The sequence below is a fragment of the Triticum aestivum genome, chromosome 5B (genome assembly GCF_018294505.1).
Source record: "Triticum aestivum cultivar Chinese Spring chromosome 5B, IWGSC CS RefSeq v2.1, whole genome shotgun sequence".
Taxonomy (NCBI): Eukaryota; Viridiplantae; Streptophyta; class Magnoliopsida; order Poales; family Poaceae; genus Triticum; species Triticum aestivum.
The window spans coordinates 549,549,711-549,693,889 of NC_057807.1; the positions used below are offsets into that span (position 1 = coordinate 549,549,711).

The following is a 144,179-nucleotide window of genomic DNA, read 5'->3' on the forward strand; positions in this document are numbered from 1 at the left end:
TCATCGACAGCGGCAGCAACATCAACATCCTCTACCGTGACACGATGACCAAGCTCGGCCTTAAGGCCGAGTACCTGGAGCCAACCCGGACCGTCTTCCACGGCATCGTACCCGGCCTCTCCTGTTCTCCCATTGGACGGGTCCGGCTGGACGTCCTGTTCGGCGACAGTAGCCACTTCCGACGCGAACCGATCTGGTTCGAGGTGGTGGACCTGTCCAGCGCGTACCATGCGCTGCTGGGCCGGCCCGCACTCGCCAAATTCATGGCAGTTCCCCACTATGCGTACCTGAAGATGAAGATGCAGGATCCCAAGGGCCTCATTACTATCACCGGCGACTATCGCAAGTCTCTGGAGTGCACCCGAGATGGTGCCAAGCTGGACGAGTCGCTGGTCATTGCCGAGGAGCGGCGCCAGCTCGACCGGATCGTCATCCTGGCCGGCGAGGCCTCTGACGCGTCGATCCCGACCCTGGACCCGGCCGATGGGGCCGCCTTCAAGCCCTTGAAGGAAACCAAGAAAGTGAAGCTGAACCCGGAAGACCCCAGCTGCAGCAAGTACGTTGTCGTAGGGGCCCGCCTCGACAGCAAATAGGAAGGCGAGCTCGTCGACTTCCTCCGTGAGAATCGGGATATCTTCGGATGGACCCCCAAAGACATGCCGGGTATCCCGAGGAAGTACGCCGAGCACAAACTGCACGTCCACAAGGACGCCAAGCCTGTCCGTCAACCCCTCCGTCGATTTTCTGAAGAGAAGAGAAGAACCATTGGTGAAGAGGTCACCAAGCTCTTGGCGGCCGGCTTCATAATGGAAGTGTTTCACCCCGTGTGACTGGCCAACCCAGTCCTCGTCCTGAAGAAGAACAAGACCTGGCGCATGTGTATCGACTACATCAGCCTCAACAAGGCTTGTCTAAAGGATACGTTCGCCCTCCCGCGAATCGACCAAGTCATCGACTCGACCGCCGGGTGCGAGCTGCTGTCCTTCCAGGACGCCTACTCCGGCTATCACCAGATCAAGCTGGACCTGGCCGATGCCCTGAAGACGTCCTTCATCACGCCCTTCGGAGCGTACTGCTATATCACCATGTCGTTCGGGTTGAAGAATGCCGGCGCCACCTTCCAACGCTGCATGCAGAAGTGCCTGCTACCGCAACTCGGCAAGAACATCCATGTGTACATGGACGATATCGTGGTGAAGACCAAGCAGCACCTCACGCTCCTCGACGATCTGAAGGAAACATTCGCCAACCTCCGCGAATACAAGGTCAAGCTTCGGCGTCCCAGCGGGAAAGCTGCTCGGTTTCCTTGTCTCGGAACGCGGCAACGAGGCGAACCCGGAGAAGATCAAGGCCATCGAGCGCATGCGCAAGCCAACCTGGCTGCGCGATGTCCAGAAGTTCACAGGCTGCCTGGCCTCGGCCAGCCAGTTTCTAAGCCGGCTGGGCGAGAAGGCACTGCCCCTGTACCTGCTAATGAAGAAAACAAGCCCGAGTGGAACGGCAAGGCGGATGAAGCTTTCCAAGACCTCAAGCACATGCTCTCCACCGCACCCGTCCTGGCCGCGCCGACCGACAAGGAGCCGCTATTGCTCTACATAGCCGTGACCTCGTGGGCGGTCAGCACGGTGCTGGTGGTCGAGCGACCAGAGAAGGGCAAGATCCAGGCCTTCCAGCGTCCGGTCTACTACCTGAGCAAAGTGCTCTCTACCTCCAAGCAGAACTACCCAAACTACCAGAAGATGTCTTACGGCGTGTACCTCACCGCCAAGAAGCTGAAGCAGTACTTTCAGGAACATGTCGTCACCGTCGTCAGCACGGCGCCTATCGGATAAATCATCGGGTGCCAAGACGCCTCCGGCCGGGTCGTCAAGTGGGCGATCCAGCTAGCCGGCCACACCATCCTCTACGAGCCCCGCGCCACGATCAAGTCTCAGGCCCTAGCCGATTTCCTCGTCGACTGGACCGAGACCCAGTACCTGCCGCCGCCTCCCGACCCGACGCATTGGCCGCATGCACTTCGACGGGTCCAAGATGCGACTCGGCTTGGGGGTCGGCATCGTACTGTCATCTCCGAAGGGTGACCGACTCCGCTACGCACTCCTGATCCACTTTGCCGCCTCCAACAACGTCGCCGAATACGAAGCCCTTGTGCACGGCCTCCGGCTTGCCAAGGAACTCGGCATCTGGCGCATCCTGTGCTACGGAAACTCGGACTTGGTGGTACAGCAGTGCTCCGGCGAATGGGACGCCCGCGACTCCAACATGGCAAGCTATGGCTTCCTCATCCAGAAGCTGTCTGGATCCTTTGATGGCTGCGAGTTCCTCCAAGTCCCACGCGCGGAGAACGAGGCAGCCGACACGCTCGCCAAGATCGCCTCGTCACGTCAAGCCATCCCGTCCAGCGTCTCCCTCGAGCACCTGGACAAGCCATTCGTCAAGCTGTCGTTGGACTCCGAGTCCATCCACGTCCCACAGGACCCGGCCGCGCCGCAACCCGGCCCGGGGGCTGCTTAACCCAGCCCGGCGGCTGCTCAGCCCAGCCCGGCCACCATCACCCCGGACCCGGCCGTCGCTGTCATCACCCCGGGGGCTGCTCAACCCGGCCCAGGAGCCGCCGACTCGGAACCCACCCAGGTGGCCATCTTCACTGCCATCACGACCCCCTCTTGGGCCTTGCCGATATCAGAATGGCTAGAGAACAGGGTTATCCCCATGGACGAGACCGAGGCTCGGCAAGTTCAGCGCCGGGCGTCCGCCTACAGCATCATCAACAACGAGCTCGTCAAGCGCAGCTCTACTGGCGTGTTCCAGCGCTGTGTCGTGCAGGACCGCGACATCGACATCCTCCTCGACATTCACCATGGCGAGTGCGGGCACCACGTCGCATCTCGATCACTCGTCCTCAAGTGCGAAGGATGCCAGCGCTTCAGCAAACGCAGCCACCAGCCGGCGTCAGCACTCCGCACCATACTGATTGCCTGGCCCTTCGCGGTCTGGGGACTCGACATGGTGGTACCCTTCAAAACCGCTCGAGGTGGCATGACGCACTTGCTGGTGGCAGTGGACAAGTTCACCAATTGGATCGAGGCAAGACAAATCAAGAAACTGGACGGGCCAACAGCCGTCCGGTTCATCAAGGACATAGCGGTGCGCTACGGCAATGCCGAACAACATCATCACCGACAACGATACCAACTTCGCCAATGGCGCGCTCGAGCAATACTGCTCCATCTCCGGCATCCGCCTCGACCTGGCCTCCATGGCACATCCGCAATCCAATGGGCAGGTCGAGCGGGCCAACGGACTCATCCTGTCCAGCATCAAGGCGCGACTCGTCGAGCCACTTGTCCGCTCACCCGGCAGTTGGCTCGACGAGCTGCCCGTGGTTCTTTGGAGTCTGCGCACGACACCAAACCGGTCGACCGGGTTCACCCCGTTCTTCCTCGTCTACAGATCCAAAGCCATCATCCCGACCGATGTCGAGTTCGACTCATCGCGCGTCACGATGTACACCGAAGCAGAAGCAAGAGAAGCACGCGAAGACGGCTTCGACCTGCTCGAAGAGACGCGCCTTCTGGCACTTAGCCACTCGGCTATCTACCAGCAAGGACTGAGGCACTACCACAACAAGAAGATCAAGCCTCTCGCATTCCGCGAAGGCGACCTCGTCCTCCGACTCGTCCAAGAGCAGGCAGGCCAGCACAAGCTGTCCTCTCCATGGGAAGGCCCGTTCATTGTGAGCAGGGCTTTGCGCGACCGCAACGCCTACTACCTCATCGACGCACGCAAGTCGAAGAAGCGCAAGAGGGACACCGCCGGCGAAGAAACGACCCGGTCGTGGAACGCGGAACTCCTCCGTCCATTTTACAGTTAGCCGAACGAATGTATATATCAACGCCTTTTGTAAGCATATGAAACTAGGGGGTCCCCGAACGAGACTCGGGGGCTGCCTTTTGCCGACCAATTTATTGCGTCCATATTTCACACCACTTTACTACCGAACCCGGCCGCCGGCTCGACAAGCTCGACCCGGGGGCTCAGGGGCTGGCCGGCTTGATCATCACCCCGCTGCTTCACTTAGTGATTCCTGATAAGTTAGGATGCCGCGGCCCCCCACTTCGCCCTAAAATCGCAGATCCAGCTCTGGCTGACGACGGGCAAGCACAACGGGCTAAAGCTCCCCTACAATTCATACACTAAGTTAAAGCCGCCGAGTCGACCAACCCAGCCCGACGCTCGTCAACTATGTTAGCCGCACGACCGGCTGCTCACCAACCGGCCAAGCCGTATTGCCGCCAGCCGGCCCAGTGGGTGTTTCTCTCGCGCTCAACGTTTTTAAGGACCCAACTCCTGCGGCCGCCTCTCGAAGAGCCGAACCCCTTGTCACGGACCGGAGCCTCGGTCGTATGACTCGCGGGGGGGGGGGGGGAAGCTTCAGAGAGGAGCAACGCATGAAATAATTTCGAAAAAAGCAACAGGCAAAAAGCAAATAAACACTCACAACATTTACACATAAATGTTTCAAGCAAAGGCCCACGGCCCGAGTTCATTACACCCTGAAAACCCCCAGTGGGTGGGTGAACCTGCTACTTAACAAAATTTCCTGCTAAAGATGCTCAGGCATTCCCAGCGCCGCGTCGCGAATCGACGGCTCCCCCCGGCCGGCCTCCGGGTCCAGCGAAGCACCGGTGTCCTCTTCGACCTTCGCGTCGCCGTAGACGCCCGTCTCCTGCGAGCTGCCCTCCGGGTCGCGAAGAAGCAAGTCGTAGTCGTCGCCATCCACGACCGCGCCGTCTTTCGTCCGTTCCGGATAGAACTAGTCGTGGAAGGCGAACTCAACGATATAGCTGGCCCGGGAGGCGATCCGGCCGGCCTGCTCCTGCAGCAACTGCTCTGAGCCAGCGCGCTGACCCATCAGCGCGTCCAGCTGAAGATCCGGATGCCAAGATAGCGCGATCCGGAGCGCCGCATCAGCACCGGCCCGGGCGGCGGAAACGCGCCAGTCGCTAAGGCGATCCGAGCCCATCTCCAACCAGCGCGCCAGACGCGAGAAGTTGTGCGAATGGACGGAATCCGGCCACAAGGCCGCCGTCATCGCGGTATCGGCTTGGGGCAGCCGCTCCATCTGCGTCCCCAAGGCCCGCAGCCGGGCCTCAGCAGCGGCAATGATCTCCGGGAAGGTCCAGGCCGTCAGCGGATCCGTCCCGGACCCAACAACACCGGTCGGGTCGCGCTGGTAGCGGACGGCTTCCTCCGCCAGCCGCTGCGTCTCCGGAAAGGCCCCTATAGCCAAAGAAGAAGCAAGTCAGAAGAGCAACAAAGAAGAAAGTGCCGGGTCCAGACCCGGCAAACAACGAAGAAGCAGCACTTACTAGAGAAAGACTCTTCCAGGTGCTGCGCCTCGAGCAACGTACCACATCGCTCCCGCTCCAAGACACGGTCCCCCTCCCTGAGCGCCCTCTCCAGGTCGGCTACCTTAGCAAGGGCCGCCTTCAGCTCGGCGTCCTTGTCTTCGGCCGCCTTCTCGGCCGCCTCACGGCGGCGAGCCTCGGCCTGGCGGGTCTCCTCAGCCGTGGTGGCCTGCTCCCGCAGACGCTCCATCTCGGCTTGGAGCCGGCTCTTGTCATCGGCCAGCTGGCCGTGCTGCTGGTCCGCCTCGACCAGGGCCTGCTATGCCTCCACCGCCTTGGCGTCCTCTGCCTTAAGAAGCTCCACCTTGGCCTTGAGGCGGCTCTTGTGACCCGCCAGCTGCTCGTGCAGCCGGTTAGCCTCGTCAAGAGACCGCCGGGCCGCGGCCGCCTCCGCCCTCGCCTGCGCCGCCTCAACGCCGAGACGTCCGGAATCAGCAATGAGCCGGTCATAGTGATGACCAGCCTGGAACAGCCGGGTCCACCAAGACAACACCTCGGCTGCAAAGAAAAAGAACTCAGCAGGAAGGAAAAAACAAGACAAGGCCTAAGATTTGTCCCAACTATTATACAGTTGGCCAAAATCTCGGGGGCTACACCCAGTGGGTGCGCTAGCGCGCCCCGACTAGAAGAAAGGAACTCAACAAAGTACCTGAAGCGGCGCGAAGCTCCTCCTCCTTGGCAGCAAGCTGCTCCTTGAGCTCCCGATGCTTGCCCAGGAGCCGGTTGTAGGCGACAACCCGGAAGGCGTCAAGGTGCTGAAAAGAAGACCAAAGTCAACACAAGGCCAACGCTCCTAAGGTTCGACCCGACTACTACATAGTTGGCCCGAACCTCGGGGGCTACACCCAGTGGGACTTACCAGGACTTACCAGGACGGCGGGCTCCAGGTCGCGCGTTCACTCCGTCTCGGCCTGGGCGAAGGCCTCAAGGCGCTCTGTCCGGCCTTGCAGACGGCGGATGACGGCATCCAGCGCTGCCTCCTCCTGGGTCTATGGCCCGAAGACGGCCGCACCCTTGCTCCGCGTGGGCTGCGGCGGGGCAGCTCGGCGCCCGCCCTGCCGGGGCACCAAGGCATGCCCCCCGCTGGCCGCTTGTGACGCGGCCAGCACCTCCTCCGACGCCGGGGCGCCCTGCATCGCCACCTCAGGCACCGCCGCCTGCGGTGCCTCCTCCATAGCCTCCGGCGCCGCCGCCTGCGGCGCCCCCTCCGGGACGCCGTCTCCGCCACCATCAGCCCCCGCGCGCTCGACAATGTCGGCTCGCGCCAGGGTATCGCCCCCCACCTCCACGACCTCCTGATCGAGGAGAACCACCTCGGGCCGGCCCCCACGGTCGCGCTCCCTCACCGACGACGGTTCAAAAGCCGTCGCCTCCACCACCATGCCCTCCGGCATCTCGCGCCAGGCCGGCTCCGCACCGCCTCGCGCCCATGCCGCTGCCTCGTCGGTCCAAGCCCGGACCGACGCCGCCTCCAGCTCTTCCTTGGCCCGGTTCCTGTCACGCCAGGCCAAGGCCTCGGCGTCGTTCGGGTCCAGGCCGAGGTCCGAGTCGCCTCGTCCCTCCTCCCCGGCCAGGCCGACGAGGTCGGACCGGCTCTTGCGGAACGCGGTCCCTTCGTTGGCCGCGGCCTCGGCCGCCGCCCTCGCCAGCGCGATCGGCGACCTGAAGAAGAAGGCAAAATAAGCAAAAGAGACAAGAAATCCAAGCGCAAGCGGCGAACAAGACTTACCCCGTCAAGACTGGGCCGGAGTCGGCTTCGCGCGCTTCTTCTTGGCCGGCCTTCCTGGCTCGGTCGGGTGTCGTGGTTCTAAGTCTGACAGTAGAATGGGGGGTAGGTATGGAGAGGTTGATCCTAGCTATGGAGTAGTTGTACACACGAGTGTTTTACAAGTTCAGGCCCTTCTCGGAGGAAGTAATAGCCCTACGTCTCGGAGCCCGGAGGCGGTCGACTGGTTTATGTGTATATGAGTTACAGGGGTGCGAACCCTTTACACTGAGGAGGGGGGGTGGCTTATATAGAGTTTGCCAGACCCCTCCGGCCCTCGGTTATGCAGGGTTTAAAGTACATTAAGACAGGGGGTTACTGATAACGCCCTCATAAAGTGCCATGAAGACTATTAAAGCTACCTAATGATAGACTGTTGCGTGCTGAGTGACTTTAGGTCTCCTAGCAGTCGAGTGGTTAGCTTCATGGTCGAGTGGCTATCTTCATCGTCGAGTGTCCTTGAGTTCGTCGAGTGGAGTCCCTCTTGGTCAACTGGAAGGTAGCTTCTTCTAAGGATGTCTTTGGGTAGGGTATCCTGGATAGGTCCATGACCCTACCCTAGGTACATGACTTCATCATTAGCCCCCGAATGGATCGAGGTTCGAGTGAGGAAGGAGTTGATGATTTTCTCCGACCTATTTCCCATGCTCTGATTACGTCGTATCCTGGATCAGCGATTCTTGTTTTTTAGCGTTGGCATTAACTTTTATTTCAGTCGCCTTGATCCATTCTTTTCTTCTGTCGAGTGAACTTTTGAACATAGTGAACCTCCGAGCGACGGATCGCAGGAAATCCATCGTCTGACAGATTGATCTGCCGTTAGCGGATTTTGTGGGATCTGAATTTTGGGAAGCGCTCGAAGCGGGGCGGACCACGGTACTCGGATGGGATAAGGCGTGGACGCCTCGATTTCCGCGCCGCCTTTTTCGCCACGTATCATGCGTGCGCGACTGTTTCGGGATGTGACAGGACCGCCCGGGCCTACTTGTCAGCCACTCGGAAGCGTCCTTATATAAAGCGTCGGGCGAGGGTTTTTGAACAGTGCCTTCCCATTCTCCTCGCGTGCTTCACCGGCAACAATGGTGAAGGAGAAGACGGCGGCCTTGGAGCGCGCGAAGAAGGCGACAGCGACGGGGAAAGCGAAGGGAAGAGCGTCCAGTCGGGGCGGATCTTTGTCAAGGTCCCGCTTGCCGCAAGGTTGGGTCCAAGGGGATTTGATCCGCTCGACCATCACCGAGGCGGACCTCAATGACCTGGCCAACAAGGGTCTGATCCCCCACGGGTCAGCAAGGCTTTCGGGGACCGAGTGGCAACCACAGCCGCAGGAGGGTGAGTGCGTTCTCCTAGCCACTCATGTAGACCGTGGATTCTCTCCGCCGCCGAGTGTTTTCTTCCGAGGGTTTCTGAACTTCTTTGAGGCGCAACTCCACCATTTCACTCCCAATTCCATTGCCTATCTTGCTGCTTTCGTGTCCATGTGCGAGAACTTCCTGGGCTGTCGACCGCACTGGGGTCTCTTTAAGCACATATTCACCTGTCGCTCACAGACGGTGAAAAAGGTGAGTCCGGATGATGAAAGGACTAAGGTTATCCAGATGTGAGGGAGTCTTGGGATTCAGATGAGGAGTAAGAGTACTTTCCCGGCCATGAACCTTCCTAAGTCGGTCAGAGGGTGGCAGTCGACCTGGTTCTACTGCCAAGACGAGTCGACGCCGGGGCAGTCGACTGGTCTCCGTCCGTTCTCCATGGACCGAGCGGACAAACCCTCTTCTCTGTAGGTGCTCCCTGAGGAGAAAGCTCAGGTAAAAATGTTGATGGAGCGCGTAGTTCAGCTCGTTTGGGAGGGAGTGACGGGTATGGATCTTCTGGAGGTCTTCCTTAGACGACGCATCCAACCGCTTCAGTACCGCGGCCGCTCGATGTGGTTGTACTATGGCACCGAAGACACCAGTCGGGTCCATCCAGAATCGGTCGACGACGCCACACTGGAGAGGTGGATGGCCGCAATCACAGGGAATAAGGACAACCTTCGAGGGGCTAGGAGGATCCCACCACTCGACTGCACCTACACACCGGACACGGTATGACCACTTGTCTCTAATTGTAATCTCGCTTTATTCATTCTGCTTCACTGCAAATTGGTCGATTGACCTTTGTCTTGTTCTGTTGTCTGTCAGGCCACCACTGAGTTGTACTCGATGCCCAATGGAGCGCAAGCGCCGACTGAGGAGGAGGAAGGAAGTGGGGGCGAAAGCCTGGAGGAGTGGGATTCGGATGCTGATGATGATGATGAGGGCGGTGACTCTAGTGAGGAAGAAGAGGAGGAGGAGGAGGAGGAAGTTATACCTCCTCGCTCGGAAAGACGCTTGAAGCTTGTCCATCATCCCGCGGCCGAGCGTGGTAAGGGGGCCGCGACCGTCGCGCCGTCGACCAAGCGCCCTTGGACGACTTCTCCGGTGCCGACTGAGAAAGCTCCGAAGCAATCTCGAGTGGCACCGTCAAAGCCGGCGAAGGTCTTGCCGAAGATGAAGATGGTGATCCCCACAATCTCAGGGTAATGGAAATCTTGAGTTTTCCCATTTCATGAACTTGCTCTTGGTCGACTCATGAGCCAATCGACTGACTTATGGAACTGCAGTGCTGCTACTCCTGATACCTCGGCCATGGCTGAAGATCACGACATGGAGGATGCTATTACTTCGAAACCTGGTATGACTCTTGTAGTTCCGTCTTCAGTCGATTGGCTTCTTGTCTCTAATTTTGATTCTTTTCTGCAGCTTCATCTAACATCGTTATTGACCTTCCCGACGACGATGACGAGGAACCACTGAGGCAGAGGAGGAACAAGAAAGTGTCTGCTGGCAAGGTGACTCAGGACGTGCCAGCACCCGAGATGTTGGTCGTGGAGGGAGACAATGTCACTCAGCCTACCGTATCCTTTGCGGTGCCGTTGACGAGTGCTCGCCCTTCATCATCGAGTGCTGCTCAACCCTCGCTTTTCTCAACCCACCACGTCCCGGAAGACCAAGTTAGTGCTGCTAAAGAAGCAATACGCCAAGCGGGGGTCATGATGGAGCAAGTGAAGGCAATCCGAGAAGCCAGCCAGGCAGCCTATGACGCCAGTTCAGCTCTTCAGAGTAACGTTCAGGTTAGTCGGTCACTGTCTGTTCTGTTAGGATATGATATCTGAAAACTCTTCTTTCTGAAATTCTTAGAGTTTGTCCTACACCCACTGGGTGTGTCGATTGAAATTCCGGGTTAGTGGGGGACGCTGAGTGCACCCACTGGGTATAGTACCCAAGGCTATGGTGGACTGCTGGCAGTCGACCATAGTCTTTATGTCTTAAGTTTTTTCTTTACTCGATTAGGTCGAATGGATTCATAGACCAGTGGGGGCACGCTGAGTGCACCCACTGGGTGTAGTCCCCGAGACTGTGGTCGACTGCTGGCAGTCGACTTTAGTCTGAAGAACACCTTCCGTTTTTTGTTGTTGTTGTTGGTCGACTGGTCGACTCTAACTGATGAAACTAGTGGGGGCACGCTGAGTGCACCCACTGGGTGTAGTCCCCGAGACTATGGTCGAATGTTTGTATTCGGCCGTAGTCTTAGAAACGCTATGATTTTTCCTTAGTCACTCGGAAGTGAATTGTCTTTGACATCTGTCAATTGGTTCTTCGTAGAAATCCTGCGACCTTGCGGCTCGTTATACTGAGTTGGAGAACAAACACATCCAGCTCGAGCTTGATCTGAAACTGACCCAAGAGAACCTAACGAAGGCGAAGGAGGAAGCTAAAGGTATGTTTGGTGAGGCCTTCGACGACTGCCTTTGCCTCTCGTTTGTTTCAGAGTCTGATCTCACTGTAACATTGCAGACAAAGTGAGGGATGCCCTGAAGAAGAAAGACCTTGACTTGGCTGAGATGCAGAACCGGCTTTAGAGAAGACCAAGCTCGCAGATGAGAAGTTGGCTTCAGTCACCAAGCTTGAAGAAGAAAACACCAATCTGAAGGTTGCTCTTGATGCTGCCAACAAGGAGGTCAGTCGACTGAAAAGTGACAAGACCAGCCTGAATGACAAGGCCAGTGAGTTGGTGAGAAAGAAGAACGATCTGGAGGCTTATCTGGGTGGACTCGCCAGGAAGCTATTCCTCATGCTTGAAGGTAATCTTTTATATCAAACAAACATTTTAACTGTGATCTCCGACTGTTGTCTTGACTCGGTTGTTGCGCTTGCAGAATTTTGCCAGAACTTTGAAGAGGAGACTGGTCGACTGGAAATAAACCTGGATCCCATCAACTCTCCCGTGAAAGATGAAGTCACCATGAACGTGCTCCAGCTTGAATCTCGCGTTGCTTCTGTCATCGACTATCTCGCAAGGCTGAAGGTCGCAACTTCTCGCATCGACACAACACTCTGGCCAAGAGAGACGCTCCAGAACGACCTCGAGTCTCTGATGACTCGACTGAACGAGGTCCCAAGTCGAGTGCAGGAGTGCAAGAAGTCTTTGGCCAGGTGCGTTGCGGATGTTGCTCTGTCTCTGGTCCGCGTTCACTGCAAGGATGTGCGAGAGGACAAGCTGGTGGCCCTTAGGGTGGCTAACACCAAGAAGCACGATTTCCGATCTTTCATGGAGACCTTCATCGCCGCTGCCACTCGAATTGCAGATGGAATCGACCTGGATGAATTTGTTGCACCTTCCAGCCCTCCACGGGAGGGGTAAAAAACTTCTGAGCTTGATACTTTAAATTTGCCTCGGTATGCCGAGTGAGTTTTGTAACCGACAAACCTTAACAGGCTTAGCGCCTGAGCACTTTCGGTTCCGTTAGGTGTTATCCGAATCTTGGATTTGACGTCGAATATGTTTGCATTTGGTTTGAGGTGTCTTTTGCAGGTTAAAGCGAGGTGCTCATTGCAGTCGACTTGTTCCCCAATACACTTAGGCGAGCACAGGGCTGCAGCTAAGCACCCGAATGGGAGGTCTGCTCTCCACTCGGTAGGATTTTTCAAAAGCTTAGGCAAGCACTGGGCTGCAGCTAAGCCCCTGAGTGGGAGGTTTGCTCTCCACTCGGTAGGATTTTCAAAAACTTAGGCGAGCACTGGGCTGCAGCTAAGCCCCCGAGGGGGAGGTCTGCTCTCCACTCGGTAGGATTTCAGATACTTAGGCGAGCACTGGGCTGCAACTAAGCCCCCGAGTGGGAGGTTCGCTCTCCACTCGGTAGGATTTTCAAAAACTTAGGCGAGCACTGGGCTGCAGCTAAGCCCCCGAGTGGGAGGTCTGCTCTCCACTCGGTAGGATTTCAGATACTTAGGCGAGCACTGGGCTGCAGCTAAGCCCCCAAGTGGGAGGTCTGCTCTCCACTCGGTAGGATTTATGATACTTAGGCGAGCACAGGGCTGCAGCTAAGCCCCCGAGTGGGAGGTTCGCTCTCCACTTGGTAGGATTTTCAAAAACTTAGGCGAGCACTGGGCTGCAGCTAAGCCCCCGAGTGGGAGGTCTTCTCTCCACTCGGTAGGATTTCAGATACTTAGGCGAGCACTGGGCTGCAGCTAAGCCCCCGAGTGGGAGGTCTGCTCTCCACTCGGTAGGTTTTCAGATACTTAGGCGAGCACTAGGCTGCAGCTAAGCCCCCGAGTGGGAGGTTCGCTCTCCACTCGGTAGGATTTACAAAAACTTAGGCGAGCACTGGGCTGCAGCTAAGCCCCCGAGTGGGAGCTCTGCTCTCCACTCGGTAGGATTTCAGATACTTAAGCGAGCACTGGGCTGCAGCTAAGCCCCCGAGTGGGAGGTCTGCTCTCCACTCGGTAGGATTTCAGATACTTAGGCGAGCACTGGGCTGCAGCTAAGCCCCCGAGTGGGAGGTTTGCTCTCCACTCGGTAGGATTTTCAAGGCGTATTTCTGGAGAAGGAGGTAGCAGTCGACATGCACCTCGTCCTCCTTGCAGAGCGCACGTTGTATTTGTGGCGTAGCTCGGAAGGAGAGGGTAGCAGTCGACCTGCACCTCGTCCTCCTTGCAGAGCGCATGTTGTATTTGAACTTAGGCGAGCGCAATGCTGCAGCTAAGCCTCCGAGAGTGGAAGGCTGGCTTACCACTCGGTAGGATTTTGTTTAACTTAGGCGAGTACTTGGACTGCGGCTAAGCCTCCGAGTGGAAGGCTGGCTTACCAGTCGGTAGGATTTTGTTTAACTTAGGCGAGTACTTGGACTGCAGCTAAGCCTCCGAGTGGAAGGCTGGCTTACCACTCGGTAGGATTTTGTTTATCTTAGGCGAAACGGATTTCACAGCTAAGCCTTCGTGTGGGAGGCTGGCTCACCACTCGGTTAGGATTTTTTTACAGACTTAGGCGGATCGGATTCGCAGCCAAGACACCCATTGGGGGATTGTTTTATGTGGACAAAAGTAATAACAATTACTGGGAAAATTATAAAACTCTTGTCTTTGATAAATAAACTACAGAAGTACTTTTATTACAACTCATCCGAGTGAATACTTAAGTGTAAAAGGGGCGGAGAAGCTCCGCGTTCCAAGCTCGGGGCTCGTCGATCTGATGCTCGACATTGTAAAGACGGTATGCTCCATTGTGGAGAACCTTGGTGACGATGAAGGGACCTTCCCAAGAAGGAGCAAGCTTGTGTGGTTTCTGCTGATCCACTCGGAGAACCAAATCTCCTTCCTGGAAGGCTCGACTCTTCACGTTTTTGGCGTGGAAGTGACGCAAGTCTTGTTGATAAATGGTCGATCGGATTAGAGCCATCTCCCTTTCTTCCTCTAAAAGGTCGACTGCATCCTTCCGTGCTTGTTCTGCTTCAGCTTCAGTGTAGAGCTCGACCCGGGGAGCATTGTGGAGAAGGTCACTCGGCAAGACTGCTTCAGCTCCATAGACCAAGAAGAACGGAGTTCTTCCAGTCGACCGGTTGGGCGTGGTCCTCAACCCCCAAAGCACCGAGGGAAGTTCGTCGACCCATGCACCAGCCGCATGCTTGAGATCACGCATCAAACGGGGTTTCAACCCTTTGAGAATCAAGCCGTTGGCTCGTTCTGCCTGTCCATTCGACTGTGGATGGGCGACTGAAGCATAGTCGACTCGTGTGCCTTGAGACATGCAGAAAGCTCTGAATTCTTCGGAATCGAAGTTTGACCCGTTGTCAGTGATGATGCTGTGCGGGACTCCATATCTCAATATCAATTCTCTGATGAAGCTGACAGCAGTACCGACATCGAGGTTCTTGATGGGTTTGGCATCAATCCACTTGGTGAACTTGTCGACTGCTACCAGCACATGGGTGAAACCGCTTCTGCCTGTTCTCAAAGGGCCGACCATATCCAACCCCCATACTGCAAAGGGCCAAACGAGTGGTATGGTCTTCAAAGCTGACGCGAGCTTGTGTGACATATTGGAGTAAAATTGACATCCCTCGCACTTGTCGACTATCTCCTTTGCCATTTCATTCGCTCTTGGCCAATAAAATCCGGCACGGTATGCTTTGGCCACGATGGTCTGAGAGGACGCATGATGGCCACAGGTCCCCGAGTGGATGTCATCAAGGATTATTCGACCTTCCTCCGGCGTTATGCATTTCTGACCAACTCCAGTCGCGCTTTCTCTGTACAGCTGTCCCATTATCACGGTAAAGGCCTTAGATCGGCGGACGATCTGTCGAGCCTCTTCTTCGTCCTCCGGGAGCTCTTTCCTCAAGATATACGCGATATACGGTACTGTCCAATCGGGAGTGATCACTAAAGCTTCCATGATCAGGTCGACCACTGCTGGGACTTCAACCTCAGTCGGATCCGTAGCACTCTTAGGTTGTGGAGCTTCGTCGCTAAAAGGATCTTCTATGACTGATGGAGTATGGATATGCTCCAAGAACACATCACTAGGGATGGCTTCTCTCTTGGATCCTATCTTCGCGAAATCATCAGCCGCTTGATTTTTCAGTCGGGGTATATGGTGGAGCTCTAACCCTTCGAATTTCTTCTCGAGCTTCCTCACTGCATTGCAGTATCCAGTCATGGCTGGGCTTCTAACGTCCCACTCCTTCATCACCTGATTGACCACCAAATCCGAGTCGCCATAAACCATAAGGCGACGGACGCCGACTGAAATGGCCATGCGCAACCCATACAAAAGTGCTTCATATTCTGCTTCATTGTTGGAGGAATCAAAGTGGATTTGGAGCACATATCTGAGCTTATCTCCTCGGGGGGAAACCAAAACAACCCCAGCACCAGAACCATTTAACATCTTAGAGCCATCAAAGAACATGGTCCAATGCTCCGAGTGAACTTGAGTCGGCTGCTGTTGCTCAATCCACTCGGCAAGGAAATCTGCTATAGCCTGGGACTTAATGGCTTTCTTTGCCTCAAATTTGACATCAAGGGGAAAGAGTTCAATCGCCCATTTAGCCACTCGACCAGTTGCATCTCTATTGTGCAGAATCTCTGACAATGGTGCGTCGCTGACGACTGTAATGTCATGGTCAGAGAAATAATGAGCAACCTTCTTCATGGTCATGTAGATCCCATATACGAGCTTCAGATAATGAGGATATCTTTGCTTCGATGGGGTCAAAACTTCAGAGAGATAATACACTGGGCGCTGAACTTTGAAGGTTTTACCTTCCTCTTCCCGCTCGATCGTAAGTACTGTACTGACGACCTGTCCTGTGGCTGCAATATAAAGCAACAGAGGCTCTTTGCTGATTGGAGCAACAAGCACCGACTGGGTGGAAAGCAGAGCTTTTAGCTCGGCAAACGCTGCATCAGCTTCTGGAGTCCACTCGAACTTGTCTGCCTTCTTCATCAGTCGGTAAAGAGGCAACGCCTTTTCACCGAGGCGAGAGATTAATCGACTTAACGCGGCCAAGCATCCAGTAAGCTTCTGGACATCGTGCACACGCACAGGGCGTTTCATTCGGAGTATGGTGCCAACTTTTTCTGGGTGTGCATCGATTCCTCGTTCTGAAACGAGAAAACCGAGTAACTTTCCGCCAGGTACTCCGAATGTGCACTTTGATGGATTAAGCTTGATATCATACCTCCTGAGATTGGCAAATGTTTCAGCTAGGTCAGTCAACAGGTCGGAACCCTTTCGTGACTTGATCACGATATCATCCATGTACGCTTCCACATTCCGACTGATTTGAGTGAGTAAACACTTTTGAATCATTCTCATGAACGTGGCTCCGGCATTCTTGAGACCGAATGGCATGGTGATATACAAGAAGCACCCGAATGGAGTGATGAAATCTTTTTTGCTTTCGTTAGGTCCATACAGACGGATCTGATGATACCCGGAATAAGCGTCTAAAAAAGACAATCTCTCGCACCCCGCAGTCGAGTCGACAATTTGGTCGATGCGAGGGAGAGGAAAATGATCTTTTGGGCAGGCCCGATTGATATGTTTGAAATCAATGCACATGCGAAGTGAGTTGTCCTTCTTGGGAACCATGACGACATTGGCGAGCCACTCGGAGTGGTATATCTCTCGGATAAACTCTGCTGCAAGGAGTCGAGCCACCTCCTCGCCAATAGCTTTTTTCTTCTGAACGGCGGACCGTCGAAGATGTTCTTTAACAGGTTTCGCTTTTGAGTCGACTCTAAGGCGATGCTCAGCCAGCCCCCTGGGAACACCCGGCATGTCAGCTCGCTTCCATGCAAAGATGTCCCAGTTCTCACGGAGGAACTGGATGAGCGCTTCTTCCTATTTAGAGTCGAGTGTTGTGGAAATATGGGTCGGAGCTGCGTTGGGGTCAGTCGGGTGGATATGAACTGGCTTCGTCTCCCCAGACGACTGGAACACCGACTCTGTGGCGGGCTTCTTGGCCCGCAACAAATCACTCGGATCTGCATTTTTCTTGTATCCTTCCAGCTCTACCACTATTATCTGGTCCTCCGCAATCTTCGAGCCTTTCTGGAAACACTCTTCTGCCTTCTTCCGGCTGCCAGTGATAGTGATCATGCCTTTGGGGCCAGGCGTCTTTAATTTGAGGTACACATAACATGGTCGAGCCATGAAGCGGGCATAGGCTGGTCTTCCCAAAATAGTGTGGTAAGCGCTTCGGAAATCCACGACTTCAAATGTCAGCTTCTCTTTGCGGAAATGCTTCGAGTCGCCGAACACTACATCCAGAGCTATTTGGCCGAGTGACTCAGCCTTCTTTCCAGGAATGACTCCGTGAAAACTCATGTTGGTGGAGCTGAGCCTGGACATCGGAATGCCCATTCCCTTGAGCGTCTCTGCATACAGTATATTCACCCCACTGCCACCATCCATCAATACCTTCGTCAGTCGAGTGCCTCGACTGGGTCGACCACCAGCGCTTGCCTCCCAGGGGTGGCAATGTGAGTAGGGTGATCGGATTGGTCGAACGTAATGGGAGTTTGCGACCATCTCAGATAGCTTGGTGTCACCGGGGCGACCATATTTACCTCACGGTTGATCACTTTCAGTCGACTTTTGCTCTCTACATCAGCAAAAATCATCAGAGTGAAATTGACATGAGGGTACCCTCCATCACTGTCCTCCTTGTCCTCAGCCTTGTCTGACTCCTTCTCTTTGTCCTTGGGCTGTTTTCCTTGAAACTGCTGGATTAAGAGCCGGCACTGGCGAGTGGTATGTTTCGGGTGGATGAAGTTACCCTCTTCGTCTTTCTTCGTGTGGATGTGACACGGTAAATCCATCACGTCATTACCTTCTTTATCCTTTATCTTCTTGGGGTTCCAAGATCCTTTGGGCTTCCCATTGAATTTGTTCTGAGTCACGGCCAGAGCCTCTCCAGGAGCCGCTGGCTCGGCCTTCCGCTTCTGCTTCCGATTGGAGTTTCCTTTCTCCGACTGACTCGGCTTGTACTTGGCACTCCGGAGTCGATCCTCTTCTTCACCATTGGCGTACTTGGTGGCTATTTCCATCATCCGACTCAGGGTCATATCTCCGGTCCGACCAAATTTCAAACTCAACTCTCTGTTCTTGACACCATCCTTGAAGGCGCAGACCGCTTGATGGTCCGACACATTCTCCACGGTATGATGCAAAGTGATCCATCTCTGGATGTAATCTCTCAATATTTCACTCGACTTTTGTACGCAGACTTACAGCTCTGTCAATCCGGCCGGTCGCTTGCAAGTTCCCTCGAACGTCCTGACGTACACTCGGGAAAGATCTTCCCAGGTGTAAATGCTGCTAGGAGCTAACTGATTCAACCACGCCCTGGCCGAACCCTCTAGCATGAGTGGCAAATGCTTCATGGCCACCTCGTCATTACCACCACCAATCTGTACCGCCACTCGGTAGTCTTCAAGCCAAGTTTCAGGCTTGGACTCTCCGGTGAACTTACTTACCCCAGTCGCCAACCTGAAGTTGGGGGGCATCACTGCAGCTCTGATGGCTCTGCTAAAGCATTCTGGACCTGAAACATGGACTCGTCTGCTAGTGGGCACATCTCTGTCATGGCCACCTCTATGAGCTCTGTTTCAATCGACCAAACCTTGCACGATGATGGATCTCGCATCAAAGCCTGGTTCTCTGGGGTCGACCGGAGCTCTCCGCCCAACACTGAGCTGGCGCCTATCATCTTGCTGCCCATGGGCGTTAGACCCACTTCTCGGGGGAGGAGTGGGCACTCGACGCCTATCATCATGATCAAATCGGTCATCATAGTGGTCCCGCCGGCCTTCACGTCCCACGCGCCTCGGAGGTGACCTTGGACAGTGAGCCGACTGAACAGTATTCGCAGCGATGGATCGACTGTGAATCCTGTTGCGCGACTGTGACACAACTGAATTCTGATCTCCTGCCGCCCGGAGCAAATCCCTGATCTGCATCAAGCCTCTTCCTGCCTCCGACTGAGAGGGCTGAATTGACTCCGCTATACGGGCTGCAGCTGCCAAATTCTGAATCGGGGTTCGATATACCTGAGTCGGTTGCGGAAATAGCTGACGTCGGCTGGAGTCAGGTACTCGTTGACGCGCACGCTCGTCGAGTGCTCGCTGGAGGTTCTCCAGTCGAGTGCGTTCAGCCAAGTTGGCCAAACGTGCCTCTTCCAAGGCACGAGCCTCAGGAGTTTCTCCTGCGATGGGAGTATGCAGGGCATCCATGTTCCGGCGGTGAAGATCTTCCCTCTGCTGAGAAGTGAGTGGCTTGGGCTGATACTCTTCGTGGGCCTGAGCAGGGTCGCCCCCATCGTCCATCCCGTCGATGCGGGGGAAACCGGGAGTTCTACGAGGCCCGTTGACCATCAGGACCTCCACCGCTGGATCACTGCTATCGCACTCGGATGCAGTCTCTACGGAGCCAGTCGACAGATTGAACAGGCCGTAGAGAGACTCGTCGGGCTCAATTGCCGCGACTTGGGTGATGGCCGATTGGCGAGCCACTGCGTGTCTCACCCATCGCTGAAGCCTCGACCGACCAGAGCGCTTGAGCTGGCGGGAGACAGGGAGGGAGGATGGCACAGGAGTCGACCGGTATGGGGTCGACGGCTGCCGCAGCAGGACGCCGCGGACACACGCCCGAAAGTGCGTCGCACCGCGGACGGGAAGCGCGTCGATGTCGAGTGGTGCCTCCTGGAGCCAAGCGGAGTCGTCGGCGATGAAAGCGAGCGCGCCGAGACGGATCTCGCGGCCCTCGACCAGAGCTCCGCCAGAAACCATGATGAAGGCAATCGAACAAATTGCAACTTCTCCAAAAAGTCGCTAAGACACCTTCCCCACGGTGGGCGCCAACTGTCGTGGTTCTAAGTCTGACAGTAGAATGGGGGGTAGGTATGGAGAGGCAAGATCCTATCTATGGAGTAGTTGTACACATGAGTGTTTTACGAGTCCAGGCCCTTCTCGGAGGAAGTAATAGCCCTACGTCTCAGAGCACGGAGGCGGTCGACTGGTTTATGTGTATATGAGTTACAGGGGTGCGAACCCTTTACACTGAGGAGGGGGGTGGCTTATATAGAGTTCGCCAGACCCCTCCAGACCTCAGTTATGCAGGGTTTAAAGTACATTAAGACAGGGGGTTACTGATAACTCCCTCATAAAGTGCCATGAAGACTATTAAAGCTACCTAATGACAGACCGTTGCGTGCTGAGTGACTTTAGGTCTCCTAGCAGTCGAGTGGTTAGCTTCATGGTCGAGTGGCTATCTTCATCGTCGAGTGTCCTTGAGTTCGTCGAGTGGAGTCCCTCTTGGTCGACTGGAAGGTAGCTTCTTCTAAGGATGTCTTTGGGTAGGGTATCCTAGATAGGTCCATGACCCTACCCTAGGTACATGACTTCATCACCGGGTCCGCTGCGCGCTTCGATCCGCGGGGTCGTGGCGCGACGCTGTCCTTGCCATGCGGGCGGCTCGACGTCGCACCATGCGAGGACCCGGCTCCGCACGCGTCACCGCCTCCCCCTCCCAACTCCGCTACACCAAGCAACCGGCGTCAGCGACGCCTTCACCGCGACATGAGCAACAATTCAAGACAAAATGAAGAAGAGAAAGACTCGAAGCTTACCGGCTTGGCGTGCAGCGCCGGCGTCGGACTCAGCCACCTCCTCACCGCCTTGGGCCGCGGGCTCCTCTGGTGCCACCGGTGCCACCTGCAGCAGAGCCCGGGCGTAAGGATACCGACTCGCATTCAGGAGAACCTCCCGTGACGCATCGGGACGAACAACAAGATGTGTGGCGGCAAAGTAAGGAGACGAGATGCTCACCTGCGGCACCGGGTTCTCCTGGCTATACGGCACCTTGCCGAATCGCCAATCCTCTCCAAGATTGGCCTTGGAGATGGCGTTGACGGCGCGCGCGGTCTACTCCCCCAGACAGCCACGTCGACCCCATTCGGTTGGGGTCCTGCAGGCCGATCATCTCGCCGGCGGGTGATGAACGCGGCAAGAAGGTCCGTGCCGGTGAGCCCCTCCTGCGTCCTCATCACCATCACCCACTCGCAGAGGTTGACGATCTCCTGTGACGGGCGATGGGGCGAGTAGCCCCAGTTTGTCTTCACCCGTGGCGGCGCGATGCCGAAAGGGGGAAGATTGGTGTGGTCCGCGCCAAGATTACGGACGTAGAAGAAGGAATTCTGCCACTTCTTTGCAGAATCCTCGAGCGGAATCTTGGGGAAATCTGCCCCCGACCGCTTGGAAATGACGGCGGCGCCGCAGTCGGCAAACTCCTCGACCGACAGGCCCTGCTGCTTCAAGGAGAAGAAGCGCGCCCAGAGGTCGATCATCGGCTCGACCCCCAGGTACCCCTCGCACAGGGTCACGAAGCCGGAGAGTTGGACGATGGCGCCGGCGCCGAGATGGTGCGGTTGAAGCCCAAAGAACTCCAGGAAGGCGCGGAAGAAGGTGCTCGCCGGCAGCCCAAGCCCGCGCTCGAAGTGTGTAAGGAAGACGACGCGCTCCTGCCCCTCGGGTCAGGGCCTCTGCTCGCCGCGCGAAAAGCGGACACCAACGTCTGTCTCCCGCGGCAGGCGTTGCAAAGCTCGAAGCTGCGTGATGTCGTCGTTGGTGACGTTGGAGCCCATCCAATAGCCCGACGGCAGCGCCATGGATGGAAGCGGAAGGAAGAAGGACGACGAAGAAGAGCTCTGCTCGGGGCTGCGGGCGCGGCTGTGCGTCAGTCGCAAGGAGCAGAGCGAGAGCAGGGGGACAGGAGGGCGCGAGCGAGAATAATGCCCGCCGCCCCCTTGCCCCCCTCAATTTATAAGCCCCGGTTCAAACGTGGGGAAGTGGGATCGTCTGCACATGCCCATTCCACTACCCCACAATAAGTGCACACGTACACACGCACTAACTGCGTGGGGAAGTGCAACCGGCCCCCAGACGCTGCAATAAATTTGCACGCGTGGCCAAGGACACGCGGCAGTGGGCCCCCGGCCCGTCGCCCAGTCCCGTCACGCGCGTGGCCTGTCAGGCCCCTCCGGCTTCCGGGCACCACGTGGCGCCAACGCGAAGCCCGAGGGATCGCCTCAAGATTCGACGGACTCCTCGGTTCCCGCCACGGCCGGGATGCCGCGATCCGGTTTTCGAAAAAACCGACACACAGTGGGTGTTGCCGGACCCGGCGTTCGCAGATTCCGCCTTGCTCAAGGGGGAAGATGCGAAGGCCCACTCATCCCAAGACGGCGGACCTTCACAGCTTCCGGGACTACTGTCGGGGGGATGAACCCCAGGCAGGCAACGGAACCCGGATCTATTTCAAAAACAGTGGGGCCCGCATCGCCCCGCAAAACCGGCGTGCGCCAGGCCGGGTCGCTCGACCCGGCAAGGCGCGCAACCCGGCAAAGAACCTCGACTCGGCAATGTACGTCAACCCGGCAGCAGCGGCTGGCGCAAGGCAACTCAACCCGCCGCAACCTTGGCTTCCCCAGCAAGCCAACCCACCCGTGGCGTACATGGCAACCCAGCCACGGGTCAGCTCCTGTCCCATCCGGGCCGTACGATGGGACGAGACCTCAATCACTGATGACCAAGACTACAGTGCCCCCGCCCATGCCCGTGGTCAGCGAGAGCATGGCAACAGTGCCCCTTACCTACCCGCTGACCAGGGCTGGCACGGCAACAGTGTTCCCGCCCTCACCGCTGACGACAGCAAGCGGCGGCCTGACGGAGAACACTGTGCGCGGCTTGACTCGGCCATGCCATGACGATCGACAAGACGGCGCACAGTCCCCCTAGGCACGCGGGTCCCGCACCTAGGGAACCCGGCGAACCACAAGCCCCCAAGCGGGACCCAGCCCGGTACCCCGGACGCCGACAATACGGACCCACCGACTCGGCATATTACCATTGTAACCCTGGGTGGGTTGATCTATAAAACGCCCCAGGAGTCCACGCCTACAGGGAGCGGCGAGAGCAGCAGAGAGATTGCGAGAATGAGCATTGCATGAACACGAGATAGAACAAGCAAGATAGGACTAGCCACTATATAGCAACACCGAGGAGAAGGAGTAGCCGGAGCCTTGGCCAGCTTCCTTCCTCCTCCGAACAGCTCCAGGAGCGACATTGTACTATCAGCCATCCAACTAAACTCGGCAGGACTAGGGGTGTTATCTCTCCGGAGAGCCCCGAACCTGGGTATGTCCGGCGTCCCGCGCCCGCGCATATCAACCTCGCCTGCGAAGCCCACCAGCGCCCTCGAGCCTCCTTCTCTCTTTAGCCATCCCTTGACATCTGTCGTGCGCCCACCACGACAAAGCCACATCGCTATAGCAAGCGGTGTGAATGGATAAAACATGATTTTCTTTTGCATGGTAATATGTGTCACATTTACATCATAATGATCGTAGTACAAGCCTCGTAAACACCGACATGATAAAATTGAAAAGAAAGCAAAACGCTAGCCTTTGCACAAAGGAAACCAGCCCAGAAGAAAATTTTCAATCAAGTCCAAAGAATCCTTTGAGCTTGACACCAACACCCGTCACCTGCCTTGTTAACACCACCGCGAATGTCACACTTCTGCTACCATCTGCGATGAACTGATCACAGACTACTCCACGGACACCACCACTCCGGGTGGAGCCTCGGCCACTGTTCGATAGGTCGCTTCCACTGGCCCAACATGACAGTGCGCTGGACAATCATCCACACAGCATATGAAGCTAGCTGTATATGCTGTCCCTGCTGACACCAGTACTGGAGCGTCACTACTCCTTGTCCAACCTATGTATGCTTTTCCTGCCATGTCTGCTCCGCATGCACCATTGCACCCACGATCGATCAAAGCCAAGCTTTGTGAGAGCGCAGACCAACGATGGATGACATGACGCCCGGCCGGCACATCCATCACGAGACTGGTTCTCAAATCCATCACCGACATAAGACGTTCGCCTCACCAGAGAAGAATCTGAAGCTTCTTTATTCAGCATCGTCGCCGCCGAAGCCAAGATGTTGAACGATTCAAAAACCTAAATCACAAGGGCCCAAGAACCTAAACTTAGAACGATCCGCATGCGCGGAATCCAAAGAGCCCCCTAACCACCTATGACCAAGAGGTCACCTGCAGAGGGGAGCCGCAGGAAGGGTTGGCTCTCTTGGTGGCGTCGGCTAGGGTTCCTGGTCGGTAACCAAAAAGGATGTGACGTGCGTACTTGCATTCGCTCTGACCGTAAAGATGTTGAAATACGACGAAAAAGGGTCCCCTCCCGGGGCTTTATAGTATAAATTCACGACATCAACAACATAGCACGAGTTCAAACAAAGAAAAGAACACAAGGTCCAAAGCAAAAATAGCAAGTAATAAGGTTTTTTTGGGGAACACCACATCACGCCCCAAGGAACTAAGAAGATGTTGAATTAATGGCTCAACTTTTTTTTATTCCAGCACTGGGTACACCTTTTTTAATGAGCTCACTCGTTCAAACTCCACCGGGAGCGGGGAGAATCGCCAAAATCAAGGTCTTCTGAGTATTACGGAAATTTTATTTAATTGGTAGGAGAATAAATGCATTTGACACCAAATAAGAACTCCAAACTAACGATCTGAAAATACCTTGGATCAAAACAAACTTAAATAGTTCTAAAAATACTTAAAGGGGCACCACCTAGATAACGAGAATGCCTTCTGGTCGTATCTTTAGCTCAGTTCCTATAAGCTGAAATTGGTTGAAATTGAGTCGTTTTCTTCATTTTGCTCGCCCGTCAAATCATTTAGGACGAATTGATTGTTTGCCTGAATGCCTTCGAGTGCCATCTCAACTTGCCTCATGGTAGGCCTCTCCTCTCCTCTTAACTTTATACATGATGCAGCGAGAGCAGCTACTTCATCAACTTCACTACCTCCCTCCTCTACAATTTGGGAATCTAGTATGACAACTAGTTTGCCTTCCTCTAGGAGTTCAACAAATTGTGCAACAATTCCATCACCTTCTGAAGTTCTATACATGTTTGGCATCTTCCTCGTAAGCAACTCCACTAGAAGGATTCCGAAGCTATAAACATCACTCTTTTCTGACAGCCGCCCGTGTAGTAGTACATAGGATCCAGATATCCTATAGTTCCTTGCACTGCTGTTGCTGTTCTACCAGTCTGATTGATAGGAATGTACCTTGAAGCTCCAAAGTCTGATAATTTTGCCGTGAAAGCATCATCAAGAAGTATGTTAGAAGATTTGATGTCTCTATGTATTACAGGAACTGAAACGGCAGAATGAAGGTAAGCAATAGCTCTTCCTACTTCACTTCCAATCCTTAGCCTGTCACTCCAAGATATTGATTTTGGTGATTCATTATGAAGATGATCACCAAGGGTTCCATTGGAAATGAACTCATATGCCAACAGTGGGACTTCTGTCTCGAGACAACAACCATGAAGCTTGACAATATTCCTATGGTTGATTTGTGATAGTATGGCAACCTCATTTATGAACTCATCAATTTCTCTCTGGACCATAATATTTGACTTTTTAATGGCCACAACATGTAAGTCTGACAATATTCCTTTGTAAACAGTACCATGCCCTCCACCACCGAGTTTGCGTGTTTGATCAAAATTGTTTGTGGCCTTCTCTATTTCTTTTAGAGGGATGATCATCCTCTCACCAATGTCAGACCTTTGAGATACTAGCTGTTGCAATAGCTGTCCATGATTTTGATTGAAGAACTTCCGTTTCAACTTTTCAGCCCTGTGATGCTTAAGCTTACGAACTATTAACAATCCACCCAGAAAGAAGAGAATGAGGGATGGGCCAAGTGCAACGGAGAGACCAATAACTAAACCTGCAAAAATCAATACATACATCTTTATTAATTTGATTTATAGCAGATTTGGCCAGAGGAATTATATCGTGGACTTGCTGCCAGTTAAATAAAAAAAATCTAATCCACTATAGGTGGGAATAAAAAAACTATAAGATTAATCATGACCATTGATCGGTTCCTTTCCATGGAGTAATTATAAGAATAATTGCTCATATACTTGCACATGTTAGGGAGAGGTGGTGGTCGCTGTCTGTGGTCCTATTTCTATGTGCCAGGGCCAAGTGTAAATTCTACTCCCTCCGTTCTAAGAGGGTGCTTGGATCCAAGGGACTTATTTTAGTCTGACTAAAAATAGTCTTTTTAAGAGATTAAAGTTCCAAGCACCCCTGACTAAAGAGGGACTAAAACTAGTCTTGGGAATAAAAAAAAATTAGTCAGAGGTACCCCTACTAAAATGTGGATTAGTCCTCTCTCTCCTCATTTAACTCCTCTCCTTTAACACAGGCGACTTCTGTATTGGAGGGTGTGAAGGATAATAAATGCTCATTAACTTGATTTTAGTCTCTTTAGTATTTGGATCCAAGCATGGGTGACACTAGCAAGTTTTAGTCCCACTGTTTTTAGTCATGGGACTAAAACGTATCCAAGCACCCTCTAAAATAGATGACCCAACTTTATACTAAAGTTAGTACAAATTGGATCATCTATTTTAGAACAAAGGGAGTACGGTAATTAATTTAATAATATGTATTTTCTGTGGGGGGCACATTTTTTAGTCCAAAACAAGCGCACAATATATTAGGGCACCTCTATTCGATGTGGTCTTGTGGCATCCATTAGGTTGGCTTGCGTTTCCTCCTCGCGCGCACCAGCAGTCGAATGATCCAAGCTTATTGCGACATTCGCCGAAACACCCATGGTCTTCTGGCTTCTTGCACTCGTCGATATCTATATATTGCAAAAGAATGGATTAATCAAACTTGACCAGTGATCTAAGAAATGATAATCGTGCGCATGCATGGCTATAACTACTCTTTCAGTTCCGAAATGCAAGGTGTGCTTGACATTTCAGTCCCAAAATACAGGATTTTCCCTATTTTTTCCGAATGGTTACAATTTTGACATACTTTTTATCTTCTACTCTCTCCGTTCCTAAATATAAGTCTGTCTAGAGATTGCATCATAGACTACATAGGGAACAAAATGGACGTCTATATACATCCGAATATACTCTTTATAGTGGAATCTCTAGACAGACTTATATTTAGGAACGGAGGGAGTAATATGCAGAAAAATATTTCAAAATGTACTAGTGGTAATGGTATGCCTGATTCTTTTTTGAAATCGAAATCGATCATATGTAGATAGGGTACCTACCTTGGCATCCATCAGTGATGTAAGGGTTTCCCTTGTATCCAGGATTGCAGTGACATCCGTAGTCTGCAAAGTGGGTGCTGCAGTTGGAGTTAGCGCTGACGGATGCGTTGCAGGATCCGTCGTTCCGGCATGCCCAGTCAATGGTCAGGGGAACCACAAGATTATTATCCACGACCTTGGGTCCGGAGCGACGTGCGCCCAGGTTCATAAGATGAATCGCCCGGCCCGAATCAAACCAACCTTCCTCGGCGATGAACGCGTACACGGGCAGATCGTCGTTTATGGTGCTGTTCCCGACGAGCCGCTTGAGCTCCACGTTATAGGACTCAAGGTACGAGAAGACCGGGGTAGTGCAGTAGCCGACCATGTAGTTGTTCCAGACGTCGTCGGCGGTGAGCACACCACTGCGGTTACAGTGAGAGCAGCAGCCGGTGGTGTAGCCGTAGGTGCTAGTACGAGACGTGAAGAGGAGCGTCACCTGCACGTTGCATCCCGTGACCACCAGCTCGGTGCTGGTCGGCAGGGAGTACTGACACTGCTTGTCACCGAAGCCCATAGACCTCATGGTGGCGTTGCTAGTGTTGTTGATAGCGCCGTTTCTGAAGATAGGGGGCATGAGGCCACGAACCTTCCTGTTTTCCAGCGAGATCTCCTTGACCTCGAAGACTCCATCCTTTCCCAGGAGGAGCCGTGTGCCTGGTCCGGAGCTGGTACCGGTACTGTTGCCGTGGACGCAGGCGAGCTTGAAGCCTGGCGCTGCGGAGCACCTGTCCGGGCCGAAGCCGAACGGGTACGGCACGCTCACGTCGCCGCACCGCGTTTCGCAGCCGCGTTTACCTATCGGCGCCGGTGCTGCTGCTCCGACGGCTACTACCACGAGTGCCGCTGCCGCCATCACCGCCACCATCGGGTATGACAACGCTAACAATGACATCGAGTATTGTGGCTACTGGCTACTGCTAATGTTCAGCGTGCACTGCTGGCTCTAGCTTTTCTGCTTGAGTTGCTAGACTACGAAACATCACCCGCTCTCGTCGAGTTTATAAGGACAACTTCACCCAGCGATCCTATTCTGTCCGGCCCTATCCGTTTATGGTAAAATAGACAAACCAGGCGGCCCAATGCGCACGGCCCGGACCTATCTTATCCGTTTTGTATCCGGGTCGATCCATTTCAAGCGCACACTTGCGCCGAGTTTGGGTCGCGACGGACGGCAAACGCACGCGTGCTCGTCCACGTCGGGGCCACGTGGCAGGCGGCCTCCTACCTCCCACCGCCCGACATAAATGCGCACAAGTGATCGACCCCACCTGTCATCCACCCAGCGAACGGTCGCTTTCCCTCTTAAATGGGAAAACCGTGGACCGGCCGTCGTCCACACTCCCCAGTCGGGCCCTTCCTGCCTCCTCGAGACCAACACCCCAAACCCTAGCCCTCTCCCCGTCCCCGATCTCGCCGGTCGGCCACCTCGCAGCCGCCATGGGCTTTTGGAACCACGGCCGCAAGGGGAAGCACGACCGCGAGGCGTCCTCGTCGTCGGGCCACCGCCGCGGCTCCGTGAAGGAGGAGCCCGCATCACTGCCACCGCGTCGGAGCCCCGCGCCTGCCACGTTCATCATCGGCCCTACGGCCGGCGGCGTGCGTGGTCGGCAGTACATCGAGGCGGATGTATGCCGCCGTTATTGGGAGACGAGGACGCCGCTCCCGTGGAGCGACGTGCACCTCCCCAGTAACTGGCACCTCTTCGCCGACCCGGGTGCCGATCCTGCCGGTGCCGCAGAGCGGCCGCACGCGCAGCGAGTTGATCCAGCGCCGCCGCCGCCTCCTCCTCGACGACCTATACTACGACGACAGGTGCGCCCCTGACTCACCGCTCTGGGACAAGCGGCTCCAAGACGAGCATGACGTGTGGCGCATGTTGTTCTTCACCGGCACGTTGACGGGGCCGCGGTGGCCACGTCCAGAGCGCGCAGCACGTGCTCCCCAGGAGCGCGGCCTTACGCCCACGCCGCCGCCTTCACCCTCTTCGTCGCCACCACCACCTCCTCGCATGACAGCGGAGGAGGAGGCCCGGCTCATGGCGCACTCTCCGTGTCATGGAGGACTCCATGCACACGCACGATGAGCACCAATGGGAGGGCCTTGAGCAGATGATGGCCCTCTCTGCGGCCGATGATGTTGCCATCCCCGAGCTGGACATGGTGGCCGCGGAGGAGGCGTGGGAGGAGGAGCCGGTGGCCGCGGTCCACCCCGGCCTGGTGGGCCAGCAGTGGAGCTGGTCATGCACCACGCCGGAGATGGCCGACGCCATGGGGGGCGTGAACTGGTGCCCCACGCCGCTGTGGTCACCGGAGGGGGACGCGTCGCCATGGGAGGAGGTGGTGTAGGCCCCCGCCTTCCAGTCCGCCCCGACGTACCACGGACCGCCGGCTCACCTCTGGACGCCACCGGAGTACATGGACCTCGTCAGCGACGAAGACGACACTGGCGGCCACTAAGACGGCGACGGCAACGACCACGGCAGGAGCGCGCTGATGAGGATACAGACCTGGGGTAGGGTCATAGGCCTGACCTACACGTCCTACCCAAGGTCACTACCCCAGAAGATAAGAAGACCAAGAATCCACTCAATGATGTAATCACTCGACCGATATTCCTCACCTTCACTCGACCATATGGGAATCACTCGACTATATCGAAGACCAGGAGTCGGTAGAACGTACAACGGCCGGCCATTCACTCTTTAGTCTTTAGGAGCATTCAGAACATTTAAGACTGTCGTTACCTGTAACACCCCACTTTATGTACATTAAGCCCTTTGTAATGGAGGTGGGCGGGGGTCCTGGCGCACTTTATATAAGCCACCCCCCTCCTCTGGGACAAGGGTTCGCACCCCCTGTAACACAACACACATAATCCAATCGACCGCCTCCGGGCACCGAGACGTAAGGCTGTTACTTCTTCCGAGAAGGGCCTGAACTCGTAAACCTCGTGTGTACATCTTTGCCATAGCTAAGATCTTGCCTCTCCATACCTACCCCCCCTTTCTACTGTCAGACTTAGAAACATGACAGTTGGCGCCCACCGTGGGGCAGGTGTCTTAGCGACTTATTGATGAAGTTGCAAGTTTTTCCGATCATCATCATGGTTTCCGGCGGCGAGATGGTTGAGGGCCGCGAGATCCGTCTCGGCGCGCTCGTTTTCGTCGCCGACGACTTGGCGTGGCTTCAGGAAGCTCCGCTCGATGTTGAGGCGCTCCCCATCCGAGGGGCGACGGACTTTCGCGCGTGCGTTTGCGGCGTCCTTCTCCGGCAGCCGTCGACTTAGTATCAGTCGGCTCCGACGATGTTTTCTCTCCCCGCTGTTTGCCGCCGCAAGCGGTCCGGTCAATCGCGGCTTCAGCGCTGGGTGAAACACGTGGTGGCTCAGCGTTCGACCACCCATCAAGTCGCAGCAATCGAGCCCGATGAAACCCTCCACGGCCTGTTCGATCTGTCGACTGGCTCCACGGAGACTGCATCCGAGTGTGATAGCAGCGATCCTGCAGCCGAAGTCCTGATGGTCGATGGTCCTCACAGGCCGCCCGGGTTCCGCCGCAAGGGCGACGGGGACGGAGGCGGCATTCTGTCGCATGTCCATGAGGAATACCGACCCGAGCCCCTCTCTTCACAGCAGAGAGAAGAACTTCGTCGCCGCAACATGGATGCACTCCACACGCCCATCGTTGGAGAAACCCCCGAGGCTCGAGCCTTGGAGGAGGCGCGCCTAGCTAACTTGGCTGAGCGCACAAGACTAGATAACCTTCAGCGTGCTCTCGACGAGCGCGCCCAGGAGCGCATCCATGAGTCTAGTCGACGATAGCTTTTTCCGCCTCCACCTAAGGTATACCGCACTCCGATTCAGAATCTCACAGTTGCGGCCCGAATAGCAGAGTCGATCCAACCTTCCCAGTCAGAAGCTGGCAGAGGGTTGATGCAGATCCGGGCCCTGCTCAGGGCAGTAGGAGAGCAGAATACAACAGTATCTCAGTCGCGAAATAGGATTCACAACAGATCCGTTGCAGCGGACTCGGTTCAGTCGGCTCACAGCCCAAGATCGCCTCCGCAGCGTGAAAGGCCGTGGACAGTATGATCATCCACTCGACTGCGACAATCGTCGTCGGGGACCCACGCCTCCTCCGAGGAGTGCGTCGTATGTGCCTCGGCGGAACGACGACAGACGCCGTCACAGTGGTGAGCGCAGGATTTCAGTTGACCCAAGAGAACCGGGCTTCGACGCGAGGTCTATCCTCGTTCAAGGCCTGGTCGACCAGAACAGAGCACGCAGAGAAGACACTGGCAGAGATCGTCCAAGCAGCAGCCGGGTGCATGTTTCTGGTCCCGAGTGTTTTAGCAGAGCCATCAGGGCAGCAGTGATACCTCCCAACTTTAGGTTGGCGTCCGGGGTTAGTAAGTTCACCGGTGAATCCAAGCCTGAAACTTGGCTTGAGGATTACCGAGTGGCTGTGCAGATTGGAGGCGGCAACGACGAGATAGCGTTGAAGCATCTTCCTCTTATGATGGAAGGATCGGCCCGAGCGTGGCTGACCCAGTTGACTCCCGGCAGTATTCACAGTTGGGAAGAGCTATCTCGAGTGTTCGTGAGAACTTTTGAGGGCACGTGCAAGCAACCAGCAGGATTGCCCGAGTTGCAACATTGTGTGCAGAAACCGAATGAGACTTTGAGGGAGTTCATCCAGAGATGGTCCACTTTGCATCATACCGTCGAGAATGTTTCAGAGCATCTAGCTGTTTGTGCTTTCAATGAAGGTGTCAAATATAGGGAGCTGGTCTTGAAATTCGGTCGGACTGGGGATATGACTCTGACTCGAATGATGGAGATAGCCACCCGGTACGCTAACGGGGAAGAAGAGGATCGACTCCGTAGCGGAAAGAGCAAACCAGTCGGTCAAGAGGCCGGTGGAGGTAACTCCAATCGGAAACAGAGGCGCAAGGCCGAGCCAGCGGCACCTGGAGAGATTGCAGCAGTGAATCAAGGAAAGTTTAAGGGAAAATCTAAGGGGCCCTGGCCCCCTAAGAAGGTGAAAGATCAAGATGGTAATGACATGCTGGATCTGCCGTGTCACATCCACACAAAGAAAGATGAAGAAGGTAATCTGATTTACCCAAAACATACCACTCGGCAATGTCGACTCTTGATCCAACAGTTCCGGGAGAAACAACCCAATGAGAAGATGAAGGAGTCGGACAGAGATGAGGAGGAAGAGGAAGATGACGGTTACCCTAAGGTCAATTCCACTCTCATGATTTCTGCTGATATTGAGAGCAAGAGTCGGTTGAAGGTCATCAACAGAGAGGTGAATATGGTTGCTCCGGCGACGACGACCACGTACCTGAAATGGTCCCAGACAGCCATCACATTCGATCAGTCAGACCATCCTGCTCGCGTAGTCACCCCCGGGAGGCAAGCGCTGGTGGTCGACCCAGTGGTTGGTGGCACTCGACTGACTAAAGTGCTGATGGATGGAGGTAGCGGCCCGAATATCCTGTATGCTGAAACCTTGAAGGGGATGGGCATCCCGATGTCCAAGCTTAGCGAGAGCAACATGAGCTTTCACGGTGTTATCCCCGGAAAGAAGGCCGAGTCACTCGGTCAGATCACTCTCGACGTGGTTTTCGGTGACTCCAAACATTACCGGAAAGAAAAGTTGACATTTGAAGTCATGGATTTCCAGAGTGCTTATCACGCCATCCCTGTCGCCGCCCTGGCCTGTCGCCGCCCCCATCGCGCGTGGTCGTCGTCACCGTCCCCATCGCTGCCCCCTCGCCGCACGTGTTCGTCCCCATCATTGCGCACCGCCCTTGGCCCGTCCCCCTCGCGCGCCGTGCCCCGGCCCGTCCCCGTTACCGCCAACCATCACCTCGCATCGCTGACCGTCTCCCCGCTGTAAGACCGCCCCCTGCCGCGCCATGGCCACCTCAAACACACACAGTACACACGCGCGCACACACAGTACACACACAGAGAGAAAATGTTAGATGATTAGATGAATTAGCTAGATATTAATGTCAAATGTTAGATCAATTAGTTATATTAATGTTAGATGAGTTAGTTTTTTATACTTTTAGTTATATATAAATCAGATATATTAATGTTAGATATTAGCGTGAATATATATATATATATATATATATATATATAAACTTCAGGTTGTTAGCAATTTGATGAAATTGTTCAAAATGAATGCCCATGGTAAACTCTATTGACAATTCTAACAACTCGCGATGAACATAGAGGCCAAGATAGCAAAAAATATTGACTCCATCACAATATTTTCTTTGACATCAAATGTTAATAATAGATCATAATTCATAGGAATAAACAACCTGGTAAAGTTTGTGCTGGCCGGTCATATAGATTTTCTTATCAACAGTTTTCTAGAAATGAATAGGACTAGTTGAATTCTATATGAGATTTGAATTAGTAAGTGCTTAGTTGAATTAGTAAGTGCTTAGTTGAATTAGTAAGAGAATAAATTATTTTTATTTATAGTAAGTTGTTAGTTTAACTAGTTGAATTAATAGAACTAGTTTATTTTTAGTAAGAAAATTTAAGTATATGAGATTAGATGATAAAATTAAAATTTTACTATAGAACTAGTTTATTTTTAATAAAAAAATTAATAGAATTAGTTTACTTTTAGTAAGTGCTTAGTTGAATTAGTTGGAGTAGGGTATTTGTATAGTTATGCTTCTTAACCAAATGAAATGTTTGGATTATAAGATTTTCAATTAATGTTTCAACTATGAACATAGGAAATGTCGTCTAACGACGAAAAGAAATTCGGTATGTGCGAATACTGTGAAGATGAGCGCGACATGTGCGACAGGTCTGACCTAGTTGGTGGTAGGCGCTTCAACATCAAGCTAGATGACACATTCGAAGTGGATACAGTAAGTCACAATGACAAATATATTTTTTAATTAAGCATGACTTCTGCTTCTTTTGCTTCAACTTATAATTTAAATTTGTACTATTCTACTAGTGTATCCCGTGCTATGCAAGAATGTATGTCTTGGATAAGGTTGGTTTCAGTACTATAGAAACTATGGAGGTAAAAAGAGTTAACTTGAGGACCGAACATGGTTATAGTTTTGCCGCAAAATTATACAATTCAGACACCTACACCCATTTTGAATGCAAACAATGGAGATCACTATGCAAAGCTTATGCATTTGAGTCTGATATGCTTATCACTTTGATATTCGTTCGGAAGATGATATTGAAGATAATACCGACATATGTGTCAATGTGCAGACGCCTCCAGTTATACCATTATGTGAGTTTCTCAGCTATATTTATGTCTTCGATATTGTTTATTCAAAAATAGTTGACAACGAATTTCTATTGACAGCTTATTTTCATTCAAGCGAACATGTCCAGCGCTTGGTAGACAGGACCTACTACTGTCCCGGGGCTGAATTAAACTGTGAGGAGATAAATCATTATGTTTCATGGCTTGAGGATCTTCATACTGTCAAGACAAATTATCTTCCAAAACTTGAAAATCTTAGTACTCAAAACGTGCGACCAATAGTGTTCGTACTGAACTACGGTCACATCTATTTAGAAAAGATGGTAAGATTTATACTATTTGTCCTCAGTGCATCTTTTGCACATATTATTTTTTAAGCCAAACTTCATTGCTAAGTATGTTACTATGATGTTCTTCAACAGGAACTTCCGATGATAGTGTGCCTCAGTGGATCGAGGCTAAAGGTCGCATGTCCATGGTTAGCTTACGGCCAAGACATCCTACATTGCACATGAGTGCATTCAGGATTTCTAAAAGCGAGCAAGTCTTAATAGTCAAAGACTGGAGCAAAATTATGAAGGATCGTAGAGTAGTATTAGGGGGCAGCAATCAGAAGCGCAACCCAAAATTAGGAGACAGGTTCATCTGCATGCTCCAATATGATGAATCAGGATTGCTACACATGTTTTATGCTATTTTACCTGAGAGAGAGAGAGAGAGCAGGAGTGATTTAGCTAGCTAGAATGACTATGATGATTAAATAGTGGTAATGACTATGATGATTATTAGCTTGTTGGTGATGATATGATGCAAGAATTTATATATATATATATATATATATATATATATATATATATATATATATATATATATATATATATATTAATATGATGATGATGATGATGAGTTATATCATTGGGTGAAAGAACCGCGGATTAGTTTCAAGTGAATGGATCCTAAGTGATCAAGTAATGAGTTATCGTGATAATCCATGACTTGATCACTTAGGATCCATCCACTTGAAACTAATCCGTGGTTCTGTCACATAGTGATTTAATAATTCATTATAATATAAAAACAATCTCTAAATGTGTGTATGCATGTGTGAATGGTGGTGCGAGAGGACATTCGATGATATATATACATAATGTGTACAATATGTAGTATCGTAAAATACCAGCAAATGAATAAAATTAAATGGAAAAAACAAAACTAAAGGAAAAACAAATAATAAAACCGAAACCCCTTAAACCTTTTAGTACCGGTTGGTGTTACCAACCAGTACTAATGGTCTCACCGCCCCCGCGCTGGCTCGTGCCACGTGATGACCTTTAGTGGCGGTTCATGCTGAACCGGTACTAGGGGGGAGGGGGGGCACCTTTAATCCCCACCCTTTAGTGCCGGTTGCTGAACCGACACTAAAAGGTCTTACGAACTAGTGCTAAATCCTGGTTCTGCAATAGTGTAAGTAAATGGTGGTTAGTAAACAATAGAACACCAAATAAGGACAATGCAAATAGAACAAGACATAAAAGTGAAACGAAATGATGACCAGGCCTATGTAGAGACGAGATCTAGGTTATGCAAGCTATGCGCATTGTGGCCGGCTCCAGTTGAGAAACATTAATTGCCGGAGTCATGTGGCTCATTTTTATTATTGCTGAAATCATTTTCTGTGTGAAAAGAGATGGGCTACCAATTTGAACATCTTCGCAATAGCAGCAAATACGTGTGTGGCCAGGGAGGACATTAGTGCTGAAAGAGTCATGTGTGTTAAAAAGTCTACATCATATATGTAGCATATTAGAAAAACATCGATCGTACCACATGACAAGATCATTTTTGCTCTGAACTTCTGACAACACGGAAAAACTTTATCACGTTTGTCCTTCTACCGGAGACCTCGAGCTTCTCATTAGAGAGCTGGATGCTCTTGTACTGCAATGCTAGTTTCGTCTATCATTGCTGCAAGCGGTGAATCATCGACGCTGCATCCACGGACGAATCGAGGACTTGGTTTCACATTATCGATCTTCAGCTGGCCGCGGCATGCGAGAGAGCTTGTGGCACGATTGTGGTCTGGATTCTGCTGGACGCGTGATCCCTGATGGATGCGCCCGGCCGGTCGGCTGTCGTACCATGCCATCGATGGTCTGCACTCTGCTGCGGCAGTGTCGTTCAGTCACCACCGCGTAGCTACGAAGTCTGCTCTGATTTCTTTGACATTGAGGGGTGCATGCATGTGGACCAGGTGCGCGCGTCCGGGTGAGACCAACAGGGAAATTATATAGCTTGGAAGAAGAGTAGTGGATTGAGAATTATTCCCTCTCTTTGCAAATATAAGATGTTCTAACTTTTTTCTGACTTGAATGTATATAGACAATAGCGGCCTTCCTGCACGCAGCGGCAGATGCACGCAGCGCATCGACGACCGCGGCGCGTGAGGTGATGTGTGCAAAAGAAAACGTGAAAGTAAGTAGAGCTGGCATACATTCGATCAATACACGCAAATACGCAGCACACGTCGCTTTCGGTGGGGTCGCCTGGTACGGTTTTGACGTACGCAGGGGCCGGTCCGCTCAGAGCATGCAGCGAAAGGACCAGGCCTGCAGGGCATGACTTTTACCGTGCATCCAGGCGCCAGTGCATGTCTCGGAGCTCGCATGTGAAAGCTGCCGTTCTGACACGTTGTCGTGAGGCTTTTTACCGTGCATCCAGGCGCCAGTGCATGTCTCGGAGCTCATCGATGACTGGTGTATGACTATATGTGGATTTATTGATTGAAAAGCTAATTTCAGAATGGTATTACATTCATTCTCTTGCCCAACGATACAACAAGCTATTCGCTGCCTACTGAGTGCACACCATCCTTGCACACCATTCTCATATTTTTTTTACTAAAACCTTTTGCCTGGCTCGGACATTTGTAGAATCGGATACTTGTTCAGTGCAACATACTGTCTGGTTCGGGTATTTGTAAAACCGGATGTCTGGGTTCCGGTCTGTCCCGGACAGAAACCACCTTCTCCTGGTCCCGGGGCACCTTGGGCAGAAGATCAATGGCAGCCGTGGTAGAGCTGTCCGGAGACGGCGAGCAGAGGACGAACTTTGAGGCATCCTGGCTCAATCACGGTGGATTAGACAAATGGGCCGCTTGTGTGCTTGTGTGTAGTTGAAACAGCTAGTGGAACCGGTCAATGCTGTCCTACGACGTGTGGGCGTGATTGATCAGGGTGCATGAGGCGTCTGGAGCGTGTAGCAGCCTTATGTTAGACCGTGCTGTCAGATTAGTGCTTTGAATACGCGTATACCATGCAAACCAAAATCCAACGTCCCGCTATACTCTAAGTAGCACGCCGTGCTGATGCGAATCGTGAAGGGACGCGCACCGTCGATGCCGGGCGTGCAGCTGTCACTGTGTCTAGGGACGCACTTCTCGTATATAGACATGTTTAGTGTGCTTCGCCCATTTCAATCTGTATGTAGTACGTAGTGAAATATCCAAAACAACCTATATTTGTGAGCGGAGAGAGTACTATCATGTTGACTCTTAGATTTTTTAGGATTTTCATGATTTATTGGTTTTTTAGACAGTTTCATGGTTTATTAGTAATATCAGTTGTGTTATCTCTGTGTTTCTTCAAATCAAAAACTGCTTAGCGTTTTTTTATTCTGAATATATTCAGAAATTTCAAAAAACATTCATGGATTTTGAAAAAAAATCACGAATATGAAAAGGTTCACAAAGTTTGAAAAAAGTTCTTGATTTCAAATAAGTTCATAAAATTTCCAAAAAAATCTTCGCATTTTAAAGAAATGAAAACTTCTAAAAAGGTTCACAGATTTGAAAAAAGTGCAAGAATTTAACAATGGATCATAATTTTCTTAAAATATCCTAATTTTTTTTAAAAGTTCATGAGTTTGGAGAAAAGTTCATGAATTTTAAAATACGGGTGAATTAGAAAATTTGGTTCATGATTTTCACAAAAAACTACATGAATTTGAAAAAAAAAACTCGAATTTGAAAATTATTTCAGAAAAATAAATGAAAATTTAGAAAAATTCTTGAATTCAGAAAAGAATCATGAATTCAAAAATGTTTGCAATTTAAAGAACAAAAAGTTAAAAATCACAAAATTTTAAATAAGAAAAGAAGAATATAAAACAAAAAAAGAAGAAACAAATAGGAAAAGGGAAAAAGATAATAAAGAAAAAAAACTGAAAACCAACAAAAGACGAACAAAACCGGTGGAACCTTCCCCAAAATCGGTGAGAATAAAAACTGCATGCACCGATCGATAGAACTAGCATGGGACACGAAATCACTAATTAAAGGCCACTCATTGCAAACGTTACTCCCACTTTCTAAGGTAGCAACGTGCGCCACTTGTCACAGTCTGAAAGTTTTTTTCTTTTTTGTAGATTAGTTTATTTAACATGTTTTATCTCTTAAACCGAGCGTCCACATCTCAAACCATTTTCATCATTGAATTCCTCGTGTTGAGATCTTCAAAACTACATCCCATGTTGAGAGGTTTTGAGAAACTTTCTTTTCACACAAAAAACCGGACAGGAAAATCGAACCGGGAGCACTTTTTTCTCCTTTCCGAAAGAGGCACGACTGTGCCTCTCGCGGAAGCAAATCCATGCCTCCATGAGAAATAAACCCGTGCATCTCGCGGAAGGAAAAAAATGCGTTTTTTTTGTTTCTGCAAGGCACGACCGTGCCTTTCACGGAAGCAAATCTGTGCGTCTGCGAAAATAAAACTGTGCCTCTTGCGGAAGAAAAAAATGAAACACATTTTTTTCATTTCCGAGAGGCACGGCCGTGTCTCTCATGGAAGTAAAATCGTGTCTCTTGCAGAAGGGAAAAAATATTATGCTTTTTTTCGATTCCAAGAAGCACGGCCGTGCCTCTCGCGGAAGCAAATTCGTGCCTCTCACAGAAGGAAAAGAAAACACATTTTTTTTCGTTTTCGAGAGGCACGACCGTGCCTGTAACGGAAGCAAATATGTGCCTCGCGCGGAAGCCAAACCGTGCCTCTCGCGGAAGAAGGAAAAACATGTTTTCTTTCGTTTCCGAGAGGTATGACCGTACCTCTAGCGGAAGCAAAACGTGCCTCCCGCGGAAGGAAAAAAACATGTGTGTGTTTTTTTGCAAAAAAAACACAATTTTTTCCCAAAAGCTAGATAAGACCGGTGAAAAACCATAAAGCCGAAAAAACCATTTGAAAAACCAAAAATGCATGCAAAAAAATAAAATAGAAAACAAAATCCGAAGGGAGTGCCCAAAGCGCGACATATGGTGGCGGCTGAGAGTGAGCAAGTGACCCTTTAGGAGGATCTAGAACAAGCGCTCCTCAAATTTTTTTTTGAGGGGTTCGAGAGCTCCTCAATTAGTTCATGGCATCTAAAGTGCAAAATAAAGAAGGTAAATAACACTGTAACTGGCGCATAATAGGGTTTGGGTCGGGTCTTTTGTTGCCTTTTTTGTGTTGTACGAATCGAGCTGGCCTGTTTCCTTGCAATAGGACCTCCGGTTTAGGGGTTGCATGTGCGTTCCTCGTAGTCTACAAAACTGATTTTTTTTTCCTGCTCAAAACGAAATTACAAAACTGTTTTTTTCATGTCCTAAAAAAACTGAATTTTCTCCGTAGGCTTTTCCAATAAATGTGCTTTTGTATGTCTTGTGAAAGACTCCAATTTTTAAGAAGTAACACAATCTCCAGAGAAAAATCTATACAATATATGTTGATTTAAGGGTTTTCAATAATAATGTACAGCATATATTGCCAGCATTTTCTGGAGGCAAGTACAAGAACATAGGAAGCAAACACCAACTACCGACGGATTTATGACGTATCTGCAACAAAATCTTGTATCACGGTTTGTACTGCAATTGGGATTCTCACTGAGTGGGCACTTCGATCTGATTGCCATGTCAAGCTCCCAAAGGCATAGCCACCTTGTACCCTCTGCCTTACCGTGAATGCCACTGTAAATGTTATGCTGCTGCTACCACCTCTGCTGAAACTGATCATGATGGCTCCACAGACACTGCTACTCCTGTTGGAGCCTGAACCACCGCTCGGTACGTTGCTTCCATTGGTCCAACATTCATGACAGTGCGTCGGACAATGACATAGTCCTTGAGGTTCGGCACGGCTATGGATGGAAGGTTGAGGTTGAGTTGATTTACCTCGCAGCCATCTAGTGATGATCCAAGCCGGGTACACTCGAAGAACTTGTTGTAATCTCTTGTATCTACGACGTAGACCAAGCCAGGGTCGGCTGCCCTATTCGGGTCAATGTGGCCACCGCGAAAGTCAAAGGGGTCGGCGAGCTTTCTTGGGGTGCCCTCTGCCTGGATCGGCATACCAAACTGATCAACAACTGAAGCTACAAAAATGGTCAAGGACCCAGAAAACAATGGTCGAGTTAGTTGTGTACTGCATGGATGCGTTAATGTCTTGTGCGGTGTGTGCAGACATACCGGTGGTGAGGATAGCAGACTTGAGCATCGCAGGTGACCAGTGCGGGTGCACGGAGCAGCCCGGTGACTGCTGAGACATGAGGGATGCCATGGACCGATGGACGTCCCCGACATCAACTCATACGACCCTCGCACAGCCGCCAGGATGCAGGTATAGGTCCATACCCATTGTCATCAAAGCTTGGTGATTCAGGCCATATGCCCACAACAACACATGCAGGCACGGATCAGCCAGTATATTGTAGTTGTAGATGCATGTCCCGTCTAAGACTATTATTCGTGAGCAGCCAAAGGACACATGTATCCTCCTTTTCAGAAAAAACTGTAGAGTTAAATGTGAGATTGCAAACCTGTATCAACCACACTGATGATAACATCTTCACCATAATTTGCCTTTTTTAAGAGTCCCGGTTGTTGTTGTTGTTGGTTGTTATCATAGCCAAGACCAAGGAAGTCCCAGCTCCGAGTTGTGTGCACTTGGTGGTAAGTGTTAGGCTCCACACTGATGACTTCCGGGAATTCTACACTTGGAACATGTTCCTTAGTTTGTAACTTTGTATCCATCAGAAAAGACAACATGTTCTTATAGTGTTTTTGAAAACCTGTTCGCATCAAGCCATCAAAAGTATGTAGTCTGATGTACTTGGTATATATTATGATATAGTATGCTTGCCTTTTAGAAGAAAAGTGCAAAATAACATGCTGCATGATGCCTTCTTAACTATAGATTGATTGATTATTACCTGCAAGTGTCTCTGCTTGAGACTCGGTGAGCATTGCTGCGAACCCAGAGAATCCGTGCTTGTAACTGTAAACTATTGACTTCAAGGCTTCATCCTTGCTGTTTCAAAGGAAAACATAGTTGAGCAATCACCTGTGTTTCGTGGTACTTATCAGGATCATAGTTTTAAGTAGCACGCTAAGCATCTTAGCGGCGGACTTCTTTCAAATGCTATAGCGTGTTATAGTGGAGCTATAGCGCGCTATTTAAAATGTTTATTCATTTGTTTGGACCAGTGTCTCTTAGCGCAAGACCTTTTGTAAACGCTATAGCGTGCTATAGCGGGCTATTTAAAACAGTGATCAGGATGCAACTTCAACTAGCATCTAGTACCTCCCAAAAACTGAGGTTAGTAGGTCATGGTGCGACACGGTGACCATGGACGGATCGTTATGTTTCTTCTCCCCCATATACACAATGTACAGCTGAATCATATTTTTTTATCAGAAAGGTTTCAAGAAATAATTTCAGAACAAGCAGAGTAAATAAAAGTAACTTCTCGGGAAAAAAAGATAGTAAATAAAAGTAGTAAGCACAGAGAAACACATCCAAATCTTGTAAAAAAAAAGGAAGCATCGATCTTACTGCATTGCTGGCCGCATTAGCTGAAGGAGACAGCAGGGTAACCAGTAGCAGACCACAAGAGAAGACTGTCCTCAAATCCATGCCTGATTTCGAGAAGACTACGATGTACCTGTTGTCGCTCTGCAGGGTAAAATGTCTGTTCTCGTTAATTTGTACACATATATAGCAGCCAGGGACAACCATGGATGTGGTGCAACATGCTAGAACAGTTCAAACGAACTTGTTCATGTGTTGTAAGGCGCATGCTTTGATCAGGTCTACCACAAATCAAACAAACTACTCGTCTTTCAATATTGTGGTTTTTGATGTAATTTCTACCAAACACGCTTCGGCTTATCATTGGGTGCTAAATTAATAGGTCTCCAGTAGGTGTTACGCACTGTTTCAAATAGCCCGCTATAGCTCCGCTATAGCACGCTATAGCGTTTACAAAAGGTCTTGCGCTAAGAGACTTTGGTCCAAACAAATGAACAAACATTTCAAATAGCGCGCTATAGCTCCGCTATAGCACGCTATAGCATTTGAAAGAGGTCCGGCGCTAAGATGCTTAGCGCGCTATTTAAAACTTTGGTGTTACGTAAGAACTAGAGTTGACAAATGTGATAGATCTAGTAGTACTAGACTTTCCGCAAATTGAAACATTCCACTGGCAAAGACAAGGTGCTCCGGTGAAGGTCTCAGTAGATTTTCTGGATAGTAATTTCAAATCCATTCAGCAGGCAAATAGGTATACTACAGAAGAGATTGTGAAAAGAAAAACGGGGAATGAGGAGTGGTTGACGGTACCAACTAAAAAACCCCAAGCGTCGCACAAACCGTGGCCGCCGCCGATGCCGGGCAAGGTAGCTTTGTCAGTGGATAGCTCCTTTTTGGCAGAAGACAGGTCAGCAGGGTGAGGCATGATACTTCGGAACTAGGACGGGAGTGTTATTTTCTCAGCACACCGTCACTTATTTCATTGCAATGATGCTTTTGTGGCGGAGCTAGATGCCATAATGGAGGGGGTGGCACTGTCTGTCGAGCATATTACTCTTCCGATGGTTGTTCAATCGGATTCAACGACGGCACTATCTGTTCTAATTTCTAATGAGTTGGACCGATCGGCATATCGGCATCTCATGCTAGAGATTAAGGATCTGATGGTTGGAAGGGAGTTTATTCCTATGAAAATTTCTAGGGACAAATCGTTTTGGCAAATTGGTAGAACTGATCATAGTACGGCTTGTTGGCTTCGCAAAGGCCATCCATGTATAGTTGAACTTTTGCGGCTGATTGTAACTCTACACTTTTGAAATAAAACTCCCATTTCACTCGCAAAAAAAAAGGTTAATTGGTTTGGCTCATACGTTTCCCTGACGGGAAAATTCGCTGAAGGCCAGGGCGACACTCTCAAATAATTTGTGCTGACGCATCTGGTGTGATGTGGTCACATCTATAATTAAGTGAGTTTTAAGCAAGGTGTTTACAAAGCGTTACTTTCTTTCAAACGTTCCAAGGTAAAGATTTTCTTGGCTAATCTGTTTCTCCAATTGGCAAATTTACAAATACGACAACTCTCTCGATCAATATGAGTTGACGTATCATGGTTGGTCACCTATATATTTTTTGCGCCGTTTACTTCATCAAGATGTCGTTGTTGGAGTTCCTTTCACACAGTTTGGGTGTTGCCAACGATGAGGGTTGATGTTGATCGTTGCTGCCGCATCTTGTTTATTGTTGTAGGCTCTGTAAGAAATGGGGCCATATTGCTAAAAATTGTTTCTCGACCCCTCAGCCCAAGGAAGGCCCAGTCCTCACGCTTGGCATTCCGAGGCAGGATACCATTGTTCCCGCTGCAGAGAGGGCAGGAGCGGTCAATCAAAGACCAAATCAACGTAATGATATCTCCCTCTCTGCTCCTTCCCGAGTTAGCTCGCTCATTTACCCTGCCGCTCCGCATTCCATTGCCCGCCGTCTCCAGGCTGCAGTCCTACCCTCACATCCTCCACCTGCAGCCAGATCTCCAAACCTCACCTCAGCAATGGCGACCTTCCCTTTCGATCCAGCACCATTTCTTCCGCCAAATCATCAAGGCATTGCGGTGGAAGGAAGGCCTGCACGCACCTATGTGCTCTCTGGTGCGCCGACGCCTCTGCATGAAGATTGGGCGATAGCATCCATCATTCCTATGCCAAATCTACCGGTGGCTTTCAACACTGTCCGTGAGGTACTCACTGATTTCTTGACTGATAAAGGGTTGGGGTTTTCTGAGATTATTCCATGCCCCTTTGGACAAGCTTATATCCAGCTGGGCAGCGTCTTCGATCGGGATGAGTTAGTGGCCAATAGTCCCCACCTTTTTACCGATGTCCATGTCAGCTTTCAAAACCATGACAAAGGTTTGAACTAGAGGAAATTAGTTTTGACTAGGGAAGTTTGGATTCTGTTATGTGGCTTTCCGTTTGACAGAAGGAATATCCGAGAAATTAATGAGGCAGTTAGTAAATTTAGGAAGTTTGTGATGTGGGATAGACTGAGAAGCTCGAAAGCTAATTAGATGGTGAAAATCAAAGTGCAAGAATTGAGTGACATACCTGCTAGTCTTGTATTTGGAGATGGTGAGAATTCAGATTCACTCTCTGTTCCAGTTGTGATTCTGCAGCAGCAGTTGATTGAGGCAGAACCACACGATGAAGAATCTATCCCACCCAATGGCAACCCACATCCCATGCCAATGCAAGCTAACCACCACCCAAACCAACACAATCACTTTTTGGGTCCTCTTCAGCAACATAAGGCAGAGGCTCAACCAGTCCCTCACCTAAACCTAAATCTAGCTCTGAATGAGGAAGATAATGAGGAGATGAATGAGGATGAGAAACAAGATGAGATGCCAGGATGGGGCCATTGGGCTATGCCACATGCTAACCCAGAGATTGATCAGGAGCTTCACTCTGGTGAATTTATGGAACTTCAAGATCTAATGGCTCCATTGGATGAAGACTAGCAGAATATGGAGGTGCAGGGCAATCAGAGTAGCCTCACTTTGACTCTGGGACTTTCTGATAGCAGTGGCAACACTGGTGCCTCCATTGTGGGCCCTTTGGCGCCAAGGATTCCTGATTTGAATCTCATGGGTGGGTCGGCCCATCTATTGATTGAGCAAGAGCCTGATGTTTTGGCTGCAGTAGCCCCCCCCCCTTTTGAGGAGCAAAATAATGTGATGGCCCAGATGTAGCCCATTATGGATATGAGCTTTCAGTTGATGGTCAGGCAGCATATTTCAGCTCCTGTTGCTAGAGAAGAGGATCCTATGAACCTGGAGCTAATGATTGGATCTCAGCAGACTCAAACAAAGTTGGACTCTCCTCCCACTGTTCAAGTGGAAAAGACAACCGACCTGGATGATAATCACATGCGTATACTGATACTACAAGAGCAGACCAAGGACCAGATTAACCAGATTGAACCAGACACTGATCAGGCTACTCAAGTCAGCATGGTTCCCAATGAGACCGAGCATATTGAACAGCAGGGTGAATCTTCTGGCTCCTCTGACATGTCAGCCCCACCTAGTTTCCCCTTTCCATCTTACCTTCCGGAAATTGTTCCTGTAGGTACTGATGCAAACGCTATGGTGGTGCTGCCATCTGTCTCAGATAACAACAAGTTGGACGGGGTTGTGGAACTACTGGGAACTGAAGGAGCTGCAGTTTGGGAGCAACACTTTGCTCCTAAAGAAGATCATCAGAGTCACATAAAGGTACCAATGGATTGGGTTAATTTTCTTTCAGTTTCATTTCTCTCTCCTGGTAAGTTTGTTTGGGTCAACAAATTTGTTACTTCTAAAGTCTGGGAAATTATTACACAAGGATATTCTGATGATAACACCCTCCCATTTGTGATACCTAGTGCTTGTCCTATATCTGAATCTGAGGACAACTCAATGGTACAGATGGAGATGGAACAAGAAGTCACCTCTCCCTTGAGCACAGGACATCAGACAGATCAACCAGCCTCTGCCACTCCTGCTATTCTCAACAACAAGAAAAGAAAGGAAAAAGTACCTCTGGTTGACTCTGAGGTAAGAAGAAGCTGCAGACTTCAAAAGGTCTCTAAAGGCTTTAAATAAAAAACTTGTACTGATAGGAACTGTTTGGCTTGTCATGCTCTGCCACCACTTATACCTGCCAAAGTTGTTAAAAGTCTCAATACTTCTTTCTGTAAGGTACCAACAAAGGACACCACTGAAGAGCTCCTATCCAACAAACCCAAGAAGATCAAGAGCTCCCAAGCTACCAAAGCTACCACTAAGGTCAAGGAGGCAGATAAAGGAAACAAAGCTACTTCCTAGAACAGCTCCTCCAGCCTTTGCCCTTCAACTATTGTAAAGAGGACAGTTTATCACTTTTGTGTTTCAGCTTTTCAGAACTTGTTACCCTGAGAATGAACTGTAAGAGCATGCTTCTAAGTATTCTGAATGTACTGCTGGACTATGATGATGTTTCTTGTCTGGTTTATGCCATTTATGTATCTATTAATGGTGCTGAAGTCAGAATTTACATATCGTTTAGCATGATTATTGACAGAGCTATGATAGATGTGGCACAGTATGAACTGTTAAAAGTACACCAATTAGATCATGGCTAGGGATTGGACAGTACTTAATTGGAATATTAGAGGATTGAATGATCCTAAAAAGTGGACTGCCATCAAGAATAAAATAGAGGAATCTCATTGTGTAGTCCTCTATCTCCAAGAAACCAAGAGAGAGAATTTTGACAGTAGATACTTGCTTAACTTTTATCCTAAGAAACTCAACAAATTTGAATATCTGCCCTCAGTTGGGGCCTCTGGTGGACTGCTCATTGCTTGGAATGATCAAATTTTCTCAGGTCAATTATATCACAGAAACAAGTATGCCCTTTCTGTTACTTTCACTTCCAAACATAATGGTGACTCATGGATTCTGTCTGATATTTATGGACCCAGCCAAGGAGAGGACAGAAGTAATTTTATGGAATGGTTCAGAAACTTTCAAATGATAGATGATCTCAACTGGTTGGTGATGGGCGATTTTAATCACATCAGATATCCTCATAACAGGAGTAATGAGGGAGGGGCATCAATGATATGCTGGCCTTTAATGAAGCCATTAGCAATCTGGCTTTAGTGGAAATCCCACTTAAGGGTAGGAATTTTACTTGGAGCAATATGCAAGAGCAACCTTTGTTGGAAAAATTAGACCGGTGCTTTTCCTCTGAAACCTGGACCCTTAATTTCCCTCAAACTTTGGCTTATCCTTTGGCTAAAACCACCTCAGATCATGTCCCCTTCAGGGTCAAGATTGGCACTAATATCCCCAAATCCAATATATTCATATTTCCAGGAGAAAGTGAAGCAGCTATGGACTCAAGAGGTTGATGAAACAGATAGTGCCAAGATTATTGCATCCAAATTCAAAAGACTGAGAAAGGGTCTCAAGATCTGGTCTCAAAATATCTCCAACCTCAAGCAGATTATTGAGAGCACTAATTTCCTGATTCTATGCTATGATCAGTTTGAAGACAGCAGACCTCTATGCACTTTGGAAGATAATGTGAGGAAATATCCTTAAGATGCATTTGGAAAATATTCTTAAGCAACAAAGGCTCTATTGGAAGCAACGATCCACCATCAGAAACATTAAAGTTGGGGAAGCAATTACCAAATACTTTCAGACAAAAGCAACTATTAAGCACAGACATAACTGCATTGCTATGCTTAGAGATGAGCTTAACCAGGAACATCACACCCATCATGCCAAAGCTGCTATTCTCCTCAGAGCCTTCAAAGAGAGATTGGGCACTGTTGTCCCATCTCACAATCCATTGCTACTTCACCACCTTCTCCAAGCAGAGACTAACCTGGATGAGCTGGAAGCTCCTTTCACTAAAGCAGAGATTGATTCTGTGGTGCATCATATGCCTCCTGATAAGTCACCTGGCCCAGATGGTTTCAATGCTGCTTTCCTCAAAGCTTGCTAGACCACCATTGCCCCAGATTTCTAAAGATTAATTGATGACTCTCACTCAGGAGTGGTTAATCTTCAGAGCATCAATTATTCATTCATAACTCTGATTCCCAAGAATGACTATGCAGCCACTCCAGCTGAATTCAGACCCATTTCACTTCTCAATTGCACCCTGAAAATCCTTACAAAGTTATTGGCAAACAGGTTGTAGAAGATTATTTTAAAATTGGTTCATAGGAATCAGTATGGCTTTCTCAATAACAGATGCATTCAAGACTGTCTGGCATGGTCCTATGAATATATCCATCAATGCCATCAATCCAAAAAAGAGATTATACTATTGAAATTGGACTTTGAGAAAGCCTTTGATTTACTCAACCATGATACCATTATTGAGATTCTGCAAGGTAAAGGTTTTGGGAGTAAATGGATCCAATGGATCAAAATGATTTATGGTACGGGTTACTCTTCTGTCCATCTTAATGGAGTTCGAGGGAAGCAATTTCTATGCAAGAATGGTGTTAGGCAAGGTGATCCTCTATCTCCCCTTATCTTTGTCCTTGCTGCTGATCTGCTACAAACCATGTTCAATGAAGCAATGACAAATGCACTGATCTCCTCTCCTTTGCTGCACCAATCATGTCCTGATTATCCAATCATCCAATATGTAGATGATACCATTCTGGTTGTTAATGCTGATCCTCTTCAACTGAACCACATTAAGAACCTCCTATTGCATTATGCTGCTTACACTGGCCTCAAAGTTAATTATGGGAAATCTACTATGATCTCTATCAACACTCCCCCTCACAAGATGACTGCCCTGTCAACTCTGCTTGGTTGCAAGATTGGTTCCCTTCCTCACACATATCTGGGTCTGCCACTGTGTCTCATTAAACCCAAAATTGCGGACTTCATGCCTATGATGAGAAAGATTGAAAACAGAATGCTGAGTTGTTCAACCATGCTTTCTAGTGGAGATAAACTCACCCTCATCAAATCTGTGTTTGCCAGCATGCCTATCTACTTCATGTGTTCACTTACCTTACCTTAAGGTGTGATCCAGCAAATCATTTGCTACCTGAGAAATTGTTTCTGGAGAAAGTTTGGTACACTGGATTCAGGCCCTGCCTCATCGCTTGGGATACCATCTGTAAACCTAAAACACATGGTGGACCGGGCATTTTGGATATCTCTATTCACAGCAGAGCACTTCTGATGAAATTCCTTCACAAATTTTTCAATAAGGAAGATGTCCCCTGGGTTAATATCATTTGGGAAACTCATTATCCAGACTCCCTCCCGAGTGACAAAATGGTTGGTTCGTTCTGGTGGAAATCGATGATTCAGTTGCTTCCTCTTTATAAAATTAAAGCAATATGCACTCCTGGCACTGGTGATACAGTTTCTTCTTGGTATGATAATTGGGCTGGGCAACCATTGCAAGAGAAATTCCCTGAGCTATGCTCTTTTGCACACAACAAGGCCACTTTTCTGATTGAAGTCACCAATCAACAAGAGCTCAATATGGAGTTCCACCTCCCATTATCTTCTCAAGCATTCCAACAATTTAATGAGCTTTCTGCAATGCTACACAACAGAGAGAATTCCACAGCTAGGGACATTTGGAAATATACTTGGTCCACTCAGCATTGCTCCTCTATGAAAATGTACAAGAATATATTGGGACCCAGTTCTGTGCATGGGGTTTTTACAAAACTTTGGAAAACATCATGTCAACTCAGGCATCAGATTTTTTTTCTGGCTTCTACTTCATGACAAGATCAACACCAGGAATATGATAGCCAGAAGAAATATGCATCTACCAGACTATTCCTGTGTACTTTGCTCAGAGAAAGTTGAAGAAACTCTGGGGCACCTTTTCTGGGATTGTTCATTTGCCCTCTCATGTTGGGACTCTATTGCACCTAGCAGACAGCGGGGCATTTCCACTTTTGATGAGATCTCAAACATCTCCAGCCTGCTACCTCAAGCCATTGCTTTGGATATCATTCTAGCAAGCTGTTGGGGCATCTGGTCTGTTAGAAACGATAAAATATTTCGAACAGCACCAGCATGTCTGGATACCTGGAAGCATTATATGAATGATAGACTCTGGGAAGCGCAACTTCGAGCAAAGACCAGAAAAGCAGAACACCTCAAGTCCTGGACAGAACTCCATTTGTAATATGATTATTATGCAGTTCCCTAGAGAAGGTGTTGGCTGAAGTTGACTTCATGCCCCTTGTATTTTTTTTGTTATACTCTCTTTAAATTAATGAAAATACCATAGAACGATTGTTCTACGGTCAAGGTTTCAAAAAAAACTATTGGAGATCATTTTTTTTACCTTTTTCATTTTTTACTTGGCTGTGTGTAACATCGCTGTCTCAACTAGCTCTTGGCATTATGTTGCTACAGAGGTCAAATGTGCTTGTTAGAGCATCTACAGCCGGGCGCCTCATACCCGCCACATACACCCGGGCTGCCGGTCACGTCCGGTCACGAAATTTCGACCCAGACGGGCGACTCAAAGAGGCCTTAAATGTCCGGACTGACCGACACCCCTCGTATCCATCCCAAATATGGGGTGGATATGAGGGCGCCCAGGCACGTCAGCCACGTCGGTCTGATTGCGGGGTACCACACAAAAACGCCCAGAAACCCGGCTGTCCGAAGCTTGTCTCCTCCATCGGATCGATGTCGCAGCGTCGCACCGCTCCGTCAGGTCGCATAGTGTCTAGCCCGGCTATTTAAGTCCACCGGCGGCACCGAAACCCTACCATCCACATTTTCCTCCGCATGTCCACCGCCGCCGCCACTTTCACTCCCCCCGTCCACCTAGTGGCCACACCCCCACGCTGCTGGGTGAGCAGCCACCCATTTCTAATGCCGGAGCACTGGCCCGAGTTCCTTGAGCATATCCGGGCAAGGCACGAAGCCCGAATCACCGCGGGGCTACCTAGGATGAAGTGGATCCGGAGGAGAAGGAGGAGGAGGAGGAGGAGGAGGAGGTGGAGGAGGAGGCCGACGAGGAGGAGGTTGAGGAGGAGGAGGAGGAGCCAGAGGAGGAGGATGTGGGGGACGCCGACGACGCGGGTCTGCAGGTGGAGCAGCAGGCCATCCTCGGTTCCCTCCGCTCGGAGTCAGCTACGGAGGCCAGACGCTGCCGCCGGCTGGAGATGGAGGCCACGGAGGAGGCGGAAATGCTCGCCTTCATGGATGAGGTCAAGCAGGAGGAGGATGAGCCGGAGCCCTCCTACCCGTTCGTCCAGCCGGCGCCCGGCACCGTCGTCGTGGACATGTCGGATGAGAAAGATTAGGTAGGGTAGTACTAGGATTTCTTTTGCATGCTTTATATGGATCTAGGGGCTGAAATATGAGAGATTCGGATGCAGAGTGACTAATTTGAGGCATGACCGGTCACTATCTGCGAACGCGCCTAGTCGGACGTGTCCGCAGAAGTTTGAGGGACCGGATTTGCAAAGTCTGGCTGTAGTTGCTCTTATCATGTTGATATTAACATATCGCTGTCATCCGAATGTCCTTGTCTCCTACTACCACCGAACGGTCGCTATCGCTGATGCTTTTTTTTTTCAATTTTCCTTTTCCGATCGAAAGGATGATGTCCGTTGTTTTTTTTCTCACGTATACTGATCGTCACCGAAAGTCGTTGTCGTCGCTGTTCTTTTTTCGTTTTTTCTTCCCGATCCAAAGGATGATGCCTGCTGTTTTTTTCCTCACGTAATAATCGTTAGTTTCAGCGAGTAAAAAAATGATGTGGACAAGAGGATTTGATCCCCAAGTCGGTTGATGGTTGTATGATGCCAGTAACCAACCCGCCTAATACTACTTGTTGTGTCATGAATGGTACCCATGTGACCTTTTTAAACATCATGGCAGGAAATGGAAAACGGTTTTTTTGTTGTTTGTCGGCCTTCTCTTGTATTTCATCCGCTCTAAGATAAGTGACTCGACTTTGTATTAACTTTATACAAAGGGAGTACATCATTTCCTACTACATTATAAGTTGTGTAATATCATATATGTGATCTTTTTATGTACCCTGCTCATGATAACTTTGCCGGCACCGGGAGGGGGGGGGGTGATCAAATATTCCCCGGTAACTTTTTTCTTAATAGCATGGTAACCACACATCACAGACCCAATAACTTATGCACCCTAGTCCTGGTACGTTTCGTGAGGGATGGGTGATGAAATATACCCCTCGTAAATTTTATGTCCATAGCACGGTAACTCACACATCGTAGACCTAATAACTAATGTACCGCAGTTTTGACAAATTTGGTGACTGGATGGGAGGAGGGTGGTTGATGAAATATACCCTTGATAAATTTTTGTATGAATAACATGATAACTCACACATCGCATACCTGATAACTTATGTGCCCTAGTCCTGATAACTTTGGCGACGGTGGTGAGGGGTGGGGGAGGGTTGTTGATGAAATATACCTCCGGTAACTTTTTTGTTAATAGCATGGTAACTCACACATCATTGACCTGATAATTTATGCACCTGGTCCTGATACTTTTCGCGAGGGACGGGTGATGAAATATACCCCCCTTACCTTTTATGTGCATAGCACGGTAACTCACACATCGTAGGCCGAATAACTAATGTACCCCGGTCTTGGTAAATTTGGTGACCGGGTGGGAGGCAGCTGTCTGATGAAAAATAACCTTGATAACTTTTTGTACGAATAACATGATAACTCACACATCGCATACCCGATAACCTATGTGCCCCAGTCCTGATAACTTTGGTGACCGGGTGGGAGGAGGGTGGTTGATGAAATATACCCTTTGGTAACTTTTCGTATGAATAACATGATAACTCATACACCGCATACCTGATAACTTATGTGGCCCAATCCCGATAAATTTGGCGACGGTGGTGAGAGGTGCGGGAGGGTTGTTGATGAAATATACTTCCGGTAACTTTTTTTATCAATAATATGATAACTCACACATCATAGACCTGATAGCTTAGGTATAAACAACGTGGTAAGTTTAGACCCGAATAAAAAGTTATTGAATCGTACCCCGATTATTTTTGTGCAAATAGCGCGGTAATTTATGCATCCAAAGCTGATAACTTAGCTATAAATACCACGGTAAATTTAACCCAGAGGAAAGAAGTCGTTCAAAACACATCTCCGGTCACTTCTGCATAAATAACATGTTAGTATACATATAACATAAATGATAACTTTATGGTAAATTTTGACCAAAAAAGTGATCAAAACATGCCAACATGAGATCAAGTTTCGAAGTTCTCATCGCGATGGATTTTTTATGTGAAAACGATTTTTGAATCAAAAATGACAGTTTGAGCTATAAAACATTTTACAGTTTCGAAATAGCGAGAATTTACAATGACATTAGGTTTCTGTGCTCTACTGCATTTGCATGCGGAGAGAATGTTGGAGGAGCCATTTTTATGCCCCGGGTAATTTCTATGTAAACAGGATGGTAACAGGCATACCACGTAGGTGATAACTTATTTAGTCTAAGTGTGGTAACTTTTGACCCAAAAAAATGTCATCGAAACATACGAACATGGGATCTAGTTTTGAAAGTCTCGTTGCAACAAATCTTTTGTGTGAAAACGGTTTTTCAATCGGGCCAATGATTTGAGCTACAAAACATTTTGAAGTTTATTTTGAATGGAATTTTTGCCGACATCACCTTCTTACTTATCTACATGCATGCATTGTTAATGAATGCTGCTACACACACGACATATGTTGGACGACTTGCAGACGATAGTGCGTATCAAGTCGTCCATGCACCAGGCAAAAGTTGATAGAGCCGTTCAATCTTGCATCGTGCATAGTTCGGCTGGCGCTCGTCGTCTGCCCAATAGTTTCGTTGTTAATTGGGTTCAATAGGACGTGCACTTCATGCAAATCAAAGAGATGTGCATGTGAGATTGCAGCGCAACGCTGCATGCGAAATTGCACCGAGATGTGAGGATGTAGGCAATCATCCGCACCTGTCGCTAAAATCCTGCCATCTAGGATGACCATCTTGGTAAAGCTGGAAGACCATCTTTTTATGCTCGGTATTTCCTAGAAAAATAGCTTGGTAACTGCATGTCACAGTCGTGATAACTTACGTACCACATGTGTGGTAAATTTTGATCCAGAAAAAAATTTCGTCGGAACATATCAACATGGGATCTAGTTTCGAAGGTTTTGTCACGACGAATCTTTTATGTGGAACCAACTATTCAATCGGAGGGACGGTTTGTCCTACAAACATTTTAAAGTTTACAATTTGATGGAATCTTGGGTGACATAAGCAGTTTTGTTCAATATGCATGCATGGAGCTATAGGGAAAAGATTAGACTGGATGTGTTTGTTTTTTACTAAAAAAGAAATCAACACACGGCAACACCAGCCCGAGCGACAATACCTTCGTCCAATTGTCCGGATCTCTTGCTATGGTCCGGACGTCTAGACGTTAGCACACTCCTTAACATATTGCCTTTTTATTAGAAAAACACCTACTCTGAACACCTCTTTTCACGTCTCCACTATTTGCACCTTGTATGTTTGGTATTTGAGATTGGCCTAACGAAGCAAATACATATTTGACTATACCAGTTCAATACTCACTCCGCCACAATAGAATTTCTGCGGTTCATCCTATTGCCCCAGCGATGGATCCATGGGCTCGGACACATTTGTGGCTTCCTTCAACACTATAACCACCAAACCCTGTTACGGTTCGCTAATTTTTTTTTGGGGGGGGGGGGGGGGGGGGGGGGTGTTCTAGTTCTCCTTCCTCCAGTGGCCTCTACAATGGCACTGAAAGCCCGCACTCCACGCATGTCGAGGTCAACTTCACCACAGCCATGACTGGCACGACGAGCACCGCGATTCCTCCTGCAGCCTTCGTCTCGGCTGATAGCAGAGATCTGACGCAACGAGTGGCCGAGTGCAGTGGCGAGCTAGTGGACAACTTGAACCTCGGCAGGTAGCAGTAATACGTCCCCATGCCAAATGGGTATGGCACAGACATGTCGCTGCACCTGGTCTCACACATGGGCACGAGAGAGACCTAGCCGCTCCATCCAGAAGAAAGAGAGAAGAGATAGAAGAAGAACCGCCAAAGATCTTTCTTGCTATGTTCTTCCACCTCTATATTCGTTACATTTCATCATCACTGTTGTAAGAGGAATTAAAAGTTGTAATATCGGGGTGTATAACTCTATTCATACTCATTTGGAGACAGAGACTTGTTGAATCATTTATTTTATTGTGGGTCTTCACAGTATTATTGATATGGTATTGACAGAATTATTCTCTATGATGATTGGCAATTCTCTTTCAATGTGTGAGTAGTTCCCCATAGGCGTGGGAGATGTTGGTAAATAGTAAGATCCATTTGTGCCTATTTTATATGCCGTCATTTGTGTTTTTGGTCTTATAATTTGTCTAGTAATTAGTAGTTATAATATGGTGATCACTGTGCGTGTTGTCTAATTTAAGGGCCCATGCAACATGACCTAATGACCTACACAGATAACACCTATTGTTTAGTGAATCCGTGCCCTTCAGGTGATAGGTGGAGACATCTACAAGGATCGAAGATAATATGAGATAATGGTGAACCACCGAACATAATGCATAGTTCTGGTTTAACAACCTTAATTGTGTAGATGACCACGTTGTGGCAACGTAGAAGTAGGACCAAAGAGTGGAATGTAATCTTGTGAGGAGGAGTTCCATAATCTTAGGGTGATCCGCCTAGTGAACAAACGAATCAGTTACTAAACTCATGATACAAGGTAACTGGAATTACGGTCGCACAGGCACACTTGAGATATACCATGATCCGAATATTGGCCATGCCCTTAGTGGTAGCAGCGATGATAACGTTGTGAAGTATAGAGTTCTCACTGGGCGCCTTTAAAAAAGAGAGTAGTTCTCACCGGGGTCCCGACTGCATGACGATGAAACAATAGATTAGCAACCCACCTTGCATGGGTTGTATCCCTAACGAAAAATGTGCTAAATGATCTTAGATTCTCACCTGTTAGGTGGGTGGCTCAAACTGTTCGTTGGAACCTTTGAGGTTAGTCCAACTTGCACTGGTTTGGTTCTCTAAAGCCCAACCTCTGTGGTGATTAATCTAGACTTGTCCACCAAAGGTGTTATACTACTTGTGATTCATCCACCTGAGTTTGGACCCATCAGCCATTAAGTAAAAGTGTGTGTGGGGGGAAGGGGGGGGGGGGGTAAAACTTCATTAAAAGAGGTTTTGAACTGCTTGAGGTGTGCTATTCAGTATCAATGACAATTATATTCTATTGTGTTTGTTATCTACATAGCCTAACTTATGGTGCACTTGTATTTACTTAATGTTGATTTTCAATTTGAAAACCCACGCCCATGTACTTAACACCATCATAATTAACACAACATGAAAGAAAGCTAGCTCATTCTATTTTTCAAACAAATCCAGACACAACTTTTATTTCAATGAAAATAGATGAAATGGAAAGAGCCATACGGGGTCAAGGAAGATAAAAAAGATAGGCTGAAAAGTTATGAAAACAATGAGAAAACAAATAGGTAAGTGTGTATCATATATGCAATCTTCTGAAGTCATACAAATATATGTGCACCTGAAACCAATAGAAAAAAAATAGACCCAAACTTTCAGAAAAAAAATGTGTGCGATTGTACTTTAATAGACCGTATTTCTTAGCAATAATGTACAAAATATATTTCTTCTAAGTTAAGTACGAGAACATAGGAAGAACAACAACTACTGATGGATTTATGAAGTATCCGCGACAAAATCTTGTATCACGGTTCGTACTGCAATGGGAATTCTCACCAAGTGGGTAGTTGCAACCGACTGCCATGTCAAGCTCCCGAAGGTGTACCCACCCTGCACCTTCTGCCTTGCCGTGAAAGCCACTTCGAACATCATGCTTTTGGTACCACCTTTGGTGAAACTGATCACGGATGGCACAACAGAGAATGCTACTCCAGCTGGAGCCTCAACCACTGCTCGGTAAGTCACTTCCATTGGCCCGACGTTCATGACAGTGCGTCGGACCAGAACGTAGTCCTTGAGGTTTGGCACCACAATTGACGGGAGATTGAGGTGGAGCTGGTTTTGCTCGCATTCGTCTAGTGATAATCCAAGCTGGGTGCACTTTAAAAACTTGATGTAGTCTCCTGTGTCCACGTCATAGACCAGGCCGGGGTCGGCAGCCCTATTTGGGTCCATATGGCCACCGCCGAAGTCAAAGGGGTCGGCAAGCTTCCTTGTGGCGCCTTCTGCTTGGATCGGCATACCAAAACGATCAACCACTGATGCTGCAACAATTATCATATCCCCAAAAAACAAGGATAAGGTTAGCCATTATTTTGGAAGGAGTGAATATTATCTTTTCGTGAGTGCATCTACCGGTGGTGATGATAGCGGACTTGAGCATTGCAGGCGACCAATCAGGGTGAACTGACTTGAGCAGCCCGATGACCGCCGACACATGAGGACATGCCATGGACGTCCCAGACAGTAACATGTAGGATCCTCGCACGGCCGCCAGTATGCTAACTCCGGGTGCAGCTATGTCAGGCTGCATTTCAAGGAAGGGTAGGTAAGTAAAAAAGCACTGCAAGTAGGTACTCCAGTCTATTAGGGCTGATGGACGGAGCTAACTAAAGTAGATAGGGAGCACCTTAAGTGTGCCAGGGAACAAGGGGCTAGGTCCTCTTGACGAGAAAGAGGCGACCCTCGGTGACAACACCTTATTGCCCACAACGGTCATGGCAGGGGACACTTTCACCACCGGATTCCTAGCATGACACAAGGCATCAGGGTAAGAACTCTTCCAGAAGAAATCTAAGTAATTAAGTGAGATAGTCTTCTTCATCCTGTTTGTGCAGGCTAATATACACGCACCCTGTGAGGCGCCAGTACGATAGGATTCGTTGAGCGATCTCGAAATCAACAAGCACGCAAGGCATGATACCATCGCACACGTCCAGGGTGTCAAGGTCGTTGTCGGCATGCTGCGCGAAGATTAGCCCCCTGGCGCCGGCTGCCACGGTGAAGTTGATGGCTGTAAAGAGTGATAACCGAGGCGGGGCTGGTGCATAGCACAATACGACTTTGCCTGTGACGTTGCTCGACACAAGTGACGCCGCGGAGCAGCTACAAAAATTATTGAGATGATGCTAAATTTGTCAAAGTACCGCTACACACGATTACTCAATAATTACATACCTTCGCGCATAAATAAGGTCTTCAAAACTATAGCTGGTCACAGATGTATCGTGGTAAAGAGATTGCCCCTGCGTTTCAAATAAAATTTATGGAAAATTGAAGAGTATGTCTCAAGAATCGACATCGACAGCACATATTAAATCTTCCATATCGAAATGTACTGTATATTAGGTATGTCCCAGGTCAAACATTCCAAAGTATGACCGACATGGGAGGAGCTTGGCTATAATTCAGAATACACGATTACATGTTTGTGCTCACATTTTTATATGGTAGCTATATATCTTTCTATACGCTTGGGCCAAGAGTTTTGAGTATTGGGTATATCTTCTTTTTATCAAAGTTTTCATCATAGAAGAAGATATCAACATCTACATTAACAATTAAATACAATATAAAAAGTCCATTTTATGATGGATTCAATGATATTATTATATAAACACTGATGATTATTTTTATATATTTGGTCAAAGTTTACAAAGTTTGATTATGGCAAAACGAATATGCACTCTATTTTAACAAGACGAGAATATAATTAGTTGAAAATCATCAATAAATACGCACATACCATCAAATTTTCCTTGTTCCCAAGAGAGATTAGGGTGGGGAAAACTCGGTCAATCGTGCTGGCGGCCACCGTGGTTACCCATGGCACGGCGTTTGACACTGTCTGCGGCACAGGGCCATTATTCCCGCCGGAGAACACGACAGAGATCCCCTGTAGCACGGCGTGCAACGTCCCTGGGTACTCGTGGCCGGCGCCCCCTCCCAGCGAGATCGACAGAACGTCCACGCCATCTTGTATGGCGTCATCGATGGCAGCGAGAACCGTCGCATCGGGGCAGCCCACACCCACCCAGCACACCTTATAGATGCCCAGACGCGCGCGCGGCGCCCCGCCACGCGCCACACCAGTGGCTAGGCCTCCCCCGTAGCCCACACCCTCCACCTGGCAGCCGGCAATAGTCGATGCAACATGCGTCCCGTGGCCGTTGAAGTCCCTAGGCGACATGAGGTCCCTCTCGAGAGCTTCTGTGCTGATGCCACGGCCGTACCACCGGGCGCCGATGATCTTCCGGTTGCAGCTCTTGGCGCTGAATGCTTCGCCGGTTTGGCACGTGCCTTTCCACCGTGCAGGTATCGGTCCATACCCATTGTCATCAAAGCTTGGTGATTCAGGCCATATGCCTACAACACACATGCAGGCTTGGATCAGCCAGTATATTGATGATGCACTGATGATGAGCCAAAGGCATGAGGTATCTCCCTATTCAGAAAAACTAGAGTTAGGTGAGAAAATGGCAAACCTGTATCAACCACACCGATGATAACATCTTCACCGTAATTTGCTTTTTTCAGGAGGCCCGTTTGTTGTTGTTGGTTGTTATCATAGCCAAGGCCAAGAAAGTCCCAGCTCTGAGTTGTGTGCACTTGGTGGTAAGTGTTAGGCTCCACACTGATGACTTCCGGGAATTCTACACTTGGAACATGTTCCTTGGTTTGTATCCATCAGGCAAGACAACATGTTCTTATATTGTTTATTGAAAACCTTTTTGCATCACAACGTATCTAGTATTCTTTTTTTTTGCGGGCAAAAACGTATATAGTCTGATGTACCTGGTATCATTATGATACTAGTATGCGTGTCTTTTATAAGAAAAGTGCTAGACAACATGGTGAATGATTCCGTCTCAGATTTGATTGATTGTTACCTATAAGTGTCTCGGCTTGAGAATCGGTCAGCATTGCTGCAAAACCAGAGAATCCGTGCTTGTAACTGTAAACTATCGACTTCAAGGCTTCATCCTTGCTGTTTCAAGGAAAACAAAGAATGAGTAACCACTTGTGTTTTGGGGTGTCCTGTACTTATCAGAACGCAATTTGAGCTAGCATCTAGTACCTTCCAAAAACAGAGGTTAGTAGGTCATGGTGGGACGCGGTGACCATGGACGGATCATCATGTTTCTTCTCTCCCATATACACAATATAGAGCTGAAGCGTATTTTTATCAGAAAGGTTTCATGAAACAATTTCAGAACAAGCGGAGTAAATAAAAGTAGTTTCTAAAAAAAGAGAGTAAATAGAAGTAGTAAGCAGACAAAAGCAAAACCAAATCTTGGAGGAAGCATCGGTCTTACTGCTTTGCTGGAGGCATTAGCCGAAGGAGACAGCAGTGTCACCAGTAGTAGCAGAACCCAAGAGAAGACTGTCCTCAAATACATGTCTGATTTCGAGAAGAATACGATGTAGCTGTTGTCTCTCGGCAGGGTAAAATGTCTGCTCTCGTTAATTTGTACTCCCTCCGTAAACTAATATAAGAATGTTTAGATTACTATTTTAGTGTTCTAAATGCTTTTATATTAGTTTACAGAGGAAGTACACATATATAGCAGCCAGGGACAACCATGGATGTGGTGCAACATGCTAGAGCAGTTCAAACGAACTTGTTCGTGTGCTGTAAGGCACATGCTTTGATCAGGTCTACCACAAATCAAACAAACTACTCGTATATAAATATTGTGGTTTCTGATGTAATTTCTACTACCAAACAAGCTTCTGCTGCTCATTGGGCATAGACGCAGGATGTGGGTGATAAATTAATAGGTCTCGAGTAGGTGTTACGTAAGAACTAGAGTTGACAAATGTGATAGATCTGGTAGTAATAGACTTCCTGCAAATTGAAACATTACACGGGCAAGGACCACTGATAGAAAAAGAGGCTTCCGTCCAGCCCCATTAGTCGCGAAACTGTAGGAACCGCGACTAATGAAGTCTTTAGTCGCGGTTCGGCAGATGAACCGCGACCAAATGCCTGGGCCCAGGGCGCTCGCGGGCTTTAGTCGCGGTTGGCCAGGCCAACCGGGACTAAAGGTGCCCAAAGGCCTTTAGTCGCGGTTGGCCAGGCCAATCGCGACTAAAGCTCCTCCCTTTTAGTCCCGGTTTGTGGCACGAACCGGAACTAATGGGGTTGAGACCTTTAGTCCCGGTTCGTGCCACGAACCGGTACTAAAGGTCCCATTTTCAAACTCTACCCCCCCCCCCCCCCCGGATCGCCTTTTCAGTTTTAAAAAAAATAAAAGAAAATAATGGAAATGTCAAAAAAATAAAAGAAAATAAGTTTCTCATGTGATATGTGGTCTAGTTGTTGGGAAAATTTGCAAATGTGAATTTTGACTTTACTTGCAAAATCTCTCTGAAATTTGTAAAAATGGGCATAACTTTTGCATACTAACTCGGATGAAAAAGTTTTTTATATGAAAAATCATCTACTCGAAAAGTTACATCCAAATTTAACGGGGGAACCCCGTTAAACATTTTCAAAATCCTCAAAAACCTAATAGAAAAAAAGTTACGGGGCTTGTAAGATCTAGAGTGGAAAAAATTGAAAAATATTCAAACAGTGGGCAAACTATGGTCAAACAATGGTCAAACTAATTATTCTAGAATATTAGTGTTACTAAATAATTATTTTAATTATTTCAATTTTGGTCAAATCTGGTCAAACTGTGGTCAACTGTGGTCAAACTGTGGTCAAACAATGGTCAAACTAATTATTCAAGAAATATTAGTGTTACTAAATAATTATTGTTTTTTAAAACAATAGTTTCAAACTCAAACAGTGAAATGTGTCACTTCATGCTCAAGCAAAATTCCTGAAGGTTAATAGGATTGACATCTTATTATTGTCAGGAAAACAACAAGTGCAGACTTGGAGCGTGGGAGAATAGAACCCGGAAGTTAAGCGTGCTTGGGCTGGAGTAGTGAGAGGGATGGGTGACCGGTTGGGAAGTTAGATGATTTGGAATGATGAGGGGTGATAAAAGAATAAATTGAGAAGTGATGAGGGGTGGTGATTAGAGACTAGAGGTTAAAATAATTCAGAAATTTGAAAAAAAAAATTCAATTTTTTTTTCAAAAACCTGTGGCGGCCTTTAGTCGCGGTTAGCCACAAGAACCGCGACTAAAGGTCGTCCGCCCCGACGGCCACCTGGCGCCCACGTGGACGGGCCTTTAGTCGCGGTTCTTAAGCAACCGCGACTAAAGGGGGGGGGGGCCTTTAGTCGCGCCCGTTCGGTCGCGGTTGCGCAACCGCGACTAATGGCAGTTGCGAACCGCGACCAAAGGCCCTTTTTCCACCAGTGGACAAGGTTAATATGTCTGGCTCATACGTTTCTTCAACTGGAAAAATTTCAAGGACGGCGACACTTTCAAATAATTTGTGCTGACGTATATGGTGATGTGATGACATCTATAATTAAGTGAGTTTTTTAAGGTGTATATAAAGTGTTACTTTGTTTGAAACGTTCCAAGCTAAAATAATTCTTGGCTAATCTGTTTCTCCAATTGGCAAATTGACAAATACGATAACTCTCTCGATCAATATGAGTTGACGTATCATGGTTGGTCACCTATATATTTTTTGCGCCGTTTACTTCATCAAGACGTCGTTGTTCGAGTTCCTTTCACAGTTTGGGTGTTGCCAACGATGAGGGTTGATGTTGATTGTTGCTGCCGCATCTTGTTTATTGCTGCGGCATGACTATTGGAGGTCATTTATTTGTTTTACTTGGCTGTGTGTAACATCGCTGTCTCAACCAGCTCTTGGCATTATGTTGCTACAAAGGTCAAATGTACTTGTTAGTGCATTTACAGCCGGGCGCCTTATACTTGCCGCATACGACCGGGCGGACCGTCCGGTCACTGTCCGGTCGCAAAATTTCAACCCAGACGGGCAGGGGCGGAGGCAGTAGGGGGGCGAGCGGGGGCCAGACCCCCCCATGGACCGGCCCCCCTCAACGAGTTGTAGCGGGGGCTAGCACTAATATTAGCCCATAGCGAGTATATGGGCTAAGCCAATGTGTCAAGCCCAAAACGCAATTTGCAAAAAGCGGGCCATGGCTTCATGTACGTACGCATCCACACCATCGGCTGGACATCACACAATCCATCGACGCGCACGCATGCATTGAGGCGACTCCCTCAACTCGCTAGGGCTTCGTTGAGCATTGCCACCAGCAGCCGGCCGCCGCCGCTGCTTAAGCCAGTCTCTAGCGCACTTGCCGTGGAATTGCTATGTCACCTATATCATCACGAAAGCCACGACCTTGCAACCAGGCGCGGGTGGCGGCCGGAGTCTTGCCAGCAAACAAGCTCCAATCGGACTCACTCAAGTCAATCAAGGTATTACTATAAACCAGAGTACTAGTTAAGGATTTTATTAGACTGGTTACAAATTGTTTACACGGGCAAAAAAGAAATTAATTCATCAATGAGCAATAACATATACTCCCTTCGTATCAAAATATAAGACGCTTTTGTTGCTTACTTTAGCCTAAAAAACTTGATATTTTGGTACAAAGGTAGTATAATTTATTTATTAATCATCAGGATCCTTCTGTCATATTTGTTTTATCTTCTTACTGTACATTGGTTATTGTTAATTAATAAAGTCTAGTGGCTTACTGAAAATGAAAGATATATCATTTAGCACCTTTATCATCATCCATTAGTGAAGATGAAGATGACATCATGAATGTAATACAGATTTGTCTTGTATGATGGGCCTAGTAGCTAATCATAAATATAGACGAAAAAATAGAAATGTAGCTTTGTAGTATTGTTATATGGAAGACTTAATTTATATATTGATATATCATATATGTTGAGATATATCAATTTTCCATTTCCTAAACAACTACTTATTTTCCTACCTGCTCCTTGATTACTTAGCTCCCCCATTAAGAAGTTACATCACTCTTCTATATGATCCTTAAGAGAAAAAAATGAGTTCTAATTTGGTGGTAAGAAATGCATCAGTGCAGATGTTCGTTTCTAGAGGCAAATAATCTCAGATTTCTGAGTGAACTATAATCCCTTGTAAATATAGTTCTAGCGCAAACAACATATTGCCTATTTTCCCAACAAAGAGCCAAATTTAACTCTTTATTTTTTGACTTCTTGCATCATAATGATCGAGCAGATTAATGAACAATTAGTGCCGTTATATTATTGCTTGATCAGGCTTGAGTTATGATGCACATGTTCACAATGATGTAATCCCACCTAGATCGATGTTGGACTATTAGAGTTTATGTCCCCGTTGGAACACAAAGGCAAATTTTCTCGTAGAAGAACAAAATTTGAGCTGATGCAACATAAAACTTGTGAAGAGCGAGATATATCACTCTGCCTTTGCGCACAGCGTGCACACTCCAGAGAGATATTCCGTACTTTCCGGAAAGCAGCGCGTTTGGCAAGGTGTGTACTTAACGCACGAAGACTTTACTAACACATGCACTGTGCACGGGCCCTTGGGGTACATGCCGTCCAGCCTGGAGAGCAGCATGCTGTGCACCGGCGAAGGCTGCTGCCAGGCGCCCGTCGTCGTAGTCAAGGCAGCGACGGCAGCAGGGTCCTCTAACTCCGTGCAGCTCGAGCGGTTCGGCCGGAACAACCGCACCGCCGACGAGGAGCGGATGCCCACGCGCGTGTTCGTCGCCAAAAAGGGGTGGTTCGAGAACAAGAAGGTCTCAGACAAGCTCTTCCATCCCAAACGGCCGCCGGCGAAGGATGTCGCCACGGGAGTATCAGTTTGGCTGAGCTGGGAGTTCGCCCAAGATCCTTCTCGTAAGCAATAGAGTGAAAACACACACACACACACACACACACACACACACACACACACACACACACACGGTCGCCCTTCCCGAGCGACGCGATCGGGGAGGTTCCCCACTACTCCCCCTCCCCGCGAGTTGCTGCCCCCCTTCCCCCTCGCCGCTGCCGCCGGCGGGCGCGGCCGGGCGTTGCCCGCGTGGCACCCCACAGTCCGGTGGTAGCGGCCCCCCCTTCTTCCCCCGTCGCTGGATCACGGCTCGGGCGAGCGGTCCTAGCGGTAGAGCCCTTCGGCCGATGACGTTCCGGTCGCGGATCTGGACGGCGGCGGTGACGGCCCATGGCTAGCCCAGATCTAGGCCCTATGGGCCCTATCTGGGTCGGAGCGGGCCTGCTGGTGGGCCGCGGTGGGTTATTCCCCGGTGGTTCTGGCGAGCTCCTCGCGACAGGGACGGCGGCTGCTGTGCCGCGACTGCTGCAGCATGGCGGCTGAGCTTCACGGGCCCATTCTGGGCCCGGCCGAACATTTGGTCTGGTGTGCCTCTGCTGCTATGCCCGGTTTGCTACCGCCTAAGCTGGTGGAGGTTGTTCCCTCCCTCGTCGCTGCGGTGCTGCCGGTCCTTGTCTACAGGTGTCTCGTTTGGATCCGGCCGGCCTCGCTTCGTTGGATGTGGTGAGACGACGGCGGTGTCCTCGTGACAGTGTTGGCGCATGTTGGTGGGCGGCGGGTGTGGTGGAGCCGAAGGTTGGTCCTGGGTGGCGGGCGCGAGGGATCGGGAGAATTCCATGTCGGGTCTTGCCGGCACCAACGCGGTGACGCCTGCGGGCGCCGCCATCCTTCTTGAAGGGCGTCGGGTGACCCTCTCCTCCCTCTACCCTTCGTATACCGGGAGACATCCTAGGATTCGTCCGGGCAGCAGTGTCATCATCGTCGCATTCCTTCTTGAAGGTGGTGCTTGGTACACGGCAACTCGGTGACTTTGGAGCGTGGTGGTTATCTTCGGTGGGCGCAGCGGTCGCAGGCTGTCGTAGCTTTCGTTGATCCGGCGTTGTTGGCATTTTTTTCCTCTTATTTTCTCTTGTATTTTCTTTTGGGTGTGCTTGTGCTATTAACCCCAGCGTTAATCGGAATGTTGTATCGGGTGGTTGCTATAGCGGGGCGAAAGCATATTTCAAGCATCGTCACAGCAATATATCTTCTTCTTCCACCGTCATCTGTAATCGAAAATCCTAGACCTACGTAAACTTTTACGTGTTCCTAAGTAACTTCCTTACAACAAAACTAAACGCCCCCCCCCCCCTGATTTTCAGGGGGTGAGCCCGGCGGCTTCACTAATATCCAATTAGCTGCTGCCAAATCATCTTTTATCGTAAGATAGGTAACAATATGCACGTAGAAGTAGCATTGCTCATCTGTAATGGTGGTGGTGTACGAGGAGGCTATAGGTGCTACTGCAAAGAGGGCTACGAAGGCAATCCCTACATCCCCGACGGATGCCAAGGTTCAAATTTTTCTTCCCACATTTTACTTCTGAATTTGCACATTAATTAATTAGACCCACATGCAGTTTTATTTGGATTAAATTTATACCCCAAATTTGTTTAGTGATATTTTCTTCCTTTTGAGAAATATGGTACACATGCTCACAACGTGCACGCACCGACACCGTCGTACCAACCAAAGAAAAGCCGCGGAAAACCACCGCAAGGCGCGCACTGCGGCCGCAGGCGTGCAGGGCCACCTGGCCCCCGCGACACTTGTGCAGTACGTTCACCTTTGGACGCGGATCCAGCAGACCACCCTTTCCGACGCCCCGGACACCCTCACCTGGCGCTGGGTGTCGAACGGCGCGTACTCCGCCAAATCGTGCTACAAAGCCCTGTTTGCCGGTTCCACGATTGAGCCCTCCTGGAGACTTGTGTGGAGACTCTTCAGGAGATAACGTTTTAGCTTCGATAATGTCTCCAGGAGGGCTGTACTGAAGAGTGCATCCCCTTGTGTGGATGACCCTGACTGATCAAGGGGATGCACTCTTCTCTCTGTCCAACCGCAACGAGCTCATCCTGTCAGGATGCAATGTCCAAGCAACACTGCTAGGGCCTGGTGACGACCCAAACATCATCAGCGTTTGAGCCACTTTTTGCTCCAACTCGGACATCAAAGCCAGGAGGGTGCCAATTGCAAGCCATGACAGCGACGACTATAGTTGTTATGGTGTGGGTTGTTGCAGGGCATGTATATCTACGTCAACTGATGGCATGCCTGATACGATGAACTTCAAATTTTTCGACATCAATAGTGTCCAGGATAACATCTCGCGGCCACCATATGTGCTAATCGCAGAGGAGGGATGGTTTGACAATCGCCTCATCTCCAAACAGCAAATGCAAGCGTCTCAAAGCAAGTCAAATTTTAGCCTAATGTTCCTATTATTCTTCAGTGGGAGGTGTTGCAATCATCAGGCTTACCCAACGCCAAGATGAAGTCACTTCAAAATTGTCCTATGGAGGTAGCCGCCAATATTTGCAAGAGCAAACACAGCCACTGCAAACCAGGAAACGGAGGTTATACTTGCCGGTGTCATGAATGGATGCAAAGGTTAGCAACGTACATGTACATGGCCACTTAAATGAAAACGTTAATATACTTTATCCATTATGTAGTTAACTGAATTTGGCTCTTTTTTTCCTTTATGCTACAGGTGGCCCCGTGACACTTAAAGGCGACCAACTTAAGACGATGATGAATACTAGTATTTACGAGTCACCTCTGTATTGCTATTTAATTCTTACTCAACTTAATTTGGTTCTTCTCATTATTACGACAACATGATTTTTTTTTATGTATGTGTTGTTTGGTTAGCATGTCTAGACACACCATAGATATGGAATAGTCACAATAATAATTTCTTTATTTTGCATATCAATAGACAGATTAAAGATCTATGTTTTTTTCCAAATATAAGTGTGATTGTAGGACTTTCTTGCGGGGCGGGTCTCATGATTTGGGTTCTCACTTCACTGTTTGTTTCCAAGAAATTGAAACATAGGAGAACGCTGATGTTAAAACAGAAGTTCATTGAGCAAAATCATGGACAATTGCTGGAACAGTTGGTATCTCAAAGAACTGGTATTGCAGAACAAATGATCATAACCTTGGAAGAGCTAAACAAGGCAACACGCAATTTTGATAAAGATCTTGTGGTTGGCGGTGGAGGGCATGGTACTGTTTACAAAGGGATTTTATCGAACCAACATATTGTGGCCATCAAGAAACCAAAGAAGGTTCTTTCAAGGGAGATTGATGAGTTTATAAATGAGGTTGCCATCCTATCACAAATCAACCACAAAAATGTCCTAAAACTCTATGGTTTCTGCCTTGAAACTGAAGTCCCGATGTTGGTATATGAGTTCATATCCAACGGGACTCTTTATGATTATCTTCATGTTGAAGGACCAATATCATTGTCGTGGAACAACAGGCTGCGCATAGCCACTGAAACAGCCAAGTCGCTCGCCTATCTTCACACAACTGTGGCAGTACCTATCATCCACAGAGATGTCAAGTCCGCTAACATACTTTTGGATGATACTCTCACAGTAAAGGTAGCTGACTTTGGAGCTTCAAGGTACATTCCGATGGAGAAATCTGGGTTAACAACAAGAGCTCAAGGTACACGAGGATACTGGGACCCTATGTACTTTTACACTGGGCGGCTCACGGCGAAAAGTGATGTTTACAGTTCTGGGGTTGTCCTTGTGGAACTGCTAACCAGGAAGAAGCCATTTTCATATTCGTCCTCAGATGATGAGGGTCTTGTTGTACATTTTGTTACCTTGTTTCTAGAAGGGAATTTGCTCCAGATATTAGATCCACAAGTTATTGAGGAAGGGGGCAAAGAAGTCCAAGAAGTGGCTGCTATTGCAACAGCATGTGTGAAATTAAGTGGAGAGGACCGTCCAACCATGAGGCAAGTGGAGTTGATGCTTGAAGGCATATGTGCATCCGAGGAGCATATTTTAGATAAGGTAGTGGCTAAAAAAGTTTACAAGAATGGTATCGAAGTAGGTGTTCAATCTAATAAGTTAGTTAGAAAAGTTAATGAGGGCTCGACAAGACGGTATAGTATGGAAGAAGAGTTCATACTATCTGCAAGTTATCCTCGGCAGTCTGGTTTACAAGGGACATAATTATTCCAAGTTTCCAACTTAGTGAAATTGTGCTCAAGGAAAAAATTTCTTATGTTGACTCAACAAAATTGTTTTGATGTATATCTAGTTATCCAATAGTACCTTTGCGAATTTCTGCTCAAATCAAAGACTTCATTTGCAAGATCACCAGCTTTGTTTTGTTATATAGTTCAGTACTGATGTTGTTGTCCATGAGAGATGAGCTAGCGGTGAAAGGGCATTTGCAAGACAAAAGGAGATAAGTAGTTGTGGGTTCCTCCAAAAAAACAGTTGTGGGTTTCGTAACGGTGAAATAATTAGCCCGCTTGCTACATGCTCAGGTGAGCTCATGTTCGCTCATTGACACAACAATCACAAGGTAGTAACATGGACTAGTAACATATGTACTCCCTCCGGTCCTTTTTACTCTGCATATTAGGTTTGTCTGAAGTCAATCTCATCCAACTTTGACCAAGTTTATATAAAAAATTATTGACATTTACATAACAACACCAACATCATTAGATTCATCTCGGAATATATTTTCATATTATATTTATTAGATATTATAGATGTTAATAATTTCTAATATAAATTTGGTCAAACTTAGCTAAGTTTGACTTTCGGCAAATCCAATGTGCAGAGTAAAAAGGACCAGAGGGAGTATGTTACTAGTCTAAGTTACTCCCCACTATGACCAGCCAACAAAATAACTTGGGCACGTGGGAGTGATACCTCCATCTGTCCTGCATCGCAAGCTCTTCCCCGCTACCAACACGCCGCGACTCTCTCATCCTGGAGTTGTTTCATGTGCTCGCCATTCTGCTCGCAGCTGCACGTCGAGAACAACACGCGCTGCGCCTTGTGGCCTTCCTCGCCGGCGCAGCCTAGGTGCTCCATGAATTGAGTGAACAGATGTCAGTTCCAAGAGATTAAGTTATAGGGGGTCGGTTAGCTGCAGAACAGTGATTTCCCTACAAAAATTTGTAAAGTGAGATAGAGAGTAGAATTGTTCGATTTAGGATAATATGTGACCGGCTAGAGATGCCGCTGGGATATTTCATTGTGTTTCAAAGTTGCTCCAGTACTATATGCACCACACTCCCGTGTTAATAATCCCCACCGTACGTTAGCACGCACGCACGCTAATTCTTTGCTTAGCCATTTGCATCCATTTTGATTCTACTCCTAAATCCCAGCTAGAGTCAATTTGCAGATATACCCAGTTGAGCACGCCCGGCGGAAAGGAAAGAGTAATGCTCGATAAGGTACATGCATGTGCCCCGTCCCGAAAAGTTGACCATGTTTTTGGTCAGATCATGTGCATACATCGATCTCCCACATGCAATCCTGGCTTCGAAAGGATTAATTAGTAGCGTAGCGGTACTCTGCTCGGTAGCTAACGCGCGGTAGGTGAGATCTCCGACGGCCGCCTGAGCCTATACTCCGTACATCAGTCAGGCAGGGCTGCACATTGAGTTCCGTCCATCTAGCAATGGTGCACACGACAGCCACCATTTCGATCTCCGCGACGGCGGCGCTTTTGCTGCTGCCGCCGACGTTGCTCTCATTCATCGTCGGAGCCGCAGCAGCATTGTGTGCTGGCTTTTGCTTATGCTTGGGTAATGCTTGATGAGGAACAACATGCATGTGGCCTATAAAAGGGCAAGTAATTACAACGCTCTCCGTTGCATAATATAGTACGTACAATTTTTCTTTATGTCAGATTTTGAAAACTTAGATCAAGTTTTAGAGATAACTATTTATATCTACAATACAAAATATATAAAGTATGAAAGTTCATCTTATAGTGAATCTAAGGATATAAGTTAGGCACTTTTGATGTAAATGTTTTTCTTCACAAATTTGATCAAAATTTCTGATGATTGACTTTTTAGCAAATCTATTTGCACTACATTATGGAACCAAGAGAGAGTAATTAGAAGGTGTCAGGACATGCATTAATCGACCACCTTGTCGGTCAGATTTTGTGCCGACATCGATCGATCTCCCCCTGCCCACTGGTAATCTGACCGATGGAGCCGTTGCAGTAGGAGTGAGTGAGCTCCACATGCAATCACTGACTTCTTGCTAATAAACTACATTGTCGATGTAAATCTCCATCGGACGGATTAATTAGTAGTGTAGCATCGCTAGCTAGCGGTAGGTGAGATATGAACACCGACGGCCGCCGGCGCCTATCCTCACACCTCAGTACAGTAGTTGACCGATCAGTGCAACAGCAGCGCTTGGCAGGGCAACAAATTGAGCTCCATCCATCTATCAATGGCGCACACTAGAGCAACCATCTCGATCTCGGAGGCAGCGGCGGCGCTTTTGCTGCTGCTGCTGCTGCCGCCGCCGCTCTCATTCATCGTCGGAGCCGCAGCAGCACCGCGGGGGATCGGGATGCCGGGCTGCGCGACCAGCTGCGGCAACGTGAGCGTGCCGTGCCCGTTTGGGGTGGGCCCGGAAAGGTGCTACTGGCCGGGGTTCAACCTCACCTGCGACCGCCGGAGCAGCCCGCCGCGGCTCCTCCTCGGCGACGGCAGCCTCCAGGTCGTGGAGGACATCCTCCTCGGGTCCGCTATCACCGTCGTGCGCCAAGGCGACATAAGGCTCGACGAGAACGGCGCCTGCGCGTTCGGCGGCGGCCTCAGGGACGACGGGCCCTACTCGCTGGCCTTCAACAACGATCTCATCCTGACGGGCTGCAACGCGCAGGCGACGCTAAAGAACGGCCACGTCACCGTCGCCGGCTGCTCCTCGTTCTGTGAGACCGAGGATGTCGACGGATCTGACTTCAACGGGTTCCCGCTGTCTAGGCACCCCACCAGCATGGTGTGCTCTGGCATAGCCTGCTGCCAGTCGGCCGTCCTCACCAACTACCAGGACCGGAGAGCGGGAAAGGTCCCGCACAGCGGCTCCTACGGCGTGGAGCTCCGGTGGCTTGGGTGGAACGGCACGGCCGACCGACGGTGGCCGCCCCGCGTGTACGTCGCCATGAATGGGTGGTTCGAGCAGACGCGTTTCTCCTACGATCTGCTATGGAAGGGAACGCGTCCGTCGGTGGCTGTTCCCGTGTTGCTTGACTGGGAGGTCGCCAGCCATGGCGCGGAGCCTGACAGCAACACAAGCTCCTCGGAGTGCCCCGCCGAAGCTGCCCGAACCGTGTGCCGAAGCAACCACGCATCCTGCAACAAAGGTGCACGGGGCTATACATGCTTCTGCGACGAGGGTTATGAAGGCAATCCCTACCTCCCACGCGGATGCCAAGGTTTTTCCTTCGCTTTCCACTTGCAATGCATTATGTTGCATACTATATCATGTCATTCGCTCACTCTTCTTAGGAGGCTAGTTAGTATGACCGCATATTATTTAGACTAGCATTTGCACAAACTCATTAATTTTGTTCTACTCCCTCTCTATGAAAGTATAAGACTTTTTTATCATAGTGTCAATAAACATCTTATATTGGGAGGGGCATTTTGGCTCCCAAGAGCACATGCTCCCGGGTGAGAGTACCGCAAAAACAATTTTGTTAATGTTTTCAAAAAATTCTGATATTTTTTGTCAATGTTAGTGTTAGTGTTGCAAGCATGCTTGACAATTTTCATGTGAAATGGAGCAGGAGTGTTTCGTTGGTGGGAAAAACAAATTTGGGATAACATCTGGTGTAATATATTTTTTTGCACTGGCCAAAATGCTTAACCTTTTGGCCTTAAAATTTGCATGTAGCATTTGGATGTGACTAACAACAAATTAAAATTCTGTCTTGATTCTTTTGACATTCCAAAAATAGTTTTTTTGCCCAGGAGCACGTGCTCTCGGGAGCCGAACTGAATTTTCGTCTTATATTTTTATATAAAGGGTGTATATTCCATTGATGCGTACAGTCTATATATGATATACACCCTCAGTTCCTAAATGTAAGATGTTTTTACAGTTTAATTTGAACTGCAAAAACATCTTATATGTAGGAACAGTGGTAGAGTACTATGTATGTGTTTTAGAGTAGAATGTTCTCAAGACTTTCCATGTAAGTAAGTTGGTATTCTCCATATTAGCTTTTTCCTTAGTCACACTTTATAAAGTTTGACTAACCAAGTTCGATCAAAAACATAGTAAGTGAGTATTCCCTCTTTTTATTTAATCTGTATATTAGTCTATAAACTTGGTAAAAAATGTGGAAACTTGACTTAAGACAAAGCTAATATGCAAAGTAATAAAAACTGAGGGAGTATCTAGTTAGTACAGCATCCTCCGGCAAAAAAGAAAAACATACTTGGTATAGCTTTAGTGTTGTTCAGTTTCTTTGGTTTTGAGAACATAATACTTAATTTGCATGTATTGCTTCGTCGGCGATATAACATGGTGTAGATATCAACGAGTGTGAAGAGCCAGGCAGTCGGTGCCTTGGTCCATGTATCAACAAGGAAGGATCGTACGACTGTGGTTGTCCATCAGGAACGCATCGTGACAACGCAACTGGCGGATGCATCACTCCCGTCACAGGTGAGCCTGATTTACCTTCAAGATAATTGAAGCCAAGTTGTAGCCAAACACCTATAATTATTTGTGTATGTACTTTGTTTCAGTCAACCTTCTTCACTTGTTGCACTTGTAGGTAGCTGCAATAGGTCATGCGGAGACGTGCAGGTCCCATACCCGTTCGGCTTTGGGGCTTCCTACTGCTACTGGCCAGGCTTCAACCTCACCTGCGACTACACAAGTATCAACGGCGAGTCCCTACAGCTTCTACTCGATGACTACGACGCCTTTCGAGTCGTCGAAATCTCCCTTCAAAACACCACGGTGCGCGTCATCGGCACCGGTGCCCTTACTAGTGTCACCACCAAACGTGATGCGGACTTCAGTTTCGATAAAGTCTTCACGGCAAATAGAGAGACACCATACTCCCTGTCCACCCGCAATGAGCTCATCCTGACAGGGTGCAATGTGAAGGCGAAGCTGACTGCCGGAGACGATGCCAAACCCGGCATCATTAGCGGGTGCTCCTCATTTTGCTCCTTCAACAATACAGGCGGCACCACTAAAGTTAGCACTGGAGGACAAAACAAGTACTGCTATGGCATGGGTTGCTGCCAGTCGCGTATCTCCATGTCGTCGCACGGCATGCCCAAAATGCTGTGGCTCGAGTGGCTTGACGAGAGCAACACATTGGACTTAAAAACCATGTCCTCCTATGCGCTGATAGCGGAGGAGGGATGGTTCAATCTCACAATGCTCTCCAGTGACTCGGCAACGAAGGTGATTCCTATTGTTCTACAGTGGGAGATCTTGGATTCGGCATTGCCCAAAGCAGAAAACTTGAAGAGATCAAATTATACGAGTTGTCCTATCCTATGGAAGTGGCAGGCAACATTTGCAAGAGCAAGAACAGTTACTGCAATCTAGGGATAAGAGGCTACTCATGCCAGTGTAGCGATGGCTACAGCGGTAACCCGTACATGGTCGATGGATGCACAGGTTAACATTTAGCATATTGTTACTTTGTCCATATGCATACTGGTACTATGCATGTACTCATTACTGTACTGAATTTATTTTTGTTTCCTTTGGCTTGCACACTCTGCAGGTGGCCACAAGTCCTTTAAAGGTGAGCAACTCTCTGCAACTTCGGGAGGATTTCCTTAGTTTTGCGTTTTCAAATAAAGACAACAACAGCTAGCATTTCAATAATGGTAATTCCGAAAAGATACTACTCCCTCTGTCAAGAATTACTTGTCGCGAAAATGAATACATACATCGATTTTTATCCATTTCTACGACAAGTAATTCTGGACGGAGGGAGTATCTCACACCAGTATGGTGTATTTGCATTCTCGTCACTAAAATGCTTCAAAAAAGTTATATTTTCTTTCATTTATTAGCATGTGGGGTGTATATCCAAGGCATTATTCTGCCATGGTAATATCAATAACATATGTATATTTTCAGGTACAAGTGTCATTGTAGGAGTTGCCAGTGGGACGGCTCTCATACTTATGGTTTTCGCTGGATTATTCATTTTCTCCCAATTGAAATGTCGAAGGGCGCAGATGTTGAAACGCAAGTTCTTTGAGCAGAATCGTGGGCAACTACTGCAACAATTGGTGTCTCAGAGAACTGATATTGCAGAAAAAATGATCATAACCTTGGAAGAGTTAGAGAAGGCAACAAATAATTTTGATAAATCTCGTGAGCTTGGTGGTGGAGGGCATGGTACTGTCTATAAGGGGATTTTATCAGACCTCCATGTTGTCGCCATCAAGAAACCAAAGAAGGTAGTTCAAAAGGAGATTGATGAGTTCATTAATGAGGTTGCTATACTGTCACAGATCAATCACCGAAATGTCGTAAAACTCTATGGTTGTTGTCTTGAAACTGAAGTGCCAATGTTGATATATGAGTTCATATCCAACAGAACCCTTTATGACCATCTTCATGTTGAAGGACCAAGATCATTGTCATGGGACAATAGGCTGCGGATAGCAGTTGAAACAGCCAGATCTCTTGCATATCTTCACTCAACAGCTTCGGTACCTATCATCCATAGGCTGCGGATAGCAGTTGAGACATCAAATCTGTTAATATACTATTGGATGATACTCTAACATCAAAGGTAGCAGATTTTGGAGCTTCAAGGTATATTTCTGTAGAGAAATCGGGTTTAACAACAATGGTGCAAGGTACAGTTGGATATTTAGATCCTATGTACTTCTACACCGGACGGCTTACCGAGAAAAGTGATGTTTATAGCTTTGGAGTCATGCTAATAGAGTTGTTGACAAGAAAGAAGCCATTTTCATATGTGTCTTTAGAAGGAGACGGCCTTGTTGTACACTTTGTTTCCTTGTTTGCAAAAGGCAATCTGTTGGAGATACTAGATCCACAAGTTATGGAAGAAGGAGGAAAGGATGTTAATGAGGTAGCTATACTTGCCGTGGCATGCGTAAAACTAAGGGGAGAGGATCGTCCAACCATGCGTCAAGTGGAGTTGACACTGGAAAACTTCCATTCACCCAAGCAATATGTCATGGATGGCGCGGTGGTTGATATATCCGAGAAGAAAAGAACTATAAAAATGTCCTTACCAACTAATGACGGAAGAAGCAGCAACGAAGGGTCGACGAGGCAGTATAGCATGGAAGAAGAGTTCCTAGAGTCTGCGAGGTGTCCTCGGTAGTTTTGCTCGAGCATGTGTAACATGGTTAACTATCTGTCATTTACCTGCGTTCAATTACTGAAGCAATAGTGTTCCTTTGGTTTGTCCCAGACTTGGGCTTTGTTTGCTAGTTGTTGCTTCAATCAGTGTACACTAACTTTTCTCTGCTTTGAATATTACTCATAGCAAAACAACAATATGTCCATAGGCTATCTCATACCTTTCTCTTTATGTGGGTGTATGTGTGTGTATGTTGCTAGCACATGCTTTTGGTGCAAATCTCAACAATTAGTATATGTTAAGTAGAGAGCCAAGATTCCCATACAACTAGATCGTCTGGGATCAGCTTCTTTGAAGCAATCCAACTGGATGCAACAACAATAATACATTTTTTATTTCCGAGATCACATCTTACGAGTTTTTTCAATAAAGAGTGCTCTTTATTGACTCATAGTGTAGCATCAAGCGATACAATCATAATAAATACACACCCGACCTCTGCATAACCAAGATGCACACAGCCAATGCAACACACACACACACAGACACAAACAATCACGCCGGCAAAAAGCAAAGTCTTACAAGACCAAAGCTATGCCTAAACGGATGGAGAAAAAGAAAACCCTAAAGCAAAAAACACAACGATCGACGAAACACAGCAGTGACCATCGGGCGCCAACCAATTCTTGACAACACAAGAACTACGAGAAAGTTTCTTCAAAAGCGACGCCTCCAGAAAGGGAGCGATGCGCAAACGCCGCCGTCACCGGTCCAACCACCAAAGGTCAGAACATGGGTTTTCACCCTGAAGATCAAATCCGAGCAAAACTCCGAGCAATGCCTTCACCAGGGTAACGACGCAAAAAACGACGCCATTGCTAGGTATAACCAATCAAGGTCAGACCTAGGGTTATCACCCCGGAACTCGAGACTGGGTACACGAGAAGTACCATCCAATAATCGAAGTCATCTTATGTTGTCTCCTCCACTTGCCTCGATCCCAATAGCTGCATATGCACACGGTTCTGGTGGTGAGCGATGGTCATGCCGGCACGAGCAAGCTGACGTGACACGACGAAGCCGCTCGCTACCACCCGACGAAGTCTGATGGGGATGAAGAACAGTGGCACTACCAAAATCCAAAATTTGGGACACTTCGGACGCCCCGCACCATCCTCACAAAGTGGCAGCCCGTAGCTGATCTGCATGAGACGACAGCATCTGACATTGCCACTAACTCCGTCGTCCTTGCCTTGCGCCCGAGCCCAAGTAAGCACCGCCTCCCAGCTGGCGACACCGGCGACGGCCGCGACAACTGCGCTAGGCCACCGCCTCAACCAGCTGGGCTGCCCCTGATGGTGGACGCCAGAGTAGCTGGCCGTTCCAGTGTGGACGAATCTCCACTCCATGCTAGGGAAGAGAGAGCTGCTCACGAGCTGCCCCTGATGGTGAATTACGAGTTTTAGAAGATTAGTTAATTAATTAGTTACTCATCGATCTGTTTTTTCTCCCGGAATCATGGAAAATTTCAAACGTCTAGTGTGACCGGCACTATTTAATTTTGTTCAACAGCTCTGTGTTGTGTCAGTGCGAAATATTATCCTTTCGACCTAGCTTTACATACAGGTGTCAGTTGTGATGTCCTTTTGCTGATACAATATATTGTGAAACAACATCTAGCCAGATGGCTTCCTCGACCAACGCTGGGAGAGTTCATGCAGAGATGCCCACGCACAAGCCTGGAAAGGAGTACGCGTGCACCTCGTTCAGACAAAACAAGCAGGAAATCGGGAAGACAACGCAACTATTTTAGTAAGTTCACAAATACACATTTGACACTTACTAAAACAAATGGTCTGAAATAACATTCGGAAAACACCCAAGATTAACTCAATCAAATGTAACTTGATCGCTGAAAAAAAAATGTAAACGAGCTTAACGAGGGTATGTCGCAGACAATATGAACTCTTCTTCTTGACTGTAACTTCTGCTACCTTCCTCCAAGCTTGTAGTTCTTCTAGCTAGTTGATGGATAACTCGCTGCAGCACAGTTCTCCCATTTCGTTGCACTCGCAGGTCATATGTGGCACTCTCATTATTGGTTACTTGGAGGCCTTCGAGTGCCATCTCCACTTGCCTCATGGTTGGCCTCTCTTCTCCTCTCATTTTAATGCATGACACGGCTACATCAGCCACTTCTTGCACCTCACCACCTGCTTCCTCCGCCACTTGTGGATCTACTATTTAACTTAGATTGCCTTCAGCATGTAGTTCACCAAATTTGAGAACCAGACCTTCTCCTTCGGAGGATAGATACATGTTTGGCCTCTTTCTAGTGAGCAGTTCAATAAGAAGCACTCCAAAGCTATAGACATCACTCTTTTCTGATAGTCGTCCTGTGTAATAGTACATAGGATCTAAATATCCTCGAGTCCCTTGCACTGCAGTTGCTGTTACCTCTGTCTGATCAACTGGTATGTACCTTGAAGTACCAAAGTCAGAGACCTTTGATGTGAAGGCATCATCTAGCAGTATGTTGGAAGATTTAATATCTCTATGTATTATTGGAAATGTTACAGCTGAGTGCAGGTAAGAGATAGCTTTGCCTACTTCACTTGCAATCTTCAGTCTGGCTTCCCATGGTATCGATCTTGGCGGTTCTCGATGAAGGTGGTCACTAAGGGTTCCATTGGAAATGAACTCGTAGGCAAGCAAAGGGACTTCTATCTCTAGACAACATCAATAAAGCTTGACAATATTCTTATGGTTGATGTGTGAAAGGATGGCAACCTCATTTAGGAACTCGTCAATTTCTCTCTGAACCATAATGTTCGACTTCTTGATGGCCACGACATGTAAGTCTGATAAAATATCTTTGTAGACAACACCATGGCCACCATCTCCAAGCTTACGAGTCTGATCAAAATTGTTTGTTGCCTTCTCTAGCTCTTCCAGGGGAATGATCATCTTCTCTGCAATGCCGGATCTATGAGATACCAGCTGCTCCAACAGTTGTCCATGATTTTGGATGAAGAACTTCTGTTTCATCATTCTCTTCTTGCAGTGCCTAAGATGCCCGTCTTATTATGAACCGTCTGGGGCAAAAAACGCTGCTCCAATAGACGGTCCAAATGTAAAAAAATTGGATCGCGGCCTCAAGGTGATGTAAAATTGGAAACTTTGTGATGCAAATTTACATCACGAGATACAACTGGTTCAAAACCGCGGCCGCCCACCAAACGCCCAACTGCCACTTCATTCCACTTCCGTCTGGCAACCGCCCGCCCGCGACCGAGCACCAGCTGCTGAAAGTCGCCACCGCCACCAGCCAACTCGCCGTCGCCGCCACCACCCCACATTGCCGCCGCTGCCCTCCGCCGCCCTAGCCTTCGTCGCCTCCCCCGTCGGAGGGCGTCTCGCATCCGCCCCGGCGCCGCCGTTTTGGGAGGCAGCCGCGGCTGGATTCGCCGACTCCGGCGGTCCGCCTTGCTCCATTCTCCTCTGCACCGCCGCCGCCTTCCGCCGCCCTAGCCCTCATCGCCTCCCCCGCCGGAAGGCGTCAAGCAGCCGCCCCGGTGCCGTTGTTTAGGGAAACAGCCGCGGCTGGAATCTCCGACTCCGGCGGTCCGCCGTGCTCCCTTCTCCTCTGCGTCGTCATGATCCCTTCCCCTCTGCACCATCGTCCGCAGCAGTTCTCCTCTGCGCTGCCATCTGCAGCACCAACCAATCGAACCGCCGCTCATCTTCCTCCACGTCGCGCACAAGGTGTTCGACGAAATTCCCCAAGGTAAAAGAATGACGAAACTTGATGATTTTAATTGGATTTGGATAGTATGTTTGACAGTGGTTGTCTGCATTGTAGATAAGCTCGGTTGACTCCTCATTTGTGGACGATTCTTCGTCGGACGAGGAATTTGATTTGCATGAAGAAGAGAACATTGCTATGCTTGTGGCCATGCACAAGGGGAAGAAGCCAAAGCACGGTGGTTCCTTCTATGATCGTGCGTTCATTTAGAGAGGACGGATTGATGTACAATGGATTGATGTACACAAACGGTTGATGCGCAACTACTTTGGATCACCACCCGTTTTCCCGGATAATTACTTTCAACGCCGTTTCAGAATGTCGAAAGACTTGTTCATCCACATTTGCAATTCCGTGAAGCAGCATAATCCAGCCTTCGAGCAGCGAAGGAACTATGCTGGGTTGCTTGGCCATATCATTGAACAGAAGGGCACTACCGCTCTGCGCATGATGGCATATGGTGTTCCGGCAGATTACATTGATGACAACTTGGCGATGGCAAAGAGCACAACTATCTTCTACGTCAAGCAATTTGCAATGATTATGGTAGAAGTGTTTGTTTCACAGTACTTGAGAGAACTCAATGCTCAGGACACTCAGAGGCTTTTAGAGATGAACAAAGCTCGAGGGTTTCCAGGTATGCTTGGGGTCTGTGGATTGCATACATCGAAAATGGAAGAACTGCCCAAAAGCATGGCATGGACAATTTAAGGGTCGTGGGAAGGATGCCACTATCATTCTTGAGGCAGTTGCCGATCATGAAACATGGATTTGGCATGCATTTTTTGGGATGCCTGGATCTTGCAATGACATCAGCGTGCTCGACCAGTCACCTTAGTTAGCAAATGGAGAAGCACCACCAGTGATCTTCAAAGCAAATGGCCGCACATACAACTATGGGTACTATCTTGCAGATGGGATCTACCCAACGTGGAGTACATTCGTCAAGCCGGTTGCAAAACCCGAAGGTAAGAAAGAACTTGTCTTTCACAATGCATAAGCGGCCGCTAGAAAATATGTTGAGAGGGCTTTCGGGATTTTGCAATCTCAATTTGCTATTGTGCAAGGACCATCTAGATTCTGGGATCAAAAGATCATTTCGTACATCATGACTGCTTGCGTGATTATGCATAATATGATCATTGAGAACGAGCGTGAAAAACATTTATATTACAACTTCTATCACTTGATGGGCATTCATGTTAACCCCATGCAAAAAGAACAGCGCATCAGACGTTTCATGAAGGTGTATAGCAAGATTAGAGACACCGATGTGCATGAACAACTCCAGAAAGATTTGATGGAAGAGCATTGGAAATGGCATGGCGAAAGAGCCGCATAGATTCATTATTTGTTTGTGAATAACTATGTTGTATTTGTGTTGCAGTTGATCTCATGGATTTGAACAACTATGTAATAATTTTATATTGTGGACATGTATAATTTTTTTATGTTGTTTTTAGATGTTTTTTGCAATATGTGCGGCTGTACAGTGGCTCAGCAACAGCCGCGCGGCCATCGGCCGGTTTTGCATCTTTGTTTTGGACCATCTGTTGGAGTTGCTCTTTTTTTACATCTCCATTTTGGATCATCTGTTGGAGTTGAGCCTGTTTTGAAGATGTAAAAAAGCACTTTTTGATGCTCCAAATTTGGACCATCACCTGTTTGAGCCGTCAAAATTTGGACCATCTATTGAAGATGTTCTAAGTTAAGTATTTTCAACTCAACAATTGCATGCTTGTGACAATCAATCTATAGACCCTTTAATCCAATATAACAACCATTATGTGCAGTTTAATACTCCATCCGTCCAAAAATACTTGTCGGAAATATGAGTGTACCTAGACGTATTTTAGGTCTAGATACACCCATTTTTATCCATTTCTCCGACAAGTATTTTCGGACAAAGGAATATTATATTTCTGAAATATTATATTTCAATGCAAGTTTCAGTAAATAAGGTAATATGTGTCACAAATTTACAACTACAGGGTAAAAAATGAAATTGACTCTTGAAATAACAATCATTTCTAAGGAATAGAAAATCCCCAAATCTAGTAGTAACTATTAAGGCTAGAAGATCCATGTACTGTAATTGCACTAGGGATGGTGCTGTATAAAAAGCAAAGACATATTGGGTGTACATGGAGCCTAACCTTGGTATCCGTTGGTGACATAAGGCTAGTTTCAATGCATTGGTGCTTAGATGAGGTGCTAAGTATATTAAAAACTTTAGCAACTAAAGCCCTTAATGCATAGGTGCTTAACTTGTTGGTGTTAAGTATGCTTCATTTAATGATTTTACAACTAACGTTCTTCATCCGTTGATGGGATCCTTCCAATTAAAGTGTTTTGCCTAGGTTCTTGTGCTTGACATTGTTTCTTTTTGGGGTCACCACATTCATCTCTCCCCTCTTAATTACCTTGCCACATCAGACTTTTTTCCTACATGGCAGTCTTAGCACCTGTATAAAGTGCAGCATTGAAAGGGGCCTAAGGAGAGCCGTCGTAACCGTCCTCACAGGCGCACATGAAGCCTTTGTAGCCGGGAGAGCATATGTTGTGTTTGCTCTTGCAAATACTCCTGGCTGCGTCCACCGGGCACTCGCTGGACCACTTCCACCGGCGGTACCATCCCGGCAGGGGACCTCCCACCCCAGGACAAGTGGGACTTCCACGGAAGCAAATGCCGAGGGCGGAGGCCGGCTGCAAGAGTAACTTATGGACGTACCAGCCCTCCATTGCGACGAACACGAGCCCGGGTATCAGTTTGTCCTCCGTACGGTTCCGGCCGAACCATCTCAGCTGCACGTCATAGGAGACACGGCCCAGGATATTGTCTGCCATCGTCTTACGGATGTACTCCCTCCGTTCAGAATGATTCGTCCAAGAAATGAATGTATCTAGATATATTTTAATGGGGAGGACGTAGTTTGCTCCCGACTCCTCCTGAGTCGCCCCTGCGCGGCGACCGGGGGAACCCTAGTGCCGCCGTGTCCTCGTCCCTGCCCCGACCTCTCTTTCTCGCCGCCGCCGGGGAGCGCCGCAGGGCAAAGCCCGGTCGGCCTCGGCGGCGGCGGGATCTCTTCTCCCACGGCTTGCTGGATCTGGCGTAGGCGGATCGCGACGGTGTTTGGCAGCATGCTGGAGGCGGGGCGGGCCGGCGCGGGCTTGGGGGCGACGGCAATTTCTCCTGGTGTGCGTGGGAGTCCGCTCGGGGAGCGCGGCGGCGGCCCTCGGCAAGCGGTGGCGGGCGCTGGGCTCTCGGCGGCGCTCCGGCGTGTCAAGGTGGCGGTGGTCCCTGTGCGCGGTCGGCGGCTCCGTCTCTGACCCGGATGGCGCGGGGGATGGAGGCGGCCCGACGTGGCCAGCGATCTGGATGCGGTGGTGCCGGCGGCTCGCTGATCTGCCAGTGCTCCAGGGTTCTTCCTGGTGGTGCTGGTGGTGACGGTGACCCGTGCACGAGAGTTGGATCCCTTCGAACTGATCTGGGTGAAAACTTGCCTTCGGCGTCTGCTAAGGCCGGCGGTGGCGGCAATATCTGCGTCGTTCCCTTCTTGAAGGCATCGCCGTGGAGAAGTTCAAGGCCACTCTCTGCTACCTCTGGGGGAAACCCTAGATCGGATGATCGGATGACGGCGGCGCTCTGGTGTCGTTCCTCTCTTGGGGCGTCATTCTTGGAGGTACACACGTGATCTAGGGACCAGAGGACGGATTCTTTGATGGAGCGGTACTTCATCCTACACACTGATGGCGGCGGATCTTGACGGCGTGGTGTAGTGCAGATTAGGAGTTCGTTGTGGGAGGATGGACTCGCGCAGGAGGACGACGATGTCGGGCGTCGTGGTGGCGTCGATGACAGAGAGACCTGGCAAGGTACATGCAACAGTACATCTCTGAAGATGGATTGGTGGCAGGTGACTGCGGCGGCCTCATACCCGGTAGGCGTCCTGGTTGAGGAGTGCGCCGGGCTGGTAGGTGCCCCGTACCCGGCAGGCGTCCTAGTTGGGACCTCAGGTCTTAAACGTTTAGGTTAGGCAGCAATGTCTGTTCGGTATTAGGCCCAGATTATCTGCGCCCAGTCATCAATTGGATAGGTGTAGCGACAGTTGTTGCTTAGATGGTGGCTTTAGTCTTGCTGTTGTATGGCTTCGTAAGGTCTTGTGAGAATAATTAATAAAATGGCCGTATGCATCGCCCAAATGCAGAGGCCGGGAGTCATCCTCCTTTTCTAAAAAAAGATATATTTTAGTTATAGATACATTCATTTTTATTCATTTTTATGACAAGAAATTCCGAACGAAGGGAGTATATGGTAAGGGGTCTTGCAGCAGTAGTACAATCCGGAGCAGTACTTACCTGGACCGCCGCCCCCGGGCGGCAAGCCGGTGAACCAGCTGGCGTCGGAGCAGAACGAGGAGCAGCTGCCAATGCTGAGATTACTGGTTTTATCCCGTAGAGTCGCCTCCACGTTGCAGCCACAGTCACGACGAGCTCGTTACGGCTCACCGCCACAGCGTAGGCTCCGTCGGCGTCGAGGCTGCTAGAAAGGAACGTGCCATGCCCACCGCTCGTGAGACTTGTGCAAATAAATTGCATTCCAACGCGGAAGCAACACGTACGGCACCGCGGGAGTTGTTGGGTGGGGTGGTGAACATTGTTCTTTGGATAGACTAATCTATTGTGCCCAACATGCGTGCATGCATGATAAAAGTTCTCAAATGAGATTCTGCAAGATTTTTTTGTGTGGATCTTAGCTGTGCAGAGGCCGGATGTGTGTTCACTGTATTATGTATCTTGTTGATGCTTCATTTTAAGTCAATAAATTCCATCCTTTGTCGAAAAATCGATCGGCACCTTCGCTATCGACGAGTATAGGATAAGCATGTTTACTCACGGCACCAATAGCATCCTTGTGCTGCCAGCTACAACAAACTACTATGAAGAATCCTCCTCTATACTTTGCTACTCAAACTAGCTTAAGAGTCAACTATTCCAATTCTGTCAATGCGTGTGAAAGAAAATGCAGTTTCTTTCTCAAATGTTATGGTGTCATCTGGGCAGTTTCCCCTTCACTTATCTGGGACCACCCATCATCAGCAAGCCAAAGATAGATTGTTTCATCCCACTGAATCGGTGAAATTAAAGAGCATGGTATGATCCCTCCACACTTCGAATTAGGGAAAGCTCTGACTGATTAAACTAATTCTGTCCTCCACTAGTAGAAAAAGAGGCTTCCGTCCAGCCTCATTAGTCGCGAAACTGTAGGGACCGCGACTAATGAAGTCTTCAGTCGCGGTTCGGCAGATGAACCGCGACCAAATGCCTGGGCCCAGGGCGCTCGCGGGCTTTAGTCGCGGTTGGCCAGGCCAACCGCGACTAAAGGTGCCCAAAGGCCTTTAGTCGCGGTTGGCCTGGCAAACCGCGACTAAAGCTCGCGGGCTCTAGTCGCGGTTTGCCAGGCCAACCGCGACTAAAGGTGCGCAAAGGCCTTTAGTCGCGGTTGGCCAGACCAACCGCAACTAAAGCCCCTCCCCTATATATACCCATCCGGCAGCCAACACTTAGCCATTTGGAGCCATTCTCTTCACAAGTGGGTGTAGGTTTGTTTTTGGTTCCTCTTATGCACATAAGGTGTTTGATGAAATGCCCCAAGAGCATGAAACAAACATGACATGAAGTGTTGGAGCCACACTCCTCGATCGCGGTTAGCAACTTGATGAACCTTTGATGTGTCATTGATAAAATATGCATGTGTGCAGTTCATTGTTTAATTTATATTATTTGTAGCTAGTTAGTTTAACAAATGCATGATGGTTAATTATATATTTTATATTATAATAATGCAGATGAATCGGCAATGGATGTACGGTAACCGACTCTCCGGCGAGTTCACTACGGGTTTGAAAGATTTCCTCGTAGTGGCTAATGCGAACAAGCAGGGGGGTTTTGTTATCTGTCCATGTGTTATCTGTAAGAATCAGAAGGGTTACTCTTCCTCAAGAGATGTTCACATGCATCTGCTTCGGCACGGTTTCATGCCAAGCTATAATTGTTGGACCAAGCATGGAGAAAGAGGGGTTATAATGGAAGAAGATGAAGAAGGGGATGATTTCATCGATGAAAGCTATCTTGCTCATTTCGGTGATACTTTCATGGAGGATGCTGAAGGTGAAGGGGAAGGTGAAGAAGAGGCACGTGATGATCCCGTTGATGATCTTGGTCGGACCATTGCTGATGCACGGAGACGCTGCGAAACTGAAAAGGAGAGGGAGAATTTGGATCGCATGTTAGAGGATCACAGAAAGGCGCTGTACCCCGGATGCGATGATGGTCTGAAAAAGCTGGGCTGCACACTGGATTTGCTGAAATGGAAGGCAGAGGCAGGTGTAGCTGACTCGGCATTTGAAAACTTGCTGAAAATGTTGAAGAATATGTTTCCAAAGGATAACGAGTTGCCCGCCAGTACGTACGAAGCAAAGAAGGTTGTCTGCCCTCTAGGTTTAGAGGTTCTGAAGATACATGCATGCATCAACGACTGCATCCTCTACCGCGGTGAATACGAGAATTTGAATGAATGCCCGGTATGCACTGCATTGCGTTATAAGATCAGAGGCGATGACCCTGGTGACGATGTTGAGGGCCAGAAACCCAGGAAGAGGGTTCCCGCCAAGGTGATGTGGTATGCTCCTATAATACCACGGTTGAAACGTCTGTTCAGGAACAAAGAGCATGCCAAGTTGTTGCGATGGCACAAAGAGGACCGTAAGTCGGACGGGGAGTTGAGACACACCGCAGATGGAACGCAATGGAGAAAGATCGACAGATGGTTCAAAGATTTTGCAGCTGACGCAAGGAACATAAGATTTGCTCTAAGTACGGATGGCATGAATCCTTTTGGCGAGCAGAGCTCCAGCCATAGCACCTGGCCCGTGACTCTATGCATCTACAACCTTCCTCCTTGGTTGTGCATGAAGCGGAAGTTCATTATGATGCCAGTGCTCATCGAAGGTCCGAAGCAACCCGGCAACGACATCGATGTGTACCTAAGGCCATTAGTTGATGAACTTTTACAGCTGTGGGGTGGTGTCCGTGTGTGGGATGAGCACAAACAAGAGGAATTTGACCTACGAGCGTTGCTTTTCGTAACCATCAACGATTGGCCTGCTCTTAGTAACCTTTCGGGACTGTCAAATAAGGGATACAATGCATGCACGCACTGCTTACATGAGACTGAAAGTGTACATTTGCCAAATTGTAAGAAGAACGTGTACCTTGGGCATCGTCGATTTCTTCCGAAAATTCATCCAGTAAGAAAGAAAGGCAAGCATTACAACGGCAAGGCAGATCACCGGCCGAAGCCTGCGGAACGCACTGGTGCTGAGGTATTTGATATGGTCAAGGATTTGAAAGTCATCTTTGGAAAGGGTCCTGGCGGACAATCAGTTCCGAAGGGAGCTGACGGGCACGCAGCCATGTGGAAGAAGAAATCTATATTCTGGGAGCTAGAATATTGGAAAGTCCTAGATGTCCGCTCTGCAATCGACGTGATGCACGTTACGAAGAATATTTGCGTGAACCTCCTAAGCTTCTTGGGCGTGTATGGGAAGACAAATGATACAAAGGAAGCACGGCAGGACCAGCAACGTTTGAAAGACCCTGATGACCGGCATCCGGAATGGTTTCAAGGTCGTGCCAGCTACGCTCTGACCAAAGAAGAGAAGGTCATCTTTTTTGAATGCCTGAGCAGTATGAAGGTCCCGTCTGGATTCTCGTCCAATATAAAGGGAATAATAAACATGGCGGAGAAAAAGTTCCAAAACCTGAAGTCTCACGACTGCCACGTGATTATGACGCAATTGCTTCCGATTGCTTTGAGGGGGCTCCTGCCGGAAAATGTTCGAGTAGCCATTGTGAAGCTATGTGCATTCCTCAATGCAATCTCTCAGAAGGTAATCAATCCAGAAGTTCTACCACGGTTACAGAACGATGTGATCCAATGTCTTGTCAGTTTCGAGTTGGTGTTCCCGCCATCCTTCTTCAATATTATGACGCACCTCCTGGTTCACCTAGTCGAAGAGATTTTCGTTCTCGGTCCTGTATTTCTACACAATATGTTCCCCTTCGAGAGGTTCATGGGAGTATTAAAGAAATATGTTCGTAACCGTGCTAGGCCAGAAGGAAGCATCGCCAAGGGCTATGGAAATGAGGAGGTAATTGCGTTTTGTGTTGACTTTGTTCCTGACCTTAAGCCGATTGGTCTTCCTCGATCGCGGCACGAGGGGAGACTAAGTGGAAAAGGCACGATCGGAAGGAAATCAACGATATGTATGGACGGCCATTCTCTGACTGAAGCACACCACACTGTACTGACCAATTCCAGCTTGGTGGCTCCGTACTTTGAGAAACACAAGAATATTTTACGCTCGGAGAACCCGGGGAAGCCTGAATCCTGGATTAGGAAGGCCCACATGGAGACTTTCGGCAGTTGGTTGAGAAAACATTTAATGAATGACAATGATGTTGTAGATCAGCTGTACATGTTGGCCAAGACACCATCTTCGACTATAACGACTTTCCAAGGGTACGAGATAAATGGGAATACATTTTACACGATCGCCCAAGATAAAAAGAGCACCAACCAAAACAGTGGTGTCCGCTTTGATGCAGCAACCGAGAATGGGCAAAAGGTCACATATTATGGTTACATAGAGGAGATATGGGAACTTGACTATGGACCCTCCTTTAAGGTCCCTTTGTTCCGGTGCAAATGGTTCAAGCTAACAGGAGGTGGGGTAAAGGTGGACCAGCAATACGGAATGACAATGGTGGATTTCAACAATCTTGGTTACCTTGACGAACCATTCGTCCTAGCGAAAGATGTCGCTCAGGTTTTCTATGTGAAGGACATGAGTAGCAAACCGAGGAAACGGAAAGATAAGAAAACGATCAGTGCATCATGCGATGATCCAAAGCGCCACATTGTTCTTTCAGGGAAAAGAAACATCGTGGGAGTGGAGGACAAGACAGACATGTCAGAAGATTATAATATGTTTGCTGAAATTCCGCCCTTCAAAGTGAACACCGACCCAAGCATTAAGTTAAATGATGAGGATGCTCCATGGATACGGCACAATCGTAAGCAAGCAGGGACACAAGGGAAGAAATGATGTGTAATAATTTATTGTATCAAACCTTTTGTCAAACCTTCAAGGGGTTTTAAAATGAATTAGTTTTATTTTTCTGATTTTTTTGATATATAATTGTATTTTTAAGATTTTAAAATGAATTAGTTTTATTTTTCTGATTTTAAAAGGAAAAAGGAAGAAGCAGAAAGAAGGAAAAAGGAAGAAAAAACAGAAGAAAAAACAGAAGAAAAAAGGAAAAACAGAAGAAAAAAACAAACAGAAGAAAAACATAAAAAAAACAGAAGAAAAAACAGAAGAAAAAAGAAAAAAGAAAAAAGGAAAAAAGGAAAAAAAATGCCACCTACTGGGCCACCACGGCCTGAATACGACTAGAAACCCATTAAAGGGCCAGGATTCAGGCCCGCAGAAGGCCCAGTAGGCCCACATGCACATAGTGACAGAATAGGCCCGTAAGCCTGCATTTGAGAGGAGCTCGAAGTGGTGAGCGCAGCCGCGCTTATAAACCACTGTCGAAGCCTCTCGGCTAGCGAGGTGGGACTAAACATCCCACCGCACCGCGCCAGTTCTAGCACAGACCTTTAGTCGCGGTTGGGGAGGCGGGCCGCGACTAAAGGTACCCTTTAGTCGCGGTCCGCCTCTCCAACCGCGACTAAAGGGTCTTTCTGCGCGGGAACGGAGGCGGCGCCAAAACCCTTTAGTCGCGGTTGGGGAGGCGGACCGCGACTAAAGGGTACCTTTAGTCGCGGCCCGCCTCCCCAACCGCGACTAAAGGGTCTTTCTGCGCGGGGACGGAGGCGGCGCCAAAACCCTTTAGTCGCGGTTGGTGTGGCGGGCCGCGACTAAAGGGTACCTTTAGTCGCGGTCCGTCTCTCCAACCGCGACTAAAGGTGCGTCTATATATACTGCACTTAGCAGTTTTGCCACTTCCCATTCTCCTCTCTCTCGACGCCGACGCCCTGCCCCGACCGACGCCGACGCCGACGCCCTGCCCCGACGCCGACGCCGACGCCGAAGCCCTGCGCGCCGCCGCCCCCGTCCCCAGTGAGCGCCGCCGCCCCCGTCCCCAGTGAGCGCCGCCGCCCCCGTCCCCAGTGAGCGCCGCCGCCGCCCTGCCTTGCCCGCCGCCCTGCCCTTGCCCGCCGCCCCCGTCCCCAGTGAGCGCCGCCGCCGCCCTGCCTTGCCCGCCGTGCGTTGCGCCCTTGCCCGCCGCCGCCGCCCTGCCCTTGCCCGCCGCCCGTGCGCCGGCAGAAGAAGAAGAAGGAAGAAGAAAAAGGAAGAAGAAGAAGAAAGAAAAAGGAAAAAGGAAGAAGAAAAAGAAAGAAGAAAAAAAAGGAAGAAGAATTTTTTGTGTCTAATAAAAGAAAAGAAAAACGAAACAGAAAAAGAAATGAAAAGAAATGAAAATAAACAAAAGAAAAAGAAAAAGAAAATAAACAAAGGAGAACATTTTGTAAAAAAAAAGAAAAAGAAAAAGAACAATGAACAAAAAAGAAAAGAAAACGAAACAGAAAAAGAAAGGAAAAGAAATGAAAATAAAAAAAGAAAAAGAAAAAGAAAATAAACAAAGGAGAACATTTTTTAAAAAGAAAAAGAAAAAGAACAATAAACAAAAAAGAAAAGAAAAACGAAACAGAAAAAGAAAGGAAAAGAAATGAAAATAAAAAAAGAAAAAGAAAAAGAAAATAAACAAAGGAGAACATTTTTTAAAAAGAAAAAGAAAAAGAACAATAAACAAAAAAAGAAAAGAAAAACGAAACAGAAAAAGAAAGGAAAAGAAATGAAAATAAAAAAAAGAAAAAGAAAAAGAAAATAAACAAAGGAGAACATTTTTTAAAAAGAAAAAGAAAAAGAACAATAAACAAAAAAGAAAAGAAAAACGAAACAGAAAAAGAAAGGAAAAGAAATGAAAATAAAAAAAAGAAAAAGAAAAAGAAAATAAACAAAGGAGAACATTTTTTAAAAAGAAAAAGAAAAAGAACAATAAACAAAAAAGAAAAGAAAAACGAAACAGAAAAAGAAAGGAAAAGAAATGAAAATAAAAAAATGGTTGGGAACCCTCGTAGGTGCGTTCGCTCGACAGTTTCGGCGTCGGCTACAACGGGCCGGTGCATTAGCAGCAGTACAACGGGCGAGGGTTATAAATGTGTTGTCCTCGCCTCCCCTCTCCGTGACGCCGTCGTCTGCCGCCCCGTCTCGCGCTCTACCGCGACACCCTCTCCCACCCCTTCCTCGCCCCCGGCTTTTGCCACCGCCCTTTCGCCACCGCCACCGCCACCGCCCCCCTTCTTCACTTAATTAATTTGTTTTTACTACATGTTTTCAGGACTGACATAATGGCGGACGATAGAGCTGACCCGATTATGGACAACTATGATCCGGACGGTGAAGCACATATGTTCGGCATCATAAACGGCGATATTCAATATGTGCCGACCGGAGAAGAAGAAGATGATATCTCTTCTTATCTGAACCTTGACGGTCAAGATGAAGGGCGCCGTCAGCAAGATGATGCCGAACAAACGTCGATAAACGACGATCTTCAAATGGAAGTAGCAACCACCTCCGGCGCCGAGGTATATATATACATTGAGCCTCTGGTGATACAAACTAACTGATTTGAATAAATATGTGTGTACTAACGCGCGCGACTCTTTCTTATTTTAGCCCTCGGCCGGATCGTCGAAACAATCGAGTACGTCGTCAAAGCGTGGCGCAACCAAGACGATGAAACAAGGAGAAACATGCACCATCGAGGTTGTCGACAGTGCAACCGGCAGGCCGCTGGAGCCCCGCAAGAACGCCACCAAGTTTGTCAGCCAATGCGGAGCCATTGTTAGAGACAACGTCTCGATCACCGTCCAGGAGTGGAATGAGCCAAAGAAGGCACGAATTGATGGTTTCACTTTTGTCGATAAGAGAACAAAAAAAGATTGCTTCAAGAAGCTTATGGAACATTTCGTTCTACCTCCGGAATACAACAAATTCGATGAGGAGGGTAACAAGATTGAGGAAAACAAGGAGAGGAGGAGGCTAGTCAAACAGTTCGCTCTTCATAAGATGGCCGACGCATTCCGGAAATTCAAGCAAAATCTAGCCCACGACTTTGTCAAGCAGAACAAGACTCCGGATTTCAAAGGACAATATGAGAAACTGAAAGATGATTGGCCAGAATTTGTGAAGCAAAAGAAATCGGAGCAGTTCATTCAAATATCGAAAAAAATAAGGAAAATGCGGCTAAGAAGGAGTACAATCATGTTATGGGGCCAGGAGGGTATCGCCTTTGGGAGCCTAGGTGGGAGAAGATGGAGAACGAGCTGAGGGCGCGAGGAATCCGTCCAGGTACGGAGGGATGGGACCCAAGGGCCAAAAGCTGGTGGTACGGGCATGGGGGAACGCTGAACCCGGAGACAGGGGAGTGTGTTTACCGGGGCAAATTAATTAAACCCACCCAAGCCCTTATTAACGCAATGAGGGATGCTCAACAGGGGAAGATCAAGTTCAACAGAGAGAACGACGCGCTGACAAAAGCCCTCGGGAATCCTGAACACGGAGGACGTGTACGAGGCATGGGGCACATTCCGTGGAAAATAGGGTTCCCCCAGAACGATGACCCGTACGGTTACAGAAGCCGTAAGAGAAAGATGGATCAGGAAGCAGATGTTGTGGCGCGGTTGGCATCGGAAATGGAGGTGATGAAGAAAACCATGAGTGTACTAGTAGCCGAAAGAGATGCAGCTCGGGTGCAGCATGAAGATCATCCAGCGGATCTCGGAAGCCAGCAGCGGAGAAGCAGCGTGGCTTCCACGGAGGCCCCACCGGAGCCTCTGGTGGTCCAAATTACTGCACCGGAGCCTCTGGTGGTCGAAATTACTTCATCGGAGCCTCCTCGCTACCCCGTGGACGATATAAAGGAGATGAAAGAATGTCATCTGTATTATCCTATCGGGAACATGTCCATGAAGGTAGCCATCGGCAGTGCTTTACCATGTTTACCTGGAGCACTCCACCACAACAACCCCATTCAAGATGGCTATGCTCGTGTCACGGTGGAGGACATAGTCCAAGGGTTTGAGGACCTGGAGATTGACATTGCTACACCTGAAGGGGAGAAAAGACTTGGAGATGTCAAGCGCCATTTCATTCTATGGCAAAAGAAGTTTATCAAGTTTCCAGGCGAGGCGCCAAGGACAACAAGTCCACCACCCTACGGTGGTGGTGGTGGCGGTGGCGGTGGTGGTGGTGGTGGTGGTGGTGGCGGTTCACCTACACCTCCGTCACGTCAGCCGACGCCGCCCCCCAGTCCACAACGTCCGGCGGGTGATCAGCCGCCGCCCCCCAGTCCTCGTCCGGCGGGTGATCAGACGCCGCCCCCCAATCCACCTCCGGCAAAGAAGCAGAAGCAGTCCTGGATTATTAACCCGGACCCTTATGTACCTAAGACCACAAAGGTACCGGAGCCATCACTGAAGCCTCTCCCCACAAGGCCTTGGGAACGTAGTGCCGAGGAAGTCGACGCGGCCGCGGCTGCTGATTTGGAGAAATGGAAGGCGGACTGCAAGAAGAAAACAGAGCCCGAGCCCAAGCCAGTATTTTCTGATGAGCAAAAGAAGTGGGCTAAGTCATTTTTGAGCACACCGTCCCAAGCCGCGAAGAATCTGCCTAACGACTATGCACGTGAACTTCGCAGGCAGGCACTCATGTTCAAGGAGAACAAAGAGCGGGAGAAGGCCGAAAGTAAAAAAAGCGGGAAACAAGTTGCCCAGCTCGGGGAACAAAGTAAACAATCGATTGCCCCGCTTATAGTGGAAGCCTTCTGTCCGGATGACCCCGAGATCATACAAGCTGCGGCAGCACAGGGATTGACTGTAACGAGTGCCAGAGAACAAGCGGCCAACTTAGGTATTACTCTTCGTGAACTGTTAGGCCTTGATGAGGCGCCAGTGAAGGAGGTAGTAATTACATATGTCAAGAATGGGCCTCTCGTCGAGCCTGCGGAGGAAAAGGATCTACCTCCACAAATGAAAGGTCTGCTGAAATGGTACAAGGGTTACATAAAAAATAAAAACGCCAAAGAATATATTTATGCGGAAGTTAGACATGAGCATCACTTCAAACATTACTATGTACAAATTGAACTGAGTGAATTGTTCCAGCTTTTCAATCTGCGCGAGCTCGATAAATCTATCATCAGTTGCTACGTTCTGTAAGTGATTTATTAATTTCTACCCCATCTCGTTCATATTGCCTGCACTATATATATGTCCTAACTATATTGTTGTGTCCGCTATTATACATGCAGAATGAAGATTAAGGAATGCAGAGTAAGGAACATCCATGATGTTGGATTCATTGACCCACACATCGTTAATGGACATGTGTTGGAGCGTTACCCCGCCGACGTGGAGGCAGACCTGTGGCAGTTTCTTACAAAGCAGGAACTCAAAAGTGATATTCTATTTCCTTACCATTTTGAGTGAGTGTTTCTGTCTTGAGCACATTCTCTTTTGTTTACTCCATGCATGGTATGTGGCCGGCTAATCGATGAGTTATGCATGACGTACTGTGCATGTATCGTGTCCGCAGGTTCCACTGGATTCTGCTAGTAATTAAAGTTAACACCTCAGAATGTCTCGTCCACGACTCTGTGAATATGGATCCAAAGCTTTGGGGCGGCATGAGAAGAATGCTGCAGAAGTAATTATTTTCATTCATTTGCGCTCTATATCGATCGGCCTATTTCGTTCATTTCCTAATATCAAGTAACTAATTAATAACTCTCTTGTTCATTTAATTTTCTTTGCCTCGTAGGGTTTGGAGACGGTTCGTAGATACAAAGGTCGGTGAATTCAAAAAAGAGCTAGAATTCAAAATGTTAAAGGCTAAGAATGCTGGGGATATTCAGCCACCGGAGACCAATCTATGTGGATACTATGTCTGTGAGATGATCCGGAGATACACCTCTGAGCGGGTTCCGAGTGATACCAATGCTAAGAGGAATAACCTCCGGTGGATGCTTAGTCCAGAAGCTCGCTTCCGACCACTTCAAGAGGAACTAGCTGGATGGTTCAGCAGGGAAGTCCTCCATCCTAAAGGAGAACACTATTACGAGGACGTAGAACTTTATATGCATTAAATCATGTATGGAAACTTGTTCAAAATTGTATATGGTCATCCGATGATATTGAATATATATTGTATATTCCTCTTGAATTCTTTTCGGTTCTAATTTCAAATTTATTTGAAATTGTACATTCATATGCATGTATGTAGTACCGTAGAATATATGAAACTCCTTCTAAATTAAAATAAAGCACAAAAGAAATAAAACAATACAAATTAAACAGAAAACAGGTTTAAGGGGGGAGGTTTAGGGGGGGGGCTAAAACCCTAAACCTGCGGCGGCCTTTAGTCGCGGTTGGCCAGAAGAACCGCGACTAAAGGTCCTCCGCCCCGACGGCCACCTGGCGCCCACATGGACGGGCCTTTAGTCGCGGTTCTTAAGCAACCGCGACTAAAGGGGGGGGGGCCTTTAGTCGCGCCCGGTCGGTCGCGGTTGCGCAACCGCGACTAATGGCAGTTGCGAACCGCGACCAAAGGCCTTTTTTCCACCAGTGCTCCCTGCGAACCTTTCACATGGGCACATTCTTCTTGCTCACGTCCATAATTGATCAGGTCAATAGATATACACTCTCTTTAGAAAAAATATGGCATGAATGATAAGGCACCCTCTTACTTTTTTTTTTTAGAAAAGGAGGACGACTCCCGGCCTCTGCATCTGGGCGATGCATACGGCCATTTTATTAATTATTGACACAAGACCGTACAGAGTCATACAACAATAAGTTTAAAGCCACCAAAACAAGCAACAACTGTCGCTATCCCTATCCAGTTGATATAGGGGCGCTGAAAGTCTGGGCCTAATATCAAACAGACCACGCAGCCAAACCTAAACATCTAAAGACCTGAGGTCCCACCCAGGACGCCTGCCTGGTATGGGCACCCACCAGTCCGGCGTGCTTCTCAACCAAGACCCCTGCCTGGTATGAGGCCGCCGCAGCCGCCTGCCACCAATCCATCTTCAGAGCTATACTGTTGCACCGACCTTGCCAGGCCTATCTGCCATCAACGCCACCATGACGCCAAACAGCTTCCACCTCCTGCACGAGTCCATCTCCGTGCATCAGACGCCGAGTCTCCACAGCGCCACGCCGCCGAGATCCGCCACCATTAATGTGTAAGATGAAGCACCGCTCCACCAAAGTCACCGTCCTCTAGTCCCTCGAGCCCGTGTGCACCTTCAAGAATGACGCCCCCAGGGGGGAAACGACACCAGCGAGCCGCCGTCATCCGATCTACTGATCTAGGGTTTCCCCCGGAGGTAGCAGAGAGTGGCCTTGAACTTCTCCACGACGATGCCTTCAGGAAGGGAACGACGCAGACAGCGTCGCCATCGCCGGCCTTGGCAATCGCCAATAGCAGGTTTTCACCCGGATTTGATCGAAGACCTCCATCCCTCGTGGACGGGTCGCCAAACCGCCGGGCACGCACCACCGGAACCACAATCCGTCGGCCAACCCCAAAGCGTTGCCGCCGCGAGGTCAGCTTTGGCTGGGGCGCCGGCAGCCATCCCCGACCCCCGGCCCATCTCACCTCCTCCCCCCCCCCGGATGAAGAAGAGGAGGGGAAGGCCGAGGCCGAGGCCACCACTGATGCGCCGACCCCTCCGCCAGCCGGCCACGGCGGAGGAAGCCGCCCGCAGCCCGCACCGCCCGCAGCCCGCCCCAACCAGATCTGGATCGAGCCGCCGCCGTCACCACATCAGCCGAGCACCACCGAGGAGCAGCCCATCACGCCACCCGCACACCCGCGCGCCAACCTGCGCCGATGAGGGGCCGCGCCGTGGCGCCCCGCGAGAACGCCGTGACCAGATCCAGGTCGGCCGGCCCGCGCCAGCCCTCCCGAACGAGGCGATGAAGACGCCCCGCCGCCGTCGGCGCCGGCCGGGCTTCGCCCGGGCGCGCCCTCTGGCGGCGGCGGGAGGAGGAGGAGGAGAAGAGAGGTGGAGAGGCGGCCGGCGGCTAGGGTTCCTCCCCTGCCGCCCGCGGGAGCGCCAGAGGCACCCTCTTACTAAAGTATGTAACCAAACATAACTGCTTCGATACACCACCAAAACACACGCGGGTGAGATTAGCCCGTACTCCTTCATAAAAAGGCGGGACGATCTTATTTTAAAAAAGTCGTCGTCTGCCCATCCTCGACGGTATGAGCCTGTCTTCGGTGGTATGCGGGTGTGTACCTACAATACTTACACACAAACCGGCCGTACGTGTGTCATCTCGCGTCGTGTCGCACCGCACCGCAGGCAGTCAGCGTGTCCTATGGGACCGGCGTAGTTGTTGTAGAACGTGTATGCCTCCGCTTGTGAATCACAAGTCATAGACATTATCCTCCAATGCCTATCCAGCGTCTCTTGCTGCTATATTCAACATACCCGATGTCCATGTCTGATTCACCATCATCATCATGGCCATCATGCCCAGTAGGACGATCGACCTCCTCCTAGAAAATTACAAATAAACACGTGTTAGTTGCCATCACTTAGGTCATATGGTTGCATGCCATACAAAATATTCAACGTACCAGGCTCACTTATCGGCGTAAGATTCCTGAAAATCATTCTGCTTATTCTGAACATCGAAATCTGCGTGTAGATTTAAAAAAAAGACATGTAAGTTGCCATGTGGTTGTTTTCCATTAAGAAGAACACAAATCAACGTACATGCCAGTTATCTCCCTGCGCTACTCTCATTAATTTGAAAGTCATCCGCCGCTAGGTTTTCATAGGAAGACAATGATTCATCTTCCTTATTATATGCATTCTTGCTAATAGAGCCATTATCTTTACCTCTTTACCTAATAATAAAGAGAATTGGGTTTCTGTCGTACGTCGTCGGCATTTTTACAGAAAACCCCCTGCTGTTTTGGGTATTCAACCCGCAGTACTATTATAACTCAACCCAAAGCGGTACTGACAAGAGAAAAAAAGAAATAACCCACAGACCCGCACGTCCCTACCTCCCAATCCCCTAAAAACCCAATGCCATCTCCACCTCCTGCCGCCGGCCACACCACGCGCCGCCGTGTGTCGCCGGCCCACCCCCACGCCGTTGCGCGCCGCCGGTGCATCAGTCCTCCCCCACATCTTCTGCAGTCTTTAAATTAACTATTAGTCCCACCTCGCAGCTTTGTTATGAATTGAATCCTACAAATTTATATATGTTCAAAAGTAGACAATCAACATGCCGAATAACAAAGCAAGATGAGATGAGAGAGCGGCTTAAGCAGAGATGGCTGATCAAGAGAATAAGAGAGAGATCAGGCCACCCTTGGGGAAGAGGAACGGATCCCCGTGGGTGCGGCTGGAACAAAAGGGGGCGGGGGGCGCCGGGACGAGCCGTACGGCAGTAATCGCCCTTCCCTCGGGGAAGCAGAACAGAGTCGTGGGCCGCTGGAGCAAAGCAGGGGCGACCGTCGTGGCCTACGGTGGAGGTGTGGCGCTGGTATCGAGCGGGACCTGGCGGTTGGACGTCGCGGGTGCTCCTGACGGTGGCTCCCGACACGGTCGGAGAAGGTGGGGCGGCGCGGATCTGGCGATGAACAGCATCGGGAGCTTGGGCGTCGGGGTCGGAGGTCCATGGCGCGGGTGTGATGCTCCTGTACAGAAAAGATACGGGGATGTGAGAGGTGAGGGAGAGATCCATAAGGGGAAGGAACGGAGAGGGAGAAGGTCAGCGGACCAGCGGCCGGTCGCCGGACGGGAGGCAGGCGCCCGGGGTCGAGGGGAGCTCCTTGCTCCGGCGTGGTTGGTGCTGGCGGCGGTGTACGGGCGGCAGCGTTGTGCAGTGCGGCTGGCTTGTGCATGAGCTCCTGGCTGGTGGCTAGCTGGGCCTGTGGCGGAGGCGCGGGAGGAGAGGTCTGCTGGTGCTGGTCGGCAGAGCGCTGGGTGGATGTGTGGAGAAGATAAGATTCTCGGTGGGATTGAGTGCTTGTCGCTACTGCTTTTTCTAGACGATGCGATGTCGCTGCTGCTAGAAGTCGATATCTTTTGTTTTTCATAGGGCTAGATCTCTGCTAGCATACAATTTACTACACTTGGCTGCTGTTTAAGCGGCATAGCTTAATCTTAATTATGAATATTAGTAGCTACAGTACTTAGAAGATGTGTGAATGAAATATTGGAAAGATTTGTTCAAAAAAATATTGAAAATAAATACTATTTATGAACGGAAAAGTTATTTGGGGGTCACCTATGGACTACCTGATCATCAATATATTCCTCAAGTCTCGATGTTCCTGATGCCGTTGATGAGAGAGAGAGAGAAGCATGTGGTCGTGGCTACGTCGATCATGTCCTCGGTCCTTTCGTGCACCACCTTCATGCATGTAGCTACTCCCCTCCCTCATATCATCTCACCCGTAATTCTTCATGTCCTGATCCTGTTCGAGCTCTGATGATGGTGTCAAGGGAAGTAACCGTGTTGGCGCAGTTGGTGTGTGCTTCTACTGCTGGCGGTACCGTATCAAGAAAAGAGCACCAAGCAATGTAAACTCTTTACTATCTATAATACATCGTCTTATCTTTCACTGCCCCAAAGTTGTAAAATATTACCCACCAACGCCACCTATAAGTGATTAAAATATTTCTCACAGAGGAATCCTCTGCCTTGGCCGGCTCATGCAGTAGGGACCTCCCATATTGCGTTGTGCGTGCTGGGAGAAGACGCACCACGTCCGTTTGAACCGGCCCATGTCCGGGTGGCCTGGTTTTTAAATTTTCTTATTTTCTTTTTTCCATTTTCCTTTTTGCTACTTTAAATAATTTAGGACTTCAAAAAGTTCCGAAAATTTAAAAAATGACTTGAAAAACTACTGAAAGTTTAAAAATGAGAATTTTGAAATAAAATGTTTAATAAATCATAAAATGTTTGTGAATTGGAAACATGTCCGCATTTTATAAAAAAAATTATTCAAAAAATGTTTGAAATTTCAAAATCTAATATTTAGGAAATAAAAAAATCATAAATTTTAAAAAAGTTCAAGTATTAAAAAATGTTAATGAAATTGAACAAAATTTTGCCAATTCAAAAAATATTCATGAAAAATATCCTAAAATTTAATAAAATGTTAATGACTTAAAAAGTAGTTTATTCATTCATAAAAATTTTGTTGATTCAAAAAATGATCATGCATTTCAAAAAATGTTTGTTAAATTAAAAAATTGTTCCAGAAATTTCCAAAACAATGTTCGTCCATTCTAGAAATGTTCGCTGATTCAAGAAAATTGGTAAAAATGTTTGCAAATAGTTTAAAATGTTCATGAATTCAATTATTTTTTATCTTACAAAATGTTCGAAAATTTGTAAAAATGTTAATGAATTTGACAAATGTTCATGATTTCAAATATGTTTACGAGTTCTAAAAAATGTTCATGATTTCACGAAATTGAGAGTGATACTGTATCTCGGTGATGCTGCAAAATGTGAGCATGGTTATTGGAGATTATGATTTTTCTCCCGTTGCAACGCACGGGCCCTTTTGCTAGTTTTGGTTCAAATATGTCGAAATGTAATTAGTTTGCTCTGGTCTAGATTAAAAGCATCTGTTTTATCCAAATATTATTCAAGTATGAATGAATATCGTCCAATTTATTTAAATACCCATCAAATTTGTTCGCTTTCATTAAATTTCTTCCGAAATGCAATTGCACTTACATGGATATTTTTGGATGGCCGCCTCGTGCATCAGTGCCCACAGACTGGTCCCCGGTCCATGGACGGATGCTTTGTCCGTTTTGTGGCTTGGCGTTGGAGAAGCACTAAGAATCACGTTGTATGTTTCTCCCGCTAAAATACTATTTTATGCACAACTTCTCTTCCATTCGATGGAAGTACCGAGCTTAAGTATGCGCCAATGAAGGACGTTAGTGTGGCTTCTCACATGAACACTTCATGATCCAAATAAGGATAATTCAACCCGTGACAAAACACCCGCATATGCACCTTACAGATGAGGGTAACCTTATTTCAAGGTTTGTCAAACTGGAATATAAGTGAAGCATAATGACACGTGAAGCTGGTTTTGTCAATTTTTTTGCCCGTTGCAACGCACGGGCATATGTACTAGTCACTACCAAACGGCATATCCGGTTTCTTGCTCCATTTAAACACCTTGAGCTAGTGTCCACAATCACTACATACAGTTCAGAACATCAATAGAGAAATCATCTCCCGGTTCAAATGCAAATTCGGTAATATTGTGTGATGCATAATGAGATATTTGGAGAAGCAACGTCGTTGCGAATCATTTTTGCACCATTTCAATGTGCAGATAAGAATATAGATGACAAACTTTGATTTATATGGCAGCGGGGGTCGATTTCAGGGGGGCGTGCAGAAAGGGGGTGCCTAGGCGGGGGGGGGGGGGGGGGGGGGTGGGGTGACGAGGACGCATGACCGGGAAGGGACGATGGACGCCGTCAACTATAGGAAGGGGTGGCGATCGGCGGCATGTGTGTGGGTCATGGGCGAGCAGGGGAGGCTGCACATCGGGACGGGCGGGCGGATCGGGTGGGGAAACGTCTACGTGTACGTACCACTCGTACATCGTGGTAAGAGACTTTACGGACGTGGGTATATGTTTTTTGTCGAATGACCATGCTGCCCTTATACATTTGAGGGGGGGGGTTACAAAAGCGGAGCTCCAAACAAAAATGGCATGGTGGACTTGGAGTGCTCGATGTGGCCACAAATAATAAATCCCTATTGATCAAGAACATGTACAAGTTCTTCAACCAAGCTAATGCCTCAGGTAAAGCTTATTTGGGAGACACTATTTGAATGGCCTTCCCTCATGAAAAATTGAAGGATCCTTTTGGTAGAAATCTCAGCTTAAACTTTTTCCACATTTCAAGGCAATGGCTAAACCCACTATTTCACCAGGAAAGTATATCCTCTCATGGAAATATATCTAGGATGACCGGCTCTCTATGAGAAATTTCCTGAACTTTACTCTTTCTCCCCCAACGTAAAATAGTCTTCATAACATAATACACTTTGATTATTTAGCTAAACATTTGCATACACTACTCTCAATTCAAGCATTACAGCAGTTTGAAAGTTTGTAAAACCTGCTAGCTCTGGCTAACCAGAGTGGCAAATCATGATAAGTGGGTTTACAAATGGGTTACTAATTACTATCCTACATGCTACGAGATCTTGAGTGTAACTTGTGATGCTCATATCCTCTTGAAAGTACTCCCTCCGTTCCTTTACGTAAGGTGTATTATTTTAGTTGCGGTGACCAAGGCACATAATTATAGATTAGTTAGGACTGAATTACCTTTGGCAAATTTATTGGTTAGTGGCAAGTAAATCAGGTAGTTAAGGAAAGTAAGAGATATACACAATTAGGAGAGAGACACTTTCTTTTTTCTAGAGTGCTAAAAAGAGAATTATGAGGAATTTGAAGAAATGCACCTTACATTGTTGAATTTTATCAAAAAAAATATACACCTTATATAGAGGAACGGAGGGAGTACTATGGTAATATGCTAGTCAGTTGGGACACAAAATTTTCATTTAGCCTTTGGTCTATGATGGGGTCAAGACGAATAAACTACTTTAGAAAAACGACTTCTATAGGCTAGCGTATACATGTTTTCTATTTCAAGAATATGTTAAGGATACTTCTATACAATTGTATTGGGGCTATCCGTTCCTCGTCATAGCAGGCACCCATTAACACTACAAAATTCAAGGGTATCTCCTTTTATGATAAGTGTCTATTCACTTGCAAGATACGCTAAAAGGTATCTCCATGGACATTATAATCGTGTGTTGTTGGAATCTCTGGATCCGAAGGAATGACAAAATCTTCAAGAATGCACCTATTCTACCCAATCCGCATGGAACAAATTGAAGGTTGGACTTCTGTTAGTCAGGCCTGGATGGAGTCTCAACCTTGAGTTGTTCCTATACAGCCTTTCCTTTTTCTTCTTTCTTATTTTATCCTCTTTCATGAAATATGCTAGTGCCTCTTTGGCCTAGCCCCATGTATTGGTGGATTTGATTATGGAATGACACCTCATCAAGATGCCGATTACAACACCGTGTCATGTTCCGAAGTGAAAACTCTTTTCCTGTCCTTTAATGGTCGGGTTCAGCAACGATGAACTTGCGTTTGTTGTTGTGTTGGTGTTCACTGTCGTACATCGGTAATCAGGATGAAAATCCTTTTCTAGGCCATCTTCAATTGGACGTGGCGATGATGGCGTGTCCACATTTATTCCTTCTTGACAGCATTTTGCGGAAGAAGTCAACTTAGTCATAGGTGTTAATTACATATCTTGAAATGGTTCGACCATTGTTGCCTTTGTTATGTACCCTGCTTAATAATTAATAAAAATGTGTACATCGCAACGATGCAAAGGCTAGGGGTTTCAACTCCCTTAAAAAAATGTAACTATTTATTTTGTTATGTTTTAATAAAGTAGTTGTCTTTCCCTTAAAAAAAGATAGTCTACAATTTCACATGATTTACCACCACTCGATCCATATTTTCTTTTCCTATATATATCATTTTTGCAACTTCAACTTGTGGTGCCTACAAACAAGTAGAACACACAAACACTTACAATGCCTAAAAAAGGTAGTATTTTGCAATACTTTTAGGAGCTACTGAAACTATTACTAAAATTCAATTCCCTGGCATTTGCGCCAAATGCTCAAGTTTCGCTTGTTTCTTTATTGATCAAAGATAACCGCCACATTGTCATTGCATAGGTATGTATAATTTCCAAAGAACAAAGCAAGAGTTAAACAATAGACATGAATGCACGTTTTGAGCACACATAGCATCCGAGTTTTGATATTCCATGCTTTTGGGAAAGCAGTGCGGTTGGCATGGTGTGTGCTGGACGCACTACGAATTTACTAACATCCGCATCGTCCCTTTGAAAAAAAGCACCGTGTTTGGTACTGGTAATAGTATATTTTAGTTGGCAGTGACACAATTGAAAGCAGGCATCAAGCTACGTCCTGCTGTAGGATTGTTTAGATAGTTTCTTATTTCTCTACCTATTTCTTTTGTATGGGTAGCTATCGATGATTGGTCGTCTATAATGTGATATGTTAAACCTTTGGATTGTTGGTTGTATGCTTGGTTTCTATTAACAGAAATCAGGGGGAGACCCTCTCTTCTTAAAAAAAAGTTTAGATCAGAACATGCTACTTGCATGGCCTATATAATTGAATTCGGAGACTGGTCGCGGCTGGCTCCACTGGTAGTAGAAGCAGTGTTTCCATTCACCGCCCATGGAGCAGCAACTTATTCACCGGAGGCGCCCTTGGCAACTGCTAGGGGACATACATGATCATGCTCTTAGAGATTGGGAATGCTGGGGGACATACAGTGGATGTGGATCTGGAGATTGGATTGGCTCCATGTATGATATTATTTGTTCTGTTTGCTACACAAATATAAAATATATGTTTCTAACGAATTTGATTAAAAATATTTTCATGCAGATAATTAATCGACATCAACCAAGAATCCCAAATAATATTGTCTAGGGTATTCATCTTATTATCAAAATTATACTAGTCGTACTTATTTAGGAAACGAAAAATATTGTAGATAAAAGTATAATATTTTGAACCTCAACTCAAAAACTCGGAAACCTAGTCCCTTGACTATTAAAGCCGAATACTTTTGGTTTCTGGGACTTATTCCCTGTTGGTAGCTTCATGAACATTCATCTCAACACTTATGATTCATATGAGTATATGCAATGGGGACATAGGGTTATATTGGTCATAGAAGCTAAACCTTTCTCCTTGATCATAATGTTGTAAAGGGAGACCTTTTGTTCTTTGCTACATCTGTAGTGAAACCCTTAATCACCATCCTCAGCACACCAGCATAATATTAGATGTGTGATGGTGGTGTCAAGGGCATGCGAGGGAAATGCTTATATTTTTCTGGTGGCAGCAAAATTCGCGAGGGTGCATTCTATTGGTGTTCCATAAAAACGCAAAGTAAAAAAGATAGAGGTGGTCGCAGGTCGAGGCGAAACCCTTTTTAAAGATTCTTGTAGAATTTTCGGAAAATTGAGTTTACATGTTTATGTTTACAATAGTCCTACACCTACAAAGTTGTTATGTAACCTTCCATCAGGGTGGGCCCCTCCTTCCCCCTTATCTCCAATCAAAACATGCCAACTGATCTAGCCCTGTAAAATGCCCGTGGATGTAGCATTGCTCTTATGTTTAATCAACGGTAATGTTTAAAATCTGATGTCTGATTTTAAACATGGAAAATCAAACTTTCTTTAGCAAGCATGACATATCCTCGCAAAAACATAAAAAAAAAATTGCCATCCTGTCCACACTATAATTGTCATGAAAAACATTAGATTTGTCATGCTCAAAAATTCGATGTTCCATTTGTAGTGAAATCCTTATTCAAAATATTTTGAGAATAATTAATGACCGGCATGGATGTAAACTTGTCAACGAAGAAACCAAGAAACATCAGCCAAGTTTCCTGCATGCATGCTTAATTAGCTCATGAGATGCATGAGAGTACAGATAGACATTCCATGCTTTTGGGAAAGCAGCGTGTTAGGTAAGTGGTGTGTACTAATTGACGCATGTGTTCACTAAAGTCCGCGTCGATCTCGCTGAAATGATTAATTAATCAGCTGACAGTGGTATGCAGTAGGTGAGTTATGATTGAGCAAACCATATAAGCGATGGTTGTAGCTAAACGATGGTGGTGAACTGTAGCTAGCTACTACGAGAATCACAAAGGCTCGATCATCAATGGCGCACATGGCCATCTCATTCTTGAAGATCATCCTCATAGCGAGCACGGCCGCGGCGCTCGCCGCCGGTGGAGCAGCAGCTTCTCCTCCGGCTCCGGCGCCGATGGGGATGCCGGGATGCCACACCATATGTGGCAACATCAGCGTGCCGTACCCGTTCGGCATGGGACCGGCCAGGTGCTACTGGCCGGGGTTCAATCTTACCTGCGACAATACTACCACCCCGCCGCGGCTCCTACTCGGCGGCGAAGGAGGCATCCTCCAAGTGCAGTATTTCAGCCTCTTCGAGTCGTCGGTGCTCGTCAAACGCACCCCCGGCGACGTAAAGATCGACCGTGACGGCAACGGCTCAATATTCTCCGGAGGGCCTGACCACGGGACCTACAAGATCATGATCTCAGACGACTGGTCAGGCGGCGGGAACGAACTCGTCGTGTTGGGATGCAACGTGCGAGCGACGCTGAAACACGGCAACGCCACTGTCAGCGCCTGCTCCACCCTGTGCGGCGACGACCAACCCCCTGAGCCCATGTGGTCCGTACCGTCCAGGCTCGAGAGCAGCATGGTTTGCACCGGGCTCGGCTGCTGCCAGGCGGCCATCGTCGCCGCGGCAGCGGCTATCGGCGAGGTCCGGGTGCAGCTAGAGTGGTTCGGCCGGAATCGCAGCGCCGACGAGGAACGGATGCCCACGCGCATGTTCGTCGCCAAGGAGGGGTGGTTCGAGAAGAAACACGTTTCCGAACCACTGCTGCTTCAGAAACCGTCGGCTATGGGAGCAATGGGTATCCCCGTGGACTACGGCGTTCCCGTGTGGCTCAGCTGGGAGGTCGACACCAACATTTCTTCTTCCCATGGGCATGGCCACGTCGTATGCGACCAGGGTACACGAGGAGGATATGCATGCCGCTGCGACATTTACTACGAAGGCAACCCCTATATCCCCGACGGATGCCAAGGTTAGTTATTTTCTTACAGTTTAGCTACACATCAGTCAGCTGATTTTCGAATTCGGGGTCAGCCGATTTTTAAATGAAAGAAGGAGAATGAAGAAGAAGGAAGGGCCTCGCCGGAGAGAAGGAAGGGGCTCGCCGTCATCACGCCATTATCTATCTTAGGGGTCAGGGTGGGGGGCGGTGGTTGATGGCCTTCACCGGAGAAACAACTCGACGCGGAGGGGGGGGGGGGGTGGCCGGGGGTGGCGGAAGACCGGCGGGGGGGGGGGGGGGGGGTTCAGGGGAGGGCGAGGCGGTCGCGGTCGGCAGGGGCCGGTGCTAGCTGGCGGTGAGAGGAAGGAGATGTGCGGGAGGTTGAAGAAAGGCCATGGGCCGTTGATTTCGCATCCGACGATCCACAAAATCTACTGAGCCCCAAAAAAAAAGTCAGCTGACTGACGTCTAGCCACACCCATTTTCTTATGATAGCTATATAGCATACACATATTTTGATATAAAATCAAACTTTCTAAGGTTTCATCTAGTTTAAAACTAGATAAAAGTTATTGCATTAACATCTACGATATCAACCTAATATAACTTGATACATCATATAAACATGCACTACTTGAAAGCTTATAGTGAACAATGTTTACCTTATGTAGATATCGACGAGTGTGAGTTTCATCCGTGCCTTGATGACGGTGTATGTACCAATAAAGACGGAGGGTTTGACTGCGGTTGCCCACCAGGAACCCATGGCAACAATTCCGTACCCGGTGGCTGCACCCCTTTTGTCTCCATCACACGTAAGCTAAGCTACAAACAGTTTTGATTATTTTGCACTTGCAAGTACTATTACTGGAGTAGAAGTTTTGAAATTCTACCAACGAGTAAAAGTACACTGTATCACTAATCACTTCATTTGTTTTCCCGCTGTAAAGGTTTTATTAAGACAAGGCGTATTATTCATTAATATGGTGTTAATATGACATGATATTGGTATCATTAGTCATTTTTAAAACTACTTCCTGGTAATTATGATTTTATATCATACATTAACAACATATTAATAGGGTAATGTTTTATCAAAGCCTTGTCTTAACAAAGCATAATATATATTTAATACGTATGAGGATGGACGAGGTGTTATTAGTTACTGATACACTATAGTATGTTTCTTCTTTTTTTTAAGCAGAAGCGGAAGGTGATATGTGCGGAAGGAAATGTGGAGATGTCGATGTACTATACCCGTTTGGCATCGGTCCGTCCCACTGCTACCGGCCAGGCTTCAACCTCACCTGTGACTACCCAAGCGGCAAGCTCCCTCGGTTATTACTCGATAGATTCGGAATCTTCCAAGTTCAAGAGATCTCCCTTCCAGACACCACTCTGCGTGTTACTAGCTCATTCGCCGTCATCGAAGCTAACTCCAAAAATGACTTTGGTTTTGATTTCAACAACTATTTCACAAGCCGAGGGGATGTGCTCTACTCGTTGTCCACCCGTAATGAGCTCATCCTTTCAGGGTGTAATGTTCAGGCGACACTACATGGGCTTGACAATGATGCGTCCATCATCAGCGGCTGCACCAGCTTCTGCTCCGAGAGCGATGTCAGTGCCGGAAGGGTGCCAATTGCGAGAAACAAGAATTGCTACGGCATGGGTTGTTGCCAGGCACGCATTTCTGAGCCCTTGGATGGCGGCATGCCTGGCATGTTGAGCCTCAAGTTTGCCGACATGAACAATTTCCCGGATAACATGTCACGACCCCCGTATGCTCTGATAGCGGAGGAGGGGTGGTTCGACAATCGTCTTGTCTCTGACCAACAGACGCGTGCGCTTCAAAACAAGTTGAGATTTGCGCCAAAGGTTCGTATTGTTGTAGATTGGAAAGTGCTGCCATCTGAATCAGTAGGCTTACACGACTTACGTGATCATGCGAAGTCTTCATCGGGTCTAAATTGTACCATGGACGTAGCTGCTAACATCTGCAAGAGCAAGCATAGCAGGTGCATACCAGCTGGGACGAACACAGGCTATTCTTGCCAGTGTTGGGAGGGCTACCAAGGCAACCCCTACGAGCCTCATGGATGCAAAGGTTAGAATGCAAAGCATATGTACGATAGAGGCATGCATGTTGAATTGTTTTTGTGGTTTATGTAATTACCAGAGATTTGACACACTCTCTCTCTCTCTCTCTTCCTTTTTTCTGCAGGTGACCACATCTCATCTAAAGGTGAGCAAGTCCGTATGAAGGTTATGTATTTTAATTTTACAGAATGATAAGTATTTTTGTATTCAGTCTCATTCTATAGAAGTTATTGTTTTCGATATAGAAAGTTGCAATTGTTTTCGATATAGAAAGTTGCAAACTTAGTCGTACTACAAGAGAATGTATTTTGTTTCTTAGAAAGTCTAGATAGAGGGCCGACATTGTACAGTCACAACAATTTGCTTGTTTCAGCTACAAGTGGGTGTTTAAAGGAATCTGTATATTTTCAGGTATATTTGCCGCCATTATAGGAGTTTCATGCGGGACAGGTCTAGTTATTTTGATTCTATCATCATACATTGTTTCAAAGAAAGTGAAGCATCGGAGAGCACAAGTGTTAAAACATAAGTTTTTCAAGCAGAATCATGGTCAATTGTTGCAACAACTGGTAGCTCAGAGTGTCGGTATTGCAGAAAGTATGATCATAACGTTGGAAGAGCTAGAGAAGGCAACACACAATTTCGACAATGATCTTGTGATTGGTGGTGGAGGGCATGGTACTGTTTACAAAGGAATTTTATCAAATCAACGTATTGTAGCCATCAAGAAACCAAAGAAGGTGGTTCAGAAGGAGATTGATGAGTTTATAAATGAGGTTGTGATCTTATCACAGATCAACCATAGGAATGTGGTAAAACTCTTTGGTTGTTGCCTTGAAACTGAAGTCCCAATGTTGGTCTATGATTTCATATCCAATGGAACACTTTATGAGCATCTTCATGTCGAAGGACCAAGATCATTATCGTGGGGTGACAGACTTCGTATAGCCATTGAAACATCAAAATCTTTGGCATATCTTCACTCAGCCGCTGCAATACCTATCATCCATAGAGATGTCAAGTCTGCTAACATACTTTTGGATGATACTCTAACAGCAAAAGTAGCAGACTTTGGAGCATCAAGGTACATTCCCATGGAGAAATCTGGTTTAGAAACAAGGGCTCAAGGTACAAGAGGATACTGGGACCCGATGTACTTTTACACTGGGCGCCTCACGGAGAAAAGTGATGTTTACAGTTTTGGAGTTGTCCTTGTGGAACTGCTAACCAGGCAGAAACCGTCTTCATATTTGTCCTCAAATGACGAGAGTCTTGTTGTACATTTTGTTACTTTGTTTGCGGAAGGGAATTTGCCCCATATATTAGACCCACAAGTCATCGAGGAAGGAGGCAAAGAAGTCGAAGAAGTGGCTGCTATTGCCATAGCATGTGTAAAATTAAGTGGAGAGGATCGTCCAACCATGAGGCAAGTGGAGTTGACACTAGAAGGCGTCCGTACATCTGAGGGGCATGTTTTACATAATGCGGTGGCTAAGGAAGCTCACAGTAATGATATTGAAGTAGGTGTTCAATCTAATAAATCAGTTAGAAAAGATAATGAGGGGTCGACAAGACAGTATAGTATGGAAGAAGAGTTCATACTATCTGCAAGTTGTCCTCGGTAGTTGTAGTGAAACTGTGCTCAAGCAAAAGATTTCATGTGCACGCTGTACAGCTTTGTTTGGGTGGGGCATATACCGATAATTCATCCTGGAGCCCGGGCTCCAGGATGAATTATCGGTATATCCACTACTAGTCTTAGTAAATTTGTGCTCAAATCAAAGACTCATGTGGACAGTTGGCAGCTTTAGTTTCTTGTATATCCACTGCTGATAGTGTCGTCCTCTAGACTAGTGAGCCAAGGGTGGAATGGTGTATGAAAAAACAAAATAAGTTAAACTGTTGTGGGATCCCTAATGGGAAAATAGTTAGCCCTCGTACGACATGCGAATGTGATCCCATGTTCACTCAGTGAGACAACAATTACGACATGATCTCCGTACATATGCTTTCTTGCTTAATTTAGAAAATAAATCAAATGCAATCTTTCTTTTACGGCGTGACCTACTCCAGCTCAGTTAGGAATCATTGGAACACACATTTTTAATGTAAAAGCTCGATCAGTCATGTCTAGTTACATTATTTACATAACTTATTCTTCTTGTAGTTCTACATGGTCTCCGGCTCACATGTAATATTTATTTTTGCTAGTGTTCGTTGTACTGTCATGGTTGAAAATGAATAGAACCAAAAAATTTTCAGAAAAAAAAGATCAACTGATCGGATTTTTAGATTGAAAAAAGTGTCGGGGAAAACGAACACCTATGGGATGACAAGAATCCCTTCTACGTTCGGCGGGGGTTTAGCTGCACGAAGAGCAGGTCCAGTAGCTAGCACACAGGGGATTTTTACCCAGGTCCGGGCCGCCAAGATGCGTAATACCCTAGTCCTGCTTGTTTGGTTATATGTGTTCTTGACCTTTGAACTAGCTACGATGTGTGCTTTGTCCAAAAGTCCAACCCCTCCCTCGGTATGCCTTGGGTCTCCTTTTATATGCAAAGGGGTTGCCACGGTGGCACATAGGAGGAGGGAAGCTATCGTGATCGAGCTTATCGCTCGGTCAACATAGGACAAACGCACTTAATGTGCTGCTTACGTGTCCTTCTACTTTGTCGGGGATTGTAACAGGAACTATCCCATCCGCTGTCGCCTCTCCTTGCTTCGACACGCGTCCATGTTGACGAGGCGTGCAATGCCACGCTAGCTAACTAGGTGCTGTGTTGGCGCGATGGTAGAGCCTCCACGAAGATCTGCATGCCTCCATGTAGGTGCCCACTTAGTTGGCACGCTGGTCGTCGTATTGGAGTGGTAGTGAGGTGGCAATTTCTTGCCGAGCGTGGGCCTAGCCGCGGCCCAGCGGTCGTCCCCGGCAAGGCTTGTCGGGGGCCTTGTAGTCGTCGCCGGCAAGGGTCTTGCCGGGCTCCTTCTTCTTCTGGTCCCACATGGGGCTGGAGGCCGCCAATCTCCATGGAGATCTGCATGCATGTGTTCCCAAATCTTGGTCTTAACGTTGTCGATGGTGTTAGAGCTCTCAACTCCAAGGGTGATGGCCCTGCTGGTCTCTTCGCAAGCTGCCCCGGCAAGGAGCTTGTCCGGGACCTCGGAGGTCGCTTCGGCAAGGCTTGTTGCCGGGCATGTCCCTGCCAGCCTTCTGCTGCTTGTTGCCTTGAGTATCTGTTTTGATAGTCTTTGTGCCTGTCTTTCCTTCTGCCGTCCTCCTCTGCCTTGCCAAGCCCTTCCGTAGGCGTGGCTGCGACCGTCCGTGTACAAGTAAGGGGTACAGAAGTACCCATACTTTTGTACACCGACAGGAGCCCCCGGGCCTAGGCCACACATAAGCGCAAGGCGTTGTTGGGCCAGACCCAAAGCAGTGCGCGGGCGGGTGTGGCAGAAACGAACCGCCACGATCTTTCTGGAAGTTGCGCTTCCCCATGACCCGTGCTGAGTGCGTGACGTGAGGGTCGTGCGTGGGATGGCCTCAGCATGCTTGCGTCATCCCGCAACCGATAGTAAAGAGGCGGCCCGTGCTTCCCTTATTTAAAAAGAAAGAATCTGCGGGAGCGCTACTCATTTACTAAGTGGACTCGAGTCGCAGCCTGCATGGCGTTGTACCCCACGATCACGGGGTGGAAAACGGTCACCCCACCTGTCCTCACGTCCCCTTCTCCTTCGCCATGTATCCTCCATGCCTTGGGAAGGGCAGTCGGTGGATGCGGAGGACGTGGACATTAACGTCGGGGCAGAAAACCAGGCATCTGTTGATTGGGGGAGCGGGTTGGTTCTGATTCCCCGTCCTTCAAGAGGCCGCATAAGCCGTGCGGGGCGGCGCCCTTTGGGCTGGGTGGCCAGGCCTCGGCATTGCTCTTCTATAAAAAGGGAGAGGGACGGTGCTTCTCCACACTCGCCCTCTTCTCCTCCTTTTGCTTATAATCTTCCTCTTATTCGCCATGGTGAAAGGGCGTGCTGGTGCTTCGACGGTGGCTACGAGGGATTCTGCTCGGCAGTGCGTTCCTCCTCCTCCAGGGCCTCCGGCGGCGGAGCCCGCCATGAGGGGAAGAGGAAGGGGACAAGGCCGAGGTCGTCGCGGTGCTCGGGGAGGAGGTGGATAGGGCGGCGCACCAGCTGCGCTTCCGCTGGCGGCCCCTCCTCCAATGGCCGGCCACGTCGGAGACCAGCCCTACGAGTTCTTCATCAGGATGTACAAGCCTGTGTGCAGTCGTCTCCGGCTCCCAACCCCGTTCGCCCGGGTGATGGAGCAGGATCCGCCGCAGGCCTTGAGGCTACACATGAGGAGCTGTGGGAACGGCAGCGTGTGGGCTGACGTTGACTTTCCTCACCCTCATGTCATGTACCTTCGCTAGGGGTGGAAGACTTTTGCACGTGCCCATAGCTTGTCACAGGTGCACGTTCTCCATTTTAAGTTAATGGAGAATAGCCTGCTCTCCTTCAAGGTCTTCGGGAGCTCATGAATCCGCTTAGGGTGCTGCGTGGAGAGTTCCACTGACGACGAAAGCTCCTCCTCAAGCGATAGTGACGAGGAGGACAACGTCAGCGGCAACAATGGCAGCAGGCAAGAGGATGACGACTCCGACTCCAGCTGACCGTCAGTGGCCGCACAATCATATGGCCTACCTCCTCCCCTGGCAACACGCCTTGCCGGTGGCCTCGTCCTGCTATCCCTGGCGACGGTGGTTGGCGGGCTTCCGCGTCAAGCTCTCCATCGCCCAGTTCCCCATGACCGTCACCTTGCGCGGCATGCCGTACCTGGGAAGGAATAGGGCAAGAACGGGGATCACGGGGAACTTATCTTTTTTTCAATCTGTAGGCACTTGCCAAATCTTATCTTTCTAGAAAATATAATCGGAAATGTAATCTCTCGAGCCCATGCTTATATTCTATAACATTTGTACTTGTATCAGCATATCAATGAAAAAGATAAGCTTTTGCTGGGAACTCATGCACGTACACGACCATGCATAGGCGAAACGCCTTTCTATAATGAGTTTTTTTTCGGCAAGCCATCTTGTCGGCACCCCTTGTGCCTGCCGGAGAGTCACATCTTCTGGATTTCAGACAAAAAGCCCACCCCCTACTACTCCCTTTTTACTAAAGGTTACTGTGACCATTTCTGACCGAAGCAGCGTTCTGGTCAGGATGGGAGCAACTAGTTTTAAAAGGGCGGCAAGGGTTTCTAATGCACAAGTCACAAGTTATGAACATAAATGGATAAGAGGTAAACTTTATGTGCTCAGGTTGCCGGGGACGATGCGTTGGGCGGTCTTCTCAATTTCTTGCCGGAGCATTGTCACCGCGGCTTAAAGGAGGAGAGGACGAGGGCACGAAACCTTGGCGGTTCCCCAGTACCTGCTAGAATCTAAGGCAGCACAATACCCTGGACAAGCATGCATGCATACATATATGTATATAAACATGGAAACTAGCAAGAAACTGTACATACTAAAAGCTATCTGACTACATGCAGGATCTGCACCTGGCTCTGTACATAGGGTTACATGCCTTGTTGGCAAGGCTATTACAAAAGGGGGTTGTCAGAGCTCTCGGCAACCGCGCCCCATGGGTAAAACTTGCGAAGATGTTCGATATTCCAGGAGTTGCTGACCGGAATGCCAACTTCGGTCTCTAGGCAGACTGCATCAGGCCTGGTGACTCATATTACCCGATAGGGGCCTTCCCACTTTGGCGTCAACTTGTTTGAATTCTTGGCGGACTGAATGCGCCAAAGAATAAGGTTGCCTTCCTTAATGCTTCGGGCATGAACCTTGCGGCTATGATAGCGGCGTGAGGCTTGCTGGTAGCGAGCGGCTCGCACAGCAGCTCGAAGACAATCTTCCTCAAGGAGCGTCGCATCATCTTGGCGCAACTGCTCTTGCTCAAGCTCGTCATAAGAGAGCACTCGATATGACCCTTATATGAGTTCAGTGGGGAGCACTGCTTCTACCCCGTAGACCAGGGCAAAGGGTGTCTGGCCAGTGGCTCGATTTGGTGTCGTTCTGATTGACCAAAGAACTGTTGGAAATTCATCAATCTAGCGCCTTCCACATTTGCGCAGTCTGTCGAAAGTCCTCATTTTGAGGCCTCGCAACACTTTAGCATTTGCCCTTTCCGCTTGGCCGTTGCTCCTTGGATGAGCAACAGAAACAAAGCAAACTTTTATGCCAAGGTCTTGGATATGCTACATGAAGATGCGGATCGTGAACTGTGTGTCGTTGTTGGTGATGACTCTGTTTGGCACACCAAGACGGCAAATGAGTCCCTTGAAGAACTTGACGGCCGACTGCGCTGTCACCTTTCTCACTGGCTCCACTTCCGGCCACTTTGTGAACTTTTCATTCGCGACTACAAGTACTCAAAGCCCCCGACAACACGGGGAAAAGGGGCCCACTATGTCGAGCCCCCAGACCGAAAATGGCCAAAAGAGAGGGATTGTTTGAAGGGCTTGAGTTGGTTAATAAAGCTTCTTCGAATGAAACTGGCACACTTCACACTTGGTTACTAGTGCCGTCGCATCCTGGTGGGCAGTGGGCCAGAAGATCCCTTGCTGGAATGCCTTGTCGGCAAGGGCTCTTGACCCTATGTGGGAGCCACATATGCCTCAGTGTATCTCTGTCAACAGCTCCAGTCCGTCCTCCCGGGGAATACACTTCAATTTCATATTGTTCGGCCTCCTCCAGTAAAGGACATCATCCACAAACTGGTACATGCTGGACCGACGGGCTACTTTCTCCGCTTCTTCCTGCTCCTCAGGGAGCTCCTCTGGCTAGAGGAAACAAACTGTATGTTGTGCCCATGCTAGAGCTTGAGGCTCGACGGCAAGGACTAAAGGCATGTCTTCCACTACTGGGGCGGTTGTCTCGACTGTAAGGGCCTGGGGCCCGTCGGAGGCTGCTGCTCCTCGGCAAGCTTGGGGTACCCGACAACTTCTTTGTCGGCGGCTCCTGGGAGCTTTGCGGGAAAGTACTTGTCGGGCCCTGCCTTCCTTCGCTTGTTATGTCCTGCTGATGGTTCTACAGATGGCTGAGTTAGTTGAAGCACAAAGGTACCTGGTTCCATAGGTAGCTTGAGGGAAACGCACTTTGACAAGTCATCGGCAATCCTGTTCTCTGCTCGAGGAACATGCTCTGCTTGCAGGCCGTCAAAGCGTTCTTCCAACTTCCTTAATTCATCCACGTAGGCCTCCATCAACGGACTCTGATAGTCCTTGTTAACTTGCTTGACAACAAGTTGTGAGTCTCCTCTGACAATAAGCTTCCTAATTCCAAGGTCTGCCAGAATACTGAGACCGGCAAGCAACCCCTCATACTCCACGGTGTTGTTTGTTGACTGATAACCCACAAGTACAGGGGATCAATTGTAGCCTCTTTCGATAAGTAAGAGTGTCGAACCCATAGAGGAGCTAAAGGTAGAACAAATATTCCCTCAAGTTCTATCGACCATCGATACAACTCTATGCACGCTTGACGTTCGCTTTACCTAGAACAAGTATGAAACTAGAAGTACTTTGTAGGTGTTGTTGGATAGAATTGCAAGATAATAAAGAGCACGTAAATAAAAAGTAGGGTCTGTTTAGATAAAGAAGCAATAAAGTAAATATAGCGAGTGTGGAAAAGTGGTGGTAGGAGTTGTGAAATTGTCCCTAAGCAATTGACTACTTTACTAGACCGATAGCAAGTTTTATGTGGGAGAGGCATAAGCTAACATACTTTCTCTTCTTGGATCATATGCACTTATGATTGGAACTCTAGCAAGCATCTACAACTACTAAAGATCATTAAGGTAAAACCCAACCATAGCATTAAAGCATCAAGTCCCCTTTATCCCATATGCCACAACCCCCTTACTCGGGTTTATGCTTCGTCACTCAAGCAACCCACTATAAGCGAATCATGAACGTATTGCAACACCCTACATCGAGAATCCCTCACGCTTGTGCGACACGGAGGGCACAATAGGACAGCAAAATAACCACAAGCAAATTAAACCAATCATAGCAATTCACCTATTACCGACAGGACAACAAAAATCTTCTCAGACATCATAGGATGGAAACACATCATTGGATAATAATATGAAGCATAAAGCGCCATGTTCAAGTAGAGGGTACAATGGGTTGCGGGAGAGTTGACCGCTGAATATAGATGGGGGAAGGTGATGGAGATGTTGGTGAAGATGACAGAGGTGTTGGTGTAGATCGCAGTGATGATGATGGCCCCCTACGGCGTTCCGATGCCACCAAAAGCGAGGGGGAGAGAGCCCCCCCTTCTTCTTCTTCTTCTTCCTCTTCTTCTTCTTCTTCTTCTTATTCTTCTTCTTCCTTGACCATCTCCCTAGATGGGAGAAGGGTTTCCCCTCTGGTCCATGGTCTCCATGGCTTGGGAGGGGCGAGAGCCCCTCCGAGATTGCATTTGTCTTTCTGTCTCTCTCTCTGTTTATGCCCTTTCACCATTTCTTAAATTCCAGGAGATCCGTAACTCCGATTGGGTTGTCCTTTGGATATGATTTCTATCCGGATATTGGCTTTCTTGCGGAGAAAGAAGGGCATCATCCGCCTTACGGGGTGGCCACGAGGGCCCAGGGTGCGCCTGACCCCCTGGGGCGCACCCCCTGCCTCGTGGCCCCCTCGGGCATCGTCTCGCGTTGATTCTTCTTCCCAAAATTCATAAATATTCAAAAAAATATCCGTCCATTTTTATTCCATTTGGATTCCATTTGATATGGGTTTTCTGCGAAACATAAAACATGCAATAGACAGGAACTGGCACTGGGCACTGGATCAATATGTTAGTCCCAAAAATTGTATAAAAAATTGCCAAAAGTATATGAAAGTTGAATAATATTGGCATGGAACAATAAAAAAATATAGATATGATGGAGACGTATCGACATCCCCAAGCTTAATTCATGCCCGTCCTCGATTAGGTAAATGTTAAAAAGATATTTTTTGATGTGGAATGCTACCTAGCATAATCTTGATCATATGTCTAATCATGGCATGAATATCAAGACACGAGTGATTCAAGGCAATAGTGTATCATTTGACATAAAAACAATAATAATTCGGGCATCCCAACAAGCATTCATGTTTGTCAAAATATCAATGCTAAAGAACGCTATCCCTACAAAATCATATAGTCTTCTATGCTCCCTTTTATTAACACAAGGTACCCCTCATGCTCATCCCGGTGTCAGTCAAGCAATTGGTTCATACTTTTTAACGCGCTTCAGCCTTTTCAACCCTCACGCAATACATGAGCGCAAGCCATGGATATAGCACTATAGGTGGAATAGAGTATGATGGTGGAGGTTGTGTGGAGAAGACAAAAAAGGAGAAAGTCTCACATCAACGCGGCTAATCAACGGGCTATGGAGATGCCCATCAATTGATGTCAATGCGAGGAGTAGGGATTGCCATGCAATGGATGCACTAGAGCTATAAGTGTATGAAAGCTCAAACTGAAACTAAGTGGGTGTGCATCTAACTTGCTTGCTCATGAAGACCTCGGGCATTTGAGGAAGCCCATCATCGGAATATACAACCAAGTTCTATAATGAAAAATTCCCACTAGTATATGAAAGTGAAAGCATAGGATACTCTCTATATGAAGAACATGGTGCTACTCTGAAGCACAAGTGTGGTAAAAGGATAGTAACATTGCCCCTTCTCTCTTTTTCTCTCATTTTTTTGGTGGGCTTCTTTGGCCTCTCTTTTTTATTTGGACTTCTTTGGACTCTTTCATTTTTTTAATGTCCGGAATCTCATCCCGATTTGTGGGGGAATCATAGTCTCCATCATCCTTTCCTCACTGGGGCAATTCTCTAATAATGATGATCAACACACTTTTACTTACTTATAAGTTAATATTACAACTCGATATCTAGAACAAAGATATTACTCTATATGAATGCCTCCGGCGGTGTACCGGGGTGTGTAATTATCTAGCATAGCAATGACATAAAAAAACGGACAAGCCATGAAAACATCATGCTATCTATATTATGATCATGCAAAGCAATATGATAGTGAATGCTCAAGTCATGTATATGATAATGATGAAAGTTGCATGGCAATATATCTCGGAATGGCTATGGAAATGCCATAATAGGTAGGTATGGTGGTTGTTTTGAGGAAGATATAAGGAGGCTTATGTGTGATAGAGCATATCATATCATGGGGTTTGGATGCACCGGCAAAGTTTGCACCAACTCTCGAGGTGAGAAAGGGCAATGCACGGTACCGAAGAGGCTAGCAATGATGGAAGGGTAAGAGTGTGTATAATCCATGGACTCACATTAGTCATAAAGAACTCATATACTTATTGCAAAAGTTTATTAGCCCTCGAAGCAAAGTACTACTATGCATGCTCCTAGGGGGGAGGTTGGTAGGAGTTAACCATCGCGCGCCCCCGACCTTCACGCAAAGATAAACAATCAAAATACAATGCGCGCCAATTTGGTTACATAGTTTCGAGACCATACGTGCATGCTTCGGGAATCACGAAGCTTAACACCAATATCCTTACTAAACACAACATCTACTAGAACCTCCCACATATTATCATCTCTATATCGCAAAACTATTGCAAGGAATCAAACATATCATATTCAGTGATCTACAAGTTTTATGTATGATTTTATGACTAACCATGTGAATGACCAATTCCTGTCATCTCTCTAAATAGATATAAGTGAAGCAACAGAGTTTAATTATTTCTACAAAATATATGCCCATGCTCTAACAAATATAAATGAAGCAAAAGAGCATTCTACAAATCGCGGTTTTCTATCTGAAGAGAAACAGGCAATCCAAACTTCAAATGATATAAGTGAAGCACATGAAGCATTCTATAAAGCCATACTCAAAAGATTTAAGTGAATTGCAATGGGCATTCTATAAATCAACCAAGGACTATCTCATACCAGCATGGTGCATAAAATAAAAGTGAAAACTAAATGCAAAGGACGCTCCAAGATTTGCACATATCGCATGAACGAAACGAATCTGAAAACATACCAATACTTGTTGAAGAAAGAGGGGATGCCTTCCGGGGCATCCCCAAGCTTAGACGCTTGAGTCTCCTTGAATATTTACTTGGGGTGCCTTGGGCATCCCCAAGCTTGAGCTCTTGCCTCTCCTCCTTTTCCTCATACCGAGACCTTCTCGATCATCGAACACTTCATCCACACAAAACTTCAACAGAAAACTCGGTAAGATTCGTTAGTATAATAAAGCAAATCACTACTCTAAGTACTGTTGAAAACCAATTCATATTTTGTTTTTGCATTATAGCTACTGTAATAGAACTTTTTCATGGCTTAATCCACTGATATAAATTGATAGTTTCATCAAAACAAGCAAACTATGCATCAAAAACAGAATCTGTCAAAAACAGAAATGTCTGTAGTAATCTGAACATTCACCATACTTCTTGTACCCCCACAATTCTACCAAAATTAGGAAAAATACAAAATTTGTATAGGAATACAGTGCAAAAATAATCAGGACCGTTTGACATTCCAGTAAAAAGTGTAAAATCGCGCACTAAAGCCAAAGTTTCTGTCCTGCACCGCACAAACCAACAAGCATTGTAAACATCCTAAAGGAAAACCTTGGCACATTATTTTTATAATACAATGGAATTGGACAAGGGGATAATTATTTTTTATGAAAAGTTTCTGTAATTAAGATTCACAAAGTTTCCGTGAGCATGAACAAAGTTCAAGGAGCTCCCCCACTTCAACAATGCTTGTCTTTCTCACTTTCACTTTCCTTTTTGAAAAGTTTTGGGTTCCCCTCTTTATTCTTTTGTTTTTTAAACTATATAAAAGCACTCAACAGAAATAAATGACTCTCTAAAACTTCCGGGTTGTCTCCCTGGCAGCGCTTTCTTTAAAGCCATTAAGCTAGGCATAAAGTGCTCAAGTAATGGATCCACCCGGATCCCAAGGTATATCAAAGCCAATTTTAATTAACAATGATTTGTAATTTAGTAGTGAGCACAAAGTTACATATATCATGCAACAACAAAGTCTAACTCTCTTCCTATGCATTGACATGTCATAAAAGAACAATTCATGCACACCAAGTAAAGGCCAATGCATAGTATAAGCGATTTCTTGCAAATTTATCATATTGGAAACATAGAGAGGTGGAGATATAGTTCCTCTCTCATAATAATTGCAAGTAGGAGCAGAAAGCACATGCATATTATATCTATCAAAATCATCATGCGTAGTAGTAAAACACAACCCATCAATATAGTCCTTAATAAGGGCAAACTTCTCCGATATAGTGTAGTAGGGAGAATTCAAAAAGATAATAGGACTATCATGCGTGGGTGCAATAGCAACAATTTCATGTTTAACATAAGGAATTATAGCAAGTTCATCTCCACAAGCATAATTCATATTGGCATCTTGGCCACAAGCATAGCAAGCATCATCAAAAAGGGGTATTTCAATAGAATCAACGGGATCATAACAATCATCATAGCAATCATCCTTCGGTAAGCATGAAGGGGAATTAAACAATGTATGAGTTGAAGAGTTACTCTCATTAGAAGGTGGGGACGGGTAGCTAATCCGCTCTTCCTCCTTTTGTTCATTGCTCTCCTCATCATCTTTTTCATCCAATGAGCTCACAGTTTCATCAATTTCTTGTTCCATAGACTCCTGCAAAATGTTAGTCTCTTCTTGGACAGAGGAGACTTTCTCAATAAATGCATCAATATCGACATTGTATTCATAATTCTCATAGCAATATTTAAGTATAGAAAAAATTTCAGGTCTGTAAACAGCATCATCAAGATTTTCACACTCTTTAAACAAAGATTCAATCTCATAAGCACCCATAAAAGCAATGAATTCTTCTATTTGTTCCACATCATAGTAATCATATATACCATTAGCATAAGAAGCTAAGGTTTCATTATCATTAAATTTGCATGAAAAGGGAAGGTGTGGAGCCTTCATCCTAGAGCAACAAGTATAATCATATCTCAAGCATAGTTGCCGAGCATACCAATGCAACATATAAATTTGATCCCAAAATAGTTTCCCTTTTTGTGTCAAGCGATAAACCCTAAAGTATTCACGTTGATCCAACATGTCTCCCATAACATAACTGAATGGGGTTTTCTCAGGATTTTCAAAGTAGTACATAATATCTTTCACATAATGAGCATCGAGGGTTTTAGGAGGTTCCCCATCTCCATGAGTAGCAAGTACACCTAATTTTTTTTGGTATTTCGTGTTCCATATCCATACTAAAGATAGAGAACAACTTAGAACAGCAAATAAAAATTACTTAGTGATAAAGAAAACAAGCACACACGAGAATATTCACCCCATGCTATGACGCCCCAGCAACGGCGCCAGAAAAAGGTCTTGATAACCCACAAGTATAGGGGATTGCTACCTCTTGAGAATACGTTGGTTTTCCCTTGAAGAGGAAAGGGTGATGCAGCAAAGTAGCGTAAGTATTTCCCTCAGTTTTTGAGAACCAAGGTATCAATCCAGTAGGAGGCTCCACACAAATCCCTCGTACCTACACAAACAAACAAGAACCTCACAACCAACACGATAAAGGGGTTTTCGATCCCTTCACGGCAACTTGCGAAAGTGAGATCTGATAGAGATAATGTGACAGCCTGATTTTTGTCCCTTTCTTTTTCTTTTGTTTTTCTGAGGTTTTTGCATGAGTTTTCTTTTTCCGTGGCTTTGTGGTCTGGAAACTGAAGAAGATGACCTCTTCTTCCTTTCCAGAGTAGCTTTTCATACCCAAACCTTTCCATAGACCCTGTCATTTCCATCATAGCCCAAATACCAATATTCTTTTTATTGGGAATATTCCTTTTCTATTAAAGGAATAACTCAAATTGCCTTAGGTTGTGAAGCAACCTATATTTCCCTCACTCCAAAATTCCCAAATAATTCTCATAAATCATTTGGGTCATATCTTCCTCAAATGTGGCAAAATATTTCACTTGCCATGTTTTCTATCTTGCTCAAATAATTCCTTTTCTATTCTTTCCTATGTGGCAGGTTGTGAAGGAAGTGCTATTTTCCCTTGTCCAGTTGGCCTCAAACTTTTTCGACATATTTTCATGTCCAAATAATTTCCCTGTGCCAAAATTCAACTTTATTTGCCTAGCCAATCTTCCTTAGTGATTTTTCAAAGTTTCTGTCAGACAGAAGCCATTGTGAAGGAAGTACTAGCTAGGAGTATCCAAATGAGTTGAAGTTTTTCACACTCCTTCATGTGCTCATATTAACCCTCTCCACCCATTTGCAGCCTTATCCAATCATCTATGTGAGCACAAGATCAAATCTTTGATTCTGACAATATTTTCAGGTTGTGAAGCAAGTGTATTTTATATTGCTTCAAAAATTCTGATAAATTACCAGATCACGATCCTACCCATAAATCATCTCTCCACCCAATTTGGGTTAATTTCATCAAGCCATTTGCCCTCCAAAATGTTTGCAAGTTTCTGGTCAGTGGAAATGTTTGTGAAGGAAGTACCATTTTGGTTTATGCAATTGGTATGAAACCTTTTGCAACATCTTCATATGACCAAATAACTAAGCCTTGCCCAAGTTGACACTACTATGGAAAAGCCTAGCAGCAGCGCGGGTTTTAGGTCTATCAGTAGCGCGGGAAGATGCGCTACTGATAAGGCGCTACAGCTAACGTGTAGCAGTAGTGCCTGTCGTCCCACGCTACTGCTATACATGGATAGGTGTAGCGCGCTTCTGTGAAGGGCGCTACTGGTAAGGCGGCGCTACTGCTAACTTTTCCCCCTCGCTACTACTAGTTTTATTAGTTTTTTTCTGCATATTTGTTTTGTATTTGAATAGGCCTTATACACTAATATTTAGCATATCATACACATACAAATGTAATCATAGAATATACATACAACTAGTCTCATCAAATCATGTCATCATCATAATCATCATCCAACACAAAGTGGTCTCTCATCATCATCTCGAAAATAGCGATAAAAGTCTCGATTACTTGCAAATACATTGTCATCCATATAAACAATGATATACGCGAGAAGAGCTATCACTTTGAGTGAGAGCAGAACTATGCAGTACATGAGTTCGTATCCCTCTCTCGCATTAGCGTGAACCTAAACTAACTATTGCGTGTCGCTCGGAAACCGGAAAATAGTACACCTGGGCCTGACACTCCGGCCACTCGTCGTATATATACTCCTGGCGTAGCACTTCTTCGCCATTGATGATCTATGCACCTGCTTCGTCACATGAGTCAATGATATGCAACATATATAGTTGAGCAACAGAAAGAGACAGACTTGGCAAAAATAGAAACAACATATCATAAGCATAAACAACAAAGTTCATCGTACCCAAAATGCCCTAACTAGAGTGATCTTTGCTAGTCGAGGAGGAGGACAATTTAATTACATCACAAATAAAGTTTCGCCATGCATAATCAAAGTTTTGTCATACAAAAAGTATGGACTAAACGGACACATTGTCATATATCGACAGTCACTCCAACATGTCGTGCCATCCATCAATGTCAGGGAGATAGTCCCCGAGCTTAGTGAAAGGCTTCATGTCGAGACGCTGAGAGGCTACCCATGTTCGGACGTCTTCCCGCGACATTTGTCCTTCTTCGTAGAACATCCCTGTTTTTCCGACGACCTCCTTCATGATGATTTGGGCAAGTTCGCGCTGGATGTGATAGAATTCAGCTCAAAGTCGATGATCCTCGATATCTCCTACGTTCTTTGCCCATTGCAGAATATGGGCATCGCCGGACTAGGTGACATGTGAAGGTTCTGGTGATCCCATCTGTACTCCAGCATGTGGTGTAGGACATAGAATCCATCATTAAGAGAATCACTCGGTTGCTGGATGCAGCAGAAGTCGGTCTTATGACCGAAGGCAAGCCTGCCGCCCCTTCTCTTCTTGTCCTTGACCTCTCCACCCTGTGCTTGGTAGTAAAACATTGCACTATCGAGAACATCCTTGATGTGGGTGTAATCCTTTTTGTGAATGTTCTTCGACGAGTCCAAGTAAAGAGCGTGGGAGTATCGGGGTGGAGGATGATGAGGACGGCGCGCCCGCTGCTGCGCAAAATAAGTACACCTCAAATTAATTAGCCTCCACCGTGCAAATGAATGATTGAAATCGAAGGAAGGATATCCGCACGGATGACTTACACGGGATGATAAGGCACGAGAATCGCCTCCTTGTCCTTATTGGCGAGTATGAAACTGACGATGTATTCCCTCGCGTATTCATGGTGCTTTGTGCAGACTCCCAAGAAGCCCTCGTGCATGTAGTACGGGTCCGCGACACAGATATAAGGTATCTGCTCAATCCCGATGATGTAGTTCATGTGCAACGCATAAAGGCGGACAAACATAAAATCCAGCTTCTTCACGTGAAGCATGTCGAATATGTAATCAAATCGAAGGAAGAACTTATCCGCGGGGAACCAGTCGACGTACGACAATTGCTGCGGAATGTTAACCACAAATATGACTAACGTGTGCAGTCGAATTGATCAGAAACTAAAATTACCAGCAGTCTCATGAACTCCGTCATGACCGTGTTTGTCTCGTAAACCTTCTTCACTGGGTCCCAACGGTGTCGGGCCCTGAGGACGTCACGCTCCTGCGGGACGGTGAACTCCGCCAAGGGGTCTAGGATGCCCAGACTCGCGGCTTCCGCGTCCTCCTTGGCCCATTTGGACCTCTTCCCGCCGTAACCACGACTTTCGAGGTGGTGGCTCCCAATGTTCCTCTCTTGAAGCCCCTTCATGTACTTAGACTTTTTTTTGGCAGCTTCGGCCTCACAAGCCGCCTTGAATATTTGAAACTGCTATTCCGTGATTGTCGGATTATCCTTTACAATCTCGGAGTAGGGTTCCTTGTTGATGATCCTTGCTTTCCAGGCGGCCAATGCGTCGCTAAACTTGGTCATGGCGTGTTTGTTTATCTTCTTCATTGTCGGGTCCTTATCTGGATCTTCATAATCCTTTTCATTCTGGCCTGGGAACAAGAATATCTGGTGAAACTTCTTTAGGAGGGATGACCTCATATTATCTATCTTCTGTAGTTTCTCATCGTTATTGGTGGCGCTTGTCCGTACGATGCAGCCTATTTGATTGCCGTAGCACGCGCGCGCTTCCTCGGGCGCGTTTGGCTCAAAATTGTCATCGTCCACCTCCATGACCACCAGTATAGTAGTCCTGAGTTTGTTAGGAAGCCGTTGCCTCTTTTCTTTCCGTTCTACACCGGCTCCGCTCCCCGAGGCAACGCCGGTCTCAGTCTCAGCGCCGGTCTCAATGCCGGTCTGAGTCTCAGCGCCGGTCTCAATCTCAGCACCGGTCTGCGTGTCGGTCTCAGTCCCCGATTCCACCAGTGGGCCCAGCAACAACATCGGTTGATCGTCGGCAAGGCTCAAAAATTCGTCTGCCGCCCGGTAGACGTTGTCGCAATCACCAGAACCCTGTCCTTCATCGTTGCTAGATATGTTTCATATGATTAAATCTAGTCAATTAATTCTAGACCTAATAAAATGAATAATGACATAAAAAAGGCCTATGCTTTGCAGGAACGTTGACTCCTTCCCGGTGCGGCAAATCCCGGGCACTCGATATGTCCTAGTTTGTAGCACAAGTCATGCCGAAATTCACGGAAAATTTCGGCATGACTTTTGCTAAAAAGTGGACAAATCGAGAACCTGAAATTTACCGGAATGGAAATGAATCAACATTCCGGCAAAACATAGGCCACTCGGCTTCATTCCCTGGAAACAGTGTTCAAATACCCATCTTCGACACCGCAACACATGTCCAAATATACACGAGCAACCACATGTCCAAATATACATGTCCAAATTTCACAAGTTAATTCAAAAACTAAGTGTAGAAGGAAATTCATTTAACTACTAATAGGACAAAATTCAGTTTACTTTAGTGCTTTATAATGATGAAAGGGAAAAAGTTCAGTTAACTACTAATTTCATTAATTTAGGTTATTCATTTAACTTCACCTAATTAACCTACTATACTACTACTACTAGCAGCACTACTAACCTAATTAACCTAGCAAAACCCTACCATCTAACTAAAAAGCATCTATTTAACATCTACTACTACCACTACTGCCCTAACCTAATCAACATCTACTACTTTGACTATATACTACTAGCAGCACTGCTACAACTTTTCTTCATTTTTTTCTTTAAAAAACATCTATGCAAAAAAAACCTAATTAAACCCTACTGCCCTAACGAGTTCTCTGTCAAAGCCCTAACTAAATTTTTGCACTAACCTAGATAATTACCTAGTTAAACTAGTTAACCTAGCTAGCTAGTTCTCTGTCCAGTGTTTGTGCTACGCATGAGAGAGAGAGGAGGGGTGGGGGCTTACAGAGGATTGCTCCGGTGGTGGCGAGGGAGGCAGTGGTGGCGAGGGAGGCAGTGGCGTTGGTGGCGGCTCCGGTGCCGTTGATGAGGCCGCACGACTCCGGTGGCATTGGGGGCTGCTCCGGTGGCGTCAACGGCGCGCGACTCTGGTAGCTCTGGGGGCGTCGATGTCGGCAGGCGACGGCGGCGAAGTGGGGCGATGGCGAATCAGGGAGATGGCTGCGGGGTGGGTTGAGGGATTTGGGGGAGAAGTGGCGGCCGGGGGGAAACAGTTTTGGGGTTAAGTCAAACTTAGCGGTAGCGCGTTTCTAAAAACGCACTATAGCTAACTTAGCTATAGCGCTTTTCACGAAACGCGCTACTGCTATGGCTATCTAATTTCCTTTTATTTTCTTATTTCCTTTTCTGTTTCTATAGCGGGGGTCTAGGGAACGCGCTGCAGCTGTATTAGCTATAGCGCCTCTTGTCAACATACGCTACTGCTACGCCTTTCTCCTTTTTTCGCTTTTTCATTTATTTTGCTTTACATTTTATTTTTTCCTTTCTCCTTTTTCTACTTCTTTCATTTTCATTTTCTTTTCTATTTATTTTTCATTTTATTCGATTTCCAGTAGTAGTAGCGCACCTCTTAGAAAACCCGCTGCTACTTAGTTCATAGCGGTAGCGCGCTTCTTACAAGCCCGCTACTGCTATGTGTAGCCTATCGTCTTAGCGCTGGGAATATTAGTAGTAGCGCTTTTACACGAGCACGCGCTACTGCTTAAGTTTTATCTATAGCGCCCTTTTACCTCAAGCACTACTGCTATCTAGCACTAGCGCCCTTTTTTGACACATGCTACTACTAAATTTCTGTATATAAGGTTTTCCCTAGTAGTGTGAGCTTAAGTTGACACTCCATGTGAGTGCATCATCCAAATCTTGATTCTGGACCAGACTATGCAGTTGTGAAGCAACTGTATTAATTTTTGATTAATTTCCATCCAAAATGCCCAGGATTGTAGACTTACATAGATAAATACCCCAGACATAACATTTGACCTATAGCATCTCTCTGTTGATCACACTTGGTTGATCAAGTTTACTGCAGTAAAATTCAGAGGTTGCTTACCATTTAACCAGAGCATGTTTCACCGAGATACCACCGTAGTTGCAACCTCCCCAGGAAGGACTAACCCCCAGACATCGTTTGGCATAAATTGTGGCACTATTTGCACCAGTTCACGCGGTGACCACCGCTTTGGCATGCAGCCTGCACGGCCAGAACGTTGTTTGTGCTCGGGCCCCTCCCCCTCTCGTCGTCTTCGCGCTCGTGAGTGTGTCCAACAGCTTCAACGCATCGTTACCGCCTTCCTAGAGCCATCTCCCCCTCCGTAAGCCCCATCATCAGCACTCATCGCCGCGCGCCCACGGGCGCACTATGGCCGACCAAGCATTTAAGGTGTTCGACCACTTCTCTCCTGCGGCCCTCGGCTCCTCATGCCATGTGCGCCTCTGTAGCTCCTCTGCACCCCCCTCAACATGTTCTCGCGCCTCCCCGTGATTGTTGTGCATCGCCAGAGCGTTGGCCGAGCTCGAGCGGCGGCACCTGAGCCCGTGCCCCTCGTCCCGGCTATATATAGCCATCCCCGGCCTCGTGCAAGCTCACCACCAGCCTTGCCTCGCTCCTGTAGTCCTCTGTAGTGCCTTGCCCAAGCCCCGGAGCCTCTCCTCGCTGCCCAATGCCGCCATCGCCGCCGCCTCAGTCCTCCTAAATTGGAGCTACCCGAGCCTCTCCTCCACTTCTAGACACCACCACCAGCCCCTCTGATCTCCGGTGACTCTCCCCATGCCCTTCTCCTGCCGCCGGAGCCACTAGGGCCATCGTCCCCGCGTGCAATGGTCGCGGCCCGCCCCTCTGTTCCCCTCGAAGCTCCACTTATTCTCGTCCTCCCTGGCGCCTGCTAGCCCTCGGGATGGTTGTGGGAGACCTAGCCGCAGCCGTCGGTGTCCTCGCCGTCGCCTGAGGTGGCTGGAGTCGACCGCCACGTCACCAGTAGCTGGTCCCTCCCCTGCCTCCTCTGTCTCATGCGAGGGAGCAGCAAGGAGGAAGACAACACCCAGCTGGCCCCTTCCCTGACCGCGTGGGACCCGCCTGTAAGTGGCCCAAGGCCCAAGTCCACGTGGAAAAGTGGAAGCGCCTTCTGGTGAGTGCGCTTTTATTTCTCTGAAGGCGTATTCCTTCGAGTACATTTTCATTTTCTCGAAAGGGTATTTTCTCCTTCGGTTACCTAAAGTGTGTTTTCCAGTTCAGGAAGCGTATTTCTCATTTTGCGCCTCTGCCTTATCCACTCAGGGACCTGTTTGCTGAAGAAATATTCATAGATTGGTCCTTCTTCTTCCAACCCTCATAACTCTGCAACCGTAACTCTGATCGAGGTGAAACCAGCGCTCACTTCGTCTCGTTGAGCCCTTTCTGTTGGTGTCACTTTCATTATGTTTTGGCATACCGGAAATGACAACATTGCCCTTGCCAAAATCAGCCCCCTTCAAGAGAGAAACTTTTCCGGTGATTGGTTCCGCGATCGTTCTGCACTTCTCCCCGGTGCCTTCTTCATCCCCAGGAAAGCTACAATACCCACTTGCATGATAGTCATGCAGTAACCATTATTTTCAACTCTAATATTTAATAAATGTTTGTTTGTTTAAAACATGGTTATCGTTGTTCCGGTGCTGCTTAGAGTTTCATGTTCACTCTCGTGTTATGTTTTCTTGCAACTGGTTATCTTGTACTAGTTGCTAGTATTTCCTTTCATATGTTTATGCTTGCTAGTAGTACATGTTGATGTTGGTGATGGTTTTTGGTGCATGACTTCCATCTGTTTCGAGTACCATTGTATGCGTGTTCCATTGCATCCAGTTGGTTAAATGCTTGCATCGTAGAATTGTTGATATGTCTTGCATGATATTTATTGTTGATGCTGGTGGTCATGCTAGATTTCTATGAGTAGTGTTGTACTTGTGATATTCATGCACGTCATTATGTCATGCTCAGTTGGATATGATTCATTGTTGATATGGTCGATAGTTATGTTGTACCCTCATGCTTATGTTGATATCATGCTCATGCATTGTAATTGCATCATGTTATTTTATCATGGCTCAACATATTTGCATTCAAGTTTAACTGGATTAAATTGAACTTGAACAGCTGTTGGCTGAGTCACAGTGCCACCATATCGAGTTGACCAGTGCAACCACGCTTACCTTTATGGGAGGGTCCTAACTGGGTCTATTGTCATGCCTCTCGCCAGTGCCTCCAACGAGGGAAGGTTATGGGCGTGCGGTACCCTGGCCCGGTAAGCAGACATAGCCTTGTGTGCCCATAGTTGGACGATAAGCGCTTTTGTCCCCGTTTGGGACCGTTTTGCCACGATGTTGGTCGTTTTGCCATGACAGTGGCAGTTGGTGTCTGGGGTAGACACGGGGCCACCCATGACTTAGCCGAGTGGGGAGTGAGTCGGAGTGGCCGGGAGAGTCTCATGGCAGTAGAATGGTTTTGTCGGAACGCCGGTGGTCCACCCAAATGGGAGTGTGAGGCCATGGGTTCCGTGGTGTGGGTATGGTGTGCTAACCTCTGCAGAGTGTGTGTTAAACCTATCGATAGCCATGCCCGCGGATAAGGGCCTAGTTCGTGTCGGTCACACTATGGGTCAAAAGTAATAATAATGATGTGCTTAGTAACAACCCCAGTTCTATGATGAGATAAGTTGGTTATGTGATCCATGAATGATCACCGTTTGGTTACGAGGTAACCCATTGAGCCCAGAGTGGTTCCATTTGTGATCTGTGAATGATCATCGTTTGGTTACAAGGTAACCCGTTGAACAAAGTGTGGTTCTGTTTGTGATTCGTGATTGATCACCATGGTATCGAGGATACCAAGTTGTTGAATATTCGTGATGTTGTGCGAGAATCGTAGGTAAAGATCAAGCTCCTTGTGGTCATGTAATGATTACTACGGTATTGTTTATACCAAGCTTGATTTGATCTTGAGATGATTGTGTGATGTCCGAGATGGTTAGTTTGTGCATGTGATGATCATGAGGTAACCCGAACAGAATAAATGGTGCATGATAGTGTCATCATGTTGCATGCTAGTATCGTCAGATTCATATGTTCATGCCATGTTCATGTTGTTCTAGCTGTATCATATTCATGTTGTTCATGCTATGTTGTTCTGATGATATCATGATAATCCCTGTTTAACCTGTAATTGCCATGTTGTTGTTTTTTCTTGAATGCTTCTGGATTATTGTGAGCTTGCAAGTACATTCAATGTACAGACCTGGCGTGTCATGCCAGTTTGCAGGACATGCCAGATTTGATTGGTTGTTTGCCGTGGAGTCCTTGTTTGCGAGCTAGGATAAGCATTCTAGCCAGAGTCCCTGCGGAGTGGAGTTCACCACCGCTGTCATTGTTCCGCTGCTAGAGTTATTCTGCTGCTTGCATAGAGCAACAGTGGCAGGCGTAGTGTCATCATGCCGATGTAATCCCTTGTACGTACCCGAATAGATTGTAATAAAGAGCTAGTTTTTTCTATGGTAAGCAGTGTCATATTCCAGAAGACTTCTCCTTGATCTCTGGGCTGGAATACGGGGCATTCTGGTTTCTTTGAGCCGGGGTGCCACAGGCTTGGTATCAGAGCAGGTCTGGATGTAGGACGCCCTAGACCGCGCGAACGTTAGAAAGCGGTAGTTAGACTCCAGTTGGTTTGTTGCACTTGATGGATGTATTTGTTTGTCACATAACATGCATATAGAATATTACTTTGTCACTAAAGGTTAATCTTGTGAGTGTAGGTGGCATCATTTTCGATCCACTACCTGCACCCTCTTTCTTAGCATGTATGCTCTTCGGTGTTTGGCGTTATCTCTATCCCAGCAGAGTGATGCCCTGGTCCCAAGTGTTCCAGACACCATTTGCAGGAGTTATTGCTCAGGTACCGCGTTGATATTTTTCCGCCACCCACCCATATTATTTCGGTGATAGGCTTGTCTCCATCCCGAATCGTGCCCTCCATCTTGTCCCCTTGGCAACCCTTGCTGATCTTTGTTATCAGAAAAGGGCAATGCCATTCAACCCAGTCTTCCACTGTTATCTTGCCCTGTCATTCCATTCTTTGGACGTGTATGGTTCCTTTCGTACGCTTGATGATGAGGTGGTCGTGACCTTTGTGTCTTGCTACTTGATCGCCAAGTCTGTCCTCACCTATGTCTCCATCCAGATCCAGCCGGTGTTAAGCCAGTGCTTGGTGTAGCTTTGGTTACGCCAACTCCTTCCACACGTGGATTTCACTTTCGTGCACACCGCGATAGCATATTAGACCGTAATGCCGGAGGTTTCGCGAGATTTGTGTGCTTAGGTATGCATGCATATTATTGTGTGAGTAGCAGTAATATGTGATGATTGCTTGATTAATTTTTAGTATACTTGTGTGCTTTTATTTTCGTTGTTTCTTTCTTTGGGCCTTTGGTGTTATAATTTGTCCCCTATTAAAGTTGCTCATCAACCGACACCGGACCCGAAGAGTCAGTGAGGAATGCGTATATTTGGAAATTCAGCTAAACCAAATGGAGTTATCAGCTGACTGCAGTGGAATTTGGAATATCTCGTATGAGTGCAAAAGAAATCCTGAATGGACTGTCAGTATCAAGATTGCATTAGTGTGCGCTCCTCACAATAGTATGGAATTCTCAGCCGACTGCATTGAGATTGGGGATATCTGATCATGATACTGAATAATCAAGTTTGTCTTAGTGTGCACTCCTCATAGCAGAAATGATCAAATCAGCAAGCAGATAAATTGTGTGCAAGGTTGACCTAATATTATCAAAGGTATGGCTCAGATACAACTCTAATTTTTCGTTGAGGCTGATTTTGAAACCCGATGTACCTGGAAGCAAGCAAAAATATGTCATATACTCAGAAAAGAGGATAGTCCTGCAAAACCCTGTTTCATAGAAGAAATCAATAGAAAAAATATTAAGATGGTTATATATGTGGAAAACGTTCTGCATATCACAATAAGAAGCTTATGGTGTAAGCAACCCAATCTTCCCTCGCAAGATACCAGAGAAGCTTCCAAGGCAAGATTCAGCTATTTTCCTCAGTACGATACATGGATAATTTCCCGTGCAAGGTACTCTGCCTTCTTCAGTAAGCAACCGCAAAAAGCTTCCGGCATAAGGTACCAGCAAAGTCTTTAAGGGGGTAAGTTTCTGAAGCACGATATTCAGTCTTCTTTGGCAAGCGGTCTGATGAAAGTTTCAAGCACAACCTCACTAATCTTCCTCAGGAAGGCATTGGCACAAGGTAGTACGCTGTGAATTGACAGCATATAGCAGTGAATCCCAAGAATCAGATCCGCAACATTTTGGCCAGAAGCAAGAATCAGTCAGAATGTACGTGTGTCTCGGAAATTAGATTCTCATATATATGCAGCGAGCATACCACCAAGATCTCACAAGTTACTCGGATGAGGATCTGACAATCGCATGAGGATGGTTAAGAGAAGAAAGCCAATATACACCGCAGTGTGGCAATGGATTATGAGGATTGACGACATCAATGAGCTCAGTACAAGTACATATGAACCTGGAAAATGATCCTGATGAGCCCTTGTCCCTTTCTTCTCCAATGACGGCACCACGCGTGTGATCTGAGCTGTTTTTAGCTATCCGGGGTGGATGCCGATTTTTATTTCTCTCTTCAATGATTGTCACGAGTTCTGAGCTGCTTTTCAGCCGTCTCATACAGTTGTTGAGTTCATTTTTGTGACAGTAGCCCTATTGTTGCTTTTTGGCTATTTTAGGGAGCTGCCACTTTCTTCTTATCGACCCGGTCTCATGCTTTGAGCTGCTTTTCGGCCGTCCTGAGCCGTGGTTGAATTATTTCAGTAATGTCCCAGATCTGAGTTGTAAAGAATGTTCTGGTGGCTACTGATTTATTTGCCGATTTCTTGCTAGGCTTCAGATGATCATTTTCCTACGGTCAGAACTTGAGAAGTGATGAACCTTCCATTTAAACAATATTACCATGTCAGAAGAATGAGGATAAGTTATGATTGCCGAAAAATTTGCACCGATAGTACCTATGGTCATACGAAGAAGCAATATGACCCAGCTCTTTCAGCCAAGGATCCAGACCAAGAAAACAATAATGAAGGAGCAAGATCAGTGATGCAGGTATGAAAATTGTGCACGACCCCCATGGTGCAAATACTCAGGACAGCCGGAGGCAGTATTGATCCCCATGAATATTCACCTGCGGAGCCTACTCAATTTTGGTAAGGACCCCTATCGAGACAACCCGCTCGGTTAACAGTATATACTCAGATTTGTCAGTATCAAATATCAGAGTCTATCAAGTCAGACTAAAGGTCAATTCAACAGTTTGACCCCAGCAACTATGGTGAAGCATCACTATCCTCATGGGCATACCAACAAAATGAATAACCATGAACGAGCAAGGTAAAATCTATCAGAAGGTGGATATAGTAAAGCAAACCACCCTAGGGCCAGTCAGATAAAAAATTTAGTGGGAACAAAAATAAAAGAAAAGGATACCCGAGTTGGAAACGGTTTCCTTAAGTCAGAATATTCATACTTGTTCCCTGAGCAACCAAATCTCGAGGACGATATTTCTTTAAGGGGGTAAGGTTTGTGACAGCCTAATTTTTGGCCCTTTCTTTTTCTTTTGTTTTTCTGAGGTTTTTGCGTGAGTTTTCTTTTTCCGTGGCTTTGTGGTCTGGAAACTGAAGAAGATGACCTCATCTTCCTTTCCAGAATAGCTTGTCATACCCAAATCTTTCCCTAGACCCTGTCATTTTCATCCTAGCCCAAATCCCACTATTCTTTTTATTGGGAATATTCCTTTTCTATTAAAGGAATAACTCAAATTGCCCTAGGTTGTGAAGCAACCTATATTTCCCTCACTCCAAAAATACCCAAATAATTCTCATAAATTTCTTGGGTCATATCTTCCGCAAATGTGGCAAAATATTTCACTTGCCATGTTTTCTATCTTGCTCATATAATTCCTTTTCTATTCTGTCCTATGTGGCAGGTTGTTAAGGAAGTGCTATTTTCCCTTGTCCAGTTGACCTCAAACTTTTTGGACATCTTTTCATGTCCAAATAATTGCCCTGTGCCAAAATTCAACTATATTTGCCTAGCCAATCTTCCTCAGTGATTTTTCAAAGTTTCTATCAAATCGAAGCCATTGTGAAGGAAGTACTAGCTAGGAATATCCAAATGAGTTGAAGTTTTGCACACTCCTTCATGTGCTCATATTAACCCTCTCCACCCATTTGCAGCCCCATCCAATCAACTATGTGATCACAAGATCAAATCTTTGATTCTTGCAATATTTTCACGTTGTGAAGCAAGTGTATTTTATATTACTTCAAAAATTCTGATAAACTACTAGATCATGATCCTACCCATAAAACATCTCTCCACCCAATTTGGGATAATTTTTCACCCCCTCCTTAAGCCCCTCTGTTAGCATTCGTCACCCCCTCCGTAAGCCATCACCCCCTCTGTAAGCCCCTCTGTTAGCATTCGTCACCGCGCGCCCACGGGCGCACTGTGGCCGACTGAGCATTTAAGGCGTTCGACCGCGTCTCTCCTGGGCCCCTCGGCCCCTCATGCCCTGTGCGCCTTTGTAACTCGTCCGCACCCCCCTGGTCGCATTCCCGCGCCTCCCCATGATCGCTGCGCGTCGCCAGAGCCTTGGCCGAGCTCGAGCGGCGGCACCTGAGCCCGTGGCCCTCGTCCCGGCAATATATAGCCATCCTCGTCCTCGTCTGAGCTCACCACCAGCCTTGCCTCGCTCTTGTAGTCCTTCCTAGTGCCTTGCCCGAGCGTCGGAGCCTCTCCTCGCTGCCCAATGCCGCCATGGCCGCCGCCTCGGTCCTCCTAAATTGGAGCTACCCGAGCCTCTCCTCCACTTCTAGCCACCACCACCAGCCCCTCTGATCTCCGGCGACTCTCCCCATGCCCTTCTCCTGCCGCCGAAGCCACCAAGGTCGTCGTCCCCGCGTGCAACGGCCGCGGCCAGCCCCTCTGTTCCCCTCGAAGCTCCAGTTCTTCTTCTCCTCCCCGGTGCCTGCTAGCCCTCGGGATGGATGCGGGAGACCTGGCCGCAGCCGCCGGTGCCCTCGTTATTGCCTGAGCTGGCCGGAATCGCCTGCCATATGATCGGCAGCTGGTCCCTCCCGTGCCTCCTCTGTCTCAAGCGAGGGAGCAGTGAGGAGGAAGACAACGCCTAGCTGGCCCCTCCCCTGACCGCGTGGGACCCGCCTATAAGTGGCCCAAGGCCCAGGTCCACGTGGATAAGTGGAAGCACCTTTTGGTGAGTGCGCTTTTATTTCTTTGAAGGCGTATTCTGTCGAGTACGCTTTCAATTGCTCAAAAGCATATTTTCTTCTTCTGTAACCTAAAGTGTGTTTTCCAGTTTAGGAAGCGTATTTCTCATTTTGCGCATCTGCCTTATCCACTGAGGGACCTGTTTGCTGAAGAAATATTCGTAGATTGGTCCTTCTTCTTCCAACCCTCATAACTCCGCAAACGTAACTCCGATCGAGGTGAAACCAGCGCTCACTTCTTCGTCTCGTCGAGCCCTTTCTGTTGGTGTCACTTTCATTATGTTTTGGCATACTAGAAATGACCATTTTTTCCTTTCCCAAATCAGCCCCCTTCAGGAGAGAAACTTTTCCGGTGTTTGGTTCCGCGATCATTCCGCACTTCTCCCCGGTGCCTTATTCATCCCCAGGCAAGCCACAATACCCACTTGCATGATAGTCATGTAGTAGCCATGGTTTTCAACTCGAATATTTAATAAATGTTTCTTTGTTTAAAACATGGTTATCGTTGTTTCGGTGCTGCTTAGAGTTTCATGTTCACTCTCGCGTTATGTTGTCTTGCACCTGGTTATCTTGTACTAGTTGCTAGTATTTCCTTTCATATGTTTATGCTTTCTAGTAGTACATGTTGATGTTGGTGATGGTTTTCGGTGCATAACTTCCGTCTGTTCTGAGTACTGTTGTATGCGTGTTCCGTTGCATCCAGTTGGTTAAATGCTTGCATGGTAGCATTGTTGATATGGCTTGCATGATATTTATTGTTGATGCTAGTGGTCAAGCTAGGTTTCTATGAGTAGTGTTGTACTTGTGATATTCATGCACGTCATTATGCCATGCTCAGTTGGATATGATTCATTGTTGATATGGTCAATAGTTATGTTGTACCCTCATGCTTATGTTGATATCATGCTCATGCATTGTAATTGCATCATGTTATTTTATCATGGCTCAACATATTTGCATTCAAGTTTAACTGGATTAAATTGAACTTGAACAACTGTTGGTTGAGTTATGGTGCCACCATATCGAGCTGACCAGTGCAACCACACTTACCTTTATGGGATGGTCCTAACTGGGTCTATTGTCATGCCTCTCGTCGGTGCCTCCAACGAGGGAAGGTTATGGGCGTGCGGTACCCTGGCCCGGTAAGCAGACGTAACCTTGTGTGCCCGTAGTTGGATGATAAGCGCTTTTGTCCCTGTTTGGGACCGTTTTGCCATGATGTTGGCCATTTAGCCACGATGGTGGCCGTTGGTGTCTGGGGTAGACACGGGAGTGGGGAGTGAATCAGAGTGGCCGGGAGAGTGTCATAGCAGTAGGACTATTTTGTCGGAACACTGTTGGTCCAACCGAATGGGAGTGCGTGGCCATGGGTTCCGTGGTGTGGGTACAGTGTGCTAACCTCTGCAGAGTGTGTGTTAAATCTATCAATAGCCGTGCCCGCGGATAAGGGCACAGTTCGTGTCGGTCACACTATGGGTCAATAGTAATAATAATGATGTGCTTAATAACAACATCGGTTTGATGATGAGATAAGTTGGTTATGCGATCCGTAATGATCACCGTTTGGTTACGAGGTAACCCGTTGAGCCTAGAGTGGTTCCGTTTGTGATCCCTGAATGATCACTGTTCGGTTACAAGGTAACCCATTGAACCAAGTGTGGTTCCGTTTGTGATCCGTGATTGATCACCGTGGTATCGAGGATACCAAGTTGTTGAATATTCATGATGTTGTGCGAGAATCGTAGGTAAAGATCAAGCTCCTTGTGGTCATGTAATGATTACTATGGTATTTTTTATACCCAGCTTGATTTGATCCTGAGATGACCGTGTGATGTCCGAGATGGTAAGTTTGTGCATGTGATGATCATGAGGTAATCCGAACAGAATAAATGGTGCATGATAGTGTCATCATGTTGCATGCTAGTATCATCAGATTCATATGTTCGTGCCTTGTTCATGTTGTTCTAGCTGTATCATGTTCATGTTGTCCATGCTATGTTGTTCTGATGATATCATGATAATCCCTGCTTAACCTGTAATTGTCATGTTGTTATTTGTCTTGAATGCTTCTGGATTATTGTGAGCTTGCAAGTACATTCAATGTACTGACCTGGCGTGTCATGCCAGTTTGCAGGACCTGCCGGATTTGATTGCTTGTTTGCCATGGAGTCCTTGTTTGCGAGCTAGGATAAGCGTTCCAGCCAGAGTCCCTGCAGAGTGGAGTTCACCACCATCGTCGTTGTTCTGCTGCTAGAGTTATTCCGCTACTTCGATAGGTTCTGCTGCTTGCATAGAGCAATAGTGGCAGGCATAGTGTCGCCGTGCCGATGTAATCCCTTGTACCCAAATAGATTGTAATAAAGAGCTGGATTGTTCTATGCTAAGCAGTGCCGTATTCCAGAAGACTTCTCCTCGATCTCTGGGCTGGAATATGGGGCGTTCCGGTTTCTCTGAGCCGGCGTGCCACAGATAATAAGATAAGATAAATATTTTTGGTATTTTTATGATGTAGATTGAAAAGTAAAGATTGCAAAATAAAGCAGATCGAAAACTTATATGATGGAAAATAGACCCGGGGCCATAGGTTTCACTAGTGGCTTCTCTCAAGATAGCATAAGTATTACGGTGGGTGAACAAATTACTGTTGAGAAATTGATAGAAAAGTGCATAGTTATGAGAATATCTAGGCATGATCATGTATATAGGCATCACGTCCGTAACAAGTAGATCGACTCCTGCCTGCATCTACTACTATTACTCCACACATCAACCACTATCCAGCATGCATCTAGAGTATTAAGTTCATAAGAACAGAGTAACTCATTAAGCAAGATGACAAGATGTAGAAGGATAAACTCAAGCAATATGATATAAACCCAATCTTTTTATCCTCGATGGCAACAATACAATACATGCCTTGTTGCCCCTGCTGTCCCTGGGAAAGGACACCGCAAGATTGAACCCAAAGCTAAGCACTTCTCCCATTGCAAGAAAGATCAATCTAGTAGGCCAAACCAAACTGATAATTCGAAGAGACTTGCAAAGATAACCAATCATACATAAAATAATTCAGAGGAGATTCAAATATTTCTCATAAATAAACTTGATCATAAACCCACAATTCATCGGATCTCGACAAACACACCACAAAAAGAGTTACATCGAATAGATCTCCAAGAAGATCGAGGAGAACATTGTATTGAGATTCAAAGAGAGAGAAGAAGCCATCTAGCTAATAACTATGGACCCAAAGGTCTGTGGTAAATTACTCACAACTCATTGGAGAGGCTTTGGCGTTGATGTAGAAGCCCTCTGTGATCAATTCCCCCTCCGGCAGAGCGCCGGAAAAGGCTCCAAGATGGGATCTCCCGGGAACAGAAGGTTACGGCGGTGGAAATAGTGTTTCTTGGTGTCCCTGGATGTTTTCGGGGTATGTAGATATATATAGGCGAAGGAAGTCGGTCAGGGGAGCCACAAGGGGCCCACGAGGCAGGGGGCGCGCCCTGCACCCTCGTGGCCGCCTCGGCTTCTTCTTGACGTCCACTGCAAGTCTTTTGGATTGCGTTTGTTCCAAAAAGATCGCTCCTGAAGGTTTCATTCCGTTTGGACTCTGTTTGATATTCCTTTTCTGCGAAACACTGAAATAGGCAAAAAAAACAGCAATTCGGGTTGGGCCTCTGGTTAGTAGGTTAATCCCAAAAATGATATAAAAGTGTATATTAAAGCCCATAAACATCCAAAACGGGTAATATAATAGCATGTAACAATCAAAAATTATAGATACGTTGGAGACGTATCAAGCATCCCAAGCTTAATTATTGCTCGTCCTCGAGTAGGTAAATGATAAAAACATAATTTTTGATCTGGAATGCTACCTAGCATATTTCTCAATGTAGTTTTCCTTATTGTGGCATGAATGTTCAGATCCAAATGATTCAAAATAAAAGTTCATATTGACATAAACATAGTAATACTTCAAGCATACTAACAAGTAATCATGTCTTATCAAAATAACATAGCCAAACAAAGCTCATCCCTACAAAATCATATAGTTAGGCTATGATTCATTTTTGTCACACAAAATACTCCCATCATGCACAACCCCAGTTTCAGCCAAGCAATTGGTTCATACTTTTTAATGCGCTTCAGCTTTTTTAACTCTCACGCAATACATGAGTGTAAGCCATGGATATAGCACTATGGGTGGAATAGAATATGATGATGGAGGTTGTGTGGAGAAGACAAAAAAAGGAGAAAGTCTCACATTAACTAGGCGTATCAACAGGCTATGGAGATGCCCATTAATAGATATCAATGTGAGTGAGTAGGGATTGCCATGCAACGAATACACTAGAGCTATAAATGTATGAAAGCTCAACAATAGAAACTAAGTGGGTGTGCATCCAACTCGCTTGCTCACGAAGACCTGGGGCATTTTGAGGAAGCCCATCATTGGAATATACAAGTCAAGTTCTATAATGAAAAATTCCCACTAGTATATGAAAGTGACAACATAAGAGACTCTCTATCATGAAGATCATGGTGCTACTTTGAAGCACAAGTGTGGAAAAAGGATAGTAACATTGTCCCTTCTCTCTTTTTCTCTCATATTTTTTGGTGGGCTTCTTTAGCCTCTTTTTTGGGGGGCTTCTTTGGCCTCTTTTATTCTTTTGTAATGTCCGATGTCTCATCCTGACTTGTGGGGGACTCATAGTCCCATCATCCTTTCCTCACTTTGGACAATGCTCTAATAATGAAGATCATCACACTTTTATTAATTTACAACTCAAGAATTACAACTCAATACTTGTAACGAAATATGACTCTATGAGAATGCCTCCGGCGGTGTACCGAGATATGCAATGAATCAAGAGTGACATGTATGAAAGAATTATGAAGGTGGCTTTGCCACAAATACAATGTCAACTACATGATCATGGAAAAGCAATATGACAATGATGGAGCGTGTCATAATAAACGGAACGGTGGAAAGTTGCATGGCAATATATCTCGGAATGGCTATGGAAATGCCATAATGGGTAGGTATGGTGGCTGTTTTGAGGAAGATATAAGGTAGTTTATGATACTGGCGAAATTTGCACGGCACAAGAGAGGCTAGCAATGGTGGAAGGGTAAGAGTGTGTATGATCCATGGACTCACATTAGTCATAAGGAACTCACATACTTATTGCAACAGTTTATTAGCCCTTGAAGCAAAGTAGTACTACACATGCTCCAAGGGGGGAGGTTGGCAGGAGTTAACCATCGCGCGCCCCTACCTCCACACATAAGGAAGGCAATCAAAAAGCACCCCATGCTACAAATTTGTTACACAACTTTTACCATACGTGCATGCTACGGGACTTGCCAACTTCAACACAAGTATTTCTCAATTTCATAATTACCCAACTAGCATGACTCTAATATTACCACCTCTATATCTCAAAACAATTATGAAGCATCAAGTTGATCATAGTATTCAATTCACTTCTTATGATAGTTTTTCTTATACCCAACTTGGATGCCCATCATTCTAGAACAAATTTTATAACCATAGCAAATACCATGCTGTTCTAAAAGACTCTCAAAACAATACAAGTGAAGCATGAGAGATCAATAATTTCTATAAAATAAAACCACCGCCGTGCTCTAAAAAGATATAAGTGAAGCACTAGAGCAAAGTTATCTAGCTCAAAAGATATAAGTGAAGCACATAGAGTATTCTAATAAATTCCAAATCATGTGTTTATCTCCCAAAAGGTGTGTACAGCAAGGATGATTGTGTTAAACTAAAAAGCAAAGACTCATATCATACAAGACGCTCCAAGCTAAACACATATCATGTGGTGAATAAAAATATAGCCCCAAGTAAAATTACCGATAGACGAAGACGAAAGAGGGGATGCCTTCCGGGGCATCCCCAAGCTTAGGCTTTTGGTTGTCCTTGAATTTATCTTGGGGTGACTTGGGCATCCCCAAGCTTAGGCTTTTGCCACTCCTTATTCCGTAGTCCATCAAATCTTTACACAAAACTTGAATACTTCACAACACAAAACTCAACAGAAAATCTCATAAGCTCTGTTAGTGCAAGAAAGAAAAATCACTACTTAAGGTACTGTAATGAACTCATTCTTTATTTATATTGGTGTTAAACCTACTGTATTCCAACTTCTCTATGGTTCATACCCCCTGATACTAGCCTTAGATTCATCAAAATAAGCAAACAACACACAAAAAAACAGAATATGTCAAAAACAGAACGGTATGTAGCAACCTGTAACTTTCGAATACTTTTGTAACTCCAAAAATTCTGAAATAGACTAGTGTACGTGCGGAATTTTTCTATTAATCATCTGCGAAAAGAATCAACCTAAACTCCTTCTCCAGTAAAAAATGGCATCTAATCTTGTGAGCGTTAAAGTTTCTGTTTTTTACAGCAAGATCATAAAGACTTCACCCAAGTCTTCCCAAAGGTTCTACTTGGCACAAACACTAATTAAAACATAAAAAAACATCTAAACAGAGGCTAGATGATTTATTTAATACTAAACAGGAACAAAAAAGAAAGGAACAAAAATAAAATTGGGTTGCCTCCCAACAAGCGTTATCGTTTAATGCCCCTAGCTAGGCATAAAATCGAGGATAGATCTAAGTATGGCCATCTTTGGTATTCTATTAATAAGTGGCTCTCATAATAGATTCATAAGGTAATTTGATTTTCTTTCTAGGAAAGTGTTCCATGCCTTTCCTTAATGGAAATTGGAATCTAATATTTCCTTCCTTCATATCAATAATTGC

At 47.3% G+C, this 144,179-nt stretch overlaps 2 protein-coding genes and 5 pseudogenes across 2 annotated transcripts; 3 read left to right on the forward strand and 4 right to left on the reverse strand.

The window, feature by feature from the left end:
• Positions 1-24,467: 24,467 nt before the first annotated feature.
• LOC123116872 (wall-associated receptor kinase 3-like) lies at positions 24,468-28,223 on the reverse strand (annotated as a pseudogene).
• A 12,176-nt stretch (positions 28,224-40,399) lies between these two features.
• Positions 40,400-42,487, reverse strand: LOC123116873 (subtilisin-like protease SBT3.9; annotated as a pseudogene).
• A 14,723-nt stretch (positions 42,488-57,210) lies between these two features.
• Positions 57,211-60,893, reverse strand: LOC123116874 (subtilisin-like protease SBT3.8; annotated as a pseudogene).
• A 7,453-nt stretch (positions 60,894-68,346) lies between these two features.
• LOC123115008 (wall-associated receptor kinase 3-like) lies at positions 68,347-69,477 on the forward strand. Its single transcript, XM_044536322.1, has 2 exons — positions 68,347-69,016; positions 69,137-69,477. Exons 1-2 carry the CDS (start codon positions 68,347-68,349, stop codon positions 69,475-69,477), a joined length of 1,011 nt encoding a protein of 336 aa, XP_044392257.1.
• Positions 69,478-71,712: 2,235 nt separating this feature from the next.
• On the forward strand, positions 71,713-76,820 carry LOC123116875 (wall-associated receptor kinase 2-like; annotated as a pseudogene).
• A 1,739-nt stretch (positions 76,821-78,559) lies between these two features.
• Positions 78,560-83,276, reverse strand: LOC123115009 (wall-associated receptor kinase-like 2; annotated as a pseudogene).
• A 23,147-nt stretch (positions 83,277-106,423) lies between these two features.
• Positions 106,424-111,312, forward strand: LOC123116876 (wall-associated receptor kinase 3). The gene is made up of 5 exons (XM_044537756.1): positions 106,424-107,416; positions 108,058-108,201; positions 108,591-109,493; positions 109,611-109,631; positions 109,898-111,312. The coding sequence occupies exons 1-5, from the start codon at positions 106,459-106,461 to the stop codon at positions 111,109-111,111; spliced, it is 3,240 nt and encodes a 1,079-aa protein (XP_044393691.1). The 5' UTR covers positions 106,424-106,458; the 3' UTR covers positions 111,112-111,312.
• Positions 111,313-144,179: the final 32,867 nt, after the last annotated feature.

Excerpts from the sequence above, each read along its gene's own strand:
- LOC123115008 (XM_044536322.1), top strand. The coding sequence starts at position 68,347 with ATGTTAAAACAGAAGTTCATTGAGCAAAATCATGGACAATTGCTGGAA. Across the intron at positions 69,017-69,136 it reads TGGGCGGCTCACGGCGAAAA|GGAATTTGCTCCAGATATTA; the intron begins GTGATGTTTACA and ends TGTTTCTAGAAG.
- LOC123116876 (XM_044537756.1), top strand. The coding sequence starts at position 106,459 with ATGGCGCACATGGCCATCTCATTCTTGAAGATCATCCTCATAGCGAGC. Across the intron at positions 108,202-108,590 it reads CCCTTTTGTCTCCATCACAC|AAGCGGAAGGTGATATGTGC; the intron begins GTAAGCTAAGCT and ends TTTTTTAAGCAG. Across the intron at positions 109,632-109,897 it reads TGACCACATCTCATCTAAAG|GTATATTTGCCGCCATTATA; the intron begins GTGAGCAAGTCC and ends GTATATTTTCAG.